This window comes from Diadema setosum, chromosome 7 (genome assembly GCF_964275005.1).
Source record: "Diadema setosum chromosome 7, eeDiaSeto1, whole genome shotgun sequence".
Classification (NCBI taxonomy): Eukaryota; Metazoa; Echinodermata; class Echinoidea; order Diadematoida; family Diadematidae; genus Diadema; species Diadema setosum.
Window position 1 is genome coordinate 41,363,981 of NC_092691.1, and position 113,128 is coordinate 41,477,108.

General features: G+C 37.9%; 2 protein-coding genes across 2 annotated transcripts; one reads left to right on the forward strand and one right to left on the reverse strand.

Annotated features, from left to right (window-relative positions):
* Positions 1 to 11,021: 11,021 nt before the first annotated feature.
* Positions 11,022 to 38,963, reverse strand: LOC140230815 (SURP and G-patch domain-containing protein 1-like). Its single transcript, XM_072310955.1, has 12 exons — positions 38,927 to 38,963; positions 37,093 to 37,367; positions 36,258 to 36,580; positions 33,645 to 33,842; positions 32,546 to 32,669; positions 31,785 to 31,885; positions 26,869 to 27,167; positions 24,721 to 24,892; positions 22,380 to 22,547; positions 18,814 to 18,898; positions 15,791 to 15,926; positions 11,022 to 13,261 (listed from the first exon to the last, which is right to left on the reverse strand). Exons 2-12 carry the CDS (start codon positions 37,317 to 37,319, stop codon positions 13,235 to 13,237), a joined length of 1,860 nt encoding a protein of 619 aa, XP_072167056.1. The 5' UTR covers positions 37,320 to 37,367; positions 38,927 to 38,963; the 3' UTR covers positions 11,022 to 13,234.
* Positions 38,964 to 42,137: 3,174 nt separating this feature from the next.
* On the forward strand, positions 42,138 to 95,539 carry LOC140231255 (uncharacterized). Its single transcript, XM_072311403.1, has 8 exons — positions 42,138 to 42,428; positions 44,815 to 44,986; positions 49,722 to 51,371; positions 52,084 to 52,252; positions 52,809 to 52,899; positions 54,574 to 54,738; positions 94,086 to 94,297; positions 94,959 to 95,539. The coding sequence occupies exons 1-8, from the start codon at positions 42,138 to 42,140 to the stop codon at positions 95,065 to 95,067; spliced, it is 2,859 nt and encodes a 952-aa protein (XP_072167504.1). The 3' UTR covers positions 95,068 to 95,539.
* Positions 95,540 to 113,128: the final 17,589 nt, after the last annotated feature.

Below are 113,128 nucleotides of genomic sequence, written 5' to 3' on the forward strand. Positions count from 1 at the left end.
AACGATTCCATAGAATCCTTCAACAACCCCCCCAAAAAAAAACAATAGTAATAATAAATAAATGAATAATTAAATGAATAAACAAGTAAATGAATAGATGAATAATAATAGATAAATGAATAAACGCAAACAGAAGAAAACCGACCAGAAATGAATATGATTTATTAGTGGAAAACTGAGCAAAGAAAAGAAAATGGGATTCCACCGGGATCCCGATGGAATCCCATTTTGTTTGCTCATTCTTCCACTAATAAATAAATAAATATATATATATATATATATATATATATATATATATATATATATATATACATAAATAAATAAATACATAGAAATCATGGATCCAGACTGTGATCCGGACCACTACCAAAATTTCATCATCTTGTCTCTGTGTCATTGTCAACGTTTCCTGAAATTTTCATTCAAATCCGTTCATAACTTTTTGAGTTATTTTGCAAACAGACAGACAAATCAAACAAACAGACGGACAGACAGACAAACCAAAGCCTCCTTGGAAAAGGTGAGTGGTTGGGTACCTGGCCTGATGATGCTTGAATTATCATAATGACAGGGCCTTCTTGGAGAGGATTGGTAATTATGAAGACGCAACCAAGGGTAAGAAGTAGAATATTGTCATTGTTATTGTAATTATTGTAAATAATACCAATAATGATAATAACAATAAAAACAACATGATCATTATTATCATCATCAGTTATTGTTGTAGATGCAGTAGTAGTAATTTCCTTATTATCACCATTGTAATTACTATTGCAATTTCATCATAAGAATTTGGGCTACAGGTCTATATACTATTAACTACTCCGTATTATTATGTTGAAAGCCCAGCCACAGACTATTTTAGTTTTATACATAGACAATGTTTACATTAGCTGGGAACAAAAGTACGTTAAGAGTACTTTTCAATATATTGGAACTGTGGCATGGAATAACAAAAACCTGGAACAGAGACGAGTTACATTGTCCCTCCCCTTTCCATTGTACAGGGAAAGAAGCAGTATTTGAAAGTTAAACTTTTGTGTGTCTTGAGCGCCGATTAGCAAAAAAAAAAAAAAAAAAAAAAAAAAAAATATATATATATATATATATATATATATATGAAGAGTTTGTTTGCAAAACCCGATAAGTCCATTTTTGAAGATTTTGAAGTACGGTCTCTGTGATAAAGTACAAAATAATACCTTTTAAATGATATATTGGTCACTAGATATAAAGGTACATTTTTGAAGTTATGGTCAAAAGAAGCAAAAATTTTCTTATTATTCTCTTTATTTTTCTTGACCTTTAATCGCAAATATTTCCATTTGGCAAATATGGACTTATCGGTTTTTGCGAACAAACTCTTCATGTATATATATAAATCCCAATCAAATAACATAACGTTGTAGGGCCTGCACACTGTCTGAAAATCTCTGGTATAACCATACAGAAAGGGTTAAGCTATCGCATCCGGGAACCAAGTTGGTGATTGTTTGATCGGGCCCACGTTTGCTCTCTTCGTGAATTCAGCAACAGTAATATAGACAACCTATACTCCGTTATGTAAAGGATCTGTTTGCAATTTCCTGTTCGTTTTTTAGCGTGGTAACGCACGGCTCTTTGTAAAACTGTAGTTCATCCTGCAAAAGAGCTATATCCATTATGCAAAGAGATAGATTCATGAAGAAAAGAGCTTAAATTCAGTCTGAAAGAGCTAAACCCAGTAATCTCACTCCAAAGGAGCAGTCCCTTATCATACTCGAAAACGAGCGAGACACTCATTCATTCATTTCATTCATTCATTTATTTTTCCATTTCCAACAGAAACATATAAATATTTTACAGAAATCGAATACATAAATTTCATCATAACACCAAATAAAGGATAAGTTTTACAAAATATTGTAAGGATACGGAAATGCTGAAATTGGGGAGGAATGCTAAAAAGCAGTGTTTGTAGGGTGCATTCCCCCACATGTAATACAACAAATTATATGGTTGATTGACTTATATACATAAAAAGTGGAAAAACAAAAGAAACTAAGACATTACGTCCTTTACAAATACAGAGTATTGCGTTTTGTCTTGATTCATCGCATCTAATGAAAATAATCATTGTCACATTTTTTTGTTCTGGGGCCCGTCCTGGGGGCAGTAAAAAAATATGTCGTAATCCAGCTTTTATGTGCATGGCGCAATAAAAACACAACGACTTCCGTGCATTAATTACCTCTTCCTTTTCCCCCACAATTTCATTCTTTTTCATTTTTATCAGCACAGATGCCCCCCCCCCCCCCCCCCGTTGTAAGATGGAGATGTAATTTTCGTACATAAATCATTATGGAATCTTTCTAAACAAGAATACTTTTGCAGAACGCTCGTTTAGTTATATGACTTTTTTTTACGTGCTACGTAGTACAGAAGTAAAGTGCATTGTATAGTTCTCAAAATCAACCCTTTTATGATATTCCCTTGACTTTACATCTGTCTCGATATTTTTTTCCAAATCTTGCATTGTCTCTTTCCAAGTATGGAAATAAAAAGTTCGTATGAGTTCAATATTGTCTCACTGAGTTTCCATTTCAATTTCAATAACTTAAATATAGAATATGACAATAACTTAAATATAATATGATAATACAAACATATACAACAATATGATAAATAGGGAACATAGAAATAATGCTTTTAATTGTGAGGGCTCTCGCATCAGTGTGCGATATATCGACATCAGCGTATGATATGTTATACAGATAGAGTGAGGTAGACAGAGTATGTGTATCATATTACTCTTTACTTACACGTCAGTTACGATTACGTGGTCATGATAATAACTTCGTTCGTTGGCACTGCGAGCTGTAATGAAATGCGTAAACGAGTCTTTATAGTTTCCATCATCCTAAAAACTTTATTTCACACGGGGAGGGGGGGGGGGGGGGTGGCGATGCAAGGAAGAAAGGCTAGTGCCCGCACACGACGGTAGAATTTCTTGTGTTATACGAAACGCCCAAATATTAGCTTCCAGGGAACCAGTTTACAGCATCACGCGACAGGAATGAGCTGTCACAGAGCCATTCAGAGATACTATATCGACCAGCGAAGGGGAAACTCTGAACTGTCCAATTCAAAGGAGTGTGGCGAGGTTTGTTTACAAACCATGCTCAGTACACATTGTATGAATTACTGGCATCATATCCAATGGCCGGAGATATTATGTATAGGCTGAATCTTCTAATGAGATTCACGTACCGGTGAATTGGGATAATGTTTTGCGAAAGAAATCACCGCATATCACATGACATGCTCTGGTTTTCAGGAATTGGTGTACTATGACGACTCTACAAGTGGCGAAGCTAACCCGCATACGGACACGCACGACGTCACCATCATGTAACAGTTCTATTGATTGGAGAGATCAAAAGTTTTTCAGGGCACAAAATCGATAGATGATATCAAGAAAGTGACACAACAGATTCTACCGTTACTGTGTATAATATTTGCAATCTATCGTAATCGACGATTTGTCAATATGATATATACAAAAGAAATGCGTTTTTTTTTTTTTTTTTTTTTGGGGGGGGGGATTTACAATTTGCAATATGATAACCAAACTTTTCAACTCTCCAATTACTGTTTGAGTAGGAATCACGCTGGCGTTTACCTTGCATGATCACTAAATTGCGAAACTTCAGAAAATAACAAACAAAACAAAACAAGACAAGACAAAGCTTAGCCTCGTGATACCAGTATCTTTCCTAAAAGTTTTCCAACATTTGTACAAGCAACAGAAATTTTAAGTGCTATTGCTGCTACATAATATACTTGGCAGAACTGCAACCCTTGCTCAGGTGCAGTAAATTTCGTATGCAGGTACCACGAACTGAAACGGTTCTCGCTAGCTCTTATGTATACGCCCCATCATATTTACGTTACTTCTTTGAGACACCTTCATACCACTTACATCTGTACATTGTTTTGTAGTGTACAATCGAAACACGTTGTTTAACACGTTTGTATTCTCATTTGCTGTACTGATGTCAAAGAATTTTTAATTCCTTTGAGAAATGTGGAAATAATATTATAACAATAGATTAAATTACAGTGAACTGGTTGAATATCAGAAATTATTTTTCAAAACCACTCTTATCCACAAAGCTTAATGCCTTGTCTCATTGGTCTTAACGTTGTAACTGCTTTACCACCCTAGTCTTATCCAGACAGCTTTATGCCTTATTAGAATCGTGTAATTGTAACTTCTTTCGAGGTTACTACAGTAAAGGGATCCCATACGGGGACACCGGAAGTACCATGTAGATGAGATGTGGCAAATGCAGGATGAGAGAGTCATTCAATGAAAGAACAGTGAACAATCTCTTCATAAGTATGAATCTTTTTCAGTTTTATTCTATTAGTGCCGTCCTGCTGAGATGGGGACTCTACAACCTTTTCGTGAAGTCCCAGTAATACGACGGCACAAGAAATATAAAGAGAATTCCAAGCCTGTTCACCTTTTTATGGGGAAAAAAAAAATTCCCTCTCTCTCTCTCTCTCTGTCTTCAGGAGTTCGGTCCAGCGATCTCTTGATGTGTTAGAAAAATCATAAAACATTTTAAGAAATTCCTCTTGTCTTTCCTCTATTACCAGTCTTATTATTAGCATGATTTTATACTGTAGTTATTATCGTTATCACCATCATCATAATCGTGATTATCATCATCATCATCACTACCATCATCATTAACATTATTATCACCTGTGTACTATTAATACACGTAGTATCATTTTACATTTTATCAGCAAGCCAGAAAAGTGGCTGGTATTATGGTTGGAGCAATTCCATGGAATTCAGGTTGTGACTTGATCATCTCGGTATCCCTGCACTTAAACTTTGCAATAACTAGCAAAGTTACCAACACCCAATCACATTACACTAAGTTTGACTGTATAGTAGACAAGATAAATCCATTGAGATGTAAAAATCCACACAAACACACACACACACACACACACACACACACACACACACACACAAGCCAGAAGATGACGCGTGGCTGTTGTGCTGCATTATATAGTCACTTACGTCTTGCAATGCTGTCACATGTTGTATTATCGTCGACAACATAAAAATGTCTAGCTTGATATTATTATAGTCTTATGTTATACAACACACAATAAAAAATGAAGATATTGAATTGCTGGTTTTGTTATATACCTTCGTCTCAATCAATTACACGAGTTTGATATGAAATGTATTCAATGATATGCAATTAATTATGTATATTATTATTGGATTCTGTTATAGAATTACGGATTGATTGATTACATAGTTATTATAGACTCACGCCAGTTAGATTTATATTAGTGTGTATATATATATTTATTAGTGTAGCCATACGAGTGAGTCATTTTTGTATCGTTACAGCCCTGATGAAGGTCCCAACGAGACCGAAAGCTCGGCAATAAACATGCACGTTGACCACTAGCTACGTCTGTTGCGACACGGATTGTCGCCCCTACACGGATTGTCGCCTCCTGCTCGGGGCGACAATCCGTGACGGGCGCTGGCGGCACGGATTGTCGCCCCCTACACGGATTGTCGCCTGGCGACAATCCGTGACGCTTGTGCAGTTCCCAGTTTTTGACCTCGAAGGCGACAATCCGTGTTGGCAAAAAAATTGTTGCGACACGGATTGTCGCCCCGGGCTCGGGGTGGTTCCTCCGGTGTTAAGCTTTGGTGGGATGGGTATGACTGGTAAGTTACGCGTATGTGTGTGTGTGTGTGTGGGTGGGTGTGTGTGTGTGCGTGTGTGTGTGTGTGTGTGTGTGTGTGTATTGTGAGCTGCATGATATGTGATGTGTATGATTTGTTGTGTGTGTGTGTGTGTGTGTGTGTGTGTGTGTGTGTGTGTGTGTGTAAGTGTGTGTATGTGTGTGTGTTTGGAGTATAATAATACAATATGTAGAAACTGTGCATGTGTGGTGGTCATAGTGGTAGTGGTTTGTTTGTCTGTGTGTATACGTGTGCCTGTATGCTTACGTGTGTATGTGGAATATAGCGGCGCTACTGTGGCAATACAAACGCCTTCAGAGTGTATGAGCACGTGTTTAAAAAATTCACACCAGCGTTGATCTAAAAATAGTATGGGTGTGTGAACCAATATCAGCGGTGAGGCAGGCTAGGCGAGAGAGAGACCGAGAGAAAATACATACGAGGGAGGTACCCTCCCCAAATGTTATTTGTCTTTGTTCATTTTTCACTGCAGTCATTTTCTTCCATCAGTCTTACAAACTAGAACGTCCATACCACTATTCTTTGTCCCAGAATAGGTTTGGCATGCTTTATGCATGAGCGAATAATTTCCACACGCCGTAAAAAATTTGTCAATCGTTAGTTGATTTTAGCACAAACGAACTGCCATTGCACACCGCTAATACATACGTAATACAATCAAACACCAACAAACACTCAAACAAATCCTCATAATGCAAATAAACCAACTCAACACTTTTTTCTTGATATTCATTGATTTCATTCAAATCATTCATAAATCGACTCATTCTGGGTGTAACATGAAAAAAAAGTTACAAATGGCAATTCGAAACAGAAACAAATCCATTTGTCAATTTATACCACAAATAATCTCACTTCAACATAGATAACTCGATTATAGACCAACCCTACTAACAATTTCTTCACGAGAAAGTTTTGACATGTAGGGCCCTACCAAACCTATATTCCTTGAATACATTGGTTTGGATCATGTAACACCTTCTTTCTTACAAGGGCATATACATAAAAAAAAAAACACAAATACATTACACGAATCTAGAATGAAATCAGTCATAAAAAAAACCGACCACCCCCTCCCCTCCCCATCCGAAACAAATCTAGGGCCTACATCTATCCTAAATATTAAATCCTACCAACATCTGTCATACCATTTATAACTATCCTTCTTCAAATCCAATCCCCAACCCACCAACCCCTGATTAAACAAAACCTAAATCATCCCACATTCACCAACCCAAATACATACATACACACACACACACACACACACACACACACACACGAAGGTTCCGTTATTCCGAAGTTTCGTTTTTTCCGAGGCATCATTTTAATATCCGAAACACACAATTCCCTATACCTAGAGGTTCGTTGATCCAAAAATGAAATTCGGAATAACGAACCTTCGGAATAATGAGCCTTCGGACGAATGAGCCTTCGGACGAATGAGCCTTCAGAGTAACAAACTTTTGCAATAACGAAATGTAACCCCCTTCCCACATACCGACGCACACCCGAACCGATACCACATTCCTTCCTGATGAAACGATTTCCCAATGTTGATAAATAAGACATAATGGACCGTATGCAGAAAAGCAGCATCTGCCCACGCAAGCTCCACTCCGAATTCATAATTATACAAATCTGCCAAACAAACTCATCAAATTCAAAGCTGCTGATAAAATCAATATCAACGTTTATGCCAGCAACAGCTTACTAGTTATCCCTCCCCACGCGCAGCTAAAAAAACACATACGCAAAAAAAAAAAACTGACATTATAAACACATTCTTCCATATCACACACACACACACACACACACACACACACACACACACACGCACAAACGGACACTAAATTATCATGTGCACGCGCACATACACACTTCCTTGAAACCTCACCATGACTTTTTACATGGCATGTTTGCATGGATGTAGCCATGTAAGTTATGTGTTAGTATTTCAATGATTATGTCCAGAACGATATTACCCAGCAAAATGTGCTTCGAGGGCGGGCGACAATCTGTGCCGCCAGCCCCCTACACGGATTGTCGCCAGGCGACAATCCGTGTAGGGGGCGACAATCCGTGCCGCCAACGCCCGTCACGGATTGTCGCCCCGAGCAGGAGGCGACAATCCGTGTAGGGGCGACAATCCGTGTCGCAACATACGTCCATGAATGCTCTTCTTCTCGCACACACTATATATACATATATTGGAACAAAGTTCATGCTGTATCACCAACGGTTTATTTCTGCACACAAATTTTCGAGCGTCTCGCCGCCCTTTCTCAAGTGTTGATATATATATATATATATATATATATATATATATATATATATATATATATATATATATATATATATGTATATATATATATACATTGTATATATATACACACATACATACTAGTACATCTCTCTCCCTCTCTCTCCATATATAAATACATATATATATATATATATATATATATATATATACATAGATGGATGGGTAAATACATAGATAAATACAATGTAAGTCAGTGCTTTTCACCAAAATTTGTAGATACAAGGTTTGTCACCTAAGCGACAAAATGAAAGAAAGATATAATACAGCCTGTATAATGCAGAAAAGACTGAAGGTTTCATACCACATTGGTGTTCTTCATCAAAAAAAGACAAAAAAAAAGTCAACTTGACAATTTTTTGTGAGATCAGGAAACAGCATGCCAGATAATGCAAGCACACTGTGGTGCAAATGTTGAGATGGGGAGATTCACATGGACCTTCAACCCTACACAGACTAATTGTACATCCTCTTTTGGAACACTCATGTGAAATGGGTCAGGATGGGAAGGCTCTGCAGTCAATATGTTAATTACAAGGTCACTCCAGAGTCATCATAAATTATTTTTTAGATTTGCCTTGACTACATCCAAAGGCAAGATCAAAAGCATTCTCCATCTTCTATTCTTCCCTTTTTCTCCCTTCCTTCAATCTCTCTCTCTCCCTTTTCCCTCTCATATCTCACATACTCTTTCTCTCTCTCCCCAGGGTGACAAGAGACACAATACAGACATTGAAAACATAACATCACTTTGACAGTGTACTACAAACCTTTTAATGTCTTACAATTTGAAACTGATTTACATCACATACACAGGCTCACTCCCTGAAAAATATAGCAAGCCCATGATAAAATATAATAACCACTCAGTGCTAAAAAAAAAAAAAAAAAAAAAAACATAAAAAGTATCATTTTGAACTCATTATATCTGTACACTCTTTTCAACACATCCGCTGTGGCAATCATAATCACGATTATTGATTCAGGCGTGAGACTACCTTGTGTGTCCACTGAATTTTGATGAACCTGGTTAATAAAGTATGATACACGTACAATTCATCAAATATGCAGCAACTCTGGACCCATCAGCTCAAAACCCTTGCCTCCATGTACCAATGATGTACAAATTACACAGAAAGATTTATGGGTATCAGCAATGACCCGATAAGAGTTTTGCCAAACGGCTGAAACATTATTCATTGTGACTGATTTCATGGAAACAAATCATACCATGTCATACGCTGCTAAATACTAATATCTCGCTCTTCAACCCATTTAAGACAGACTGATATTCCTGTAACACGCACTTCCCATTTATCCCAGCCTAAGAATAGTCCAGCCTAGTCTTCAACGGGGTAACACACCATATTGCGGCACAAAATGAATAAAAGATTGGTTTTCCTACACGCTGATGAATTAGCATTTAGCATTTACACCACTTTCCCCATTAATTTACAGCTTACATGTGTTTCCTTGTTTGTGTTTGCTGGAAGCTTGTTAGATGGGAACATTTGACCATCTAACCATACTTCTATTGTCTTTCAGAAACATGTTTGAAACAGTGATCACCTGAAATGATTTTATTTTTTTTTTTTTGGTGAAACTTTACAGCAGGGGCATCTCTAGAGGGTATGCCAAAACATAATGAGCACAGTACAGGCTTCAAGTACAGTAAACAGGTTTAGATTCTGAAGAAGAAGAAAAAGAATACAGGGAGACTGCTTTCCTGGCACGTTTGCATATCCCTTCCCATGAAAGCTGCAGGGAATGCATATAAGGGACAGGCATACAAGAACAGGTTTTGCACACTCAAATAATCCATGAAACAGACGTTCCTTTTGTAGTCACAGGAAGCATAAACAATTTTAACTATCGAATGATTGGGAGGAGCACAGCTGCTCTCTTCACATTTAATATATTGTATAAGCTGTTATTTTCGCGAGGGTTTGATTTTCGTGAATTTTGCGAATTACTGTTGAGCCTCGACTTTAACAACACAAGAAAATGTCGCCATACACTAGACTAGTGTAATAGTGCACTTATGATAGCCTCGGTGTCAATTCGCGAAAACAAAAGCTTATATAGTAGCTAATTTTCTTGCTTTCCAGATGAGCCTTATACATATACATATATATATATAAATGCTACATTTCCTTAAAAAAAAATGATGAAGAGGAAAAATGCATGAGAGAAAGCTGTTTTTAATGAGTTGTCATGGTACAAACAAGAATCTGATCCACTTTTAACCCATTGAGGACGGGCTGATTTTGCTACAACACGTATTTCCCATGGACACTTGCCCGGGTATACTCAGGACTCGTCCTCAATGGGTTAAAGACCCGGTAGCATGGGGGGAGGTTGGCCTAATTGAATTACATGTATTCTTCTTTCACTGCCCACTTGGGTTCATTCATAAACCATGCCTAGTGCAGGCCTGCTAGAATAGAATAGCCCATCATTTTACCAAATATATCTGAGTCAGACCAGTTCTTCCATTACATAGTATCCTCATGGAACAGGGTGAATGGAGTGAAAAATATTTGGCCTTGGCATATCTACTGATTGTATTTGGTGCACCACTGCATAACCCATAGGATAATCAATTTTATTTTTAACCACATGTATTCAAAGACAGTTAATGATATCAGATAATCTACTGCACTTCATTGTGTTTGACCTTGTAAGAGGTAAATCACGGTCTCAGCTGAAGTACTAACTGATGATAACCAACCCTGTAGCCCCCCCCCCCCCATAGCTGTATACATACATGTGAGAATGCATGGCATGTACTCAACACTATGCATCCACAAATATGCATCCACAAATATCTTCATATCTTAAGAACTATGTACAACTATCGTGCAATTTTCCTTACATCCCACCCCCACTTCCCCAACATCTCCCTATACTCATTGTTTGGGTCACTTTGATATCTATTAATAACAAAAGCTGACTGCATGGATAATCCATAGTGCTGAATTTATACAAAAGCTGATAACACATCCTAACATGTTGTAGCACAAAATGTAATCAAGTGTAATATAGGGTGAAACTGGAAGTACATAGCTTCAACATAGAGAGCAATGCATTAGTTGTTTACTTTTTCCTTTATCCCATTCTTAAAAGAAACTAATACCTCTATGCAACTTTTTACATTACCCACAATCATTATGCACTACTGCACTGACGCCTTTTGCATTTAGGCGACATCTAGAGGGAAATGGCCTTATGTATGTAAACAGTACACAAATTCAGTCCCAGTCAAACCATGGAGACATATAAAAATACCCTGACAAATGAAGAGTTGAATTTCTCCGTATGGCCAAGTCCACTTCACTGCAGAAGGAAAGAGGTTTTGGCATAAGCTGCAGTCACAATGGCAACAGACTGCAAAGTTTAAGATCACAATCTTTAAGATCTCAAAGTTTTGCCAGTGTGACCACAAGTTTCCCAAAATGTTCTCATGAAACTTCTCCCAAAATTTCCCACTTAAACTAGGGATATTTCCCGAACCCCGGACAATTTTCTCGATCTTTGGGCAGTGTGAACGCTAGCAACTGAGACTCCGCAAAATTTGTCATGTGACCAGTCCACCATCTGTTAGCGAGCAGTGCCTCAGAAGCACACTCTCATTGGAATGTGAGGGTGTGCATTGTTACATCAAAATCATTAACTGTCAGATGGTGTGCTCTATCTTTTTTCTTGCACACACGCACCAGTGGCCAAAACTTCGAGAATTAACATTTTGAGAAATTTGGCTGCCAGTGTTTACGGACAAGCAAACTTCGCGAAGACTTCACGATCTTTTGTCAGTGTGACTGCTGCTATTGTGTCACAGAGTCTGAACTTTGATTCCTGCACCACACTGACACACATTACTTACAAATCTCTGTTGCTATTTCAGGCAAGGACCCACTAAGCTTGGAAATACCATTCGGTAGCTATGAGTTCAAATCTGTTGGAGCTACTCCCCAGTGATTACCGATAGTGGTCTCTCATTATGACACACTGAACATCACAGAGGGTGTCTACTGAGTACTTTTTTTTTTTTTTTTCTGATAAGCTAGTTTGCCCATGTTTTCTAAAATTTTGTGTCCACACTTCACAGTGCAATCAGAACTGAGATCCTCTGAGCAAATGAAGATCTTTATTTTTATTTTTTTATTTTTTTATTTTTTTAAAATCAAAATAAAGATTTTTCATTGTAGTGTGAGTCAGAGTCAGTCAATGACACTATGACACAATGACATCCTTTTAACTCTCCATGAACCTCCAATCTAACCATATTGGGTAAACACAGGCAAAGGAAATGAGCATTGATAAACAGAGATAAAATGAGTGTAGGAACTTAAATGGGGAAAGCCCCAATTAGGCAAATTAGCCTTACATTGATGCTATGGGCATATATTGCTCAAAAACAGGTTCGAGCACAGAATTTTGAAGAGGAATGCAGGGCGTCTGATATCGAGTTTTAGAGTCAAAATTCATTAAGTATCTGCCAATCAATGTCTAAACAAGCAGCAAACAAAACTTACAATCACTGGGACCATTCACACTCATTCTGATTTACATGTTCCCAAACTGTAAAAAGTTTTTTCTCTAATTTCAGCAATGTAAACAAAAACATGTGCATACTTTCCTCATTAGTTTTCATGCATTTGTTTGTTTGTTTTTTTAATTTATATTATACATGTATGAGTTATGTAGCCTGATGTCATGCACTGTTTATTCACTTGACATCTGACTCTTCTTTAAACTCATGTGAGCCATTAATCATGTCATGCATACATGTTCCAAAGGGGCTTATAAAAATGCACGACAAAGTTACAGGTGGGCAAACTGAATTTATTGAGCAAGCACAGTATCATATGCTTAAAGTGTCATAAAACTTCCAGGTGACACAGTCTATTGATCATGTGTGAACACAGGAATCAAGTTTCACAAGGTTTATTCTTGCAGAATTTGTAAGTATGAATGGTAGAAATAAACAGGTTGAAGCAATCTATGATACCAGGCCATGTTCATGTCCTAAAGCACTCAGAGTTTGCCCATAGCAATACTTTGTACCATACCGGTCATGACTTGAAAGATCAATGATGTACTGTACATGTCACCCTCTCTTAGTAATATGGTCTTCTAGGATTGTTCTGCAAGTAAAAAGACAGATGACAGAATTTGAGAGTTAGTAAAACTGTACTGATACAGATCATGCAATATGCATGATGGCACTATATAATACGTTACTATTATTTTGCAACTTCAAAAAGAAAAATGCATGTTAATAGCAATTGTTACTGCCCTTATATTGGCATTGAAGATTTGATGACCTATAGATAACATTAATATTACACAGAATCACTGATCCCACCTACTTCAATAGAAGTAAAAAATAAGAATGATAACAGAACAAGAAAAATGAGACCTCTCAAACTGCAAAATAATACAAACAAAAGTGACAATACATTTGACACAAAAGTGACAATACATTTGACACAAATGTTTCTTGTTTTAAATGGTTCCACTGCTTGTGCTAGGTGGAAATAAGACATGCTGACTTCTTATTAGATAACTGCATGAAATCAATACAACATATAAATGGCTCGATATCTATACATTAACTAGAACGCCTTTGCACTCATTCCTTCTATGGTGTCTTGCATCTGAAACATAACATTTCCTGTCAGAGTGGTACCCAAGAGTTCTTGCTCATACCAGCATAAGACAGATGTGTGGCTTAAATGTTCCGTATCATTTGCCACTAACAAAGGTGTCAATAAAACCTGAGACCTGAAATAATTAGGTCTTATGACTGTCAGTCACCCAAAAATTGATCTGCCATTATAAAACAAACTCCCTGCATATTGTACAAGCCCCAATTAATAACCCTGATTAATAATACTTATGAACCTCTTCTTAACCATCTTGTAAAGATTTCAAGAAATAATATCTTGGCACCAGGGTTATTCAACTAGGAAAGACAAAGAAAAAAAGAATATAATGGAGCAACTATGTAATTCCTCTTTATGCCAATAAAACAATCTCTGCATGAAGAATTAACTCATTGAGGATGGGCTGATTTTGCTACAATATGCATTTTCCATAGACACCTGCCCGAGTACACTCGGAACTCGTCCTCAATGGGTTAACCACAAAGAAATGATATCACTTTCACTCTTTCGGGAAAAAAAGTACCGGTACATTGGTTGATGTGGTGAACACACAGGAAAGAACAGAAATGCGTAGCCCGAAAAGAGGGATTTTTTTTTTCTTTTTTTTTTTTTTTGGTTGTTGTATTTGCTTTCTCTTCTTTCTCTGTCTATCTCTTTTTGTATCTCATCCTCTCTTCTCTCTTTCTCTCTCAGCCTTAACCCTATTCTAACTGGGCTATTTGAGACCAAGTTTTTACTGGGGGGGGGTCAATTTGACCCCCCCTTCAGATCTCGGCCGCCGATCGCGCGATCGCCGCAAAATTTTGCCTGAAGATAGAGCCGGATGTCAACTACAAGATTACATGGTCATACAATAGAAAAATGTTGATTTCATATTTTTTAATAAATTAATTATGCAAATTAACGCATGAAATCATATATTCACCTATAACTCCATCAAAAAGACTGAAGGATTATTAAATTTTTGTGTCAGAGTTCCTCAAGACACATCAAACAATTTTCTTGTAAAAAATTAGCGCAATCAAAATCATTTTCTTTTGTTTTTTATTGTTTTGTTAATTTCTTATGTATTTCATTGTTTTTTCGATCTTTTGTTTTCTATTGTTTTTTTGCCAAAATTTGTTGGAGGCACTTTTTCAAGCTTATCTACATTAGAATTGATTTATTTCAATGGTTAAAAGTTGAAATAATCTAATTTATATCAATTAAACAAAAAAACACAGTTTGCATTGGATTTGCACACGAAATCATGAATTCGAGCGGTTTTCGGGTTGACATGCATATGCAAAACATTGCATAACTTCAGAACGGTGTACCCGGACGTCGCAAATTTGGTCTCAAAATATGCGGAAGACTTCAATGAAAAAATTCATGAAACGACGCGGCAAAATCTTTGCGCGTTGCGGAATCGTGGCGCGAAACGTCGAGGGGGGGGTCAATTTGACCCCCCCCCCCCAGTTAGAATAGGGTTAAATGTGATCTTATGATACATAATGACAAACACAGACCTCAAAATCTTTCTGACTGAAAATAGGGATGATTTGGCTCAAAAGAAGGAAAGAAAGGAGTGTGTAGTAAAATCATCAAGAAGAAAACAAAATAGAAGACTCCTATTGAAACAAGAGCTGGGACTGGTGAAAATTCAGATTCTTTCCTCCACATTCAGAATGGGTGGGAGGTCTGCAGACATGTCTTTTATGTATGGTGGATGGATTAGGCAGACATATAAACACACCTGATGCCTAGTAAAGAGATTGCAAATATGATATACTGGCATTTAAAACCAAACACTACAAATAAACAAATCAACACTGACAGCATCAACAAATTAATACAGGGATGCCAGTTGGAACAACAGAGAGGGCCTGAAGTACATCTACATGAAGCTACTTTGTACACGAAAGGGCTTAAACATTGATACTACCAGGGCCTGAATTCAGGCTTTTACCTGGAAACTGGCATTCCTGCTAATAACATGTAAAAAAAAAAAAAAGGGTAAATGCTCACCAGTGGATTTGGCCTGAAGCGGTAGGCAAGCATCATTCTCTTCCGGAAGGCGGTGTATTCATCTACTGCATCATCCTTGGTCAGCTTCTCTGGACGGTCAATTCCAAAGCCAACTCCGTCTACCACTCGATCCCCTCTGGGGGGAATAATTTTTTAAAAAGAGAGTATTTAACGAAAGATTCATATACAGCTGGCAATAGCCTTGGGTTCTACTAAATGCTCATTAAAACAAATTTACTTTTTACCGAAGCTGCTCATATTCACAAACATTCCCCCAAAATGTGACATTTCAAGCTGTGGTAGGAAACAGCTCGCAGCTCACAGCTGTCCGATAAATTTATATGGTCAGAGGATGAATACATCAAACCATTCAACATTTTGCCCCAGATCAAAACTTGACCTTCTAATGCCAAATCAGGCTCTGCGGGTGGTTATGAGGAAATGAAAACGTTGTGACTAATCAGCCATTTTTTTTTCTTTGCAGCTCACTTGTACATGACGGCTGCTATTCTTCCATGGCAAGGCAACAGAACTACCAGTAAAACAACACGAGTACCAGCACGTTTTACGACATGTCTTGAGCAATTCAATACAGAGTATGACATGCCCTGAATCTACCTTATACTGCTTGTTGTAGCCATAAACTATTTATTAATAAATTAATTTGTGCAGTCTCTTGGAAAGTGTTTCTTATATCACAGACATAAATAACATACTAATAGACAAGTCAATGGTATGCCCTTGTCTGTATACAGTTTGTGTGGAATAAGGGGGAAATGAAACCCAAATAATACTACTGTACATATGGATTGAGTGAATGTAGCAATATGGGTAGAACACAGCAGTGAAGTTTGAGGAAAATGAGGCAATCCATTGAAAGTAGCTTGTGATGAATTTTGTGATGAAGCTTGTGATGAATTTTGTGATGAATTTTGTGATGAATTTTTGTGATGAAGTTTTGGTGCTGCCATTGCTGGATGGGAAAACTACTACAGTTTGTGACATCACTTCAAGACATTAATAAAAAGAAAATACTTTAAAAATTCCACAAATTGAATCATTGATGAAAAGTACACATTCCCACAACTTGTTACTGACACTTTTGGTATGTTAAGAGTAGTATTATTCCCACCTGCTATCTGAAAGAGAGAAGTCAAAAGCTCTTTTTCCTTATGCTAAAAACTTTTCTATCACACTTTATTATATAATAGTGTGATTAGACATGTTTTAGAGAATTCTAAAAAAAACTTCTGAAAGGATGATGCTTCCACTTTGAAAGTAGAATTAGTTATGAAAAGATTGCACCTGTACAGTGTGCAAAATTTCAGCGTAATCCGATAATCTCTTCCACGTGTTTAATATAGAGTTTGACATCCTGTTTTGTTTTGTTGTTTGTCCTTTTCATTGAATACACCACAACTTGGTGAAACTAAGCACTTGAATAGAACAGAGCCTCCTCTTTTCTCAGGAAACACTTTTACAGAGTGTGTACTTGTCTTGTTTGATTCTATCTGCACAGACATTATGAGGAAAAGGAGAGTGGACAAACAGTAAGCACCAACTTTGAATAGTACAACCTGAGTAGCATGGACTGTCTATCAGTCACTCAAAAGTGCAATCAACTTGAGCATTTACTGGCTGGGGCACACATCAATGTGGGCTCTGTTAGTATCAAGTTTGCACATCATGTGATATGATCTTCCTGTGTTAGCTTCGTAAAACTAACTTCCCTGGTACTGTATGGCTGGAGTATGCGATTCCTCTGCCCACTGAACATACATCTGGGGCAAATTATTTGTATAGGGCCCCATTTTTCTCTCTTTTCTTTCATTCTTTAAAATAACAACATACCTGCATTTTTATTATAAAGCTTTGGCTTAACCCTATTCTAACTGAGTTATTTGAGACCAAGTTTTTACTGGGGGGGGGGGGGGGGGGGGTCAATTTGATCGCCGCAAAATTTTGCCTAAACATAGAGCCGGATGTCAACTAAAAGATTACATGGTCATACAAAAGAAAAATTTTGATTTTCTATGTTTAGTAAATTAATTATGCAAATTTATGCAGGAAACAATATTTTCACCTATAACTCCATTAAAACGACTGAATGATTGCTAAATTTTTGTGTAAGAGTTCAAGACACATTGAACAATTTTCTTGTAAAAAATTAGCACAATCAAAATCAGTTTCTTTTGTTTATTGTTTTGATAATTTCTTATGTATTTCATTTTTTTGACCTTTTGTTTTCTATTGTTTTTTGGCCAAAATTTGTTGCAGGCACTTTTTCAAGCTTATCTACATTAAAATTGATTAATTTCAATGGTTAAAAGTGAAAATAATCTAATTTATATCAATTTAACCAAAAAACATAATTTGCATTGGATTTGCACACGATATCATGAATTTGAGCCATTTTCAGGTTGACATGCATACGCAAAATATTATGTAACTTCCGAACGGTGTACCCGGACATCGCAAATTAGGTTTCAAAATATGCGGGAGACTTCAAAGAAAAAAGTCATGAAACGACGCGGCAAAATCTTTGCGCGTTGCGGAATCGCGGCGCAAAATGTCGAGGGGGGTCAAATTGACCCCCCCCCCCAGTTAGAATAGGGTTAAATTGCACTTGTTTTTATCTTGGTGATATAGACAACAAGAAAAAGGTGATTTTTACTTGAATGATGTATTCAATCCCTGCACAGTTCCTTAAGAAACAGAATTAACTTCTTACTTCCTTTTTGCAGAAAGAAGAGTTACACATATTCCAGCTGACCTCACAGTATTAGACAAAAGTGCAGCTGTGATTAATACCTTTCAATGAGCCTCCATCACCTTTTTAGCTGGGTGAGCAAAAAGGAGTTGAATGCACCAAACTTCCTGATTGCTGTAAAATTCATGGTAAATCTAAGGGATTGATGTATTGTTATTGTTTATGCAAGGGGTTGTTCGGTTTAACATTGATGTTGAACAAGATTGATGTGGGCAACCTTGTAGGTGTTGGTGTTATTATCAAAGACCATTACCTTCTCACAGGTGCTGTGATCCCTTGCTTCTCACTGCCAAGGCCCTCTCCCTCACTCCAGCCCAACTTCTGCAGCATCTGGTAACCTGGCAACAAGCATATACACTCATCTCATTAAGTAGATTTTCAACCTTCACACTTCACAGACTTGACTGTGCGTTGAATCCTTGGGTATTACACACCTTATGAAAATCTAATGGAATAACCTTACGAAACAAAACCATGAGTGGCAAGGTCCCCTTTAGACATCAAGTAACATCAATTTTCATTTCCTTGAAGATAAATCTCCATTTATGATGAAATGTCCATTGAAACAACGGTTGCAGCGAATTATTTCACTTTTTCATCAATAGGCAAATTTTTTACACTAAAATCTTACAAAAACATAGATGTAAAAAAAAAAAAAAAAAGTTTCATAAAGATATTTTGCATAGAAGTATGTAAAAGTTGTGGAGCAAATTGCAATGTGATACTAGGAAAATCATTCCCTGGGTTGCTTGCTATTATTTCATTAAGTCAGGAAGAAGCCAGAAAAGCTGCAAAGGGCAGAATCTTGTCAAACCTGTAAATCAAAAGCAAAACATATCACGAGGAACACTGTTTACTTTGTCTCACATTGACATATTGTTTATCATGTATACAACAATCATGCACTTCTACAGTGGACGGAACATAGAAAATGCATCTGCTCAGTCACGCATATGAAAGCAATTAATTGAGAAAAAAAGCTATTATTTTTAGAAAGACAGAAAGAAATATGTCAAACTACACGTATGCATGATTTTCATTAAAGACTTTCAAGAGATGGAATTGAATTTCTAACTGTTGCCCTTTATAATGAAAAGGAAAGAGAATTGTAAACAGGAAACAGGACTTCGGAAAGTGTGGACAAGCAGATCTTGGTACAAGATGGTACACTCTATGGCACAGAGCCTATCAGCCAAGTCAGCTCAAATTGGTTTTCATTATACATATTTCAAGAGTCAATTCTCTAAATCCTTCTTCACTGAATTACTGCACTGTCTAAGCAGGACTCAACAACTTTTTTCTCTGATGGCCTGTTTGTAAACGGCCACTAAAACCTATAAATTTGAAATTTTGCTGTCCTGAAATAATAGAAATTTATGATGTAAAAATCATCTTAAATTTTAGCTGCCAAATCAGGCCACAAAAAGATAGCCTTTTTTGGAAAGTTGGTGGCTCGGCATTAAAATCTAGGGACCCTGAACCACCAGGCCATCACTAATGTTGCCCAAATAAGAAGTCCATGTCTATGCAGGACTTACTACGTAAGGATGTTGCTCCATGTAGCCGCAGCATTCATACAACGAGGATTTTTATTCATTAAGTGTCTTTGCACTAAATAAGAAACAAATGCAACAGGTCTGGTTACTGCGTTGCCTTATGCATATTACATACATAGAAGCTTCAAACCCCGACAGCCTAAAACCTTAAGATGTAGGTGTGAGGATAGCTGGTCAAGTGGGGGGGGGGGGGGATTTCCCTGTCACTGCCATATAACAATGACACCAAGCAACATCCTTGAAGGTAGACTCATTAGAGTATACATTACTGCCTGCTATTTAGGGCATGCTTAGAAGAAAATGGAAACATGATGCAGCTACTTCACATTCAGCCACCCGGATCCTGTTTTGACTGCTATGGCAAACTGTTTTTTTTTTTTTTTCCCAGCATCAAACTGACATTGATACTTTACTAAACAAGCTTCCATTGTATCTTAAGCACATCAAGACAAAAAGGGGTATTTTCCCAATTTCAAAGAAAGTAAATCTCACTTCCAGGGACAGAAGTGAATAAATAGATTTTACCACAAGGGGGCACAAGATAACCTTTTTGTCCTAACTTGTGGTAGGCTAACGTGTTGAACGTAAGTTTATTTCTATCACTGTGACACCTATTACGGCATTCATAAGCAGCAGCACCACTGTCTATAACACCAACACTGGCTGACATCAATGTATCAATGTATTTGGTAATAAATTTTGTGCATTACTTTGGCTAATTCACATCATTCTTTTTTCCCATAGAATGTATTTGGTTCAAAATTTGGACTGTCCCTTTGGCTAATTCTATCAATAATTTTCACAAATGTGACCCTGTCCCAGCTTTCTACAAGTTTTGTCAGAGAACTTATACAAATCACTGCACTCAAAAAACACCAACTCTACATCAACTTTCATTTCTACAATAAGATAGTGGGTTTAAATTGATGATCTCCACATAAACAGGAAATGTCTACACTATTGAGACCCTACACTATTTCTAATATTCATGGTTTAAAGGTCTCCTATACTATAAAAGTATACTTGTCTTTTTAATATTGACACGACTTGGTTGGCATCACATCAAATTTTTTCATACTCGAATCTTGATAATATCTTTGCAGTCAGATACAATCATCACTTTGATACGGTGAACACAGAAATTTTCTCAGTTCATCCATTTTCGCATACTTAGTATTTCGTGCTACTTCCGGCTAGCATGAATTCTAACCCCCCCCCCCAAAAAAAATAAATAAATAAATAAATAAATGAATAAATAGATAGATAGATAGATAGATAGATAGATAGATAGATAGATAGATAGATAGATAGATAGATAGATAGATAAATAAATAAATAAATAAATAAATAAATAAATAAATAAATAATAATAATCTTCACGATTTACTATACACATTTTGAAAGGGCTGACAATTTGCAGCACAAATTCAAGAACCTGCAAATGTGTTTGATAACCCTAGCATTTCCAAAATGTAGACTACATGCATTCATGGCATAAATTCATATTTTTTTTGAGCTATTTTGAACAGAAAAATGACTTTGTTTGAAAGATAGTTTCTTCTCTCGAAATTTGTTCTTTTTCCTGTATCAAAACTGCATACATTTTTGCATAATTTACCTTTTTCCAACGTAGTAGTGTGCTTCTTTTGCTATAAAACTTGCATGAAGACATATGTAGCCATCAAGGCTGAGCTCACTTTATTTTGACTTCGCTGACCCCATTCAAGTGCCCATATATTGCATAACAAAAGAGTTTGTAAGCCCATCAGCACACACTCTATCCATCCCTCATGTCCGATCGATATTTTGCATTGTTGGATGACACATGCAGATGATTGTGGAAAGGAGATACCTGTACCACTTGACTGCTTTCGCACACGCAGATTACCAACCTGTTTGATTTCTTACCCAAGTCTGTCTCGTCTACAATATTGCAGACATGCAAATGTCTTTTTCAAAGGAAAATGTAGAGCTCAGCTCCTGTCCAGCCTCTCTAAACACCAAATAACCATGCTATTTCTACTAATAATAATATACCCTCAACTTGTGCCAGCATCTACTAACATGGAATCTTACAGCATGAAAGCTGGAACAGGAAAAAAGAGGTGCATATATTAGAGAAACAAAGAATTATAAGAAAAGCACATAGTTACACACTTAAAAGAAGGTTCTGAAACAAGCTGTACAAAAGGTGGAAGAAATATATGCAAAGCAAAGCCCGAGGTGAACTGCAAAAAATAAGTGACTAGACAGGAATTCTTACCAATGTTATCTGCCTGGATCTTAAACTCCTTGTATTCAGAGTAGTCTGGAGTGCGCCCCTCCTGCAAGGCATGGAGGGTTTCCATGAACCTTTCCAGCTCCTCCGGGGGAAGGAAGTCACCAATGAAATGCTTCCCACGATTCATCTTGGTCAGCAGTTCTGCCTTTTCTGCAAAGATGAAGCAAGCACAAATATAAACATATCTAAACAAAATCTGGTAACATTTCAAAATCAAACTGCACGAGTAGTAATATTTCTGGCATCATGTCCATTCATCATGTATTAGACTATTGGGCACAGTTATATTTGAAAATGAAAAGAGATACCACCAAGCAACCACATTCTCTGTGAAAAAAAAAAAATGAGGTGACACAGGACAAAGGTTACTGGGAAAGGCTAAGAGTCTATTCGCATTAATTAAATTCTTCCATCAAGTTGTTTTTACATTGATGCAGGGCTATTTGTCCATCAGTTGCTAAGAGTCTTTGTATGCTTTTGGAGGCAGTTTAACCCTAACTAGGCCGGGCTATAATCTATTCAGGTAGATGATAGAGCCGGGGGGGGGGCCTCCCAGGCCCCCCTCCGGATCTCGGCCGTCGACTGCGCGATCGCGACGAAAATTGGCACACGCATTGCCTGTGATGTAATCTAAAGTACCATGAAGTTAATTTTTTCAAAAATTATCATTTACACTAAATTATGCTAATTTATGCATAATGATGCATGAAATCAGACAATTTGGTATAAATCACTAAATAAAGCTCAAAACAGGCACATTTTTTGTGTAAATATTCTTTTTAGTGTCCTTAGCAAATGTAAGAGAAAAAAATTGCGCAATCAGAAAAAATTTCCTAAGTATTTTATTGTTTTTTGAATTTCTTATGTATTTCTTTGTTTTTTCGACTTTATGTTTTTCCTTGTTTTTTCGATGAAATTTGTCCGTGACATTGTTCTGAACAAGAAAATGTGTTATTAATTGATTTTAATAAATAAAACCCCAAAATAATCATGCTTTTATGAAATTTGTCTGTAAACACTGTTTGCATTGAAATTGTACACAAATTCACGTTTTTGAGCAATTTTTGGTCTGACATGCACGTGCATATTTATGCGCAACTTCGGAACCGCGCACCCGGGCATCGCAAATTTGGTGTCAAAAGATGCGGGAGACTTGAAAGAACAAAGTCATGAAACGTCGCGGCGATAGCTTCTCACGATAGCGATACATCGCGCGAAACGTCGAGGGGGGGGGCCTCGGAGGCCCCCCCCCCCCCCCCCCCCCCCCCCCCCCCCCCCCCCCCCCCCCCGGCCTAGTTAGGGTTAAGTGTCTGAAGAGATGTATGTATAGGACAGAGTCTGCAACAAAAAGGAAAATTTAGACATCCTTCATTTCAGCCATCAATGAGAGACTACATGGGTGTGGTTCAAAACTTGTTTTCATCTCCACTGACAGATTACATCAAATGATATGAGACATCTTCATCAATATGTACTTGGTCTGTAAGCTGCCAGGGTATTCAAATTAGGGATCTCAAAATTGACAGTTTGTGGCTTTAATTCAAATGTACTGTAAAAGCTAATTATTTTCGCTTACAGATAATTTCATGAATGAGGAGGTCACAAACATTTTCGTGAGATGTTTTTGCGAATTTAACTTCGCAGCTATCGCATGTCAAGTGCACTAATACCTGTCCATTCATGATGTTTTGGCGTGCTGTTAAATTTGCAGCCCAACAGAGGTTCAAGAAATTCATGAAAATTAAACCTTTGCAAAAACAACAGCTCTTACAGTAATCTTTTCGACAACATGCTGTAAGTCTTAAGTCAGGCTAATGACACCCTATATGTCATCCTGACATTCAAAAAGAAGAGATATTTTCAAAAAAAGTGTGTTTGCTTGTTTGTTTTTTCCAAATTGATGTAGTCAATTAAACCAATCATAGAAAGTGATACCAAGCAATACTATTTTGTATTTCATTACCCATTTTCAGAACTGTTATAGAAGAAATAAAACAATAGAGGTAAAGAAATGGGCACATGCATCTGGATCTAAATGTTTATAATTCAGGGCCCTTCTGGGCATAAAAACAACGGTTGAGAGAGGGCACAGGGTGATCTAAAAATGGTCTTCTTGAAAGAGTTGGGTAGCAGGTAGAAAGCAAACTTCCAAATTTGCAAATATCAGAGTTGGCATTTAACCTGTTGAGGACAGGCTGATTTTGCTACAACATGCATTTCCCAATAGACACCTGTCTGAGTGTACTTGGGACTAGTTTTCATTGAGATAAGGAGTAACAATTTTACAGGGGCAGGATTCCTCCATATTTTGATTTTTACTTACTTCTGGTTTCTTCCATCTCTTGCGCCCTGGCCTTGTGCTCCCACGTCCCTCCTTCGACATCCTCGTCGCTGTCATACTCGTACTTCCTGTCTGGATCCTTCCCTTTCTTCCTCATCATCAACTCTGCCTCTCTCTTCTGTGTCTTCACCACCATTTCATACAGCATTTGCATCTGAAATTATCCAGAAAATTAGTGTGTCAGTACTCTGTGTTGCCATGCTATCATTTCCATTCGCATATCATAAAAATGTTTTAATCTAGCCATTCAACCCGTTTTAATTTTTACAGTTTTGGGGATTAAGGGTGTCGATACAATTTGTAAGTTTTCAAGCAAAAACATCCAGTATATTGAAAAGTACCTGTTTTTCTTATTTATATGAGAAAATGTGTGTAATGGAGCATTTAGAAATGAAAATATTAAAGCACTTTTTTTTTGTCAATTTCTGAAAGCAATGTCTATGGTCAGGACACAAAATATGAACATTGGTACCAGACTATTAACACAAGGCTTTTTGCGATGTTTGCATGCTCCAGCTTTGAGGCAAGTAAACTGGAAAAGATGCAGAAACAAATAATACATCCATTCATGCCAACATCACATGCAATAAGGTACTGTTGCCATATCTCTTAAGTAGATGACCAACAGACTACATAAGCCATACGGTGCGTAAAAAAAATAAGGTAATCCAACTTTCACACATTATTCTTCAAAAACACCAGAATTCAAAAAGTCATAGATGGCATGTAATGAAAGTGCAACCTTTTTTCTTTCCACTGATACCAAATTTATTTGTCAGGTCACTCTCGTTGATAAGAGAATTGTTCTTGAATGAGACAATGCAAAAATACACTTTTTCAAACTTCCAGATCGTGCATATGGACTCTCAACCCATGTTCATGCTGTCACCAGAGGGGGTCTTTCACTAAATTATATGCATGTCTGGAATATATGAGACATCTGTGGAATTTGGCCATTTTCATTTACCGTTTTGTTCTGGGTTTTTTTTTTTTTTTCAGTCAAATTAATTACTCATTAGATGCCTTACATACCAGATTGATTGTTATTGAAGTGACCAAAATGACCGCTCTGAAATGCAGATGTCATTTTGTCAACATGTCACATGTTTTCATGTTGTGAATGGGTGAATTAAAGCATATGGACATGTGCTTACATAAAAAAAAAAAATGCAAAAATCACAAAATGGTTCAGCTTACAACTGAGAAGAGAGTTTTTGTTGTTACTAAGGTTCATGAGACTGGGAGTCTGCAACAGACTTGTAAGGCTTTCAGGGAATGCTTTCCCAATCGAGAACCACCATCGTTTAAGAAAATCTGGGAAAATGTTAAGCACAAAGAGCATGGTACCAGCCTGAACAGCAACAAGGAGAATTCTCGGAGAAAGCGGACTGGAAGATCTGAACAGAACATTGAATCAATAAGGCAAGAGTTCCAGCAACATCCAAGGGGAACAAGTTCGAGGAGAAATGGATTGGGATTACCTTCGGCAACTTTCAATCGCATCGCAAGACTGGACTTGCATATGCACACTTGCAGGATACACATCAGACATCAACTGACTGAACGTGATTTCCCCAGAAGACTTGGTTTCTGCAGATGGTTAATACAATAGCCCGCACGGATGGAAATGCAAATTTCTGGCGGACTCTTACAATCGGTGATTTTTTCCTCTGGGGCTTCTTAATGAACTGGGTATATGTGACTCCTCCTTGTGATCTCCAGGAACTGTAAGGACACATTCGCGACGAAGTTACTGCCTTATGCAACAAACCGGATATGGTGAGGAAATCCGTTCAAGGCATGGTCCATCGCTGTGAGCTATGTGTTGGAAGGGAAGGTGGTCATGTTGAAGGCTATGGATCATAAAAGGTAAGAGGAAACCCTCAACACATACCTGCAGTCGTGCAAGAGGCCGGTTTATTTGACCACTTTCATTGACAGGCCTCATGATTTCAGTGAGACAATAAAAATTTTCCCTCATGATTGATAATGCTCAAACTTGGAAAAAGTGCAATTTGTCATTATTGACTTTAATTTAAGTGCTCAATCATGCATGACATTTTTCAACACAATTTGGTATCAATAGAAAGAGGTAGTATCTGTGACGAAGACATGATATGCAGAGCTCACCTCCTGTTGTTCCTTGAGCTGTTTCTGTTGGTCCTCACTCAACTCAGTAGTGCCAATCATACCCACAGGGTTAACAGGCTTCAGCAGAGAGGGCGGAGCCTGCTGCTTAGCGGGACCAGCCGCTGCCTCCGCATCCTCCGGGCTTTCCCCCCACCTACTCCGCCTCTTCCTTGCTCCACTAGCCATCAGTGATGAGGAGGAAGAAGAGGCTGCTGCTAGCTGCTGTGAGATTGATGCAGCAGCTGCAGCTGCCGCAGCAGCCGCGGACGATACCGTGGCAGACGTTTGTTGCGGTGGTGCTATGGACAGAAAATATGTTCACAATGCTTATATCTACAAGAGCAAACTAAAGGGAATAGTGACAAACTCTTATGAAAGATTGGTCACTCACACCACAGAAGTCTGTTTTAGAGGTGATGTGTTCTCCCTCTTCATATTTTCACATAAAAAGAGAATGTGAAGAGAGATGCAACTCGCAAGAACCAATTGCTTTGTTTGCTCACAAGAACACCTCATTAGTCCATTTCAAGACAAAGATACAGATATAAGTGCTGTATTTGAAGGAATCTCTTTCCATAAATTAGCATGCAAACACTTAGTAACTGTGATCAAAAACATTCATTCAAAGCTTTTCCTACAACCGGCTGTAGTCCAATATACAGTATACCCATAATTCCACTATGAGAACAACTGCGTACAAAATCAATCTGCAAATGGAAAAAAGTATACAGTCAACCGCTCGTAAGTCGACATAATCGGGACTGAGCAAAACACGTCGACTTACGCGCAAGTCAACATTTTGTCAACCTATAAATGAAAACTTATTTCCCCTGTACAGAGTAAGGTTTGGATCACAATGCGGATCGCTACCCAAATCTTACTCCTTTTGCCGCGAAAACATGCCTACTGACATCAGCAACAATAATGTTTTAGTTCATGCATAAATCTCGCGCGGGTTAGTAACGACAATGCACAATTCCCAAATCTCTAGAGAGATTTTGAGAGAGCGGGATCGGAAACCTAGGCCCGTTCCTAGACACTTAACGTTTTAAACTTGATTTGAAACATCAAGCGTAAATTCCCCAAATTGCATTAAACTTTGCGATTTAAATTCAAGTGCGTTGCTGCGAAGATATGCGTGTGATTTCGTATGATTCTGTTGAGATAATTTTTCAGTGCCAACTGAGTTGAAATATGTGTGATTTTCCTTCCCTAAGTCGCCATATTTGTTTTGCTTAAATTTCTATTGCCATAATCTGAAAATGAATTGTTCTCGCGCTCCGATTCGCAACATTACCGCCCTGTACAGCGCGGGCCCATCTGAAATAAAAAGAAGAAGAAAGTTTGTTCATCCGAAAACGACATCTTTTGGACTACTAACCTTCGTAAAAACAAACCTCTTTCCATTGTCGGACTAATTCAACTTTGGACTGAGATTTAAACCTTCGGCACAGCGAACTTTAATAATTTGTTTGTTATCATTTTTTCATTGACATTTCGTGAAGCAGCATGCGTTTCGGTAGTTTGAAACATCTAATGTTGCGATATGTTTCCCCTGCAAGTGCAGACTAAGTTCGGTCACGGCGAAAGTTCCGTTACGAAATAATAGATAATGCGAGTCTTTTCAACAATAACGCACTTTTCAACAATAACGCACATAAATTTTTATGCGTTCAAACGCAGTTTCTAGTTTCGGACAAAAACCACAAGTCTTTTCTGCAATGCTCTTGCGTTTTAAATACAGCGTTGCTTGTGATTTGATGGACTTGCATTTGATTTTTTAGAGTTGCGTTTAAACGCAATTGAGTTTTCTAGTTTCGTACGATTATCAAACGCAAGTCTTTTCAGCATTCCGTGTGATTTGATGGACTTGCATTTGATTTTCAGAGTTGCGTTTAATTTTTAATTTTGCTTACGAATTAAAAAATAATGCAAGTCTTTTCAACAATAACACACTTCCGTAGATGTTTAGAGATGCGTTTAAACGCACTTTCTTATAGTTTCGTACAAAAACCGCAAGTCTTCTCTGCAACGCTCTTGCGTTTAAATACAGCGTTACGTGTGATTTGATGGACTTGCATTTGATTTTTAGAGTTGCGTTTAAATGCAATTGAGTTAAAAAAAAGTTCTCTACAGTTTTCTAGTTTCGTATGATTATCAAACGCAAGTCTTTTCAGCGTTCCATGTGATTTGATGGACTTGCATTTGATTTTCAGAGTTGCGTTTAATTTTTGATTTTGCTTACGAAATAAAACAAGAGACCCAGGGGTCACGCGCTCACCTGAGTATCGCAAGTTCACCTTCCATGCATTCTTGCAGACTCTTACCTGAGAAAATTGAAAACTTATGGTGGGGGTAGCTTTGAGAGTGGGAGCATGGTGTCCATTTACATATTCCATCACACTGGTAGAAAATACCTACCAAGTACACTGTACTTTATAGAATGTTGGATTATGCAGCTTGGGGAAAAAAGACTTAAAGCCCTATCACTTTTGATTAGAACTAGAGAAAAATATTATTGAATATTCATTAATTTAGGAGGTTTGGACCCCCTGGGGCCCCCAAGGCAAGCATGGTGCCTATTCAAACACTTTGAAATCTCATCCCCATGGGAATGCTACTTGCCAAGTTTGGTGAAAATCTATCATGTTGTTTTCAGCAAGAAGATGAAAATTTAGGCCCGCATTTGGACCCCCCCCCCCCCATCCCATCCCGCTTCCTTGGGTCCCAAGGGGGGGGGGGGGTAGGGCACCCCTGATTTTCCCATGAACAAACTTGAAACAACAGTCATCAATATACTGACTCATTGTATCAACTTAGCTCAATCACTTCTGGTTTCAGAGAAAATCTGTAAAGATTCCTTACAGGAAGGGGGGGGGGGGGGATGGGACCCCTGGGCCCCCAGGTGGGGCATGGTGCCCATTTGATGGAATTGAGATTCTATCCCCCTAGGGATGCTACCTGCCAAGTTTGGTGAAAATTTGTGATAGGGTTTTCAAGAAAAAGATGAAAATTTACAATTTCGGTCCAAATTTAGGCCCCCTGGTGCCCCCCAGGTGGGGCATGGTGCCCATTTGATGGAATTGAGATTCTATCCCCCTAGGGATGCTACCTGCCAAGTTTGGTGAAAATTTGTGATAGGGTTTTCAAGAAAAAGATGAAAATTTACAATTTCGGTCCAAATTTAGGCCTCCTGGGGCCCCCCAGGTGGGACATGGTGCTCATTTGATGGGAATGAGATTCTTTCCCCCTAGGGATGCTACCTGCCAACTTTGGTGAAAATTCATAAAGGCATTTTTAGGAAAAAGATGAAAATGTACAATTTGGGCCCCATTAGGACCCCTCCCCACCCCCCTCCCCTGGGTACCAAGGGGGGCACCCCTGATTCCGCCATGAACAAACTTGAAACTACAGTCATCAATGTACTAATTCATAGTATTAACTTAGCTCTATCACTTCTGGTTCTAAGAAGAAGATTTTGTAAGATTCCTTAATTGGGGGGGGGGGGTGTTGGGCCCCTCTGGGGGCCCCCAGGTGGGGTATGGTGCCCACTTGAACAAATTGAGATCCTATCCCCCTAGGGATGCTACCTGCCAAGTTTGGTGAAAATCTGTCAGGGGTTCTCAAGAAGAAGATGAAAATGTAAAAGTTTACACATGACAGACGACGCATGACGGACGACGGACGAAGAGCAATCGCAATAGCTTACTTGAGCCTTCAGCTCAGGTGAGTTAAGCAAGTCTTTTCAACAATAACGCACTCCTGTAGATTTATAGCTATGCCTTTAAACGCAGTTTCTAGTTTCGTACGAAAACCGCAAGTCTTCTCTGCAACGCTCTTGCGTTTAAATACATCGTTGCTTGTGATTTGATGGACTTGCATTTGATTTTTAGGGTTGCGTTTAAACGCAATTAATTGAGTTTCAGGTTCGTACAATTATTTTCTAGTTTCATATGATTATCAAACGCAAGTCTTTTCAGCAACGCACTTGCATTTAAATGCAAAAGTTGCGTGTGATTTGATACACCTGCATTTGATTTTTTGAGTTGCATTATTGGTTGCATTTTAACAAATTTTCTAGAACGTGCCCAGGTTTCTTATACCGCTTAATTATTGACTAATTATTGACTATTATTGAATAATTGACATTAGAATATTCGGATTAACAAAAACACCTATTTCATGTTCGGATAATGAATACCTACTGGGACATATAGGTGTACAAACTTTATGCGTTTTGAGAATAACGAGAGGGAGAAAAGGGGTAAAGTGAACTCCCTTGGGTACTAGGCCTACATGTAATACTCCAGTGTAAATGAGTGTATGCCCTTTCTATTCTGGCATACAAGACAATGGACGAATGGCGCGAACGCTACCGCGCCGTAGACTAGCGAGTTACCGAGTAGAAATGCAGCGAATCGGAGCGGGAAAAACAATTCTTTTTCAGAGAATGGCGATAAGATTTTGAGCAAAAAATTATGTCGACTTAAACGAGGGAATTAACACGTATTTCAGCTCAGTTGGCACTGAAAAATCAGGTCGACTTACGCGAGATGTCAACTTATAACTGTCGACTAAGACGAGGAAATTTTCAAGGAATAACAAAGGCAAAAATCAGGACTTTTTTATCGTGTTGACTTAAGCAAGTTGTCGACTTATGCGATGTCGACTTAAGCGAGGTTTACTCTATATGAATTTACATTTAATCTTTCAACACATTTTGATAAAACTGTTATTTTCTGCAGAGATAAATAAATAAATAAATGAATGAATGAATGAATAAATAAATAGATAAATCAATAAATCAATCAATACATAAATAAATACAAATAATGTAAACTTACATGGATGAGGGTGGGGGAATGGGGGTTCTAAACTTTAATTGGGACTATAAAAGCAAAGAGAAAGTGTCTCACGTTGTGATGGCATTTGCTGAGCAGCTCTGGCTGCTAAACGGAAGACTGCTAGCTTGGTCTTGTAGTATCCATGGGCCGGGCTGCTCTTATCGTAGAGGAACCTGAAAACAGCATTGACCAATGCACAATCAGCACCACAGCAGATTGTTGGTGCAATTATCTGTGACCTTTTAATACCCTCAAATGTGTTTACATTACTAACTGGTGCAAGAATCAAAACAAATCCACCAGTGCCAAAAGCATGATACTTTTCCAGAAATCTTGTTACATTGCAAACAAATCAAGTTGAGATTGCATAATTTCTTTTCAAAAGGAACTATGCTCTTGTATTGCTTAGATGCAAAATACAAAATAAAAGGTATTATTCACAATTTGCAAATGAAACAAAAACCCAACTTTAGTGCTACAAGATAGTTCTAAAATGTGAGTTATGTAGGTATAGAAACAACCAGTGCAAAAAAGTTAATCACTATAATCAATGCTCAGTATTGTTAGATACACAAAATGTGAGCAATAGTTATAATAAAATTGTTTTTAGACTAAACCGTCTACAGTTATGGTTTAGTGAAAAAAGTAGTGATATCTCCTAATATTGTAAACTTTATTGCAAAATTGTACGGCAGGACATTCTGTGATACAATTGACCTACATATACGCATTAAATGTGTAAGTTGAACATTTTTTAAATCACTGCTCCCAGTGGAAAACAGTACCTTTAAAGGCAAAAATTTCTTATCACTGGTGTCCATGGATGCTCTCACCTGTACTTGGGTGTGTCCTTGTAAGTACTGATGAGCACTGCCTCCACTGCATCCCCTCCCTCAGCGACCTGCCTGGCAACACGGTCAACCAGCTGTTTGAGGTCAACGTCCTCTGGCGGAGAGACTTAATGATGCTTGTATGAGTATCTGATCCAGCTTGGGGTCGAGGAACATAGCCCCCGCCTCTTTATGACTCTTTAACTTAGGGACTTGAGATAAAGGGGCTTTAGCAAGGAAAGTGGTTGAACAGAATAGAAGGACATGTTGTCTTGAAATGACACAAGGACACAGATCAACTTTAATCATAATGAAGATGGGTTTCCATGAGATTTGAAAAAAAAAAAAATATATAAGAATGCCAGGCAACTTTATAGATATAGATTAGACTAAGATTAACTTAGTTTTGATAGACCCGATTCTTCTTTTTTTTTTTTCTGGAGGTACAATGTATTTGACTACAGTCAGGACAAGATGTAAAGAGCATATAAAGACATAAATTCTTTTGACAATATGCCCCCAAAATTACATTACTGATAATGAATTTTTAGCCTCAACTTCATAGATATTACATAAAGACTTTATCAGTGTTTATCACACACTTCTGATTGATATTTCATCACTTTCCACTGTGACTAAAAGCAGGTTAACCATTTTGAAACACAGACTCCAGAAATGTTTTAACTTTACAAATATGGCAGAAAAAAGTTCTCTTCGAGAAAAATTAAGATGAGGTTTCCAAAAAAAAAAAAAATCATTTTTCAATAATTTACAAGATAAGCATGTCTTGAATCTCCCTTATTAATCACAAGTAAAATATTGGGTTTGTATTGTTGTTTCTCTATTTGTTGGCTTCATGGGGGGAGGGGGTGATTTGCTTCATCAAATGAAACACAGACCTGTGTTAAGAATTAAAGTCAGATCTTAAAAAAAAAAAAAAAAAAAAAAAAAAAAACTACACTTCTTATGGACTGCTGTCACTCTAAATCATCTAAATTAAATACAGACAAGTCTTAAACATGAATGATTTAGAATAATGCAGCCTTGTAAAGCTGAGAGTGCAAGGGCTTTTTTTTTTCCCCACAGAGGACAAGCAACTTACCAACTCCACTCTGGTCCTTAGTCTCCTTCCCATGCTCCTCCTCCTCCTCCTCATCTGAACTGGAGTCTCCAAAGACGTTGGCAATTTGCCTCTCTCGCTGCTGCCGCATCTTGGCACGTACAGCTGATGTACTCGGCCGCAGTGGACGGTTCACAACAGCTTTTAGGGTTGGGGATTGAACCTTCGGGGCTGATGGCACTGTTCAGTACAGAGAAATTGATATTGTTAGTGGACCTCGACTGATCGAAAAATACTGTATAACTGTGAATTCTACACTGTATATTTCATTTAAAGGTACAGTTTATCATTGGGAGCCGTGATTAAAAAAATGTTTGAGATATCACATTTGATGCATATATATGTGTAGGTCAGTTGTGTCACAAAACATCCTACCATATAGACATTTTGTAATAATGCCTAAAATACAAGGAAATATCACTATTGTCCCACTAAACCATAACTGTAGACAGTTTAGTCTAGAAACATTCTTATCATCACTATTGTTCACATTTTGTATATTCACCAATACTTAACATTGATTACACTGATTTAGATTCTTAAAGTGGTTGTTTCTATCCCTAACTCACACTTAACAACTATTTTGAAGCTCTAAAGTGGGTTTTTGTTTCACCTGCAAATGTCAAATTATGCCTTCAAAGTAAATTTCAAATTTGAGATTCCTTAGGTGACTTTGCCAATGGTTAAATCTACAAGTGATAACCACATTGACAAAATGAGAAAAGATTACAATCCCCTTCAAGAGAAAAGATTACCATTTCCCCACCTTGATGACAATATGGATACACATTATCTACATTTGTCAACTGAGTAGTTTCCGCTCTCAAGTGTAAGCTTATACACGTAGGATACAGCCTTTTTCTGCAATTGCTCCCCTTAGATTGCACCTTTAACCCTAAAAGGGCCGGGGGAGGCCGAATCCGCCCCCCCCTTGACGTTTCGCGCTATAATTCTGTAACACGAGAAGGCCTCGTCGCGAGGCTTCTTGACTTTGTTTGTTCAAGTCTCGCACAACTTTTGAGACCAAATTTGCAACGTTCGCGCATACATTTGCGAAGCCACGCCCATTTTTTTAACGGAATGTCGCCCCAAAACGGGCACAATTTTGTGATTTTGTGTACATTTCCAATGGAAAACGGTGCTCTGTCATGAAAGTCATAAAAACCTGATTATTTTTACAATTAATCACTTTCATTGATTAATTTTGTGCTAATAATGGTAGAAAAGTGGTCAGTGACAATTTCCAATGAAAAAACAAAGAAAAAACAAAAGTTGAAAAACAAAGAAAAAACAAAAGTTGAAAAACAAAGAAATACATAAGAAATTCTGAAAAAAAATAAAATACATAAGAACTGAAATGAGTTTTGGAAGAAAAAATGTATCTGTATAATATGTTTGGAAGAAAAATGTATTTGTATAGTATGTTTGTCATGAAATTGCAGAAATAGATAAATATCAAATATAAAAAAATATACAAGGAATCAGTGTCACAGAAGTTATATTTGCGAGTTGTTAATTTTGCAGAATATTGGTTGACTAATTTATAAGTTCACAAAAATAGAAACACTGCAAATTATCACCTATACGAGGTAGTTTTGCGAGGCAATTACAGTTGTTATTTTGCAGGGTCAGGAGTTCAGCGGGCGACATTAGGGCATATCTCGAGCATCCAGGGTTTTAAATATACAGTGGATTCCTGTTATAACGAAATCCTTGGAACCGGCAGTTTTCTTTTGTTATATCGGAATTTTGTTATAACCGAACAAATAAACAATAGAAATACATAGAGTGGATGACATTGCAGCCCAAATTTTTACTTCGTTATAACCAGAATTTTGTTATAACCGTGTTCGTTATAACGGGAGTGCACTGTAAAACAGGGAGGTGGGAAGAGGAGTGGAATCTCTCTTCCCACCTCCCTGCTTTACATGTAAACATTCCGATCGACCACGAAGAGAAAACATTCAAGGACGTCGCTGCGTGTCGATTACACGCACCGCAGAAGAACGCCGATAAATCAACTCATACAAGGTCGACCACTTCTAGCAGCACTACGCGTCAAACAATAATAGTCCATTTGTGCTCAATAACTGCACAGTGACCATCAGTTATTACAACTCTCCAAATTGAAACAGAAGCAAAATAAAGTGTAAAAGTGTTCAGATGTTTGAAGTTCGCCTGTTACAACTACATAATATGTATCTTTGAAGTTGGAGTTGAATGATATACATTGATGAACAATTTTCAATTATTTGACATGTTGGCGATGATCTACAGGTAGTCAAATGTGGCTTGATCTATATCATAGTGTATAGCCTTATTCACATATTTTCCTAATTTACCTAGGGGATAGGTAATAATTATGATATTGACCGGCCTTGAGGGAGATACCAGATAAATATTGCCCACACTGAAAGAATATTTTCTGGTATTCTTTCAGTTTGGGCAATATTTTCTGGTATCTCCCTCGAGGCCAGTCAATATTATATAAATATACCACATACACAGTAGTATATACATGACACAATTTAATGAATACAACTGTCCATGACAGCTCACATTTCATTATATCACAGAGCAGTAGGCCTACTGTACCATTTTCTTGAGGTTCTGGTTTGGGTGCTCCTTGGAAGGCTGAAAATCCTTGGAATTGACCCGAGGACGGCATTGGTATCTCATCGAGTGGTGTGATGAACGGTGCCGGTGCCTGGCCGGCGGCTTCCGCAGGCAGCTGGGCTGCAGACTGTGTGGCAGACTGGGCCTGCTTCTGTTGCTGCTGCTGTTGCTGCAACTTGAGGAACTGCTCCATGAAGCTCCCATCATTGGAGAAGGTGTTGACAGACTTCTGGGCAGGGGGAGCTGCTGGGGGAGGTGGCTTCGGGGTTAAAGAAGGACGGCTAGCAGTTGCCTTTGGTTGGCTAATAGGGATTGTTAATCACACGGAAACAAAACGTGATGAGAAAATATTTATCACTAAAAGAAAGCCTAGTTGTCATGAATATCATTCATCCCTTTTTTTCTGAATCAAATAAACTAGTTTTCAAACAATTACTAGAAAAGTTCCTAAACTCACGGTCTAATGTAAGTTTCCGAATTTCACTAATTTCACAGAAGTGCATATCACTCAACTTCATATTTTAATATCAAAACTATATATTAAACAATTTTACATAACTTCCTTGTTTGTTTCTCAATTTACAAATGTATGAATTTGTTATGACATCTAACTTATTCGAGGCCTACATCTAACACATTTATAAGGTGCACATTCAGTACACAAACAACCATCTCCTTTTCATGATACATTTTCAAAAAATCAAACAGCCTGCATGGGTCATAATTCTACAAACAAAAGGCATAGACCTATAGTAGGCGGTACATATATAGACTCTATATATTCTGTGCAAGGACAAGACCCCCTTGTACTCACAATTTGGATGCTGCTGATGCTGCTGATGTTGCTGAGGTAGCAGGGGATGCAGTCTCAGCCGCTTTACTCGCTGCCATGGCAGCCGCCTCTTTCCTCTTCTTGGCCATCTTCCTCTCAATCTCCTGACGCTTCTCCTGAAGCATGCGCTCCTGGTCATTCAGACTCTTCATCTTATCCTGGAAGTTGGCCTTCCCAGACGACTTATCTCCGTAGTAGGAGAAGGCCATAGTTACCTTTAGATCCTGGCCTTCTTGTAAATATTGGTTTCTTCAGAGCTAAGATTCATCATGTCAAGGGATAAAAACAAGCAAATGAATGATTACTCATAATACAGTACTCTCCACTTAATTGGGTACTCTGCTCATTGACTTACGAAGTGAAATTTAAAAGGCAGTTCCTGATGCGTGCTATATTTACCGGATAATTGGTTCCAAAGGCATTTCAGTAAACAGGAAGGAATTTTCAAGATTAACTCAATCTTTTTCAATGTATGGTTTCCCACAGAAAGCCTTTAAAATTTGTGTAAATATAAATTATGAAGAAACTGTGCAGTGGCGAAAGTCAATAGACAGCTTAGGACTTTAGGTTGACGTATACTTTTAACATGTTAATGTGCAGTGTATGACCGAATCACCGTATTACTGGTAGGCCTCGGCCTACAAGTAACTACTAACAGTTAGACCACCCCTGAACTATCAAAGATGCATTTTTCTCAATGCATGTCATGTACCGGTACGAATCGTACCCTGCCACCAGCACTACACACACACTCGCGCGCACACTACCCAACACACTCCGGAGTCCCATGCACACAGTGACATGAATCACTGTCTATACATTTACATGCGCCTACCTAGAATATTAATGTTAGACCTCTATTTAACTCCATTGAGACTCAAACAAATTTCTTCTCATTGATTCAGACCGCGACCGTTGAGTGGGGGGGAAAAAAAAACTCACGGTCCCCATTAATATTAGCCCGACCAGACGCTGTACAGTGACTGGGCTGTGGGCCTGTATTAATCTATTTAGGTCCCCATGAAAGTGAATCACACTGACAATTCAACAAGTTCTACAATCTTTCCATCTCACGAGCGTTAGAATTTTAGATGCATCTTCCACTTGCAAGCACTCGATCAGTTCAGTAGAGAAACAGTCTTACGTATTAGTAAATTACGTATTATTTTGAGTCAAGATCTAAGGCAGCTGGATAAATCATGCCACAACTGCACAATAAGTTTACTAACGTTAACTGTTACAGTGCAACTGCAAAAGCACAAACATGGCATCCGAGTCATTCTGACCATAAGGCATAGATTCTATTCCACGTTACTCATTAATTACTGCGACCAGCCCCATACGGATATCGTGACGCTATGGCTATGCGTATGGGGCTGCTGGTCGCAGTTAACTCGTAACTAACGTTAGATCTTTGTGTTTCTCACTTCACTTGTCTAACGTGTTAGATGGATCTAGGGTCTAGTAAATTACATCTAACTTAGTATTTACCTTAGCATGTTTCAATAGAATGTCTAGTAGACACCGAACGGGTATGTTTATAGGGTTCCCGTTTATAGACGTTAGAAAATTTTAGAGTCATGTTTTTATCTTACTGTGAGCTGCGCTATAAAGACTGAGGTGAGAGAGCCAACGTTAGAGAGACCGAGTCTGTTTTATCTCCCAGACTTCCTCCTTCTCGACTCCTGCACCGTAACAACAGGACCGACTGGCTGGGTTCCTAGATGCTTGATTGTAATTTTTTATAGCAATGTTTACTTCTAAGTTTTTAATCTCACAACTCAGTAGGTTACCGTCTACACTAGTCACTACTTACCTCAACAGAATTCAGAAGCGGCACCGCCACGCAACGTCACGGCAGAACATCGTGTAAATTGCTTTGCAATGATAGACCTAGACGTACGTACGCACACGTATTAAGTATTTGCGCGCACACAAGCAGCGCGGGGCTACTGGAAAATGCTCGAAAATGCATTTTCTGAGTTTCTGCATCTTCAGAGTTTTGATTAAAAGTAAAAATTTCTTCAAGAAAATTAGAAATAATATTGACACATTCAATTAAAGAAGCATGTCTAGTTTTATAAAATGTTAAATCACTTTTGAAAGATAATCTCTTTACCTTGGAAAAACAAACTTTGCAGAACGTTAATTAATTTGTGAATATTATTTCGAGAAAACAACACCCAAACATTTGAGAGCCCCATATATGGCTGTACAAAATGACTTTTTAAAATGCTAAGGAAACACATTTAGATTGCAATTTCATTAAAAGGGACAATTGAAACTCATGATCTTTCAAATATCAATTGAATGCAAGTAAAAAATAAAAATCGTGATTTTTTACATGCTTTTGAATTTTGTGCTAAAAATGACATTTTTCAGCAAAAAATGCGCTTGACATCCGGCCGTACGGCTATTCCTTAGTACTTTTGCAAGACTTTCAGCATGAGAATGGAGCATTAACAAAAAATGCCGTCGAATCCTTATCTAGAGCCTTTTTTGAGGTTTGGCTGGTCTACTATCACTTGTAAATTCGTACCAAAGATACCCGGAAATGAAGAAAAAAAAATTAATAAAAAATCAGTAATGCAGTTTGGCATAAAACTGAATAGCTGCAGATATTGAGTATGAATTCCTCTACAAACTGCATAATGAATGAAGAAAAAAATAATTAAAAATCAGTACAGTTTGGCATAAAACTGAATAGCAGATATTGAGTATGAATTCCTCTACAAACTGCATTTTGGTGTGAAGATGAAGGCTTTTCTACTGGAATTTGAAGGAATTTGGGTGCGTGTACGAAAAATAGGTGATATTTTGAGTGAAAAGAACTCGTAGTCTGGCTTTCCGGACCCTTGGACAGAGTTTGAGCCGAAGAACCTGCCTTGGAAATTTGATGGATGACAGGGTAGGCCTATAGCTCACTATCCAGGTTAGTGAAGATGAAACACCTCATTTCTCCCAGCTATTTTACAGAATTTTTTGAAATTTGAATTTTAACACACGTCTCTTGAGATACCAAAATTAATTCAGAAAAAAATCATAAAAAATCAGGAAATGAAGGTAGAAGAAAAGTTTTTAGCTCAAGTTGATGAGTGTGAATTCCTCTACAAAATATATTCTGCTTGGCAGGTGCTAGCTTTTTCTTGTGGAATTTAAAGGGACTAATTTAACTCGGCGCGCGCACGCACAGAAATGAGCCTTTTTTAGTTAAAAAGACACATATAAATATAGTCTGAAAGTTTTGCCGACCTTTTGACAGAGTTTGAGCTGAATAACTCCCCTTGATATTTTGATGAGTGAAAGGGCACATCTTACTTTATTTTGACATGCGATATGAAAGACGCCATTTGTATGAGCTATTTTATAGAATTTTTTAAAGTTTGATTTTTAACACACATCCCTATGGGGAAAATATATGGGTGTGAGCCCTATACATGTTAGTGTGATGTGCAGTGCTCTAGTGTACGTGTGTTGTTGGTTTGAAAACAGCCGGCCAGTGCTAAGATCTGCAAGAGCTACTTCGCTATGGAAGATGAGGGTGAGTGATATGAGTGCAGTGTATACTCTTGAAAGCAGTGGAAAAATACAGAAACGTATTCACACTTGTAGAGAGGAGGCACCTCATGTTTGTAAAAACTGTTAGATTCTAAGTAGTGTAATCTTGCATAGATTGTGTGCGTCCGGTCCGGCCAGACGTCTTCCAGCTCTGTTTCTCCTAGACCACAGAACAATGGTCCGACCTATAGAATTCTATGTAGTCCTCTAACCATGCTAACCACGCTCATCTAGACCTATGTAGAAATCAACAAAAGAAGAAGCTAACTCTTATTAGTCTTAAGTCCGACCGGCAGACCGAAAGAAACTCAGACTCATGTAAAATCATAGATTGTGGAGTGTCATTGATCAGAGTAGGGCCTCACAGACTCGAGAGTTTGAGTTCCTAATTCAATTCCAATCTTACATCCCCCATCCAGCCAGTAAGACGAGGGGCAAAAGCACTGTCCCTCAAACAAACAAAGGTTCTGGTTAGTGATTCACAATCGTGACAATGCAGCAGCTGCAACTCTGCAAGTATTAAGATGAAGCGACAAACTTTTATATGAATGTATTCATGACCAGGATTTCTGATATTTTTTTTTTTATTTTCAGAGATGCCAAGTTCAAAAAAAAAAAAATTATGAGTGAGATTTTCATGACTCGGCGTCTTGGCGAGAGCGAAGCGACCGAGCGGGGGTAGGGTAAAACCCCTCTTCCCCGATAGGGAGCTTTTTCAATCAGTGTCAATTTTTAGCTCTTATGGTGCGATCTGGTGCATACATAAGTGACTATTTTTTACTTATTTTGAAAGACAAAAGGGAAATATACCTGCAATCGCAGCTATCACTTTTATCCTTTGAGCTATGCGTGGGAAAAATGAGTGCCATGCGTGAGATCGTGAGACAGACCCTAAATTCTTGAGTCTCGTGCAGAATGCGTGAGACTTGGTAGCTCTGAACTTTAGCAGGGGTACATTATGGAACTCTAGCCTGCCTTCAGCTGTATTCCATGTTAACCTCAACACATGATTTTATTGTTCATGTCCATTGCTATTGTGATGGTCTTGTAATGCATGTTATGCACAATTATTTTCACACTATTCAAAAGAAGTTCAATGTACCTGTAGGTCCTAATGTAAGTGATATCCTTAACTCAAAAGGATGTCAGGAGTAAACATGAAGTTATATTATGTAACATCATGTTAACTCCTGGCATCATGCAGCATTGTAGTATTAGTAGTAAGATTCTGTTTACAGTACTGTAATAGCTGATGGACTTTTAGTAATATTTATAAGTTCTTTTTTATTTAAGTTTTTCTTTCTGTAAGATATCTTTTATTATAATCTAATGATTTCCCAAATCAAGATAAGTATTATCAGCATTTGATATTGTGATAAAATTTACTCTCTAGTAGAAATAACAAATTTTTATTCAATATCTATTTCAGATGGCTTTTTTCCTGAGACTATGAGACCCTCAAATGCAAAATGATGTCACAAAGAGAACTGGATGATATTGCTGGCCTCAACGACCAGTCACTGTTCAGACAGAAGCCACTCAGCTCTGTGCAGTCTACGTTGATGAGCAGAAGTTTGCCAGCTTTTAACTCCACTGCAGTGTCCACCAGGCAAGGGGGCCTGCACAGCTCCCAGAGCCTTAGTGGCAGGGCTTCTCTCTTGACGTATCGCAATAAGCAGTACCCTTCAGCAACGGCTGCCCTCACAGATTACATCGCAAACTACGACAACAAGAAACCAGGTCACTCGATTCCGTACAGGGTAGGCTTTGTCACCAGAGATCAAGATTTCTTTTGATGGAGAAATTATGATAAACATTCAAGATGTTAGTGTAAGTTCTGACATGTGGAGTAAGTTAGTACTTTGCTGCTGGGTAGGAGCAAGGAGATTCAAGATATTGCTCGTTCCAACTGGCTGTAATTATTCAAGCAGTTGTCAGTTTTCTACGGATGTATAAAAGAATTCCACAGGTGCATTTATGCCTTTGATGATCAATGTTTGATGCTGCTGTCTTTGCTGAGCAATCCTAACATTCATTTTGAACATTAATATAATTTTGACTATATTTTGCTTGTTTATTTAATAAATGAAATGAAATATCACTTAATGATAAAGGATATAAGACAAAAGTCAATCCCATCCAGAAATATGTGCAAAAGTGTAAATCAGAGCAGAATCATAAGAATTTAAAATTGTACCACCTGGAAAGCTGGTTTTATCACTTGTCAAAATAATGCCGACAAATAGAACTGAAGATTAATGCTTGGGCATACCCAGTCGAGTAATTTTCATTTTTATTTCATAATTTTTTGTGTAATTTCTTTTCAGTGATTCATCCCCAATATATACCATCTTATCTTTTATAAGTAGGGATGGTGAAAAGTACTCACCATCACAAAGACATTGGTATCTTCCTTAAAAAGTGGATGGTGATTATGCAATGAGACACAAGTCAATGATCTTCTATCTGCACAGCAGATCTAGTTTGGTACATGCTTCAAATATTTTTGAGTGGTGGCATCGAACATGGGTTCAAAGGAAATAAGACAGTTATGACTCCATCTTATAAAAGTGGCTACTTTTGCGTGACTAATTTTTCGCGCTTGGCCGGGTAAGAAGAGTTTCGCATGTTTTTTATTCCGTTGAATCAAGACATCAACTACTGGAACATATGGCATGCAAAAATATTTGTGTGTTTTTATTTTCGCGCTAGTTTCTGGTTGCGATTTTCTCTCCCTCGGATGTTTTTGCCCCACCCCCCCCCCCTTTCATATGTGCTTTCTCTTATTTCTTTTATCAATATCTTAAAGGGTGTGTACAGTTCTGGTCGAGGTGAGGATTTAGCTTTTAACGTTTTGCGAGATATTCAGAAACCACTCTATGGGATGTCAAAGAGCATGTGGTTCTAAGGGGTATCAAAAGTTTATTCGATGAAAATCGGTTTTGAAATGGCCGAGATATCCAAAAACAAGGTGAAACGAAGAGATCCTAATAAAGTTGTGGCATGTCGCCTTTTATTATTAGCACTTTTTCGGATATCTCAGCCATTTGGCAGCCGATTTTCATCAAATAAACGTTGAATTCTTCATAAAATTGCATGCTCTTTTATATTTCATAGGAGGTTTCTCATTACCTCACTTAGGAATGTTCAAAGCATGAATCCGCACCTTGACCAGTACTGTACAGCTCCTTTAATCATTATTGTCATTACTGTGTGTGTATATTGCTATAGATACTTTGATATGTTTGATTACTTTCATTTTGTTGCCTCTTCCTGGTACACCTTTTTAGGGCTCAGTGTTTGCTCAGCCCCCCCCCCCCCCCTTCCCCTTGCTGTTGCTATTTCACTCTTTTCCTTTCTTTATCCCTCTGTTGTTCTTTATCTTCTTTGATGTTGTCACCCCATTCATCCTTTTCCTTCAGTGGTTGCCCCCATGGTCCTCAGGATCATCACTGACCCTCCTCTGCCTTTTGTCTGTCTGCCCTCCTCTGCCTTTTGTCTGTCCGCTCTCCTGCTCTAATCCCCCTCCCTTTACCTGTTGGGTTCCTTGCCCATGACCTCCCACCCTCTCCTTTGTTTTCTTTGTTCTGTGTACCCAGCCTGTCCCTGACTGTTCTTGTTGAGAGAAGTCCTTATATGTGATTGCTTTCCCTGCATTTTGCCTCTGACGAAGATTCTGCTAGGATCGAAAGCTCAGGCCCTTTTTTACTCCGTTAACTCTATTAGCTCACCACTACTGGATAAGCAGTTTTCAGCAGCTTTTTTTGCTACACTTAGTTTCTGGTTGCATGAAATGAGCGAAAATTTCCACTTTTACAGTACCTGCATTAACTGTGTAAAAAGTTCTCTTAGAATAACTTCTTAGATTGTTGAACTGATCAGATGAGAAGGAATGTAGAAACAACAGTTTATTAGAGACCAATGAGACACCAAACATTTTTGTTATATTTCCATGATGTATATTGTTTGTGATATCACGATTTGCTGCAATTTTCTCATCCAGCGATGGCTGCTCAGAAATTTTGAAAATTAGATATTGCTGTATTTACTCAATTCTCAATTATATTCAGGTTTCATTTCCCTTTGATGAAGTTATTTTGTTTACCATCTTCTCTCTCTCTTTCTCTCTCTCTTCTTTTCTTTCAGAGAACAGTTAGTGATTTACTGCTGCCCAAAACTACCTTACAAAAGACAGTGCAAAGGAGTTTAGAAACTGGGATACGGGACACCAAGAATGAATTCCATCGATTCAATATCCGAAAGCTCATTGATGACTCCTATGACACAATTTTGAGAGCAGACTTGGAACATGAGAAAGGTGTGCATTTTTCATTTTTGTATCGACAGAATGATTGAAATATGCAGATGTACACTATTTGATATTGCTGTTAAAGGCATAATTTACCATTTGCAGATGAAACAAAAAACCTAGCACTAGTGATTTGATATTGTTCTTAAATGTGAGTTAGGGATAGAAACAACCACTGTAAAGATTTGAATTGGTAAAATCGATGTTAAGTATTGTTAGATGTACAGAATGTGAGCAATAGTTATAATAAAAATATTTCCAGACTAAACCATATACAGTTACAGTTGATTGAGAAAAATACAGATATCTCCTTATATTTTAGGCTGTAGATAGGATGTTTTGCGGTACAACAGACCTACACAGTATGCATTATGTATGTCATATGTGGAAAGTTTTTAAATCACTGTTCCCAAAGGTGAACAGGACCTTTAAGAGGAATGTTGCATCTCAGGAGTAACAGCAGAATGCAGGTCATCAATAAATACATTGCTGAGTTAATTGGCGTCTTTTGATAAATGTAGAAGATGCTTATGTTTTTCATTCATGATGACGTAATCTCTAAATGCAATTGTCATGCCTTTGTGTTTAATATTCAGTATGTGTGTGGTAATGGTAACATTTGTAATGCATATGCAGGGCTGCACACTAACCCATTTTTTCTGCCGGTCCAACCTGTCTCTGTCGGACCGGTAAATGCCCCGTTTTACCATTTTTTACCGGTCCGAACAGAAAATTTACCGGTCAACAACGACAACCTAAAAAAAATTAAATGACTTGCAAACTTATTTTTCTTGTTTTTTATGGACGTACCCCCTTACCCATGTACATTCTACAGATTAATATTTTCTTTAAACTTGCATTATTTATTGCACAAGAAATCTAAAAAAAAAAAAATAGGAAAAAATAGAATGTTTGTTTATTGATTACAGTGTAAAATGAAAATGAACAAAATCAGATTGTATCAAATGCGTTTGTGACTTTTTCTAAACATCGGCGCACGAACTTGCTGCGTAACCTGCTCTTGGTGGTCAGTTGGATTGCGACGATTTAATGAATTATTTTAGCTGTGATATTTTCTGATGCATGCGCTTCAAGGGGTTCTTTATTTTTCTCCCGATAATCTATTCGCATTGTGCATGCGTTCTTGAAAGGTACATGACATGCAGGGCCGAATTCGCAATCCTTTTTGCGCCCATTTCCACCTCAAATATTAGCGGGATTGTGACGATTTCATAAATTACTTCGGCTGTAATATTTTCACATGCAAGCGCCAAAAGAGGTTGAAAGTGTGTCCTTTATTTTTCCCGATAAACTCTTCGAATTTCATAAGTGCGTTCTTAAAAAAAGATGCACCACATGGCCGAATTCATGATACTTTTTTGCGCCTATTTCTATACCTCAAATATCAGCGGGATTGTGACAATTTCATAAATTACTTCGGATGTAACTTTTTGTGATGCACGCACCGGCGAGAATGGTTGAAAATGCGTTCTTTATTTTTCTCCCCATAATCTCTTCGCATTCCGTACATGCGTTCTTGAAAGGTATACGACACGGCAGAATTCACGATCCTTTTTGCGCCTATTTCTACCTAAAAATAATCAGCGGGATTGCGACGATTTCATGAATTACTTCGGCTGTAATCTTTTATGATGCAAGCGCCAAAAGAGGTTGAAAATGTGTCCTTTATTTTTCCCGATAAACTCTTCGAATTTCGTAAGTGCGTTCTTAAAAAGATGCACCACATGGCCGAATTCATGATACTTTTTACGCCTATTTCTACCTCAAATATCAGCGGAATTGTGGAGATTTCATGAATTACTTCGGATGTAACTTTTTGTGATGCACGCACCAGCGAGAATGGTTGAAAATGCGTTCTTTATTTTTCTCCCCATAATCTCTTCGCATTCCGTACATGCGTTCTTGAAAGGTATACGACACGGCAGAATTCACGATCCTTTTTGCGCCTATTTCTACCTAAAATATCAGCGGGATTGCGGTGATTTTATGAATAACTTCGGCTGTAATCTTTTATGATAACGCGCCAAAGTGGGTTGAAAATGTGTCCTTTATTTTTCCCGGATAAACTCTTCGCATTTCGTAAATGCGTGCTTAAAAGATATACGACACGGCCAAAAATCATGATTCTTTTTGCGCCTATTGTTTCCTCAAACTTCAACGGGATTGCGATGATTTCATGAATTATTATTCGGCTGTAATCTTTATGATGCACGGGCCAAAAGGGATTGAAAATGTGTCCTGTATTTTTCTCCCAATAATCTCTTCGCATTTCGTACATGCGTATACGACACGGCTAAATTCACGATCCTTTTATCGCCTATTTCTACATTAAATATCAGCCGAATTGTGGCACTTTCATGAATTACTTCTGATGTAATCTTTTGTGATGCACGCACCAGCTAGAATGGTTGAAAATGCGTTCTTTATTTTTCTCCCCATATAATTTCTTCGCATTCCGTACATGCGTTCTTGAAAGGTATAGGCCTATACGACACGGCCGAATTCACGATCCTTTTTGCGTCTATTTCTACGTGAAATATCAGCGGGATTGCGATGATTTCATGTATGACTTCGGATGCAATCTTTTATGATACACGCGCCAAAAGGGGTTGAAAATGTGTCCTTTATTTTTCCCCGATAAACTCTTCGCATTTCGTAAATGCGTTCTTAAAAGATACACGACACGGCCAAAAAATCATGATTCTTTTGCGCCTATCGTTTCCTCAAACTTCAACGGGATTGCGATGATTTTATGAATTATTATTCGGCTCTAATCTCTATGATGCACGGGCCAAAAGGGTTTGAAAATGTATCCTGTATTTTTCACCCAATAATCACTTCGCATTGCGTACATGCCTATACGTCACGGCCGAATTCACGACCCTTTTAGCGCCTATTTCTACATCAAATGTCAGCGGAATTGCGATATGTCATTAATTATTTCGGCTGAAATCTTTTGTGATACATTCACCAGAACGGTTGAAAATGCGTTCTTTATTTTTCTCCCGATAGTATTTTCGTTGCATTTGTGCATGCGTTTTCAAAATTATACATTGCATGCAGGGCCGAATTCGATATTCTTTTTGCGCCTATTATTGTTTACTCAAATTCCAACGGGATTGCGAAATTTTCATGAATTACCATTCGGCTGTAATCTATATGATGCAAGCGCCAAAAGGGGCGAAAATGTGTCCTTTATTTTTCTCCCGCTAATCTTTTCCCATTTCGTACATGCGTTCTTAAAAGGTATACGACACGGCCGAATTCACGATCCTTTTTGCGCCTATTTCTACGTCAAATATCAGCGGGATTGTGGCGATTTCATAAATTACTTCAGATGTAATGTTTTATGATGCACGCACCAGAAGGGTAAAATGTGTTTTTTATTTTTCTCCCGATAATCTCGTCGCATTTGTGCATGCGTTTTTGATAACCAACACGGCATGCAGGACTGAATTCAAGATCCTTTTTGCGCCTATTATTTCCTCAAATTTCAACGGGATTGCGTTGATTTCATGAATTGTTATTCGGCTGTAATCATTTACGGTATGATGCACTCACCAAAATGTGTCCTTTATTTTTCATTTTTTTTTCTCCCCAATAATCTCTTCGCATTTCGTACATAAGCCTTTGAAAAATACGACGCGGCCGGTCGTATTCATGATCTTTTTTGGGACGATTTCTACCTCAAATATGTAAGCGGGACTGCCATGATTTCATGATTTTTTTCCTCCCTAGTATTATCTATTCACATTTTGTGCATGCGTTCTTAAAAAGTACACGGAAGAGCCGATTTCGTGATCCTTTTTGCGCCTATCTTCATTATGAGACCATTCTGAGCGAATGAAAATATTCATTTGTGAAATGACTGTGTAAAATGAAAATGAACACAATCAGATCCATTTACTGTATCGCTGAATATCGAATGTGTTTTTACTTTTTCTAAAAATCGACACAAGTAAATTAGTTCTAACATAAATGCCACGCTGCTGCGAAGCCGGGATCGGATCGATCTTGCGTTAAAAAATCATGAGTAAAATGACCCAGAAATGCGTGCGCTTCTATCAATGCTTCTTGTCTGGCATGACCGCCGATCGCAAGCAAACGAAAAGCAGTTACACTGTACATGCTCTGCATGTATTGCATTGCATGGCAGTGCGTGAGCAGCGCCAATAATGCGCAAGCGAGGGCGAATAACTGGTCGACTGCTAGTGCTCAAAACTAATGTATGTTTACTGTACAAAGTTCACCGGTAGACATAAATGAAAACTTGTGTAAAACTTGTTGAACAGTGCGATATCTTGCATTCCCTGTTTCTCCCTGATCGGGGCTGCTCTTTTTCTTTCAACTGACCCCACCAATGCTTTTTTTTTACTGGTCATGTCGGACCGGTAACTTGTGGATTTCCTGAAAAGTTACCGGTCCGACAGTGACTTTTACCGGTCTTTGACCGTCGGACCGGCGCCAGTGTGCAGCCCTGGCATATGGAAAAGATATACTATTCAATTATTGATGCAAAGCCATTGAGGCATGTAAAGACAAGGGGAACACTTTCAAACAGACTTCCAACCATGATATTGATGTATATGCCAAATGTGCTTTTTATGGTGACCTTATATCTGAACTCTATTTTGCAGATATATTTATTATTTCAGATGCCTATAATATGTTATGTGCTCAACTATCTTTGTGTCTTTTTATGCCGTTCTTCTTATCCTTGCAGCATCAACCCTGCCAACTTCAACAGATTTCATGCGGACTAGTAGTCCTCTACCATATGAGATTCCACCTATGCACGAGAAAGACTTCACTGACATAGCCAGTGAGATCAGCTCCTCTACAGATGCCTTACTCCTTGCCAATCCTTACCAAGTGCCTGTCTTCAAAGTTAACACGAGCATCAATCATTTCAAATCCAGACAGTCATCTCAAGTGAATCCGACATTCATGCACAGTGGACAAAAAACAAAGGGAATGTCACATCTCATGAGAATTTCCAGCAGGCATTCCAAAAGTTCTTCAAGAGAGAGGAGTCATAGTCAGCCTTCAACCAATCCATTAAAAGGGCTATATGTTCTTAACCGACCCTACAGGAGTGATGCTTTAAGGGGGCGGCAGAGTAGCCAGAGAGGCAGCTATTCTTCCAGGAGATTGTCTGGCAGCCATTACAGGGCTGGAAGACGACCTATCCCAGCGTGGGTGTCCAATCTGGACTCTTCGGTGACTACTCAGAAAAATCTTGCCACCCTGTACACAGATACGCTGCTGAGTGCTGATGGCCATACCTCCCTCCAAGAAACATTGGGAGCTGGCCTGAGTGATGCAAATTACATGAGAGGTTCTGATATCAGCACTGACAGCCTTCTCGATAACTCAGCTGCCACTTCTGACCTAGTCTCAGAGAGGTCTATGTCTGTCATGTCTGGTAGGAGACCTCCTCCCACATGGGTAGAGGAGTTAGATACCACCTCCAGCCACCTGCCTGCCTCCCTAAGGATTCTTGCCGTAGGATTAGACTCTAATCAGTCGGGTAAAGGGGATTTGTCTCATAGTAGTGGAAGGTTCCCCCACAAAAACAGCAGAAGTGGAATTCTGTCGGACAATGTGAAGCCACAATCAACTTCTCAAAGTGGACATGTGCAACTCAAAGGTGGGACTATGACAACTAATGGCTCAGTGAAGAAAGTCATTTACAAAAAAGGTCACCATTCATTCACTGATAATCTAGATGGGAAGCATAAGAGGGCTGTTCACATGAGAACTCAGAGTGCAAGCACAGAGGAACTCATTAATGAATCCCCATGCGGCAATGGTGTTTCCACACTTCGACAATCAGCTCCCAAGGCCCCTTACAGAGACTTCAACATCAAGCAATCAATGAGGAAGGCATATTCAAAAAGCTACTCTACCTCAAAGGGGAACAACTCTCATCATTCATCTCTAAAACAGCGTCATCACATGAAGGTATTGCCCAAATCCACTTCACATCATCATCAGCGTCAACATCATCATCGTGGAGCATTGCTAGATGAGTCATCTTCACACTCTCACCATCAAAATAATGGCATAGCGACTGCAGAGCAGCAACTGGACAATACCACTACAACTGACAGTCTGATCTACTCCTCTCCATTTGGCTTGGACAAAGACATTGCTCGTGCACGCTTGTCCATGCCATCAACTTCCCCTGGTCTGCAGGAGGGGCACATTCCTCCGAGAGTCAATGATACTAGTAATGGCACTCTCCAAGAAGATGACTTGGCCACCCTGAGCCCACTGTCCTCCATCACTCTCCATGATGAAAGGGAAGACGGGGGAGAAAAACAAGGCTCCCATGTCATGGCAGACTATTTCAGTGAATCTACAGTTGGTGGTGAGTGAAATGTGTTTACAGGATTCGCATATCATTAGCTGATAAGCAGGGAGGGTATTCAAACTCTGCAAGGTTTGTGGAGCTGATGCTGTACTTGTTCTAATATTGCGGTGTGTAACTTGCATGTGTTTGTTCCCTTTATGTTGGTCTTTTGATCAAACATGACCATTTAATCAAACTCTAAAATTGAAAACTGTAAAACGAATGTTGGCGTGCATTTTAATTTCGCAAATTTCACGAGAGCCAAAATTTGCGAAATTTAAGTGCACATGAAAGTTCTTGTCTACACTATATGCATCGAATGTTTGAGGCAACTCGCGAAAATTTCATCCCACGAAAAAGGCCCTTAGCTCCAATTAGCGAAAATTTCATGCCGCGAAAATATTGTGTTTTACAGTAGTTGTCTTGAGAGGTTGTAGGGCTAGAGAGTAGGTAGTAGGCTAAGTGTAGATAGTAAAAGGTTTAAATAGCTGACATGGTTTGAATATTACATTCGTTGATATCTAATGGTAATGTAAAACTGCTTCAAAAATATTTTATATGATAACTTTTCAGAGCATTATCATTATTTGAAGACACATAGCAAAATGACTGTAGTAAAAAATATCTTATATATAAACATACATGTATATATTTTGCATCTTCCATACTTTGGACATCTATGGCATGAAATATATTCCCTGTGATATTCTCTTGCAATTTCTTCATTCAGAAAGTGCTAGAGCTGATGCTATGCTCCGCAGAGCTGAAAGGATAATCAGGAACACACAGTCTAGTCTCAACACCTCCAGCCTCTTGGACCAGGAGGGCCACAGCTCTGACAGTGGAAAAACATCGGAACTCCTGGCAGGAGACCAAGAGTTCTTCAGCAAGCAAGCCAGGTGAATGAATGATGATGAATGAAAAGTTACCTTTTAATGACTTGATAATACTTTGTGAATGCTCTGTATGGTTGAAACTACTTTTGGTTGTTTTTCTGTCACCTTTTGCTTTTTTCTAGTATTTAATGTGAAGTATTTCTGAAAATAATCTCATCAAAATATTTATTGGCATAATACTGGTTCTTTCTTTTTCATCATTTCAAATATCTCTACTTGTATCTATTCTTTTCAAAACCTGTCTCTCACAATAAACTTGTGTCACCAGGTATTAAAGCAGTCTTATATTTTGACTGAAAAAAAAATCAGATTGTTACTGTTTTGTGTCAGTTGCACTTCCTCCCAAAGATGTTGTTCAGGTTTAAATGTAATGAAGGTGCTGGCTTGCAAGACCTTTGCTGTTTGAATTTTAGTGATTACTATACATTATCACCATCAGTACCGGTATTTCTCCTTTTTGCAATAGAATTTGCATTGTGAGACATTTTCTGTAATGGCCAGTGCTGTTTTAACATCACTCAGGTGTACCATTAAACCTGATGTTTGTTTATGATTGCAGACTGCAAACTGATCTTGTGAATGCTGCAGACACTGAAACTCCACGGATCTTAGACAAATTTTTGGATGATTGTGTCCACTCTTCAGAAGAGGTTGGTAATTCCATGTAAAACATTCAACTCTTATGCAGGGATGCCAGTTTTCAGGCAAAGGCCTGAATTCAGACACTGACAGTTTCAAAGTTTAGAGTTTTTCAAGTACAAAGTAGCTTTATGTAGCTTCTTTCGTTCTATCTGGCATTCCTCTCTTAACCCTAACTAGGCCGGGCTATTTAGGTAGATCATAGAGCGGGGGGGGGGGGGCCTGGGAGGCCCCCCCCCCCCCCTCCAGATCTCGGCCGTCGACCGCGCAATCGCGACGAAAATTGGCACACACGTTGCCTATGATGTAATCTAAAGTACCATGAAGTTAAATTTTAAAGAAATTATCATTTATGCTAAATTATGCTAATTTATGTGTAATGATGCATGAAATCAAACAATTTGGTATAAATCACTAAATAAAGCTCAAAGTGGGCACATTTTTTGTGGAAATATTCTTTTTAGTGTCCTGAGCAAATATAAGAGAAAAAAATTACGCCAATTAAGTATTTTATTGTTTTTTGAATTTCTTATGTATTTCTTTGTTTTTCGACTTTATGTTTTTCATTGTTTTTTCGATAAAACTTGTCCGCGACATTGTTCTGAACAAGAAAATATGTTATTAATTGATTTTAATCCATAAAACCTCAAAATAATCATGCTTTCATGAAATTTGCCTGTAAGCACAGTTTGCATTGAAATTGTACATGAATTCACGTTTTTGAGCAATTTTTGGTCTGACATGCATGTACATATTTATGCGCAACTTCGGAACTGCGTGCCCGGGTATCGCAAATTTGGTGTCAAAAGATGCGGGAGACTCGAAAGAAAAAAGTCACGAAACATCGCGGCGATAGCTTTTCGCGTTAGCAATACATCGCGCGGAACGTCGGGGGGGGGGGGCCTCAGAGGCCCCCCAGGCCTAGTTAGGGTTAAGTGGTTGTGTCACTATTACAGCACCATAATAATTTTTTGACACCATCACCTGATAACAGCTTCACATCCTCACAAATGTAGCAAAAGCACAACATTCAAACAAGCATTCTTTATTGCAATCAATTGACAAATTGCCCTTCGTCTACATTAGTTCTCTTTGTTATGTCAATGAAAGGCAATTTGTCAATTAGTTACTGCAAAAACAACTTGCAGCAAGAATCATTTAATATGATTAGTACCCACTTCTGTAAGGGATAAGAACTATCACTGGCTATCACACAGAAACTTGGTAGTCTAGTGACTATGACACTTGTTTCAATCAAGAGGTTTTTGGTTTGAGTCCCACTTTAGTAAGTAGCATATGCCCACCATTTTTTATCATGGCTTTTACTCTAAACACTGAATAATTAGTGGTTGCATCAATGAAGAGCAATTAGCCATTCAGTTCCAATAAAACAGTTCTATGCAAGAGTGATTAACTTGAAGAATCATGTCCTTATTTTCCAGACTGAGAAGAAGGCTGGTGGTAGTCATTAATCATCTATTTTACATAAAAGTCCACCTAACTTGGTAATAAAACATGTGAAGGCATATTGTAATTCAGCTTAATTCCATGCCTTCTGGAGGTGCTTATTTGACATCATAGAAGAAATGAAGTCTTCTGGAATTCATTTTAAAGCCTCTGTATCATTCCACTATAATCTTATGCTTCTTTATGCATTTTTGTTCGACAAATTTTTCTCTTTTCAGAAAATCCCTGAAACAGCAACAGTGCTCTCCTCTGAAGGTCCGCTGGAGTCACTGAAAAATATGCTCTTCCAGCTGCAAGATATGGCATCCCAGCACACACAGGAGTCAAGTGAAGAGACAAATCAACAGCCTCCTAAGCAGTACTCATCAGTGGAGAATGGTCAGGTAAGGATTTTTTTTTTTTTCTACATTGTGGCATGGCGCAAGTAATAGCCTTTTTCATATACCTGACAGTCATGAGCAAAGAGAGCTGTACTAGGGGGTGTTGGCGTGAGGCCCTTTTGAGATTTGCAAGTGTGATCAGGATTCATGACCAGGAGATAGGCTTACATGTGCACCAAACCTACTGAATGATTCAGCTACTCACTTCGATGAATGGAATTGCTCAATTCACTTTATATCAGCTGTCAGTGTGAGAGTTGTATGTGTACTAGCTTTCTCGATGAGAGCTCTGCTGATAGGCTATTACTTTTTGCTACCAAATGCTGGTAAGAAAATTTGGTATTTCAAGGGTGTAGGTTAAACATTTTGGACAGGTCACTAAAATACTCTCTCACTGAGACCTGTCTCACGTGACAACCTTCAGCTAGCTTCTCATGTAAATGTAGCTAGAGATTCTAGTCAAAATTATCTGGATGATAAAATCTGGGGTCAACTCCAGGACCCAGTTACTTCTGGTATTGGTTGTGTACATGCCTGGTCTTGAGTACATGAACATTACACTGTGCATGTGACTTTACTTGCCTACGAAACATTTTGCTTCAACTTTGAATGCTGACAATCATGAAATATTTTCCATCGTAACTCTCACTATTCCACCATGGATGAACCACTCTAATGCAACTGTCAAAAAATTGACTGTCCCTCACTTAAAGAGGCATTTGTCCAAACAAGGGGTTCCAGCAAATAGAAAAGCGATGTAATGAACTTAAATTGCCATCAATATAAGCTGCAGCTGTGTTCGAAGCCGTCGAGGTACTGTGTACGCCATATGTGACCCGCTACAACAAAAGGATCCTAAAGTTGCTGAAGGGCGAGCCAAGCATGGCCCAGAAAAATGCTATTTTCAAACCTTTCCTTTGATCATTTAGCTTCGAAATTTCGGCAGATGATAGAAGATACATTAGAATACAAAATTATGTTAAAAACAGAAATCCGAACGTTTTGACAGATTTTGGTGATCTGACTTCAAACTCGATTTTTCTCGGCTCACCCGTCAGCGACTTTAGGATCCTTTTGTTGTAGCGGGTCACATATATTTTAATTGTGAGTCTAATTTTTCACGAATCCAGACTTCTGACAATTTCACAAGTGGTTAAATTCATGATTGTGGAGGACAGTACTGAACTGAGAAATGTATGCATGCACATCACATTCATGTCAGGAACCGAGTTAGTATTTTCGCGTGTTTTTAGATTCGCAAATAGAACTCGACTCGCAAAATTTGTGAAAATTAAAAACCTCGCAAAATATTTGGTGTGTACAGTATACAAATCCAGGGAAGTGTCGGTGAGGAAGCAACAGTGAGTTTCCATTGATGGAGGCCATGTTGCGGACCAGAATGCAAAGCTGGTTACACACACCACCAATATGAAGTACCTTCTGAAATGTATCATGCCCTGGTGTATTTGTTTATCTCACTGTTGAGTGCGAATGTCCTGCTCAGAGACTCAAGCTGTACCAAGTAGGCAGCAGACCAGATTCTAGAGAACAAGATGAACGGGAAATGGTCGCTTGTGAAATGCTCACACTGCTAAATGTGTTTTGTGTGGGTGTGGCTTGCTGTGTGCTGCGTTCTTTTTGCTACTGGAAGTGGGTGGGTTCTGAAAGCTACAGTCACACAGAGGTGTGACTGTGTATCTATGAACTAGACTCGATAGGAAGGATTGCTACAGCGAGAAGGCCTTTGACAAATGCAACAATAGTTGCCGCTTTCTTGCTCTATCCAGCAAGAGCATAAGTCTTCTGGTTGCCCTCGGCAAGAGCCACACAAGAGCCACTTGCCCTCCTGGTTAAAGTTAAGACTAGCAAAGAAATGTCTTTGATACTTTTTGGGTGTTGCTATTCTCAGCTGTGTGTAGTAGTATTGATTATTTAAGGAAAACATAGCAGTTTAAACACTGGCCCATATATTTAACTGTTGATCAGTATAAGGGACTGGTATTCAGTTTTTGGTTTTATCAAAATCCATGGTGATTTTTTGTTTTTCAATCATTAGAAATTAGGACTTACAAGTAAATAAACACAGTGTTTACTTGTAAATAAGGTTACATTGTATTTATTTATTACCCCTCTGCAATTTTTGCTGGTCACTGACAAACTAGCTAGTGTTCAGGGTGTTCACACCCTGTGTATACATTTTGTCTTCTTTTTTTGTCTTTTCTTTTTTTTAGCTGTTTGTTCTTGTGCCCCCAAAACGATAATTTCTCTCTGTGTAGGTTTGTTCAATTTGTGAATGAAAGCTTACATTAATGCTGGCTGAATTAAATGTCTTATGTGGTAAGGCTATATACTTAAAAGAGGAAATTATGTAAATCATGTTACGGTGATGATGATGATTAATAATGACAGTGAAAAGATGGACACAGCTTTGTTGCACTCGCCATATATGAGAGTGAAGTTACTGATGAAGCGCAAGCGAGATAAAAGTAAAGTGGCAATTTTCAAACTACACAAGAGTTAATGAAAACGGAACTGTTATGTCATTGTAATTTAGTACAGTATTATTTCGCCAACCTTAAAAACTCTGCAGAAGCACATGTAAAAAAGGTGCCTAGTCCCAGGACAAAGTTTTATATATATATATATATATACAGTCAAACCTGCCTTAGCGACCACCTGTCTATAGCGGCCACTGAAAAATCCCCCCGAGAGAAAATCCCTGTTAAAGACCCTGTGTATAGCGGCCACCTGTCTAACGCGGCCAGCGGCCACAAATTTTGTTTCCCGCGGTAGATTTTAATCTGTCTATAGCAGCCAAAAACCCAACAGAGCCGTAGCTCAGCCGATAATTCAGCGTGTTTTTCTGCTTTGCAGCCGTGCGGGCAACATTCAGTAATCGCCACCGCTGCATCCATCCCTTATTCAGTCATAATAATGCACTAGTGTTAAGCTTTCTTCACGACAATACACATACTAGTGCGCAACAATTTCATATACACCGACATGCCACCGACAAGACATACCTTATTTCTTCACAAATCAAAGCATGTAATAAACAATCCTAGGTTACTACCTGCCCACAGGCAGGTAAGTACAAGGAAAAGGAGAATACAATAGACCATTACAACACAATTGCAAACGAACATACAATGTAATACATTTGATCAGCTGTTTCAGAACAAAAATAAAAAGTAAAATTATTTCAACATACATTTAAGCTAATACCAAAAAAAAAAAAACTCTAATCACTTATTCAATTATACAAGACTACCAATACCAAAATACAATACCAATATATTTCATTAAATCCACTCAACATAATCTAATTAAGCGTGATCTTCTTCATTGTACAGATGAGAGTATAAAATGTGTGTTGAAATATTATGCAGATGAGAGATGTATTCATTCTAAAAACCATGATAACAAGATCATGATGGGGTCTGCATATCTCTAATAAAGGGAAACTCTACATATTGTTCAAGGTGACTTTTTCTGTTTTGAAAAAGTGAATGATAACATTAGGTCAGAATATTTAGATTTATTTGATATTGTGATTGTGACTAATATCACTAATTGAGAAAATGTGCGCAACGTGTAAATACAGTGTATCACCTTGTATAGCCTGGTTTAATGAAAACCTTTACTCTTTTGGGTAATCCTGTCTCAACAGGGGACTTTTGACAGTGTGTTCAATGCATCATGTCTTATTCTGCAGTGATTTATGGGTCGTTTGTGTGGATTTGACCACTATGCAAACCTTCCCAGTCTCAATTTCTTGAGGCTTCATTTTACCTGCCAAGATGCATTTTATCTCAGCGGCATGATGAAATACACAACTGAAGCCATTATTAGACCTTCATGTATTATTGCAATCTCTCTCCCTTGCTTTCTTTCTCCCTACCCCTCTCCTCTTCCTCCTCGTTTGGAAATTCTTCTGTTTTACGAGAGATTCACATAAAAATATATCGCAGTATTGAGACCTTGTAGTATTTTTCAAGTAAATTGAATTTGCAAAGAAATGTACACATCATTAATAAAGAATTCTGTCACAGTGACATAGGCCTATTCTGAATTGAGGAAAGCAGCCTGCTGAGTTCATTGATGAAAGTGGACTCTCCCACTTTAGTCACAGGGGATTTCTCAGGGATCGGTGAATGATAACAAAAAAAAAGTGCTGTATCTTCCCAGGCATTATTTCATTGAATCTTCCTCCACATTCCATCACCAGCTTCCCAGCAGCATGCGTCATATGTCAGCAGTCTTGTGTCCATTTCCCCGCTCCTCCCAGTCTTTGTCCATTCACATTTTACTCGGAGAGTGTCCCTTGTTTATGTTCCCACATCACCCGGATTCAGTTTGACATGTCCCATTGAAGGGCCATGCCTCAGCTGGTATTTGACCCTAGCTGACCCAGGAAGCTGGCCTCAAAAGGTTCTTGGGTGCTAGCCAAGTTTAAATCCTTGAAGGTCAGACATTTGGTGTTCATTTCACCCCAAACTTCAGAAACCACCTGGGAGGGCCAAGAAGGGGGGAAATACCTTGTTGTAATGAGACAAAATAATCTGTAGTACTTCCTCTTCAGAAGGCTTTCTTTATCATGATGAGAGATTTCTGACTTTTATTATTGCTTTTAGAGAAATAGTAAATGATCCAGCTGTTTTCTTCATTTTAAAGATAATAAAAAGTTTTGGTACGTCAAAAGTTTCCCTGAATTTCTGTGTTTCAGGTTAAAGTATCTATCATATAACTAACACTGTGAGACTTACTCGCCCCAAAGTGCTCTCATTTCTTAGTAATCATGCAATTAACTGCGACCAGCAGCCCCATACGCATAGCGACCAGCAGCCCCATACGCATAGCGTAATGGGGCTTCGCATTGTAGCATCCAGGATCATGACAGATTTAGTATCTCGGGCAAATATCAACTTAAAATCCACAAAATTCTTCAATTTGAAGACTTACCAATTAAGTCGAAGTCTTGAAAACAGGCTTCGGGCAACGTTTGGTTCTGCCAATAGTCCCTTTCTGTTCGAATTGATGACTGAATGTGACTCTGTCGAGAGGACCGTGGGAGAGCTACATACACTGATTACTACGGCCAGCGCATACGCACACATCACATGCGAACAAATTTCAAATCCATGAACGGATAAGATGTTTGTGTGCGCATGCGCTGGCCGTCAATTCAGTGTACGTAGCTCTCCCAAGGTCCTCTCGACCGAGTCACATTCAGTCATCAATTCGAACAGAAAGGGACTATTGGCAAAACCAAACGTTGCCCAAAGCCTGTTTTCAATACTTCAACTTAACTGGTAAGTCTTTAAATTGAAGAAATTTTTGGATTTTAAGTTGATATTTACCCGCGATACTAAATCTGTCATGATCCTGTAAGCTACAATGCGAAGCCCCATTTAGCTATGCGTAAGGGGCTGCTGGTCGCAGTTAGCTACACAGTATGCGTATGGGGCTGCACGCTGCTGGTCGCAGTGATATTCGCACAATACGTGCACTACCTCGTCGCCGCCGTACGGCGGCGGCTCTGGTACGAAACCATTATTGCATGATTACTAAGACATGAGAGCACTTTGGGGCGAGTAAGTCTCACAGTGTTAGTTATATGAAAGGTACTTTAACCTGAAACACAAACTAAGACAAGGAAATTCAGGGAAACTTTTGAGGTAATACCAAAACTTTATATTATCTTTGATGCTACATTTTTGGTCAAAATGATTAATACTGTTCTCCATTTTGCATTTGAGATACATAGTTGAAATGAAATGCTTATTTAGATGGTTGGGAAAAGCAACATTACTTTGTAAGTTGAGAAACATTGCAAGGGTCAGTCCTTGGCCCTCTTCAAAACATGGTACATTGTATTGTGATATCACAGTATGTGTCAGTGAGTCAGAATTAAGGAAATTAAAGCTGGGGTGTTCGCTGTATTCATACCTGGTTAACAAGGGGTGTAGAGCATGCTACTTCACACCGAAAGTAGTTTACTGATGTCTGATATTGCATATTTTGGTTAAATACTTTGCTCCGAGTACCAGTAATCACATGCTGTTACATCTCCGTTATCAAACTTGTGTGAGGCTTTAATGTACATTGCACATTAGTCGAAGCTACATATGATGCATCACGCGTTACCCCGGGGTACCGTAGTACCCCGGGTAACCGCGTTGTGTAGCGCCACCTCACGTCCACTCGAGGACAGCCAGAGAAAAATGCATGCACTGTGTGTGCTTGTACATAGTCATTCCCATGCCACTACATGTTATACTATGCGTGCATGGAAGCTGCGATACCACTAGCGTGTGCTTTAGTGCAGTGCAGTGCAGTGGCTAGCGCGCGCTAGCTCCAGCACCAAAATAATTTCCTCTTTTTGGCACCCAGGGTACAACCTTTTTTTAAAAAAGAAATAATAATTCAACAAAATGGCTGATTTTTGTTTGGTACCCCGGGATACCATGTATGTCATCATAAATGAAACTCTGTCAAGCCTATCATTGTAAATGCTTAGTATCAACAACAACATCAACAACCAAATTCTCTCAAACTTTTTGTTTTGTTTTGTTTACACTCCCAGCTGCTGAATTATTGAACAAACTCCCTCCATGTCTTATAAAAGCAAGTGAAAAAAAGGGAAAATTGGAACTGTGGCTCAGAACACATATTTGCATACAGTCTATTAATTAATTGATATTACAGGCTGGTACATCCAATGTTGTATTTTCCCTTTGTTGCACCTAGTTGGGGTCTGTTTATTCTTCACCTTATTCCCACTTTCTTCCCAGTTTATGCTTGCTTTTTTTTCTGGAAAAACATTGACACTTCATGTTGAATGTAATATGTACTATCTATAGATATGGATAATTGTTATGATCTGTGAGTGTTTTTCATTCTTTTCTTCTTCTTTTTTTGTAATTCAATCATCCAAAGATATGCACTCCCCATGAAGGACAGTTGGCAAGCAGTCAACTGTCGATATGGCATTCAAAGTATTATTTTTGTCTCAGGTAGTGATGTTTGAATAACAATACTACACAAGCATTCTTATTTCACTGTGAAAAAAGCTACTGTGCATTTCTGTTGTTGTGTTTATCATTCCATTGCTTGGTTTTATTTTGTAAATGCAAAGTTATCTGTCCCCAAGAGAAATTCCTTTCACAGAGTTTTGTAGGTGTGAGAAAAGAATATGTACTTTATCATTCATTTGGTTTCTAAAATCCATTGATATCCAGCACAAACTTTATTTCTATGACTGCTGTGGAGATCCAGCAGCACAGTTTGAATCACAACATCGTGTCCTTATCAATGTCATAGTGACAATGAACTGCCATACATAGAGATCTAGAAGACATAACAGCATGGCCTGTCAATTATTCATGTGCTGTGCTTTTGTAAATAAGGGCACAATAGCAAGGTTTCCTCACGTATTGTTTTGATGTGATGTGATTTGTGAGGTACAAAATGTAAATGGCAGCCCCATTTGCTGTATTACCCCTGAAGTAGCATATGGGTTTCGTTTGGGTTGTTTGATGGTTTGGGGTTTCTTTTGGGGGAGAAGTTTAAAGGCATGATTTACTATTTGCAGATGAAACAAAAACCCAGCATTAGTGCTTTAAAACAGTTTTAAAATGTAAGTTAGGGATAGAAACAACCACTGTAAAAATTTGAATCGGTAAAATCAATGTGAAGTATGTTAAATATACAAAATGTGAACAGTAGTTATAATAAAAATGTTTCCAGACTTTAACTGCCTACAGTTACGGTTTATTGGAAAAATACAGATATCCCCTTATGTTTTAGGCTTTATCATGAAAATTGTGTATGAATCTACAATGTACACTGGGTTCATTAATGAATAATGTTACACTTCATATTATTAGAAGGTAAATGTCCATTCTTGGCAGTACAAAAGTACTTTTACACTGTATAATATTATGTGCCTTCAGGAAAGGACCCTGTGCTTGAAAGAGATAGGTGCTGAATGGTATTACTTGCCCGAATATGAGCTTTGGTTGCCCTTATCTAGTGAGCAAGTTGGTATACAGCAGTCTTTCAAATATCACTCATTTTGTGATTCATTGTACATGTTGTTCCTGTCCTGAAAATCATGATTACTGTATTCTAGATAAGGGTTTTATCTGGTCTAGCGCCACCTTGTGATGGAGTTCTGCTATTTAAAGGCAATTGTCACATTTAGTCAACTCTTTGGAAGCCTTTCATGCCACTCCATTTCACAGCTCATGGTCTGCTTGAACAGCATAAGTTAACATTTCTATGGAGTCCAGTTGTATAGAAAATAAGAATTACATAAAAATCTTTCCAGTTCTTTTGTTCAATGTACATTTTAGGCATCAGTCTTGCGTGACAGTTTCTATGTTAGAAAGAATATTTATAGCTGTCCAAAGAGAGGATCATGAAATGTCCCTCCCACACAACACACACACACACACACGAACAGATACACATAAAGGTATGTACTTTCTTTCAGTGGTATTTATTCATACACACACCATTACACACACATACACACTGGATAGACAGACATTTGATAATGAGAGTTGTTGTTTTATTTTTTATTCTTTTTTTTTTTTTGGGGGGGGGGTTGAGTATCACATAGCAAGTATAAATGACTGAGGAGAATGTTGCTTTGTTTTCACTGAAGAGTTTATCAAATACCACTACAAGTGATACTACATACAACTTTGTACCAGAACATGCAGGAAGTATGCAAATGTTTGCCTGAACTATGGCAGCAACAATCTCTTCTTTCTGTCAGCATGTAAGTAATCTAGTAGTAGATGTTTATTTGCAGTGTGTACATTTCACATACCTGCCTTTCTTTATTACCTGTCCCATATTTTAAAAACAGGTGATTCTTTTGTTCACTGATTGACCTTGTAGGCTCCCTGGCAAGTGTTTAAAGGCTCTCTGGCAAGTGTTTAAAGGCTTTCAATGCTCTTTACCTTAAGTATCCACTTTGTTTCAGATTATGCTAAATCAACTGTCCTTCGTATGCTTCAAAGCATGAAGACATTTGTGAGGATTGTCTGTTATTCACTTTTAAAGGAGCATTTATCTCAACAGGGAGGTATTTTGTCTCACCTCCTTGATCCCAAGGAGAGCAGTCTTTTGAATGAATTCAGACAAGTAACAGCTACAGCTAGACCACTGAAAAATCTCAATGCAATCCAACAAAGAATGAATGATAGAGTGAGTCATCATTATACATGACACTTCAATGGCAATTTTCACATCAATCAAATGAGTGTGATCAAACTTGAATAGAATGCATTTAATGTTTTCTGTACACTGACAGAAAAAGAGTAACATAGATATGTACATGTAGGATCCTACTTGTATTGGAGGATTTAAGTATAACATACTGAGACCTTGACACACAATGCAGGGTTATTTAGGAAATCTCATGTGCCTATGAAGGAAATAAGAAATTCAAACATCTTAAGTTACAAAATGTGTGGGTAGTATTATTATTTTAAATATGAAAATAAATATTTTGATATGCATGTACAGTGACGGGGCGATCGTTCATGGCCCGTTAACAATCGCCCCGTCACTGTACAGTCATGCTAACCTGGAAACATTGAACTGCACGTTACTTGAATATGAGACCATTCTGAAGCAAATAATTTTCACACAACAATAGATACATAATGTACTCTGAAATGAATCCCACAAGGATTGGAACAATCATCCCCCAGCATTCCCACTGATCAGTTACTAGCCATGATGGGCGAGTGTGGTGCACACAATAATGCAGTGTGTGCTGCACACAATAATGCAGTGTGTGCATGTCGCATTAGATCCTAGTGTTCATCAGGCGTTTTTATATTTAAACCATGGTTTGTTGCAGCTTATGAATGATTTTTTCTTTTGTAGAATTATACATGGAAGCTTTGTGTTTATCATTGCAAAATCAAGATGAAATAAAGAATTACATCATAGGATTATTGCTATGTGATTCTTATATCTGATACACACACACACAATGATTTTCAAAATTTCAACGTTTAGTTCTGTCAACATGAAAAAAAGATCATAATATATAGATGTTTAGAAATATTGAATATATATTGAAGAACAATATGTTCAGATCATATAAAACTTCGTAATAAAGCTAAATGTGTTATTTGTGGTTGCTATGGAAATGCTGCAGGGCCTATAGTGTTAATAAGTAACTGAACAATGTCACTGAAATGCTAAATGTATTTGGGAAGAGTTGCAATATCTTTAGGAGAGACAGTGGAAAGAGTCCAGACTGCATGTTAGCAAACACTGGTGCAGTTAGCCTTTTCCTCACTTCCCTCTTTCTTTGTAGGGATGCCGTCCTCGACCTTTATTTTCATGCTCCACAGAAATGGGCATCTACCCTGTAAATCCTCCAAACTCCACCACCTGTTCTCTTTCCCTCACTTCAGAAGACCTCGCCCATCCCAGCCAATCTGTCTTCCTCTCACTTATCTCTTTCTGTTCTCATCTTAGCCTGGAGAAATCAGACAGGACAGAATGAGAATAGGGGCAATTTGTTGGGAAGGAATGAGGAAGGAAAGAATATATATAAAAACTGAAGAATATTCTGGGTTTTTACACTTTCGGTGTCAAAAGTCACTGGGTTGCCTCTTGTCTTTAACATTGGACATTAATCAGGGTAGGTTATAGAGCCATAATGACCAGTGACCCTTGTTGGACTCTTGCAGTATGCCATGATAGATTCTCTACAGTATTTTGCTGGAGGGCAGGTTTATTGGCCAGATAAAATTTCTCGGCCAAACAATCTCTCAGCAAGCAGAATGCAATAACTTGTATGGAGTACAATACATAGTTTGGGCTGAAAGTGCATTTTGAAAATGCAAACTTTTTGTTTGTGAAGCCTCAAAGAATGAATTTCCTAGTATATATTTCAGCTTACACAATGCCTGCAAAGGTACAGCCAGTCCGTGCTTGGTAAAATTCCACTGTGGACAGTATGTGAACTTTAGGCCACTATGTTTCAGAATTGAACTGAATATTAGATGGTGTTATATTGACCAAAATTTGGTACTTTGAGCCCCTTTGCATAGAAATGCTTCATTTGACAGATATTCATTGGAGATGACATGAGCTATAAATCAGAATTCTCCATTCCAATCTAAAATTCAGAGTTCAAAGTTCAAGTTCATAAGATGATTTTTAAGTTTTCTTGTAAATGCATGATGGCTATGATCCCTCCAACTAGTTTTTTACATGAGAAGTATTAGTGGATATGTTGATATCAACAGCACAGTAAAGCTGGATCCCACAAGGGAAGAGAAAGCCTTCTCCTATAGAAACCAAAATCATGAAACAGTAAAATAATGGTAAAAGCAGGGGTAGAAACTCTGTACATTGCAAATTTGAGACAAATATATAGACACTTGTATGTCAGTTGCTGAAAATGTCTGTTCATTCAGATTATTTCTCTTTTTCTGTTTAGCCACTCAGATTTGCAATTACCTTCAGAATCAAAAGCCTTTCATGCCTCCTAAATATACTTTCATATAGATCTCTGAGACAGAATTCATACCATATGTACTCTTCTGACAAAATGACTCTGATTGAGTGTTTTATAAGTTGAATGTTGTCTTCACCAAAGGTGGTTAATCCAGGATTTGAAATTGAGATGAGATTTGTATGTCCACACTGGTTAAGATTTGGATCGTGATATGAATCTTGAGATTTGTATCCTGCTAATTCGCATCAGTGTGAAACCCACTATGGGCTATGTTTTGTTTTTGCTTTTGTTTTTTCTTTCTCTCTTCCCCTCGTGGTATTTTTCCCTATTTTCCCCACATTTTTATGCCTGCTCCTCATATTCTAAATTTTGTTCCTCTGTATCTCTTCATTTATCTTGTGACATTATCCACCCTGACCCCAGGAGAGTTCACTCCTACTTCTAGTTTTACCTTTATTTACGACACTGCAGCCCAAACTACCTCATTACCATGGGGTATTGAAACCAAAACAACCTGTGATTAGATATGCCACATACAATGCCTGCTGCCATGAATTCAAGTCTTCTCAACCAGCTGACGGTATGTGCTTAAGTATAACTACTCATGTTAAATCCTTCTCGAAACTGGGACAGCGTAGATGTTTTGTGGAGAGCATTCAAAGAACATACTGCTTTCCATCATTATACTCCTTTACATTGAGTACTTTGACCTCCATTTTCTTACATTCTAATTCAAAATTTGATTGTAAAATGATATCAGGTGGGGGGGGGGGTTGAAAGTCATTAATTTATGTTTTAATAAATTGATACTTCAATGGCAAAATGGAGGGGGGGGCTTTCAGACAGTAAAGTTTCAAATGTCAACTGAAGACATATAAACACGCTTTATATTTCTACATTTATGGTCAAGACAGAAAAATGTAAAATGGTACCTTATGAGTATGAATACTTTACATTGAGGGTCAAGTACAGTGATGATTTAACATAAAGTTTGAAAATTTCTTCCTCAGGGCATGTAGAAATTGACTGCAGTATAGCAAATGAAGGAGCAATTTCACTTGTTTTCCCATGCAGCTTATGTAGCAACCTGTTCATTGTTGTTCTATAGACAAGTTCATAATTCTACTTTGTGCATGAGCAGAAAAAGGTCATTTGTACCAACAGGCATATTGGTTTGTAAATTCACTGAGGATAAGCATCTGTGATATGACGATTATTCATGTAGTCCTTATCACGTATGTGCGCGCGCCATTGGCTCTGTAGAAACTTAGCGCTCTGCACCATACTGCAGTGACTGGTCGAGAGGTGGCGCTATACACTTTCGTCATGAAAAAAAAAAATCAGGAGAAAGGGGTGGGTCTTCGGGCCTATAAAAAAAAATTCACAGACCAATGAAATTTCAGAAACATACCTATGCTCAATTGAACCCTTCTCATTCACGTAATACATTCAGTACCCCCTAGACCCCTGGTTATTTGATACAAAACCCGATCGTTCGTGGACGACACATTCTGGCGTACGGAGGGGTGGGCGTTTTTGAGTTTTTAAAACACGACATTTGTGAGATTTGTCACTATTACGTCAAAGTTTTTAAAGCTTATTGTAGTATGTTTTTTGAAAGTTTAAGTATGAATAAATCTTCAGAAACCGTTTCTATTGAGTAAACATTTTTTCCCCCGGTGTCATTTCCCCTTGATTCTACCCGTCATTCACCACACATACAAACACGCCTACCGCGTACACCACTAAGTTACGCGTGTTGTATACAATACACGTACGTGATGCACCAATCTGGGGGAAGTAAACAGGGGGGCGTTGCCGGAGTGGGAGTGGGGTTGGATGAGCACATGGCAAACTTGAAAATACTTTGTAGATTTTGTGGAGAGGGGGGGGGGGGGGGAAGAGTATCAAAATATAAGAAATCTTTCAGTTTGATAAGTATGGAGACCTAATCAAGGTCGTCACCGGTATCTCTGTTGTAGATGACGTAGATGGAGTTCATTCAACACAATTTTGCAGGGATGCTACGCCCAAATTCACAAGAAAAGGGCAAAGATGTGCACTGGGAACCACCTGCACAGTGGGAACCCCACAAAAGAAACAAAAGCTGCAAAATGTGTTGTGATAGGGGTGTATACACAATTTTTTCTTGGGGGGGGGGTCGTGATCATAAATTTTTGGACCTTTTTGCAATGAAAGATAGTATGCGAAGAAAATACATAAAGGCACCTGAGCTCGCATTTGAATGTCCCATAACGCAGATAATACTATAACTAGCTAGAGTAGGCCATACACTGAAATATTTTTTTCTTGGGGGGGGGGGGGTAGAGTATGTTCAAGATTTATGGAAAATGCTGAAGCGAAAGAGCAGATGAGCAGGATGAGAGTGTGGGCCCACACGAAGGATATTTTTCATTTTTAGAACTGAAATTCAGCAATCTGGTGTACTTTCCAGGGGAACTATTCAGAAAATTGAAACAATTGAAATTAAAACAATATATTGCAGAATAATCAGAATGGCTAAATTGAGGGGTCTCTAATCATTTCTTTCCAATCTGCGTGCATCTTCACCGTGTGCTGGAGTAAGTCAGGGGAGATGGACAGAAGGGAAGGGCGTGGCAGGGAGTGACCCCCTCCCACACAGGGACCTTTTGCATTTTAAGAACAGGATTTCAACGATCTGGTGCATACTTTTGGGGTTAATATTCAATCAAAAAGTAAGAAAAATCAATATTCAAAAGAACGATGTGAGGGCTAAGTTGTGGTGTCTGACACATTTTCTTTACACTGCATGCGTCTGCATTTTTTTTTTCACTGTGTACTACTGTTTATGAAAGTCTATGGAGATGGACCAAAGGGGGAGAGTCATGGGCCCGCACAAAGGAGATTTTTCATTTTTTTAACTGAAATTGAACAATCTGGTGCACTCTTATTTGGGGGAAAGGCCCTCAAAAAATGTATTTTGCAAAAAAGGTGGAAATTTTTTTTGGGGTGGTACAAACCTCACAACCCCCCCCCCCTTGCACACACCCATGTGTGAGGCCCACAAACTGTCCAAAGGTGGGAGACCATCAAAGAAATACCATCCAGGACATCCACCTGTTGACCACTCTCTTGAAGCAACGCTGAATGCAATTGCAATAAGCTTTAGTGGTGTGACCGAAGTCAATGAAGACAAAATAAAACAAACTTTGATGTTGGGTGATGGACTGGTTAATCTGTCTTGTCGTGTGTGCAGTTCTGTTCTTGTGTTTCCCCTGTTTGTACGCCATGCGAACATGTGTTTTGTTTGTCTTGTGTTCGTCGTTTGTATACCTGTGACACCAAAGTTCACATCATCTGTCCAGTCTGTTCTAGAGAAATTCACTACAAACAACTTGACGCAGCGCCTCAATATTTCCAGGACACTCTAAATGCAACATCGTCAACATGCATTTCATGCAAAAGACCAATCACATATCATGACGCACACAATCACCAACATCAAGTTGCAGAACCAGTTGCACAAGACCACACATATGCACTAACACAACTACATGCACTGCACCAGCTCACCCCACAACAAAAAGAAAAATTGGCACTGCTCTGCTGTGAGAAAAACTACAATGCTCTCAGGATGGTGCAACAGCAACCTTCAGGACAGATGGACAGGTAAAACACAAAAATAGGGCACTTGTATAGATATATATGGATAAGTTTCTATTGCACAATAACTGTAATAAATATTGGAAATATGTACATCTAAATATTTCAAAATAACTGCAGAAAGTATGCAGGTGGATAAAAATACATGGATTTTTCTGTAATTTGTCTTTACAATGCTGCCTGGTACATGGTACTTCAATCATTAGGTTCCACTATAATGCTAGCATTGGTTTCATTCCGTACTTTAGTATATTTTCTTATCTTAGCTCTACTGTATGTATAATTATAAATCAATAAATTATGACTACAGTAGCTATAAGGGTAACAAACAAACAAAATCTTCTTTGCAATATTAAAGCCTGAGATAAAAACCAAGACATGAAAGAGATGTGGACTCCCATTAAATCGCAAGTCCTCGCGACCCCCCAGTTTTTTTTATTACATATCAAAATTTTATAACTGAACAAATAACAATAAAAACACAGAAAGAATATTGTTGAGGCCTAAATTTTTACTTCATTGTCACCACATTTTCATTATAAACGCGTTTAATATAATGGAAGTGCACTGTAGGCCAATTTCAAAATTGAGATTTCTAAACCTTCTCTACTTTTAAGCATGATCCCAACAATTTATAAGTGCACTGATAATTTTGGCACAGTACAGATAAATCTAAAATCAATGTTAAAAATGTCCTTTCTCATAAAGCCTCTGGTGGCCAAAGTAATCCCCTGTCCACGGATTGTCAGTGAACGCTGCTGCAAGGCAAGCTTGAGAAATAGGAGCAGCACAATATCACAATTAAGAGAGACCATCTCTGTCAGTAACTTCGCGAGCCAGCTAAAGCATGAGATTGCCACAGCTCGTCATCAGGGCAAACTGGACGACCTGCTTCCCACCACCATCAGAATCCCGGACGGGGATCTCGTTGAAGTCGGGTGCATGCTGGGCCTAAATTGGAAGAAGACAAGAACACTGAAGAAGTAAGAAAACAATTACAGGTATCTTGAAAATTCATTAATCCAGTATGAAAATACTACAGCTTTATCGGGGAAGCTCTTACATGCAGACATAGGTACATGCTAGGCTTAATTAATTTAACTTAATATGGCCCAAGGTAATCAAATCTTAGATTAATTTGTTTCATTCAGTAACTACCCAGCATTATGACTGCAAGAAGTGAGGGAGACCAATCCAAATATGGTACAGTGGACTCCCGTTATAACGAAGTCCTCGGGACCGGCAGTTATCTTTTGTTATATCGGAATTTCGTTATAACCGAACAAATAAACAATAGAAATACATAGAGTGGATGACATTGCAGCCCAAATATTTACTTCGTTATAACCGGAATTTCGTTATAACCGTGTTTGTTTTAACGGGAGTACACTGTACGGTAAATCTTGTCAACCGAGCCTTGCATCTGCAATCTGCAGGGTGTACATTTCTTATGACAGCAATTAGCATGGGCATTTTGAAGGATGCCTGGCACATATATCAGCTTTGGTACTAGAAATGCGACTTGCTTCAGTCTCTAAACCTTGCTGTGTTGATGTAAATTTAATGTCATTACTGGTACCTTGGGTATCGGTATGTGTTATCATGAAATTATGAAGTGAATGTTTGTTTCTACTGTAGCCCGTGTAGCTAAGTTTACAAAAAATTTACCAGGCAGAACTAGTAAAATTTAATGTACTTTTTACTGTACTACGTACATGCACAAGGCAGGGAGGTGTGACACCTCCCTGCACAAGGCAACCACCTACTGTATACAGTATTGATAATTATTCAGTCCAGTGTTTACAAGCCAGGATTCAGTAATAAATGCAAATGACCATACACAGCATGTTCTTGTATCGGCATAATATGATGTCAATAACATACATGGAATTCTACGAATGGGGCTGTTAATGAAACGTACCTCGGAATGATGAAATTGATTTTCTCAGTCACTTTCAACAGTTCTTGCGACGAGAGAAAAAATGTTTACGTGTTGGTCGACGTACCAAGGAACTCAGGAGAGTAGGCTCTTTCCATGACACGTGTTGACTAATATAGAAAAACTTTTATTAAGTCGATATTTAGACTTAAAAATTAAGGAAAAAATAATAGTGATATACATCAATTTCTTTTGAAATTGCAAGGTTTTTCGTTAGCAGAATGAATAGTAAAAATGATTTATTTTCTCCGTTTGTAAGATGTATTTAGATCATTCAGTATTGTACTTTCACATCGGACTTCCATCATTCTTAAAGAGGGCGTGGTTTGGGGTTTATTGACAACTAAAGTCAACCCAAATATGGTCAGATGATGACTGGAAGTGGACGAACATAGAGCGCGTGTGCGCATGCGCGAACATGTCATGGCGAGGATCACATAGGAGCCGCTAAGATTGGAGCGGACACATACGTGTTATAGATAGTGCTTTCCAGCAAATCCACCTGATGGTAAACCTGGTGTTTTGCAGTATTTAAAACACACACACACACACACACACACACACACACTTTTTTTATGTTCAGGGGAAACAATGAAATCAATATTTCCCCAGGTGTTAATCGACAGATCATTCTATTCACCTACTCTGTGCAAGTTTATTCTTTGTTTGAAAGTGAATTCCGTAAATTGTTACGTCAGGGCAAGCTCACACATTAGGGTATGCTGCTTTCAGAACAAGGGAAGTGCCTAGCCAAATGAGAAAAAAGAAAGATCGTTTGTACCAATGTGCACCTGAACTAATTCAATGTGATTTACGCATTCATGTTATACAGTGCCACTAAACTGTGGATATATTACACATACTAACAAATAAACAAAAATCTCATGCATGGGATCAAAAACAAGTTTGATTTATGTAAATTTCTTTCAAAGCAAAATACTAATAAAATTTTTCCAATTTCTCCAGTACACAAAATTTAGACAGTGCTGAATTTGCAGCACACACCAAATTGTATAGGCCAGGACCAATGCTGAGTACAAAGTTTAGGCAAAGTTATTCTTGCAAAGAACTGTACTGCAGCTACAGCTGTACCCTTTAAGTCTTTATACAATTTGTGTGATGCATTATGGTTGAATTGATATTCAGATTATGTACAAAATGCACCATTCAGTTGAGTTATGCCCCAAAGTTTCACGGGAGCCAAACATATGAATGATGCCATTATGCTATGTTGTACAAGCTCACTGCTCTTTGAATCACAGTTTATGTATTGTAATTCACTTCATTTACAGTAGTCTGTGTACAATGTTCAAATACATAACATTTAAAATAATGTTCCTTTATTCAAAAAGGGTTGAAGAAAGGAACAGTGCTGCAGTCACATAACTAGTTCATGGCCCAGATACCATTTTGAGGTGCCGCTACATAACAGGAATGGGGAATGCTGATTGGCAGGTATTTTGTCACCCAAACAATCTGTGACTATGGAATAGAAGAAGAGGGGAAAAACAGATACCCTCAAACTCTGCCCACATTTTACTGCCAGTTCAGAGTCACAAATGTGCTTTGTGTGATGCTGTGGTAAGATTCATTGTTTTGCCTCACTGCTTTTAGCACAAAACCTCCAGAAAATTGCAGGTATTGCTGTATTCTACGATCACTTCTATCAGTTGACCATCTTTTAGATTTCTCCAATCGAGAGGATGGAGATAAAGTTAATGGGACTTGGCATTCTTTGAAACTTTTGAAACCGTCCTGCTAAGAATGCCACGTCCTGCAGATGGACTTTTAAAGTGGGCTTTAAAAAGGACAGTTGTTCAACTAAGTAAACACAATTAAACTGATATGAGTTTGGCTTTGTCAGGGTCTCCTGGGATCAGTTCTTATATCATTTTAGATTATTAACTTTCTGCCCCTTCTCTAATGATTGAGGAAATTCTCCCCAGTCATGTGCACAATGCGCTAGCCTTAATCTTCCTTTTCCATGCATATCTTTCATTTTTGTTATCCTTTTTTCCTTTCATGTTTCTTTTTTAGTATTTTCTTGTGTTTCCATTTCAATATTCTGAGTTTCTCTGCTTTGTTTCATTTTCTTTGCTGCAGTACTTTCCTCTCCAAAGCCTTATTGTGACCGTTCACTAGGACTTGCCCCCTAGTCGGGTCTGGGGACAAAATTTGGAGGGGAGAGTGACTTTGGGCCATACGTAATTGATAGCACCCACGTGTATTTTAGTTATTCTAGTTTAAAGTGGCAGGACTAGCCTGAAGCCCTGATTGTCTCTGCAGCTGGCAGACAGTCGAGAATAGCAGTGTGGATAGTCAGTTTAAAAAAAAGACAAGATCTCTGGTAGGGGATTAATGTGAACATGAGGATAATCACTGTGATGTTTGCATTCATAGGAATATATGGAATGTCATTGTGTTACAAAGAGGTATAGTCAGTTATAGTCATGTGTTGACTATTTGAATACTTTACCTCTATACATCATCAACCACTTCTTTTGTAAAGCAGCAAACTTAGATGGGGACACACCTTCTGGTAATGGAGGTCATTATACTTTCAAAGAGCTCTTCTTTGTGAATGGTCATTTTCTGTGGCCACAAACTGTACAAACCTCATTGTCCTTTTCTTGTCTTTTTATCTCTCCCTTCCTCTCTTCTCTGTGTTATAAAATCTTTCTCTCTCTCTTTCCCTTTCTCTATCTCACTCACTTTCTTTCTCCCTTTCCTGTGCTCGGTATGTCTTTCTCCCTATATCTCTTGTCTATCGATCAGTCTATAGATCTGTCTATCAATCTATCTATCTATCAATCTATCTATCTATCTATCTATCTATCTATCTCCTTCCCTTTCTCTTTCCATATGATGTTGTACATGTATGTGCACCATGTGTGTATGTGCCCAAATGTCCCTGCTGTTTTGTTGTGCTTTTTCGTACCAATAATAATCCACCGATGTTAAGGTATGTGACATTTCTTCTGCAGCGCTATCACACTGGGAAAAACAAAAACACATCAAATATAAGGCACTTCAGACTACATGGACAGATGGATAGTGGGCAGGAGTTTGGAGAACTCTAGGATTTATACTACTACATGCTTATAGATGACAATATTGCAATTCCCATGAGGAGTATGTACAGAGGGGACTGTGATTGTGATACATTGGCCATATCTTGTTTACGGTCCCTGCACCTGCTACTTGAAACTGGCAAATAGCCCTATCCAGTCGTAATGTTCAGGTCTATTGCTATATTTTTGTGCAAAAATAGTGTGTAGTCTTTTGGAAAATTGGACAGATGTTTTTAGGGTTAAAGGGGGAAGGGTTATGCAGGGTTTTTTTTTTTTTTAAGATTTTAAATACCAACATGTTATTTCTTGGGTCATCATTGTCAACTAGAAGTAAGTTTTAAGTCTCATATATATAGCAAATGACTGTAAAAAGTGGAGAGGGGTCTATTATCCCATCATTTCACATCAATCAGACTCATGTGTTGAGAAATAATGGAAAGCATGTCTCCTTTAATATCCTTCTAACTAGAGAAAAGTGATCACATATATGCTTCTTCATTATGACAGAAGCAATTAAACATTTATCAGCAATTCAGCAATAAAAATATATCAAATGTCATCAAATGTATTTATTCAGATTGTACATCCAAATGTTGCATTACATCTGTAATCATGTTGTTGGGTGCATGTAGTCAAGACATTTTACAAAAGAGTCAGCTTCTAAAATTAGATAACATTTCATCAAAGTTGTCCGGCAAGGATTATCTTATATGGCCCCTCTCGTCACCTCAAATACTTTCATTTTTTAAGATGAAATGCTGATGTCTCACTCAGCTGTTTTGTTTTTTCTTATTTATTTATTGTTTGTTTGTTTTTTGGTGGGGGAAGGGTTGTTGTTTTTCATGAGATGTAATTGAGATAATTTGGATGATAAAGTACATGTGCACTGTCAGCATTATGATCTTTCAGATGAAGCATATCAGTGAACTTAACACCAATTTAAAGAATATGAATTTTGTATGGTCTTTATGCTAATGCACACTCTCACACAAATACTTTATGTAAACTCATTGAAAATCCAAAATTGTTTCTTTTTATACTTCATCCTTGTTTGCTGTGAGACTCATGCAGTATTTGGCAGTGAGAAATTGTAACCTTTAGGGCTTTTTACACTTGTGTTTCTTAACCCCGGACTTTCTCTGACCCAGGACTATCGTTAGTCCCGTACCAATTTTTTCAGCTTTTTACACTCGCCAATTAGTCCCGTACTATCTCTTGTCCGGGGCTAAGGAGAAAACTGACCTTTTTACACTCGTCTTTCTTAGCCCCGGACTTTCCAAACCACATGAATATTCATAATTACGCTGTGTACTGTACACGTACACGCACGCACCGGCAGCACTTGATTACCTCGTTTCTGATTGGTCAGTGAGGGTCGCACTTCGTCTCCGTCGCTTAGCCCAGGATTATTTTTTCGTTCTGTTTACACTCACTTGCTTGGCACCGCAATTGCGGTGCTAACCCCTGCTATTTTGCAGGGCCAGATAGTACCGTACTATCGGTGGGGCTAGCCCACTTTGGCAAAAACGAGTGTAAACAGAAAGTGGGCTAAGGATAGTCCCGTACTATCGGTGGGGCTAAGGCCCCCCCTTAGCCCCACCGATAGTCCGGGGCTAAGCAAAAATTTACAAGTGTAAAAAGCCCTTTTGAGTGAGCTAAAAGTCAGAGAGTTTTAGTTTACAGGGGTGTATCCAGGATTTTTTTCTGGGGGGGGGTCGTAATCAAAATTTTGGGACCTTTACCTTTGCGAGGGAGCGGGGGGAGGGTGTGGGAGGGGTGTGTCCCCCCTCCCACGGTAGGGAGTTTTTGAATTTTGTATCTTAAAATGGGGCCATTTGGTGCATAGGGCCTACAAAAGTGACTTTTTCGGCATGGCAGTGCGGCTCAGTAGAAATAAGGTATGGCATATTAAAACTAAGTTACGAAATTTATGAGGTTTTTGCCAATTTGCTGGAACACCACCTGGTCACTTTTTTTTTCCTGTTGTATATAGGGTAAAAAGCCCTAGAAAAACAAAAATGTCTTCTACAAAAAGTGGACCTTTTGAAAATTTGGGGGGGGGGGTTGTACGACCCTCCCGACCCCCCTTGCATACACCCATGGTTTATAGCCATGTTGCTCCTTTTTTGTTTCACCCAGTGACTCCAGACAGTTGACAGCAACATGCTTGTCAGTTCAGTGGCATGTAAAATGCTCATGGGTATGACAGGAAAAAGCCGCCGTGACTACTTTCAACAACAGGCAAATATTCCGTCAGGTTTTAAGTGAGGGCTTCACTGATTTGTCAAAGATCTGACTGCTTCCTTGGATGAGAGGTGATGTCTTCACCGAGGTACACTGCTGTATCCCATTACACAATGTTCCAGTCCACCGCAGGGGGTGACGCATTTTCGAAAATTGAATTTGCTCAGTCTAATAAACAGGTTTGCTTTCTTAGGTCTGTCGTGTCACCACATACTGGGAAATGTCAACCATTCTATGTAAATGAGACTATCAGCTGATACAGCACCATTCAACCTAAGATGACATGAACTTTTGGGCCAAATATGGGCCATTACCAATGTAATTCAAAAATGTACTGGTAATATTCATTTCATGTGATCCATGTCACCACATACTGTGAGGTACCATTCTATGTAGATGAGGAGATCATTGGTTACTGGCAGTATATCAGACCATGGCTGTCTTGATGATATTGAAGAGATTTAATAGATAGACGGATAGATAGATACATGTAGATATACAGAAGATTTATATTCTGGATGTATTTTGATCTTGACCAAACCTTAATCTTATGCATAATCACTCTAATAATTAACATTATTTTTGACCTGTTTATATCAAACAAAATGAATCGATACCGAGGCACTACATGAGGTTAAGAGGAAAATCTTCTTTTTTTTCTAGTTCTCTAGTCAGAGATTGTGATGCAGTCTATTCAATGGTGCAGTCAATAGGCCAACATATTTAACTCTGATTTCATCTAGACAGATCAAATCAGAGGTATATCTTGATCTTGTGGAAGGAAAAATATATCAATATTTAGTTTTTTTTCCCCCTGACTGGTAGCTGAAATCAAAACACTACTGTGTGTTTAGATTAACTTCATTGACCAGAACAGATCAGAAGTTACATGAAAATTTGACATGATATAAGGAAATGATGGAATTTGAGAATTTTGCATGTTTTTACTATGCAGTTTCATCCTTTTCAACTTTGCCATGGATGTAACATCAAGCAATAATGTCATTGCCACACAATTCTTTCATTGGTGTTATACATGCAAAGATGCCAAAGAAAGTTTTAGTGTGTCTTAGGCAGAAACTACCAGCTGCAATCCCCTTTCCCTTAACCCGTTGAGAATGAGTCCTGAGTATATTCGGGCAAGTGTCTTTGGGACATACGTGTTGTAGCAAAATCTGCCCATCCTCAACAGGTTAAGAGTCATCATTACTAAAGTTATCACAACTCTGAAATAATTTCATGCAAAGGTACTCTTCTTGTACTTCATTGCAAATTAGGATCATTGCATTAAAACAATGGTGTGCAGGTGAATACAAGACCTGTGGAGGAATAAGATTACCATGCATCTCATCTTACTTGCATACCAGGAATATGCCGTCATTGATGTTATCGATATTTAAAGGGTGTGTACAGTTCTGGTCGAGGTGAGGATTTAGCTTTTAATGTTTTGCTAGATATTCAGAAACCACTCTATGAGATGTCAAAGAGCATGCAGTTCTAAGGGGTATCAAAAGTTTATTCAATGAAAATCGGTTTTGAAATGGCTGAGATATCCCAAAACAAGGTGAAACAAAGAGATCCTAATAAAGTTGTGGCATGTCGCCTTTTATTATTAGCACTTTTTTGGATATCTCAGCCATTTGAAAACCAATTTTTATCAAATAAACGTTGAATCCTTCTTAAAATTACATGCTCTTTCATATTTCATAAGAGGCTTTTCATTATCTCACTTAGGAATGTTCAAAACATGAATCCCCACCTCAACCAGTACTGTACAGTCCCTTACGGGGAACCTGGTGGCCTGCGTAGTAAGTCTATGGGCATTTCAGAATTCAGTATGGAATGGGTTGATATGCAGGTACTGCATGTGAAATTGTAAAATTCTGTAATTTTCTAATATGAAGGCCCCAATTACTTTACAATTTGTTTTCATTTGATTTGAGTCAACTCTTTTAAAGTCATTGTGAACATGGTGTGATAATTCACTTTAAGATACTTTCTTCTCCTCTGGAAATTGTTTTGATGAAAACTGGCATGCTTACACGTGCCACGGTTCAAATAGCTTCTAATGACATTGTGGTGTTTTGATATTTTTTCCCAGTTGATGTTTTATTTCTGAAAATGTCTCAGTCCCAGCTGCTATCATCCAACAACTTTGTGGAGTTCAAAGCAAGGTGTCTAATGCAATTAGCATCATTTTTCAATCTCTTTCTCTCTCCCTTTCCCTCACTTTGGTTCTCTTTTTTTTTTCCTACTGGTATTTTTTATCTTTATCTTTTTCATTTTTTTGCCTGATTGTATAGCTAATAAGGTTTCAATGTTTTAAACTTTTAATCTCATGTTTTTGTGTTGTAATCTTTTTTCTGTCTATCCCTGAGGTACTTTCTCTTCTTTATCTTACTTCAGTCTCCAACATTTATTTTTCTTATGATAAGATGTAAAGTATGTCATTCACTTCAGTCCAAATATTTAACATTACTGACATTTCAGCATACAGGCATCAGTGGTTTTGATACATCAACAGGAGAGAAAAGAGAAATTTGGAAAGCTGACAAAATGCCTCAGACACTCTACAAATGTACTCTAGCTTGGGTATTATATATCCAGTCAAGGCAGTCAGTTGTGAGGTTGATTCTTGCACTGGGAGCGCATAAACCAGAAGCCCCCTGTCAGATTCTGTGTCATCTCGAGGTCTTCGGGTCAGAGAGAGGGATGCGGGGAGTGAGGCGGTAGACTGGAGGAGACATTTGTGTCCCTCTACTCACCCAGTGCCCCGAGCGAATGTGACAAGACAAAGCCCTGGTGGATCACAAGGATTCAAGCCAAACACCCATCTCGCTATACTGGCAATGTTCCCCCGCAAAAATCGGAGGATAGCTACAAAGTAAAACTGAAATGTGCCGCCAACTCAGTAGTTGTGGCATGTGATTGATGGTTGATCTCTTATTCAGTGATGTATTGACAGAAAAACATGAACAGGTCCTCTATTTGAAAGGCAATGTGATTTGTTGTTGTTTTTGTGTCATAAATTTCAATCATTGATTGTGCGTTTGTATTGTCAGATATGAAAGAAAATGAAACAGTCAGTCAAGATCTATAAACAGGAACAATCATGGCAAGTCTTTACTGCTATCAAATCTTATTTGTGACCACAGGATTTGAGACCACAAAAAAAAAATCACCAGAAAGCTTTCCTCCATTCTTCTTTCATTTTTACATCTGACTGTTCAGCTGTCATATATTTCATTGTTTGAATATTGAAAACCCAGCTCTGTAGCCCATGCAATATAACTGATGGTCTGCATTATACTGGTTGGTGATTGGTCATAATTCACTCCCATGACTAAGGCAGTGAGGATCAGAATCGCTGTATTGCGAGCAATGTTTTGTCAGGTAATATAAGTCCAGGATTTGACTGGCTGCTGATAGGACGTGAATAAAATGATGCTTAATGTAGATCATACAAAATAACAAAATATTGCCTTGTGTATTATTATAATACAGTATGTCCCAAAAAATTACAATCAGATTTTTGCATTGATAACTTCCAATATGATTAAACCATCTAAATGCTACTTCAGGGTCTTAAAATATAACATCTGAGCTCTATTTTGCTGAAAACCCCATAAAATTTGGTTAAGCAGTCACAGCGAAATGTGGATCGTTGTAAAGCATGTCATGGGTCTGATTCTTCCAAGGTTAGCACTTGGATGCTCTTGGAACTGCATACTTTGTATTAATGTGTGAGCACAATGGACAGAACTTGGAGAAAAGGGATTCCTGACATGCTCTACAAAACTCCTCATTTCTCTTTGGCTGCGTTTATCATCTTTCCCCTGTTTGAAACGGCTTTCAAAAGCCGTTTCCAAAGCCCTTTAGAAATGGCTTCCAAAATAGTTTATCAACTCATCGCGAACACGAACACTGACCTTGTCACTGCGCAGCTGCATTGCGCATTTTGACCCATTGAAGGAGAAGGCATGGTTCGTAACCGCAGTACAAAGCCGTTTCAAAACAGCTTTGCATTTATCTTGCTTCAAAGGGCTTCTAGAAACAGGTTTCTGGAAACCTGTTTCGGAAACCTGTTTCGGAAAGCACAAATTTGCGGTTTTCAAAAAGGCTTTCCGAACCCCATAATCAAAACAGCTTTGCGTTTATCATCTCATAAAAATTCCTGAAAGCCGTTTGGAAAACCTGTTTCTGCTGAGAAAAAGAGTTGATAAACGCACCCTTTGACCACTGAAGCAAATCGGATGGGGTTTCCTGTAAGATGTGGGCAATAAGTTATAGTTTCATACCTTGAAATTGTATTTGGATCGATTCACTATTTTAAAGTTTTAAAGTTACCATTGCGGAGGGTCCCGTTGTAATTTTGGGGAGGACATACAACTTGTACGGTATAACACTTGACAGTCCCTTGGTAGTTATATTTTTTTCCTGGGGACAATATTTCACTTCAGCTCTGCACACTTCAGGGGACCGCACACTTCTACGTATCAGTACTACAGTGATTGAGTGATGAAGGCATGTGATGAAGAATAGGGAGAATGGGGGATCAGATGGGACAGGGGTCATTAAAATGTGATGTATGAATATAAAGGTGTGCAGGTGTATGAATGGTTTGATTTAACCCCTTAACACCTGGCGGTTGTCTTGTAATATCCACCTCTTGTTACTGAAGGAAGCAGAGTTTCACACTGTTTGACTTGGGTTTAAAGGACTAGTTTACCCAAGTAGATGTATACACGAACACTGTATGTGTGGATTGAGTGAATGCAGCACTATTAGTAGAACACATCAGTGAAAGTCTAAGGAGAATTGGACAATCTGTTCAAAAGTTATGAATTTTTATAGTTTCTGTGTAGCCGTTGCTGGATGAGAAGATTACTACAGTACAGTTTGTGATAGTATGGACAACAATGTAAAGAAAATATAAACAGAATTTAACATATTTTCATATTTCTAACCAAAAAAAAGAGCACTTGATTTTATACCTTTTTCAGAAAGCAGGGTGAACAATATAGGGCCTATCCTTAACGTGTGCATGGACCTACGTGTGTCAGTAAAAAGTTGAGAGAATGTGTACATCACGCTTCTCATATAAAAATGAAATCTTGTGGTATTGTCTTACAATTCTTTGTATTCTATTGAGTATTACATTAGCATTTTGTCCAAGGTGCATATCTTTGTATGTGAGTGTGTATTGGGGGTGCATGTGTGTGTGTGCTGTCTGTTTGTATGTGAGAGAAAAGAAAGATTGATGAACAAAGATGTTAATGATGGCCAAGTAGCGACAGCTGGGGTGGATTAAACTTGGCAGCAAGGGATCAATAAATCAGAGAGTTTTCATAATATGAGGTCAAAGGGAGTTCCCCTAGAGGAAATCAAAGTATCAGCACCAAGATATTTCCAGACCAGAAAAAAATTGATCTTACATTGAAGACATGGGAGAAAGTGGCAAGAGAAAGATGAAGGATGTGGAATAGGCTCTACTGTTTTCTTGGTCATAAATGTGGGCTGTGTACAGTGTATAACTGGTATTTTTCTTATCCTGGCTGTGTTTCACCCCTCAGTCACTTGAATTGAAGGGAGTGCTTGTGACAAGATTGGTCTGTGTGTGTGCTTTCAGACATTTTAGAGTATTTCTTGAAACTGGTTTACTTTTGCTGATTACTAGTAATCTTCTTTTTTTTTTTTTTGTCTGCACTCTCTGGCATGTTAGAAAGTATTCTGTTAAACTCTTGTAGTACTGAGTACTAACAGGTATTTTCATAGTACACTCACAAGATATGGTAGGCATCACAGCTTCAGTACATGGCAGATCCAGCACCTGTGATTAATGGGCGGAGAAATGGATGACAAAAGGTTTGGTATTATTTCATAACCTTAAGGCCAAGGCAATTTATGGTAAATTACAAGTTATTTAAAAGAAGTGACTTCAGAGATTTGTGGAGTCAAAATAATACTGTGGAGAAGACAGTCGCACCTCTCTGAGATCATACAGGGATGCACATAGCATGGGAGCTCAAGGAAAAGAACAGTGAAGTTTGTCAGGATGGAATGTGTGGTGGCCCTGAAGTACGCTCGACAACAGGTCATGTGCACCGTGAATTTTGTGATCAGGTCGCGAAATTCGCGATTTAGGACGCCAAGTTCGTGACTCGGGACACGAACTTCGCGACTTTGAGTCGCGAAGTTCGCGATTTTGGGTCGCGAAATTTGTGACCAATAGTCACAAATTTCAGACCACAGGACGCAAATTTTGCATCCCCGGTCGCCAAATTCGTGTCCCCGGTCGCCAAGTTTGTGTACCGGGTCACAAAATTCGCGTCCCGGGTCACGAACTTGGCGTCCCAAATCACGAATTTTGCGACCTGGTGGCATGCGACCTGGTCGCAAAATTCACGGCGCACATGACCTGTTGTTGAGCATACTTAAGGGCCACCATAGGAATGTGTTGTGAGCCTCTTTGAAAGCTGATCCACTGTGCCTGTTTGTTAAATAGTATAGCGTGCTTACCAAAAGAATTATGGAGTCAGCACTTTGAAAACAGTAGAACATTAAAATGGAAACATAAAGCATAGCACATGAAACATATGGATGTAAGAACTTCTTGAGAGTGACAGGCATGCAGCTGACAAACATTTGTTAGTCTCTTGAGCCTTGCCTCTCTTTCTTTTTTATTCTTCTTCAACATTAATGTGGTGCCACAGAACTTTTGGAACTTGTTTCTTCTCAGTCTCCCATCGCATTACATCAATCGCCATTATGACTGTGATATTCATAACAAGTTCTGCATATTGAATGAAACTCACACCTGAACCTTCACCCCTCTGAATAATATCTTTCTTTCATTTAATATGCCTTGTCCGCCTTGGACTACTTAACATAACAGTATATCAGAATTTCGGAGCTTGGATATTTGTTCCATGTTCATCGTATCACATCACATCGCAACCAGGGACAGCCTGGTGGTAGTGTCGCTGCCTGGAAATCAATAGATGACAGGTTCAAGTCCCGCTGGCCCCTGTTTTTTCCGACATGTTTGTTAATTTACAGATCAGCAGTTGCGATCTTTAAAAAATTGATTTGCAGAGGGAGACAAATTGAAGAAAATCACACCTCAAGTTCTGCACAATATACATTTTTATAACGGTGGCAATAGGTTCACATAATGCTCTGTAAGATACATCTAATCTAACTGTTGGGTATACTCCCCCCCCCCCCCTTATTCCAACCCCCATGTCTACCAGCCCTATACACCTGACACACACACTCACATGCATGAAGATACAGTGTATCTATATCCATGTAGTAGTGTTTGTTTAGGAATTAAAGTAACAAACGAATATCATGACTCATAAATGAACCATTCATTATAAATAGTCTTTTTACCTTTTTAACATCAATGAAAGGACATTCATGTTTGCACAAGTAAGCAAACATTCACATCTCCTAGTTTGATGGTTGTTTTAAGACTTGTTATTTTCTTCCAGGATCTTACAGCACTCCGTCCAAGGTTTTTAGCATCCAGTTCACAATAGTTTGACAGATAAAAATAAAGGGGTAATGCCTAGAATACCAACGAGAAAAAAAAAAAAAGAAAAGATCACAGCAAGGCCATTAGGATGAAAACAAAAACATGACAAAGGAACAATTACCTGGGTGGGAATTCTAAGCATTATGTGAGTGAGCTAAGCAGGACCAGAGTCTGAAAATTAATTTTCTTTACTCTCAGACAAATAAATGATTTGGTTTGGTTGTTGTCCACACATCTGAAATTTTGATTGAATTTTGTAGAAATTATTGATGCTATATTTCATAGAATTGTTGGTTTAAAATTTTGAACTTGTCTTGGATACCCAATATTCCTGTTTTTCGCTCACTGTATGAAACATAAGATTAAATTGCTGGTTTAAAAAAGGCTGCTTAATTATGTAGCCCTGACATGCCACATATGAATTATATCAAACAGACATTGATGGAACTGTAGGGCTTATGCATGCTCATCAGAAAATATCTCGATCATTCCATCCTGTAGAGTCTACCAACCCCTTATGAGTATATTTGCACTTACTTTTTGATGGGAATAGTCATTATTTATATCATAATTTTGATTTCCTTTAAGATGATATTAAAGCAGCCATGTTCTATGTGAAACATTGTTCTTTCATTAACTGACATCTGATGATAGACGCAAAGATATTTAAATATATATATTTGATGGCTGACAAAATATAAGTAGGGTTATTCAACACGTAGAATGGCCTTGTGAATGACCATGCTCTATAGACAAACTACCCCACCTAGAGTCCAAGTAGTGTGCAGTCTTTTAAATGCATAGCTGCTGGTTGCAGCAAGCACTGTATTTTCAATACTGCAGTAACTTGTATCGAAGCTTGAATGCTTTTTTTGTTGTTATTGGATTGTTTCTTTTGTTTATGTGTTTGTTTTGTTGTTTGTGTGTGTGTGTGTGTGTATGTGTGTGTGTGTGTGTGTTTGTTTGTTGTTTGGGTGGCTTCCTCTCCTATCCCAGGCTATTCAAAACAAATGTTTTCCTTATACGATGTAATAGCTGGTTTGATTTTTTGAAGGTTTTTGTTTATATTCTTCATGAGTCTGTACATATGGTTTACTGCAGAAGTGGAAATATTCAAGTAACATTAATTTGCGCATGTTTCACACAACTTGGCTAGCGTGAATTCTTTAACCCACGAAATTTTCTTCTCAGTTTCTCTGCACATTATGACTGAGTTGAATCATGTGCTTTGTCAGTGGTGCCTCCCTGGTATGTGTGTGTATATGCGCGCGCACACATATGCCCTAGTGCTATAGTATTCACTGGAGCACATGTGTGTATACAGCCATTTCTGTGCACGCCATAAGCGTCACATCCATTTTCATGCAGGGAAATGTCAATTCAAATTCTCTCTTTAATATGAATGGGAAGAAAACAGGAGTAGGAGTAGCTAGGATTCAAGAACCCGCAAATATGTTTTGAGCCACTCAGCACGAAAAATTAATCATGCAAAAATACCAGCATTTACAGTAGTTTAACCTGGCCTGACTATTTGTGTGGATCCAAAGTTGAAGACAAACCATTGATAGCACAAGTCTGGCTTTGTAGTAAATGTGATGCTCATACAGTGTAAATTATTATCTAGTCATCTTCAATAAGGCACCTTTAATGATGTTTGGCCAGATGTAAATTATAAAAAGGTAAATTCTTCGTTTAAATTCATGTACATTCTACATGACTTCTATGGAGAAACATAAGACGGCTGTCGACATGTGGCTCCTATACAAAATATTTGCTGCAGGTGATGTTCCATTTTTTGCAAATATGGCTGACTAGCCTGCCCCCAACCCAATTCCATCCCCTAGATATCATGTCATGTCACAGTAAGCCAATCAAAATTCTTCTCTAGCGATAACCTTTGAACCATATATCACATGCTTTTCATGGAAGTGATACATTCCAAGCTACATTTCTCTTTTTATCAAGACCATGATTGATGATGCTGAATGCTTTGATGTCATTTTCATGTCTACTTCATCTCAACACAAAAGTACAGCCACCTATTCACAGTAACATGTTTTGTTTGTTACTTGCATAGAGCTGCATGCATGCAAATGTCCAGTTGATAATGTGGGTCTACTCAATATACAGAGGAATATAGACTGTCAAATATATCATGCAAAGTAAGCCAGAGGTAAACCTCCTCATGTACTCTTCCCGTGGCCCCATGGGAAGCAGTAGGGTGCATGCCTGAGTCTTTCAGAGCATGTTTGTTCTGCTTGGTTTCTGCCATATTGACAGTGTGGGAAAATGCTCACTAGCTTACCAAGGAACAAAGGACAGGGCTTATTCCACTGCCTTTCTTCTTCTTCCATTGTGTAAACACCATGGCCGTACAACTCTCCTGGCACAAACTTACAGCATATACCCGTTTTTTAGGAACTGTGTATCTTTTATCAATACACATGCTTTAAATTACCTGCCTTGGTGTTTGCCAATCAACAAGCAGAAACTTTAAGGGGAGATTCTGTCCCAGATAATTCTCACAGCATTTTCAAAAACAAACAAACAAACAAATATTCTGACTTTAAGAGGATGTTTTGATCAGTTTTTCTATATAAAACTTGCAACAGCCAAATGAGTTTATGGTCACAAATATGTCTGCATTCAACTTGACATGTTGTGACACTGAAGCAGATGATGTTTTGTAGCAGACAGGCATCCTCTTGATTTACCCATTATTCCAAGTGGGCTTCCACTTGGCTGGTGGCTCATATCAAGCTCACATCTAAACAGAAAGATGAGTTTATCTTTGTATTCTTGTTAGTTAGCCCATAAAGGCTTTAAGAGAAGCAATTTCCCATTATTCAAGAATTCGTTAGCATTTTGCTATTGAGGTCAACTTGTTACATTAGGAATGTGAAGTAGACTGGAAAACAATGAAACTCTGTATGTCATCAAAATGAATGCCAATCAAGTGGGGTTTAAGGCACAAGTGACTGTGTACTTAGAAATAAGAGAAGTACTGATTACTGAGCGTGCAAAAGATAAAAGCTGCCCCTTATCTGCATCAAATAGGGAAGTATGTAGTCCCCCCAAAAAAGTGAGAATCAATTCACTTTATTCCAAAGAAATCTGTATTTGGTGCTGCGCTAGATGCTTAGACTATTCTTGCCTATTAAATGAGAGGAAGAGAAAAATGTGGTACCTGCTGAGACTAAAAGCTAATGAGTACCTCCTAGTGGAACCTGACCCCATTCATACCAAGCAGTAAGAGAGACCCTCTATAGCACCACCGTGACCAGCTAGAGGGAAATTGTCATCTTCGAAGTCATTCATTGAATATACCCATCCTATAGGAAAGCAGAAAATTTGTAGTTGTGAATATGGAGGGAAGAGTTATTTTTTACTATACCTACTTGATTTGACATAAACAAAGCTGACGATGATGTCTCGGAGAAAATGAACGAAATATTTGACCAGCTTTGTACTATTATTTAAAACAGTTTCATTTTTAGAAAAGGTAAGTCAGGTTCATTGAATGAGTGAGCACATCAGCTGATATGCTTTACTTGTTATTACAGTTTCAAGGATCTTCAATAGAAGACATTCGTTATTGTCTGCCATATAGGTCTGTTATTTGAAAATCACTAAAACTCACTCATATAGCAGTGCAATAAATGAACAGTCTTTACTCAAGATTTGAAGTCATGAGAAATCAATTGTTTGTTGGGTTTTTTATCAAAATGGAAGGCCTACATAAACTGCATATTCTCTGTGCAGTGATAATATGGCCACTACCCAGAGGTCAAATTTTATGGAGATTGGATAAATTTGAAGACAATGGTCAACAACTTTACCTTGTTGAGAGAGATCCTTTCCTTTTCAGCTTAGAAATCAAAGTTTCATGATATCATTCACACTCAGTAACTAATCTTGATTCCTCTCTGCTGTGTTAAACATGTAAATGATTGCTTCATTATAGGATGAGCACAGGTCAGTATTTGTCTTTGGGAAATGAGTCTTCCTGTGATAGAGGGAGGAACCTATTCAAGGAAAACGTATCCTCAGACACCTGTCTATTATATGAGAGCAAATACAGAGAGCAGTCAAAATATCCACCGTCAGACATGACGTTCACAAGAGCATATGCTCTTGCCCCTATTTACAGAGTCAATATAACTTGTGTGAAGAGGCCATTCAGAAGGGAACTCTTCAAATCAAGATGTAGCAATGCCAGAATTTCATTATCTTCGTCCACTGTAAGATTACGCACTTTCTTTGTTGAGGGAGGTATATAGAGGAGAGAGACATAACCCAAAATGTTATCCATGCAAATCCAAACATGTTGCCGTGGTAGCGACCGCAGCCGTGCTGGGACTAGAGATGACAGATGAAGAAGAAAAGACGACGCACGATCGATCATTCTTTAAGATGAGGATGAATGGAGGGAGAGAGGAAAAGAAGAAGGATAGAAAAAAAATGAGAACTGTATATTTTGATTTTGCAAACAGTATTCCAGGACTTCTTAACCTCCACAACCTACATGTTTGTTGAGTCAATATGGGGAAGAGATCTGGCAAATATTGAATATCTCGTGCAACCAACACTTCCATCTTCCATTCTGTCCTATTCTTCTAAAAGCTCTGAGGCTCATCCCGAAACATTTGCCCAACTAACACAAGTTTTCCCCATATGATACAGCTTACCCGGTATACTCTTAAATTTTTGTCTTTGCAACATGGGCCTGTATAATGTACTGATATTACGATGCAAGCACATTCAGCACAAATTGACTGTTAAAACAAACAGACAAAAAAAGACATGATTTCAGCTGATTGATGAATTGTTTCTATGTATGCTGTGCAGTGGATATTTGCTACAAACTTTCTTGAGATAGGGCCAGGACTTGCCTACTTCAAATAATGCAGCTGTTGAGTACCTTAGACTAGAGTGTGAGATTCTATTCACTTGGAATAATAATGGCTTGTAGATGCGAAGTCAAGATTCTTTGTTGAAGTAGAACTCTGAAACAAATTTTGAGTCTTTTCTCTGGATTCAGCCATTATCTACCGTATTCTCCCAAGCTGAGAGTATTTTAGATTAGGTATTGAACGTTGTTTATAAAGGAAAGATTAGGTATTGAACGTTGTTTATAAAGGAGAGAATTCCAAACTGGACAGTCCCAGATTGAGCCTGTACGTTGGAATTTTACTCTAGTCAATCCTTCCAACCATTTGGCATTTTGTCAAAGAAATAGTTGCAGTCCTCATAGGAGCACACATGTGATTTTTTTTTTTTTGTTAGCTTTTGTTCTGATTTGGTATGTTTTTTATCTATTTGGTTTTTCATGGGAATGTTGTTTAAAGATCATGAAAAAAATGAGACATTTCTGGGGCATTTCTGTAATATTGTCCCCTCACAGTTCTCTTTTCTTTTTCATATTATAAGCCCTGCTTGGAATGTTATCAAAATGTTCGGTGATAGAAATATACAGTATATGATATGTTTGGTTTATGGTAGCTGGAATCCTGCCAAAAGAAAGTCACAGCTGCGTGGTATACAGGGGGTCACCATATGATCTTACCCCTGCAGGTATACATCATCCAGAAAGAAGATGTGTGTGTACGTCTCACTGTCTGTAGTGTGTGTGTGTACACAGTTACTGTATGACCCCCCAAAAAACTTGCTGGATATCACCTACTCCTAGTGTATTCGAAAATGTGCTAGTAGGACAAGTGAGAAATCAGTAGAAAAGATATATCAAATCATCCATTTGGTGACAAGACATTGCATCTTAATTGGCCCCAAAACCTGCACTCAAATTTGAATATATATCAATAATGCTGTTCGGAGTTTTAGAACACTAGAATTATCAATGTAATCCAAAACAATGTTTCTAGTATGATTTTTGCAACCGCTTGGCCGATTTAAAAAATTCAAAAAGATTTGTGAATGGGAATAGTAGGACTTTCATTCTACACTAATTTTTCCTTGCCTAATGTCATTTTGAAAAATCACCTAAAATGCCTATTTCTGCGTTATTCGACATCAACATTGATGTTACTCTGTGAAAATGTTGTGAAAATTAACACTTTTTTTTTGCTCTCCCGAAAATTTGTGATGTTGAGATATGAGATCTTGTCATCTCAGAAACAATATTTCATACAAAAAGAAATGAGTCAGTCTATAAAGAAACCAGTGAGTAAACCTTGACATTTCATAAATGATGGCTTCTTTTAGATGTTTTACAACAGGGCTGGAGCCCCCAAACTTTCCCCCATCGTGATATGTAGAAAGATGAGTGTTTGTGAAAGAGATATTTTACCCCCTTAGTTTAACAAGGAACAGATAGTGACCAACCAATCTCCATCACGTTTTTTAGTCCCCTCACAAAGAAAACAAACCGTCAAGAAAAAGGGCACCTTTTGTTGACTGTGTTTATTCAGTCAACATCAATTTCTGATGGACTTTTTAATAGAATGAAATTGAAAACCTTTGCCCTGGAGGTGTTTTTCCAGTTTTTTTGAGACTGAAACTGACTTGTATGATGCTGAGGTGTAGGGATAAAATAGTGCAAATAAATTGTTTTTTATAGTCTGTATGATATCGAATTTGGCACTTCTTGAATTGGGAGTTTAAAGCTGTAAATGGAATTATTTCAGTGTGGATATTTCCAAGGTTGTCATGGTTTATTTACAGAAGAAATGAAATAATAACATGGCCATATTTTGTGAGATATCTAGATACAGTGAGTGATCCCCTCATCTGCAGTATTTTTGACAACCAAAGTTTGCATTAAAAAAAAAAAAGTAAGAATGGTCCAGCATGAAAATTTCAAGGGGAATTTACCCTAAATAGATACTCATGTGAATACAGTGACTGCAAAAATTAGAAGAAGATGTCAATGATGTGAAGGGTAATTGGACAGGGTCCATTCAAAAGTTTTATTTCTGCAGTTTTGGTTGAGTCAATGTGCTGTCATCTCTTGAAGAAGGAGGTATGTTAAGTGCTCTTTCATTATGCCAGAAAAAAAAAAAGAAACAAGTGGAATCTCTCCCATATGATTTCTGTTTATCATTCCACTACTGTGACAACCGGAACTGGTAAAGCTTTCTAATCCAGAGATGATACCACATGGATCAAACAAAAAATTTTACAAAGTCATAACTTTTGAACAGGGTTTCCAAATTCCTTCAAACTTCGCAGATGTGTTCTAGTTCTACTGATTTTTCTGCATTCATTATAATATATTAATCCTCACGGATATAGAACTATAGGATAAATTCCCCATGACGGCTAGGTCGAGCATCCAGACCCACAGGGTTAGATTCAGATCTGAAGCCCCTGGAATCAATAGGTCTACTACAGGGAATATGACTACACTACCAGTATTTACTTCACATCATCTTGCTAGTTGGTAGGATGTTCTATCAGTAGAGAACATGTTTGAGGGTCTAAATTTGACTCCTCCCCAGATAGCCCTTACCAGGAGATGACTCCTAGGCAAGTTCAGTCGATTCCCTCTGGTACAGTAGATCTGTAAATCATGCATCAATAGTCATCGACCTCACCTCAGGAAAGAGCAAAGCATCACAAAATGAGGCAAAATTTGCTTACAGTTTGCTCCAGAACATATGGATGGGTTGAGTTTGAAATATGTTGTTTGTTTGTTTTCATACAACTAAATGAACTTTATTTTGTATTTCAATCAATTCCCATGAAAAGGGGAAAAGAGAAAATTATGTGAGAGAAGAAAAAAAAACACTTTGACAAAGATAAGGAAGATGAGCAGGTGATGGAATGAGTTAGAGACAAGTTGGTCTTAATTCTATGTCATAACAATAGAGAAAGACAGGGCAGAAGAAGGAAAAACACACCAAAACATATCATATATGTTACCTGCTGCTACTACCATTTCTATTACAACTTACTTCTTGACATTTTTGTATTCATTTTTTGTTCTTTCATCATTTTAGTGGTATCATATATATTCTTCTTTTTTTTCAATCCTCTTTCTGTCCCTCTTTCTATTTCATTCATTCATTGATACCATACGGCAAACATGTCACATCCATACCATTTACTCACTATTACTCCATATAGTAGAAACTGAAGTAGAAACCAAAAGAAGTGAGGAACATCCTTCACCTGGTTCTCTTGTGTCTTTATGTTTCTGTTTCATGCTCTACAAATACAGTGTATGTTAATTCTAAATCAGAAATATATCATACTACAGTTTAAAAAAATGATCCTTGACTTCCTTCCCCCCTTTCTCCACTGGTTTCACAAATCATCTCTTTCCCACTGTGCATTGAAGTAATGTGCGAGATATTTTCAGCTCTCGCTTAGAGATATTTTCAGTTCTTGGCTGAGAATGTAGGTCAGTGAAGTAAACCCAGTGGGCACAGACTGTGTGCCTGTCAGCCATAAACCTTCTGAAATAATTGCAAGAAAACATTTCCTGATTCCTTGCAATCAATGATGGCAGGGTCCAGCCTATCAGGGGCTTTTAGAGTGGATGTAAATCATTTGTCTCACTGGGTGATGCAGGTAGAGAGAGTTAGGTATCAGGTGGTAAAACCAATATTTTCTCTTGTGTTTTTCTTCTAACATTCAATATTTTGTGGCTGGCCAATGCATATTTTCTCTGCAAAGTCATTCCACTGTTAACCTACAAAAATGATAATAACAATATTTATAACAAATACTGCTACCAACAGTGCTCTTGCCAGTAGGTTTGTTTTGATGTCATACCATCATGTAAAATAGAAAACAATACAGTCAAAACTGTCTGTAGCAGCCATCCAAGGAAGACAAAAAGAGTACATACAGCAGGTGTAGACATGGCTGCAATACAGAGATGGCCACTATAGGCAGGTTCTCCAAAAATATTGTGTATTACTTAGGGCCTACATGTACATGTGTGTGTTATGTCAGTGTATGCAATTATGTATAAGAACTTACATGTGCATGTACAGTAATGTGTAAGTATGTATGTGTTGATACCTTGAACAATGCCATTATTTACATTGTTATTGATCACTAGCTTGCATACAGCAAGCAAGTTTTTCGCAAGTGCATTACTATGCCTGAATGGCGGGTGACTGCAGCAATGGTGATTACTGAAGTGTTTGCCATGCAAACTGTAACTCGTTTAATGTAAATTACTGAGATTCAGTGATGAAATAGATAATACAGGAATCTTTGGAATAAAGTTAACTAAATATGCCAAATTTGTCATCCTCAGGCACATTATGCCATACACTTGAATGAATGAATGAATGAATGAGCTAGATAAATTTTTTATCTTCCATCCATTGTGTATGCATAATTATGCACTGCTGTTTTGTGGAAGAACACTGGAATTCGGATATGCTTGATAAAACATTCTACCTTGATTTTTTTTTTTTTTCACTTTCTAATATCATGCAGAGTGCAACCAGGAAAGTGGCATCCAAAATCCCAGTAAGATCCGGGTCACTGACCAGAAAGTCCTCTTCACACCTCACAGCAGCAGGACCAACATCAAACTTTGCCATGGCAACGGGGTCATCATCACCAGAGCAGCCAGCAGCCTCAAGGAGCACCGTCTCTCCAAGCCAGAGAAGCTTTGATGAAGAACCTGGAGGGAGGTCAATCCTCAAGTAAGGACAAGAAATAAACCATTTCAAAGTCACTGCAACCATTTGTCATAGTCTGGTGTTTGATTTTATATGAGGTATAATACTTCTCATACTAGACCACTTTATCTCAAGATATTTGCACTGGTTCTGAATGTTGGGGGGGGGGGATAAAAATCAAACCCCAAATGAAATGTCCCAGTGAGCAGCTTGTTTGCTGCCCAGCAAAAAATCACAAAAGTAAATATCATTCCGTCATATGAAAGAGCTTTCAAAATTCTGTCGAATTAAGTTACAACCAGAATAAGGCCCTTTAGCCAGGCAGGCGACGAACTGTGATCGATCAAAATTTCTTTTGTACCTAATCATGAGCACTACCTTCTTGATACATTATGTCTCATCAAAATCTTTCCTTCTTTGGAGGTCTTGTGTGGCTATTTTCAGCCCTCTTTACTCATGAAACATAATAAACAGATCCCAAAGTGATATGAGTTGACAGCATCTTGAGGTACATGTATTCACTGCGTTTGACCAGATTCACAATGATATGAGCCTCTTAGCCTTCTATTTCCAAACAAATTTGATTCTCATCCCATAAACATTTACAAACAAAAAGTAATAAAAAGAGAAAATTCAATCCTTAGTTGTAATTTGAAACTAATTTTCTTCAAAAATTTGACCTCAGGGCAATGACGCATTTGTCACGACTGAAGATGCTTGTTGCCGTGGATACATCATCATCTGTCTCAAGAACCCAAGGAGTAGAGCCGCAGTTATCATCAGGAACACAATGATATTTTTACTGATGCTTAGTGTCTAGTTGATGTGATGGATCATGGGAGTTTGCACACACAGACAACTTTTATGTCTCTGTAATCCTTTATTCATCAAAGGCTTTATTCATCGAAGGCTTTACTCCAGGCATTGTTTGCTCAGGGTTAGCTGTCTGTTTTTGTGTTCCTTCCATACACTCTTAACCCCCACAGTGTGATGTTGGAGGAAAATTCCACTTGTGGAAATTCTGAGATTCTAGGTCCCTTGGCCAAGGGCCTGAGTGAACTACTGCAATTGCTTTTCTGTTGTGTATCGTCCAGTGTACATCATGTGTTGTAGTCATCCATTCGTGTGTCATCAGTAAACTATTTGCTTTTTTGTCTTCTCTTAAAACCCATGTTGGAATGTTGACTATATGTGACAAGCAGCATTCTTGGAGGTAGGACAGGAAAAGTTGTTCCCATGGTTCAGATGGCCCAATGGGGGTCCAGGAGTGTGGCCCAATGGGGGCCCAGGAGTAGGACCCAACGTGTGTAAATTCAAAGAGCTGCTATGTCACATTACAAATAAAACAGGGAGATGAAAGGCTGTAGTACAGAAGTTTTCTCAACAGGACATTTTTAGAATTAACATTTATTATTTATTGACTGCAAACCTATATGATAGCCTAAATATTTGATGAATATATTTTTCAAAGCCCGTTAAGTATTCCCAGTGGCCAGTTACAAATATATCTATCTGTGAATAGTCAGAATCCAGACAACAAATAAAAATGTTGTTTTCATATATTCCAATATTGCACAGTATTAGTTGCTTTGGAATGTTCAAGTCAAGTCAAAATATATTTCCCTTTTTCAACAGAACACAACTTAACAAGGTATCAGATTTGGATGATGAAGCAGTGAAATCAATGGCCAACTATTCTTATCCATTTGCTTGCCATAACGATGAAAGTTAAATCTAATGCATGATTAGCGCAAATGTTCCTTCACTATCTTATATAACTACATACAGCACAAAGAGTCTTTCATTAGTTATACATTTCTTGGAACTTGCAGAAAGGGCATGAGCTCAAATGCCAACCCAAAATTCAATTCTTAATCTGATTTGTATATTGAAGTACATTGTAGTTTTTAAAGCTTCATACAAGAAAGGTCCAAGATCACCCAGAAAGATGTAAAGGAGCTGAAACCTTCTGTCAGTGACATCACCTGTGTGCCAATTTTCTCTTTTAGTAATCGCTGCAGATAATGTCATTCGCAAGGCATTTAGGAGTTGCTGAAATGAACACCTTCACAACATGTATTGTTTTATATTTATTTATTGTACTCACATCAGCTGTCAGTGCAACCATGTACTGTAAAAGTGGAAATTTTCACGGTACTGAAATTTTTGCACATTTTGTGCAACCAGAAGCCAGCGCGAAGATAAAAACACACAAATATTTTTAAATGTTAACATGTTTCACGAATACATGTCTTGTTTCCGTGGAATTAAAAACATGGGAAAGTCGTCCTACCCAGCCTAGCACAAAAAATCGCTCTCGTGAAACTAAACATGTTTACAGTACTCCAGTGGTCAAGCCACAGTTAACAACACCTTGAAAGATTTACTATATAGATTAAGGCTTGAAAGTACTAGTAGTATGCATTGAAAATTTACCAATGGAGTCAATATAGGTTTGCTGAAACTTTGTAGTAGCTTGGTGTGTACTCTCTTCACAGTGTTAAATCATTATGCTAATTTGACAGATCAGTTATATTATTTTATCTTATTGCAGCTCAACTCCCAGATATTTTGTATTTCATTATCTCATTACAGTGATAAACAGTCAGACCAATGTTCAGACTGAGTGCTAATGAGTGCAAATGGCCAAACCATTCTTGAGTATGTAGAAAGGCAGATTAACCTGTTCCATGCCAAATTCTTAAATCCCTATAGATTTAATACACATCCCGCCAGATTCCCATAGGGAATGAGTTAAGAAATATTATCCAAATGTGCCTCAGTATGTATTCCTATGCAGATATATGACTGTTGTCTGAGCAAAATATGACAGTATTGGTCTTGTAGGAGGATTAATAGTGAGCATTCCAGTGTGTAAGCCAGGTCGTATTAAAAATGTTTGAGCTATATCTTTACAGAAATGACTATTTTGTGGTCAAAGTAAGATTCAAATTCAAAGCAAGTCAAGTGCCTCTAGATGTCATTTTCAACATTCATAATCATTTGTCTGAAGCAGCTCATATTTCCATCTTTGTTTCAGCAACATGGACTTGTAAATTCTACACCCAGTGCCAAACTGCAGAAACCTATAAAGAAAAGTTGTGCAAGTTGGAAAATAAGAAAGACTGCAGCAAACTGAATGTGTAGTGAACTGAAGATAGAAGTACTTCTGTTAAGTTTCTCAGTGAGCCAGCATTGTCACTAGCATGCCAGTAAAAAGTAGTGCCTCATATAGTACTGAAAAAAAAAAGCAAGCTGTATTCTTTGTTACATTTTATGACCTTCTGTGTTGTGTGAAACATAATACACCGCATTTTCTTATCAAGAGATGTGAATGGAAGTTTTGACTGCCAATGTTTGTCTAAGATCATTTCCCATGGTGCCAGCCCTGTTTTGACCCTCCCCCTTCATTTTGAGAAATATTAATGTGCTCAAATAGTTAGCCACTTTCTGATGGCAATGAATTGGTCCAGTCTTTGGGAGTTTTTCAGAGCTTATGAATGTATTCACGAGCACTAATTTGTTTTCATTGTAGTCTGCAAAATTACAACAAAAAATGTTCAACTCTCGCATTTACTGAGAGATAACTATGTACCAACAGTATTTGTATTACAAGTAACTGAACAGTACTCGTGTAAAATACTAATTGCTCATTGAGGCAAAGCACGAAACTTCTGCTATTAAACATATATTTTCTATCCAAAAGTTTCATTGAGTAGCATGTTTTAAGATGCAAATTCCCTCTCACCACTTTTTCCCAGAGTTTGTTAATGTACATGGTTACTTTTTGTGTGTGTGTGTGTGTGTGTGTGTGTGTGTGAGTGTGTGTAAATTTATATTTTATTTGGTAGCATACATGTAGTCACAATAAACAAGTCATACAAAGAGTTCTGATATTGGAAATTTCTTGATTTTCGCTAAACATAGATACATGTGTATGTGTACACACACACACATACACATGAATGTGTAAATTTGCAACTGCCATGGCAGATGCTGCTGGTATTTAGAAGGTGTCTTTCATTTTCACATTTGATGATTGCTGTATCTCTGAAATATGATGTATATGTCATAGAGAATCACACTATATTGTAAAAGAAAATATCATGCTATGTTGGTAAAGCAAGCTGGAATTCTGTGTAGAATCCATTAATGGAATCAGTACTTAGCATCAATACGTTACACATTTGTATATACATATGTAATATGCTTGATTAGCTGGGATGCAGAGTATTACATCATGCATTCATGTTTCCAAAGTGAATAAAGTAAGTAAATGAAATAAAGAAAATTATCACAACAAAGCAGTACAAGTGTATCAGGGAAATAATATGTATTTCAAGTTTCAGATATTGAATCTTGCTCAACCACACAGAAATATCATACAGACACTTAGTGCACGTATGCAAACATATCTAAATGCACCAAAAGGCTCTACTTGGACTTTTATAAGTTCACTGATAAGTTTCCCAACACATGCAGTACAATATTGCATCATAACATACATTCTGCTAGCTAAAATGGATGATAATGATGCAGTACAATTGCAGCATAACATACATTCCACTAGCTAAAATGGATTTATGATACTGTGTGTGATAATAGCTTTGGTATCTGTGTGGGTTTGTGGAATTATATCAAATTTCATGTCACTATTTTGCTGTGAATTGGTAAACCATGTTTCTTTTTGCTGTACATGTATTAAAACACTGCTACAGTTTACATATGTACTTTGTATGGAGTTTGATCTGTAGCTTTATGGGCAACAACTTGTATAGGTGCATTTGCCTGAACTGCTGCTATCTGTGTACAAAGTTTTCATGTCAAGTACTGACAATCTTTCCAGGAGAAAATTAAAGATTGGGGCATAGCAGTCCTACCATTCCAAATAAATTAAAAGGAAATCTCGCATGTGGTTATCATTCTTCAAATTTGTGTAAAAGAGGTCAGATAACAGCAGTTGATGTTCTTTTTGTGCAATGTTCTGTCAATGTAGGAGGTGAGTGTGACGTGTGAATTGTGACGGTGGTGTTGATTATAGAAGAAGAGCAAATATCTCACAGATACACAGCTTGTATAACTTTATGACAGGAAGAAAGACGGTGATTATTATGAGAGTATTTTTAGACACTGTTCCTCATTGATAATAACAAGGAAGCATCCTCGTTTCCTGATATAAATTGCATTAAGATTAAAAAAAAATGTACATCATAATTCCTTGTTACTGCCCTCCTACTCAGTGTGGTGTTAGGAGTTCTTCGATCTCCCATAATCTCCATCCATTTAACTTACTTGAGTTGACAATACGTTTAATACTATAATTACCCACTTCTAAATACCTCCACATGATGAGGTCATTTCAGACATTCACCCTGTAAGCTATAGTGGATCCACACTCACACAATTATGTAGATATCCTCAAGTGCTGAATTGGTGTACATGACTGATAATCACTAGAAAATTTGATTTAACCTGCTCTACATTTCTTAATGGAAAAATGCAATCCTGAAAGCAGAAATGTGGCTTGAAACAAAAACCAACTTGTACAATGTTTACTTTTGGTATGCCTTTAAAGTTTCAGGAAGATATAAGAAAGGAATACAAATTTTCATAGAGCATGAAATAGGCTTATGAACCACTATACTTTACAAGCATCATTAATGCCTACATGAAGATGGTAGAAGTAGTGATGACAAGGGTAAGTATCATTTGCATTAAGTTTATGTTGTTGCTTCTTTTACTGTGTATATGTTTGAGAAAGAGATGAGTGAAAGGTAGTATGTACAAATTCGAGAGAGTGGCGTGATTTAAACACACAAGTGGCACCCAAAATTTTGCATAATAAATGAGGCCCCTATTGGCCCGTGTTTCATTTGTGAGTGTGCTACAGTTTGCACAAGCTGATGTTACTCAATCTTCCTTCCCTCTCTCTCTCTCTCTCTCCATCCATCTATTTGTCTCTATCTATCTATCTATCTATCTATCTATCTATCTATCTATCTATCTATCTCTATCTGTCTATCTATCTATCTATCTATCTGTCTGTCTGTCTATCTATCTATCTATCTATCTATCTATCTATCTATCTATCTATTTACATGTCTGTATATCTCTCACTCTCATTTATGTATATGTCTATCTAGCTGGCTAGCTTTCTCTCTTTCTATCTATCTATCTGTCTATCTATCTATCTATCTATCTATCTATCTGTCTGTCTGTCTATCTATCTATCTATCTATCTATCTATCTATCTATCTATCTATCTATCTATCTATTTACATGTCTGTATATCTCTCACTCTCATTTATGTATATGTCTATCTAGCTGGCTAGCTTTCTCTCTTTCTATCCATCTATCTATCTATTTATCTGCAGTCCGTCTGTCTATATATATATATCTCCCTCACCCCCGCTTTTCATGTTCTCCTCTCAATTTGTGAATGTCTATCATTTTATGGCAAAAGTGTAGAGAAGACTAAGCATGTTTTTTTTATTTCTTGACGTTTGCATGACTATGTTTCTTCGTTGGATGAGTCTGCTTTCTGCGGAGCTGGTGAGGAGCAAACGGCCCACCCTGGCCCAACTATACTTTACTACCGATAGCCTTGAGTTAAGCCGAATATTCAATATTTGCCCCAATCACTCCCAAACACTTTCCGCTTTTCATACGTTAACTTCGTTTGGCACAGATGCAAACAAAGTCGAAAGACTACTCCAGTATCCGTCCACTTCACTTTACCACTGTCTATATGTAACCACTGGTGGTCGTGACGGCTGTAGGAAAAGAAAATCTATCAAACACATTCGCATATTAAAAAAAAAGCAAAATATAGCATACTTAATGCAAAATAATCACGCAACAAGATTGGTACTTCTTGTCTGAATATACATGTGTGTAGCCAATGCTCTGGTAGTGTTGCTATTTGATTTACAGAAGAAGAAAAAAAGAATCTTAAAGGGGATGGCTAGTAACCGATCAGTGGGAATGCTGAGGGATGATTGTTCCACTCCTTGTGGGATTCATTTAAGAGTACATTATATATATACTGTTGTGTGAAAAATATTTGCTTCAGAACGGTCTCATATTCAAGTAATGTGCAGATTAATGCCCCGTCACTGATCAGGCACGCTAACCTGGAAACATTAAATTGCACATTACTTGAATATGAGACCATTAATTCTGAAGCAAATAATTTTCACACAACAATAGATATATAATGTACTCTTAAATGAATCCCACACGGATTGGAACAATCATCCCCCAGCATTCCCACTGATTCCCACTGATCAGTTACTAGCCATCCCCTTTAAAGGTAAATGCAGTAAGGGCCCGAAAAAGAAGACATACGGTAAGATGCAAACTTCTTTTTATCCAAGAGATTTATAACGTCTGTTGTTTAATTACACATGAAATGAATGGAAGGAGAAAGAAAGAGGAATGTCTGTTGTATCCACAAACAATGTCGTTTTAGAACTATGTTACTGCATGAGACCTAAGCTTAGCTGTAATAGTCTGAAGGAATGGAGGAGAAACAACAAGATAATGTTAACTTCATGAAAATCACGAGGCAAATGGTGATGCCACTTCCTATTGCCCATGAGTCATTCCTCCTAACATTGCCTAACTTCTTGGAAAAAGCAACCACCATTCTTTGTGATGGTCAAGATAAAACTGCGTTCTGGAATTTCTCTTTGAAAAAATAAATAAATAAAAAATAAGGGGAGAATTTTCATGGGCTGAACAATCAATCCAAGGAGTCACTGTTTTAAAACATTTTTTGTCAACTTTCATAATTACGAACAACAAATAGGAAATGTTGCATGCACTTGAGTGAGAGTAGAAGCGTCATCTGTGCAAGCAGAAAAGAATGGTGCTGATAATCGCATGGAATGTAGTGGGTTCAGTCATGAATATGAGGCTGCTGTGATTGTACACTATCGGTGTATACATGTACCATCCATATATTTCATAATCCCACTCTACGGAGAATTAGATAATAGTCTGAAGCAGATATGAAATTCCTGGTAACGCTATATGAGGTCATAATGATAACATGACTGTATGTTTGAGCGCAATTCTTGAATAATGATATGAAAAGGTGTATGTGCGTGGGTTGAGCAGGGATTTCCACCTCCCTGGGTTGAGGCTCTATTATAGATATGGAGGCAGGGAAGAATGACATTTTAACACAGTCATGTTCAATGAATTTGTGGTTCTAACATGTCTAAAGTGAAACTTGAAGGGCGACTTTTATCGCTAATATTGCACATTATCAATGAAACTTACATAAAAAGTAATTACTGGTGCATGTTTAAGCAATTTCATTTTCGTTTGCATTGTGCACAGTTATGTTTATTCGCATGAAAATGTTCGAAAGCTCCCATACATTAGGCCCTCATACATTTCCTTTATGTTTATCGCAACTTCATCTGCTGCCGCCATATGCAGTGTGTTCGTGCTTGATGGAAACGAAGATTAAGTCGATTCGTATACAGTAAAAAAAAAAAAAAAAGCACAGATCACAATGTACTTGATCATGATTACAGTTTACACACGAGAGGTTTCTGGTTTTGTTGATGAGTTATTTCATTTGCTCCAGGTTTAAATTCGAGAATGTTATGCGGAAGTTAATCAGATCTTTTGAATGAAATTTCAAACACACAATGCCTGATGAAGGAAGTCTCCGAGATGAAATGCGACCGGAGAAAACGATCGCTTGTGCCAATTCTTTCTCTTTATAAAGAAAGGAAAAAATGTACAAATGCCATAAGGAAATCACGCGGAACCTTATTGCTCTTTGGCAGAAGGCAATTATTCGCTATGACGATTATTCAGTTGTTCCCCCCCCCCCCCCCTTCGTTTCCTTTCATAGTACAGTGAAACCCCGTTATAACGAGTTCGGTTATAACGAGGAACCGCTTATAACGAGGTAATCGCGTCGGTCCCGTTTTCCTTTGCGTGTAAACCTATGGCAGAACGAATCGGTTATAACGAGTTCGGTTATAACGAGATTCCGGTTATAACGAGGACAATTTCGATGCATCATGATAAAGAAAAACATAAGCAATTTGATCGGATATAACGAGGTTCCATTTCTTGACTAAATTGCCGCTTTCAAACACGCGACAAACGAAACCCTGAAAACCGAAATCACGCTATCCACGTCTTTTTCCGTTTTGCAGAGAACCGTTCCTTCCATGTTTTCTTCTAAATCACGCGATAATACACAGGAATGTCTTCCGATGTTCCTACTAAATCATTAAACATAATCATTCGATTTTCTTTTCCGCGAGACACGCGTGCGTGATATTAGGGCAGACCACACCGCAACGAGAAATAAAAAAGATAACGCATTCAAAAACTTTTCACGTAGCGACACTTGTGGCCAAAAATGGACAATTGGAATGCGTGTGCAACTCATTATTATATCCTTTCCATTTTTAGTTCCGACTTCCAGTTCTTTTGCTGCTTAGCAAATATGAGTGTGGATGATTAAAGCCGAAATAATTAATGAAATCATCGCGATCCCGTCGGGTGACAGTAGCGTAAAATAGTTGAATAGCGCATGTTAACCTCCTTAATCGGTGTTCAGAAAAAGAAACGAACGCATTTATTAATTTGAATAGATCTGGATTTGTTCATTATCATTAACAAATGATAATTTAAATATGAGTGTGTATGATTAAAGCCGAAATAATTAATGAAATCATCGCGATCTCGTCGGGTGACAGTAGCGTAAAAATAGTTGAATAACGCATGTTAACCTACTTAATCGGTGTTCAGAAAAAGAAACAAACGCATTTATTAATTTGAATAGATCTGGATTTGTTCATTATCATTAACAAATGATAATTTAAATATGAGTGTGTATGATTAAAGCCGAAATAATTAATGAAATCATCGCGATCTCGCCGGGTGACAGTAGCGTAAAAATAGTTGAATAACGCATATTAACCTACTTAATCGGTGTTCGGAAAAAGAAATAAACGCATTTAACAGTTCAAGGATGTACAAAACGCGAAGAGATTTTCGAAAGAAATAAAGAACGCATTTTTAATCCTGTCGGACGCAACGATCATACATTGTGTTTTACAGCCGAAATGATTCATGAAATTATCGAATTCCCGCTGGGCTCCAACAGCGTAAAATACCTCTCAAATTAACGGTAAATAACGCATGTATGTTACTCTGAAATTATCGCGATCTCGCCAGGTGACAGTAGCGTAAAAAATAGTTGAATAAGCATGTTAACCTAGAAACAAACGTATTTATTGGTTTGAATAGATCTGGGTTTGTTCATTATCACAATTTTAGCACTGCATTTCACAATGAAGATTTTTCTTTCTTTCAGAATGGTCTATGAGGTACAGATTTGCGTAAAAAGGATCACAACGTAACCTTCCACATTCAATCCTGTCGCATATTTTTCAAGAACGGATGTACAAAACGCGAAGAAATTTTCGGAAGAAAATAAAGAACGCATTTTTAATCCCTTCGAGCGCAACGATCATAAGATTATATTGTATAAGATTACAGCCGAAATGATTCATGAAATCATCACATTCCCGCTGGGCATCAACAGCGTTAAAATACCTCGCAAGTTATGGTAAACAACGCCTGTATTTTACTCTATTTGCGCTGGTGTTAGGAAAAATTAACAAACAAGAATTACAATAAAGAATTATCTCATTTCAACATCTACTTTTCCGTCTAATTCACAAATAATTTCCCTTTATTATCTCAATAATAATGATCCATAATTGTGTAATAACAACGCAAAGGGTGGGTATATTCCGATGTCGTGCTTATGTTTTTCTTTGTTTTTGATGCGTACGGTTATAACGAGGTACCGGTTATAACGAGGTAATATCGCCGGTCCCACGGACCTCGTTATAACGGGGTTTCACTGTATTTGTTATTTCTTCTGTCGTAGTTCTTTTACCCCTCGGACTGTGCTTTACGCTCAGTCTAGTGAGGTGTGACGAAAGGGAATGGTGTTTCCGAAAGTTACAAAAGATAGATATAATGCATGATTGGGTATGTAATAATAAAAAGGATATGGTATGAATTCAGAATTCAGAATTCAACGACTTGTTGGTTTACTAGTCCGCCATTGATCTGCCACTGGTAGCTTGTTGAGTGGTGTGTGGGTTTTTGTGTTTTTTGTTGTTTTTTTTTTCTCTGTTCTTAATGATAATGTCCTACTTTCTTGAGTACTCAAACCAAGCCGGTATCACGCCTTTTAAAATGGATGACTAATAGAGCAAGGTTATGTTCATAGCCACTGTTTAATCTTCGCTCATCTCATGAAGGTGTAAAAAAATAAACTTCCAAGAAGTTGGCTCATCCGTGGTATCTAGCTGTCCTTCTTTATGTGCTTGTTTGTTTGTTTTGTTTTGTTTTGTTGTTTTGAATTACGTATACTGATACGACAATATAAAGTTTGCGTGCCTTGATCATTGTGTATAAATAATCTCCTTAGGTAAAATAGAACGACGCAGCCTTTGTCTACTTTGTAACTACAGATAGATAGATAAATAGATAAATAGATAGATAGATAGATAGATAGATAGATAGAGCTAGATATATATATATACATACATATACATATAGATAGATAGATAGAGCTATATATATATATATATATATATATATATATATATATATATATATATATATATACATACATAAATACATACATCACATTTCAATGCGCTTTGATTGCATCACACTGAGTTTGTAAATAAAAGGGATTTTTTTTTTTTTTTTTTGGGGGGGGGGTTTCTATCTCCACCTGCGAAATATTTTCTGGTCAGCATGAGTTTGCTACAATTATTGATTGAAAATATTTAGGGTGGGTCAGATGACAAACGGGTTGCTCACTCTGGATATTTCCGTCGATTATGCAGTTATTTCGCAAATCATCTGAGCATGCGTAAACCTTGTGTCCCGTAAAAGCTGCGTCACAGTTCTCAGTGTGACTAATCGTACATAGTAATTCGCAATTAGTGAATAATTCATGAGGACATGGGGCGGAGCCTAACACATGGGCGGAGCTCCGAATGACCTCCCTGCTTGCTATCGATTGGAGTGGTCACGACTAGCAGCTTTTGTGATGTGTAGGAATTTAACGGTCAGGGTGCGTGGTTTGTATGCAAATATCTCACATTGCATCTTGTTCTTTTCTCGGATGAAAGCAAGGAGGGTTTGGAAAATCGATAACTTAGCCTTTGATCATCGCTTCTCGCTCAGGTGGTTACGTAATAGACCTAGACCTTTTAGCTTGATTGAGGTTAGTAGTGAATCCTTTGATGAATGGTGCAGATCCCCATACTTTCCATGGCACTCTCACACAAATTTGTCCATACTTAGAACACTATAGGACTATTAACTGTGGACAGCACGGCATACATACATTTTATATTCATCAATTCAGGCGAAAGGAGTTGCACTTCTGTGTGGAGACTTCCTAGTGTAGAAGATAGGAGACAGGCAGACATGAATGTACCTGCTCTTTACGGTCACTACAGACAAAAGCTTTGCCAATCACCGACCTGATTCCCCCAGTTAACGGCGCACAGCATTACTCCTGGCTCACAATAAGCGATGTGGCAATCTTCTTTCCTTTTCTTTGGTCTCACCTATTGTAGCCAACCCATTTTATTTTGAACCCTCTCTCCCTCCCCCTCCGTTGCTTTCTTTTTCTCTTTTAACTGCCCTGGCTTCTTTCTTTCTTTCAAAATAACGAAGAGCTGAAATTCTTCTAGCATTCTCTTCCAAATATTCCACATCCTTGAAGGAATTAAAACGTCTGAAAGAAACCAAGAAAGATTTGTTCTTTTTTAACAGATCTCTCTCTCTTTCTGTCCGCTTATAAGCAAAGTCACTAGTAAAATGACGACCGTTATAGATACCCTCGATTGTATGTGGTGAATGCGTGAGGGATGTTTACATACTTATACATATAGCCTATATGCAAATATGCATAGATAGATAGATAGATAGATAGATAGATAGATAGATAGATAGATAGATAGATAGATAGATACATAGAGAAATGGAAAGATATATAGATAAATAGATGAATGAAAAGAGAGGTAAATAGATAGATAGATAGATAGATAGATAGATAGATAGATGGATAGATAGATAGATTGACAATAAAATTATAATGGAGAGAGCCTTCATAAAATACACTTTTCTTTGATATTGTTTTAGAAATATATAGATTGATACAATACATGCATATACATTAAGTGAGACAACGATTAAGACTCCGAAAATGATGATTGTTTGGTGTCAACAAGTTCGCTCGTTGCCTTTGCACACAGTTACAAACAAACCATTCTTCCCAAGGATGCGCTTCAAGTGTTGGGATGAAGAAGACGTGTACATTATAGCAACATTTTGTGGTACACCACAGACAACCATAATATGACGCAAGGTGCAATACTACGTTTTGTGGCACGTCTAAGACAGTCAATATATCAGTGACGCGATGTGCGATAGTCACGGCCGCGGAATTTTGCGAATTGTTGTTAGATGCATCTACCTGTGTGTATACAACTTAGCATATAGTAAACACCCACCCTCCACCACGTCACTCTTGAAAGATGCAGGATGTGCCACTTATTTTCCTGTAGGTATTTCAGTAACAAGGGTACAAGCAAAATTATGTCTATTAACACCTAATAGAAGGACTTATCAGCAACCGTTTTATGGTGATTTCATGCAGGATGGAATGTAGAATAAAGCCTGTCCGGAAGATTAAACAAAATGGTGGTGACGTAATAAAACCTATGTATACTGCGCATCCATGGTATTAGTAGAAGAGTAGTTTGTAAGTGCTTGAATTAAGCATAATGATAAAGTTGCAAATAATCAAGAGAGAACTTATCAATATCAGTGTAAACAACAGTATATTTCGAACTATACAAATCCCAGTGCACGATTGGAATTACGTGTGCAAGTAAATGTAGAAAAAAAAAATGAGCATGATTATGACAATAATGATAAGCATACAATACAATAAACTAAAATATTCAGTTATTTCTTCTCATATGGAGTTAGAGCACTGATGACATTACAGAAATAGAAATTGTTAGAACACTAAAAAAAATAAAATGAAATAAAATAAATGAAAACGATTTTTGGACAGGCATCATTCTATCTTTTGAACATCACACCGCATTTTTTAACGAACCAAACCGACATATTGTTACAGGGCTTTTCAAAGAAGTGTATGAATACATATTGCATCATGGTCCATGGGAATTATATCATATTCTAGTATATAACATAGTTTCATTTTACGTTATGTTATGTATCACATTGTTATATCTTCATATATTCTATTATATCGTAGATTATATCATATTTTATTACATCATGTTCAGTTGTATCGTTATTATAATTGCTATATTATGTTATAATATCATATTGTTATCTCACATAATCATACATTCATGAAAATTGGAGGTTTTGTATGCAAAATGTTAATACTCAATAAAGAAGATTCAAATAACATAGAATTATGATTCAATAGCCAAGGTATGATATTGAAAGAAAAAAGATAAACATAGAGAGAGATGGATAGTAAGTTAGTTAGTAGTAGGTAGATACATATAGGTAGATATAGAAAGATATATATATCTATCTCTTATGTCAAATGACATAAGATATAATTATATATATATATATATATATATATATATATATATATATATATATATATATATATATATATATATATATATATATATATATACATGTCAAATCTTATGTCAAATGATCAAATTACATTTCATTATTTGCTATTTGTTGTTTGCCTGGGCTCCAGATTTTCGGAGAAATTCTTTTCCTCGAAGCGTAATTGACTAAATACATAGAAGACACTCCGGGAAGCGAGTTTTGTTGTTGCCAGACGATTCCTTCCCAGACCAGTGGTACCCTAATCTCTGACTGGTAACAAAGGATTGAGGTCGGTCAATGTCTGGCCATGGATTTCAGAGGGGTAAGGGATTATCCGATTGTCACCGATCATCGCCTTGGCATTGGTGCTATAGGATTAGCATTCTGCGGTTTGTCTAGACGCTGCATGATTACGGCATTCTCATCTGGTGCGGTGGTTTTCACCAAAACAGACATCAGGACCGTCTTTAAAAACCTGTTCAAAGTAAATTTCAGAATCAGAATCAATCCCTAGATTGCTTTTGTGGGCATTTTAGTGGGCATCTCGTTTATAAGAAGGTCAGAAAGTAATGATAGTCACGCGTTGTCAAATTTGAATTACCTTTTAGTTAGTTTTTATTTAATAACTTGGATGTTTATTGAATTGGACTTGGTGGGTGGGGGTGGAAAGCACTCAACACCTTTGTGATAAATACAATGCTTTTTAATGTTTTGTCAATTGTGTTGAAATATTGTTATATATTTTTAAGATGTGCTGTAGACTTGTTTGGAGAGCCACATTTTGTGCCATAACGACACCTTGAGTTTGTTTACATGCATATGATTTTGTTTGTGATGTGTATCTATAATCAAGCTTAATCATTTTATTGTTCAGAAATTAATGTATTACTCCGTGTTCAGTTCAGTTACTCAATGATTTTTACAATAATTTGTTTCTATAAATGTGCAATATTTTTCAGTATTTGTACACCATTATTGATAATTTTAATACATGCATTTTTATTGAGGGTAAAGAGGTCAATGGTTTTGATTAGTGAAAAAAAAAATATATTTATGCATGTGCTGTTTGTCGATAATTTCCTTGGGAATTCAGGGTCTGGGGTCAAAATTCAGGGATTTGAGGCCGGGTTGAAATATTAATGTTTTATCTGTTTGTACAGTGTTTCCGTCATATTCATATTCATATCGATAGCCAATTTCAACAAATATGTATTTATCTTTTACAATGTTGTATTTCTGTTTTAATTGTAAAATGAACAATTTCAGCTATTGAGCTGCATGTTAATTCTTTTTTATTGTCAATAAACCTTCATTGAATTGAATTGAATTTTTATCAAAAATTTTTTTTGTTATAATAATACAGTTATACTTCACATGTGCTTCACACTCGTACAATTAACACTAGTCTCGTCCGATACCACATTTTGTTTTGTTTTACGTATTTGTTGTTTGTTTTGCGTTCTGTTCTATTATGTTTCATTCTCTCCATGTTCCATGGTAACTTTTACCAATTTTAATTTCGTGTCTGTTTCAATATGTGTTATTCTCTCTGCGCTCCCCTATTGTTGATAACTTCTTTCATTTGGTATTTTAATGATGAAGTTGCAATATGTGTATGATTTGATTTAAAGTGTACATTATATTCTAAGCCTCCTCTGGCTTTCTCTGAACTGTATCTCTTACATTTTGCAAACATTATATACTGTACATCCAAATTATTTTTTATTTCTGAATAGATGTATGAATTGAATTGAATTGAATCGAATTGACTTAATTTGATTTGATTTGATTTTCGGGATAACAGCGGCAGAAGTTTAGTTGTAGTGGTGGTATTAAAGCAGAAGTTGCATACTCTTTTTTTTTCTTTTCTTTTTTTTTTTTTGCACGTTAGGCCTGAGTTTTGAACACTTCAACTTTAAATCTCTCACGGTGGAAATAATTACCCAAAAGGACATTAATAAAAAAGAAACGACACAAAACTGAACACCGATATAGTGAATGCCGGGTAAAGAGACAGGTGATTTTCATTAGACATCCGTGGTATGTCTACAGCCTTTCTTGGATAATCATTGTAGCTCCAAGGAGGTGAGTATCTCCTTGCTGTAACTGCGTTCATCAGACCTGTCTCCCTAGACCACATTTTATTTCTCCCTTGCTCCCAGTTTAGGCATGAAAGTGAGATTCTTCTCTGTTGGTCTGGGAGATGAACTTGGGCGATACCGGGGTCATTGCACCCTGTCCGCATGCCATCTCGTCGGATATATCACCCACATGTAAACATCATTTTCCTGCTACGAAACATTTCGTCGACCGTCGTATAGGGAAGGGGAAAAAACGGGGATGGGAACATAGTCTATCATTCTAGCCATGACTGTCTTTTGAATTTAAGATCTATGTTAACAAAACAACAAGGGCATTTAGTTGTTGTTGTTGTTGGGTTTTTTTTTTTTTTTAATCGGCTGATAACATATTTAGTTATGGATGAAGAGTGATCACGGTCATTATTGAGTTTCGTTTTAGACGATTTTAGTTGATTTTACTCAAGCGCTGGACCTTCTTTATTATTATCTATTGACTTACTTTAAACAACAACTTTCTCAACTTGTATTTCAATGGACTGAGTCCCTAATTGTTCAGCTAACACCAGTAGAAAGTTTGCATTTTGTTGCAATAAGTTGTTTGTATATTCACCAACCTAGTAAAGACATGATTGTTGTAATTTTTGTAAAGGTAGTACGTAAAACAGTAATGTGAAAAGAAAATCAGGACTTAGAGAATGGTTGGTGAATTCATTTTATATCTGGAGGGTAGAAGAGCTAGCTCAATGTCCCTGACCTGACAGTGTCAGTAACTTCTTATCATCACTACGTTTTTGTTTGTTTCTTTTTTAAATAACGAATGTCTCATGCGTCACGAAAGATGTCGCAACATATTTCGCCCGACCTCAGATGAAATGGCTGATGTGACACGTAACATTCCTGACACGAACTCCAACTCGTGCGTGTCGATAGAATGCCTCGAGATATCGAAAGTTGAAGACACTGTCACGTTACGATGCGACACCCTCTTCCCACACACGCACAGCACACACACACACACACACACACTCACACTCACACACACACACACACACACACACACACACACACACACACACACACATTCACACGCTCACACACACACACCGGCATCACCAGTACTATCCACCACTCTCACTCCTTCAACGAGTCAGAGCATCATCCCTTGCTCTTTCTGGAGCAAGATGATGCTAGATTGAGAAAAATATCTTCGAATACTGTCTGAATGTCATACAACGTCTGTAAGAGAAAGTCAGCTTCAAAGGTCCTTTAAAAAGACCATCTCTAAAATATGTCCAGGTTAAGGAAGGTGATCACCTCATATAGTGTATAATAGGACTGATGTCTTTATTATGAACCGAAGTTCTATGCTCAGTACTTTCTGTTTTCGGAGTAAAATTATTCGATTCTCCATCTTCCTACCCCATATTTGCCTGAAAAGAACAAAGGCAGAACGGCTACAAAGTGACAAACAGTAAACAAGACGTCGATCATAGCAAACTGTGATTGCCCTTCCCCTCCTCCCCCCCCCCCAAAAAAAAATGTTGCTATTACTGTTTCAGAGCAGTAGTCATATTTGCTAGGGAAACTCTGATTATACTAAGTATGATCGTTACAGCAGTTATGATAAGGACAATATTTATAATAGTGATGCTGTTGTTGAGGGTGATTTTGCTACGATACTCAATGCTTGCACAATCACGGTTTGAATTCATATCGATACATGGGAATTATCCAACAAATTAATCTATGGATGAGAAAGAAACTCTCTTCGCCCGTCATGTCAGACGAACTGTGTAGGGTCTATTTACTGGACAAAACAAAATATCACAGTATTAACATCTGCTCCATGTGATATATCATTTCTCCATCTCAGGTGCGTAACATTTTCTACAGTAATATACAATGTACTGGGATATCAGAACTGTGTAATTTATTTCATTTCCTTCGTCGTTTTGTGAGTAATCTGTAAGCTTCGCTACAGCTTATACAACATAGTATGGGGAAATACCTTACGAATTTTAAAAACTGAAATGGTACAAAGAAAAATTTTGGTCTATTGCCCACATGAGTGATATGTGTGATT

What these genes read in the sequence shown, in the direction of transcription:
- LOC140230815 (XM_072310955.1), bottom strand. Translation starts at nt 37,319, where the DNA reads ATGGCCTTCTCCTACTACGGAGATAAGTCGTCTGGGAAGGCCAACTTC. An exon ending in AAGGACACACCCAAGTACAG is followed by an intron (nt 31,886 to 32,545) that starts GTGAGAGCATCC and finishes TGCTGTTTTCAG; the next exon opens with GTTCCTCTACGATAAGAGCA. An exon ending in TCAGCAAATGCCATCACAAC is followed by an intron (nt 27,168 to 31,784) that starts GTGAGACACTTT and finishes TTCTGTCCATAG; the next exon opens with CACCACCGCAACAAACGTCT.
- LOC140231255 (XM_072311403.1), top strand. Translation starts at nt 42,138, where the DNA reads ATGATGTCACAAAGAGAACTGGATGATATTGCTGGCCTCAACGACCAG. An exon ending in CAGTGAATCTACAGTTGGTG is followed by an intron (nt 51,372 to 52,083) that starts GTGAGTGAAATG and finishes TTCTTCATTCAG; the next exon opens with AAAGTGCTAGAGCTGATGCT. An exon ending in GTGTCCACTCTTCAGAAGAG is followed by an intron (nt 52,900 to 54,573) that starts GTTGGTAATTCC and finishes TTCTCTTTTCAG; the next exon opens with AAAATCCCTGAAACAGCAAC.